This window comes from Falco biarmicus, chromosome 5 (assembly GCF_023638135.1).
Source record: "Falco biarmicus isolate bFalBia1 chromosome 5, bFalBia1.pri, whole genome shotgun sequence".
In the NCBI taxonomy this organism is placed as follows: domain Eukaryota; kingdom Metazoa; phylum Chordata; class Aves; order Falconiformes; family Falconidae; genus Falco; species Falco biarmicus.
In genome coordinates this window covers 56,221,416-56,341,339 of record NC_079292.1, presented here as the reverse complement: position 1 = coordinate 56,341,339, position 119,924 = coordinate 56,221,416, and the positions used below count along the sequence as shown (strand labels likewise).

Genomic DNA, 119,924 nt, shown 5'->3' with positions numbered 1-119,924 from the left:
TGTTACTCCTAAAAATGGGTTTACCAGCTCCTGGTTACTTTGACTTGGCTGCTGGTGAATTGCTTTTAGCCCTGGGCCTGCAGTATCATCCTGTGACTGTGTCTATACTGCTGTTTGTTTTTGGTTTTTTTTTTTTAATTCTAGCATCATAGATACAGTCACTAGTTATTACAGAAGCATAGAAGGCTGAGGTGGGCAGGTGCCTCTCAAGATCATCTAGTCCACCTGCCTGCTCAAAGCAGTTTGCGTGGGGCCCTGTCCAGATGAGTACCTCCAGGACAGAGGTGCCACAGCCGCTTTGTGTACCTCCCTCCTGCCAGGTATCTATACACATGGATAAGATCCCCTTGTCCAGGCTGCAACAGGCCCAGGTCTCACTTCTTCTCATATAGATGCTCCAGTTCCATCGTCATTTTTGTGACTCTTTGCTGGACTCTGTCTGGTATGTCTATGTCTTTCTTGTACTGGGGAGCCCAGACCTGAACACAGCATTCCAGATGTGTCTCACCAGTGCTGAGGGGAAGGACCGCCTTCCTCCACCTGCTGGCAATACTCTTCCTAATACATCTGAGGAGGCTGTTGGCTACCTTTGCCACAGGGGCACATTGTTGGCATACTGTTCAACTTGCCACCAGGAGCCCAGGCTCTGTTCTGCTAAGCTGCCTTCCAGCATGTCCTAGTGCGTGGGGTTGTTCCTCTCAGGTGCAAGACTTTACGTTTCCCTTTGTTGAATTTCACAAAGTTCCTGTCAGCCCATTCCTTTAGCCTGTTGAGGTCTGTCCAGATGGCCATACAACCCTTGGGTGTATCAGCCGCTCCTCTCAGGTTTGTACCATCTGTGAACTTCCTGAGGATGTACTCTGCCCCATCATTCAGGTCACTAACGGAGGTGATGTGAAACAGTATTGTCCCCAGTACCAGCTCCTGGAGTATGTCACTAGAGACTTGTCTCCACTGGACTTTGTGCCAGTGATCCCAACATTTCCATCCACTTTGCTCTCTGGTTACCTAGCCCAAACTTCCTCAACTTTGTGAGGAAGTTGTCAGAGAGTGTCAAAAGCCATAAGTAAATTCAAGAGAAACAACTTTCACTGTTCTGTCATTCACCAAGCCATTTGTCTTGTCACATGAGGCTGTTGGGTTGCTTAAGTGTGATTTCCCCTTCATAAATCTATGGTGACTACACCTTGCCCTTAGTGTGTTTGGAAATGGTTTCTAGGAAGATTTACTCTGTCACCTTCCCAAGGATTAATGTGAGAATGACTGGCCTGTAGTTCCTCGGGTTCTCCTCCTTTAAGACAGGAGTCTCATTCTTCCACTCCTCAGGAATTTCCCCCAGTCACTGTGATCTTTTAAAAGTAATAGAGTAGTCTTGCAACAACATCAGCCAGCTCCCTCAGCACTGGGTGTGCAACTGTCAAGTCCCATGGACCCTGACCATGTCTAGTTTGTTTAAGTGTTCTCTAACCTGATTCTGCTTCACTGAGAGTGTCTCCCTTGCTCCAGACATTCCCGCTGGCATCAGGGAGCTGGGGTTGCTGAAAGCGAAGAAATTAAGGGAAGCACCCAGATGTGGTGATTTCCCAGAAGAGTTACAAGAGCTGTCCCTAGGATGCTGTCCTCCCAGCACATCCTTGTTTTCATGCATACATGTGGGCTGGGCCCTCATCTGCCATGTATCAGCTTTTCTCCTGTCCGCATCACACTGCAACCCTTGCTTGCCAAGCTAGTCCATCACTTCCTCACTCAGTCGTCAGTTCTTCTGTCCCTCACCTGTTGTCCCTACTTTAAAGTTCTTCACCACAGGTTGGGCAGCTTTTATCCACTTAGCAAAGATGGTGTTTGTTCCCTTGGTCAGGTGGGTCCCATGTCATCATAGCAGTCCTTGATCCTTGAAGAGGGTCTCATGGTCATAAAAGCTGAATCCCTATTGACAACAACTGCACAACCAGTTGTTGACCTGCAGGCTGCATCCATTCCCCCTCGTACTCATATGAGTTCCCCATACTCATAGCTACTCATCTACAGCCAAGAAGTCATACTTGATACGCTCTGGGTCTCCCCTGGCAGCATCATCAATGCCCACATGGAAAAGCAGCAGCAGGGAGGTAATGGTGTGAGGGCTGGACAAGCCTTGGCAGCCTCTCCATAACATCCCAGATCCGAGAACCCAGCGAGCAGCACATCTCCTTAGGCAGGTTGGTAGAAGGTGGTCTCCAACCCCTGCAGCAGGGAGTCTCTCGCTACCAGCACCCACCAGTTCCCCGTGCTGCTGCTGCATGGCTCGGGCTCAGGCAGTTCAGATGTTTCACTGGACACAGCTCCCAGCCTCACATCTGCTGTGAGGGCACTGAACTGACTCTCTTGTCCTGTAAATGAGCAGGCAGAGCAGATGTCCTCCTGGTGCCACAAGTCACAAGCTTCCAGCCTTCATCATCATGAGTGTCGCCGATTTCCAACCCAATGGAGCACAGGCTCCACCTTCAGTACGGATGGGGGTTCGGGCCCTCAAAACTTTAGGGTCTCCAAGAAGATCCTGTTCTGCCACAGCCTCAGCCAAAGCAGAAAGCCTCAAACACTCCCTGCAGCACAAGACTCACAATGCCATACCCTCCCACAGGAGAGCTCAGCCTGGGTGGAGGCTCTGACATTAAAGGGAGAGCTGTTCCAGTGTCTGTGGGAGACCACGCCACTTGGCACATCACCATCATTCCTGAGCACAGGGACCCCGACCCCCTCTGCGCACCCCCACTTTGCAAACCCCTGTGTCTGTTAGCTGCTCTCTTGGGAGGTACATGAGCCGACAGTGACAGCCATTCCAGCTTCTGCTTCCTTTTCCAGTGCTGCTTCCAGTGTTTGATACACATTTAGTTCCTCTGCAAGAAGCTCCATCTCCTGTTTCCAAGAGGGTCTTTTTACAGACACCATGTCCTTGACTGTGCTGCTCCCAGCTCCAACCAAACTCAAGGACTCTGGCCCAGCCTCTCTGAAGAATCTTGGGGTAGGTCCTGTGTTGAAAAACAGCAGCAGTCAGAAGAATCTGCTCCTAATGACTGGTTCTGCTCAAGTGTGTGAAGAGGCCTCCTACCCTTAAAATGAGCTTTTCTTTGAAGAACAGCCATATGCTGCCCTGGCTGGGGAATGTTTGTTTTTACAAACCCTCTTAGCAGCTGTCTGGGTACAACACAACCCTTGGGTAACTGTCATTTTGCACAAGGAGCCATTTCCTCCCTTGGCTTGTCAAAACAGATCACGTGCTGTAGATGCCAGCCAGAGACAGAGCCTAGCCCAGCCCCTGAAAGTGTGAGAGCACAATGGGCTCCATCTGCAGCGGTTTCAGCAGCATCTGTGCCTGCATCGTGGTTGAAAAGCCACTCAGCTGCTCCGTCAGCCTTGCAGGCGTGTTGTATGCATTGGCACTTGCCTGCCTGCCTTCGATCTGGCACTTCCTTTAGAAAAATGGAGAGCTGATGATTTGCTTGAGTTGCCTTAGAACAGGAGCTTGGCTGTAACTCCCCAGCAGGGATCCTGCACATAGTGGGTGTTTGAAAGGGAAACCTGTTCTGTAACTGGTGCTGTGGGTGATGGGCAATCAGCCACAGCTCCTATCTACACTCCCTGTTGTAGGGAGTGTTGTGGATTTAGGGAAGGTGGAGGAATTGCTATTGGCACCATCTCTGAAGCCCTTCATAGCTCCTGGTGAGGTTGGCACGGCTCAGACTGTTGTTTTCCCCAGGTGTGCTGGGTGGTGGCAGGCTCTGGCATATCTTGGGAGCGCAGAGCGATGTGGGATGCAATCACAAGCTCTGTCAGTGGGTCCTTTGCTTCTCCCTGTTCACTGTGGGCGCCAGGGCAACAGCAGGAATTGGAAGGCAGTGATGGTGGTATCACAAGAAAAAAGCTCTTTGCCAACCCTGCTCCTCTGGCTGGAAGGGCATAGCTTCCGCTGCCCACAAAAGTGAGGAGTCCTTCACTTAGGTTTGTTTCCTTCTTCACTTTTGCTTTTTGTTGTCTTTGTTGCCCCACACCATTGCTGTAGCCTCTCTAAAGTGGGGAAAGAATGCAGGTACAGCTACATACCCTGTGGAGGAAGTCACAGCAGCCTGCAACCCTGGGGCTGATGAAGCAAGGGCTCAGAGGTAGGGGCATCCCTGGGCTGATACAGAATGGAGCTGCAAGGCAGGGCTTGGATGTTAAATTTTGGCTGGGAAATGACACTGGTAAGTCAGGGCCCAGCCCTCTGCACTACTGCCAGGGGTAGTGGGCACAGAGTCAACCTGTGGCCTGTACAGGCTGTGGGGCAGGAGTGGGGTCTGCAAACACAGCACTGGAAGCTAGGGCCCCATTTTCTGCTCGTAGCAATCCCAGCTCCCTAAGCTGAAGGTCCTTTCAGCTTTTCCTGTGCTTTCTTGAGATAGCAGCGAGAGCAACAGCAGTGGTCAGGGAATCCTGTGTTCTTCCTGTGCAAGTGTGTTCTGCTTTTCTGGCAGCAGGTCAGTAACTTCAAGTTTCTCTAAAGAAAACCCTTGGGGTAGGTATTTTAGTCCGCCTACTGTAACCCATGCTGTTTGTCTCCCAAGACTGTGGATCATGTGCTGTGTCTTACCTGAAAAGGTATTATAGGGGCTTGTGAGGGGGGTGTGGGGGAGGAAAAGGATGCCCGTCCCTACTCAACTCATGCAGCCTGCTTGTTTCACGGAGCAGCACATTTTCTTTTCTGTTGTAAGAAGATCTGAAAGGTTCTTCTGGGGGAAGGAGAGCTGACAACAGGTCATCACAGAGGCACTAGCTACCCACTGTGGCGCTAGATCAGTACTGTGCTGAAGTGAGGAATTTCATTTGCTTTGATCACAGCTGCAGTGGAGATTATATCTCTGTCCAGCCAAAGATCAGGACTTGCTTTTTAAGTTGGTATCCCAAACAGCTTCCAGTCTGTGGTCTACGCTGCGTCATGCAAACCCACAGGCAAGACAAGTCTCTGTCCTTGCTTAGTGTTGCCACTGAAACCTGCAGCACATGCTGCCCAGCCCAGGTTCTGCAACCTGCAAGACAAGATGAGCTAACTCACTTGTGCTCATCTAGAGTCACTAGGAGCAACCCTGCAGCTTCAACTCTCTGTACAAGGTGGAAGACCGTGATTAAAGCAGCAGACGAGACCGATATGAATGTCCTGCAGGATCATGCTCAGGCAGCAGGACTTCATCGCTGCCTTTCTGGCAGTGGTCTGCAGATGGTGACATTGGTGCAGAACAGGGGCCCCAAAGCTGCCAGCCCAGAGATGCCTCTTCTCAAAATGACTGGGGTGGTGAGGGTGGGATGGATGCTGGGTGGGGTGGGGAGGGGAAGTGAAGCTGAATATAAATGGCTCCCCAGTGATTCAGAGTGGGTACCTATGGCACGCTTGTTCTCTTGTGTCTGTTTTGAAGGGAAATTCAGGAATGTGGTCTCTACATCCACCCTGTGATGATCAGCTGTGCAATAAAACAAGTGCTTTGTTTTAAAGCCTTTAAAGATTCTTCCTTGGATCGTGCATTGCTCTGCCATGACAGAGGCTTCTAGGCTGCTCTCTGGTACTCGTGGTATTTGTCAGGCACCTATATAGCCTTACAGAGGTTTTTAATGTGTTAATGCTGGGGCATGGGTGGGTGGGGGTGCAAGAGAGTGAGACTAATGCATTTCCCCTCCCTGTTAAACTCAGCCATTTTCTGATTACAAAAGTTCATAGCTGTTCTGGGGCATTCCAAGGCAACAAATGGTATATTCTGGTATGCTAAAACTGTTTAATACACATATAGCTCATATGAAATATGGATCTGCTTCCCCTGTGGATGAGTGGTTCAATAGCTTTCTTTTGTTTGTAGAGTTCCTTCCTACCATCTCCTTTGACCTCTAGTACTGCTCACTGCAAATGAGTTGCTGTGTGACTGTGTGGTGTTACCTTTGCCTATGGTGTATTCTTAAATAGAAAATGGTTGTGTACTGGAAATGCAGACATGCATTGTCATGGCTGTCTGGAGATGAGCTGTGGGAGGGCTGACAGTTGGGTCGGAGGTTTTTGGGGTAAACCCTGCTGATATAAATGAAGGTGGTATTTGTCTCTGTTTGGAGTCTGCACAGATGTAGGGAGCAGAGAAGTTCTTCCAAACTTGTGAGTTACATAGCCCATGGTACAAATTAATGATTGGGAAAGCTGAAATGAGAAATCTGTTGAACAAAATCTTTTATAAAGAAATAATCAGGCCAATTCTGATGGCTGACCTCAAAGTTGGTAAGTAGCCTTCACTGAGGAACTGTCAGGTTGTGTGATGGGTAAATACAGGCACATAAAGGAGCAGGGGAAGCATGTGGGTCAGTATTGCATTGCCGTTCTGGTTCGTGGCTGTGATGGCTCTTGCTTCTCTGAAGTATTCATTCACCTTTTCCATTGTGAACTTAAGCTATCTTACTTGGACATCTTAACATTTTAATTCCTAGATGGGAATGATGAGCAACCCTAGCCCTTATGGCCAGCCATATAGTCAGAATACTGGGCAGCAGATTGGAGCCAGTGGACTTGGGCCTCAGATGCAAAATAAAGCTGGACTGCAGAATAGCTTACCACAGTTTCCAATGGACAAGAAGCCAGTTCCTGGGGCAGGAATGCCTAACATGGTAAGTGCAATGAAAGGTGTCTCCAGAAATGTTGTAGTAAACCAAAGTGTAACAATACGCTTTGGTGTTGCTATGTTTGTTTTTGCATTATTTTAGAAGCTTAAATCGGTTAGGGGTATGACATGCAACATGTCCTACCTCTTTTCCCCCTACATGCTTGCTTTTTTTCTTTTTTTTTTTGGGGGGGGGGGGGAACCAAATTAACGTTTCTGAATATAGCTTGTGTTTGTCCCTGCTTCAAATTCCACCCCACACCCCAGGAGGCCCAATCTCTTGATCTTAATAGCTCTACTGAAAACCTATTTCCAGGTAAATTCTGTACCTTTGAATTAAAAAGAGCTCAGTTCTGTGAGTTTTACTTGATTTCTTTAAGCTGAGCATGAACATTGGAAAACTAGCAAGTTGGAACTCTAGTTGGTTGTTATGAACCAATAAAGAGGCAGCCAAAACTTGCTGTTCAGAACCCTAGCTGTCAAGCTTGTATTCAGAACAGAGCATGTAACTCTTCTGTAGTTGAGCTGCTACCCAGCAGAACCTAGGAATAAAAAGTTGCTACTATCTCAGTTGTCGTTTAGAATGACAGGCTGCAAATAAGGAAGTTACAGTCATATTGGAACGTCTACAAACCCTGAGGAGACTGAGTAATTGGTGAAGTCTCCTTGTAAAATGGAAGGCTAGTGCTGGTATTGAAGAGCTACAGGAGAGCTGTGGTTTAGAAATGCAGGTAGCTGAGCCTGAAAAATCTGGAGCTGTCCAGAAACATCCTCTAAAATCCTCTGTGAAGAGTCTGTTAGAAACTGAAGGCTGTTGAACTGAAGTGATGCAAGCAACACAGAGTCTCTGAAGCCCCTCTTCTGTGCTGAGTAATCCTCAAATGTCACCTGGAAGAAATATGCAAAGGAGTCTGAAGAAGTAAACAGAAGTACAGGAGTAGTACTAGATGTTGACATCAGGACAATACGTGCTGTAGAACTGAAGTTGTGCTTCATCTCTAGGAGAGACTAGGAGATGCTTGCTTTGAATGCCTACATGCAAGTTTCCTGATGGAAAAAGGTTCCCAGAACTTCCCCTTTGTTCTGCTTTTGTAGGAGCAGTCAAGTTGGGGCACCTTATGATGAAATAGAGGGAAAACCATTCACTCTAAAAGGTGCTTACTTCCATTAATGTAACTTTTGAGGCTCCAGAATGAGGAGGAGATTTGAGGTCAAAGTGCTATTAATATTTTCTGGTTGGTCTAGCACCACAAATTAACTTGTAAGCCTGTGCAAAGTTCTGCTGGTCTTTGATAAGGCAAGAGCTAGGACCAGGAGAGTGATATGGGGAGGAAATTGTGGCTAGCAAGATAATTATTGCCAGTACGGTTACTAAGGGGTATGTTTAATGAGTCATCCAGAACTACAGATAGGTGGGCTGTTCCCTTAATCACAGAATGTAGTAGTTGTTTCTCTTCTTCGATTTTTGTTGTTGCTGTTCACTTGCTGAACGGATTATTCTCAAAAATAGATTTAATTCTGGGAATTTCCTTTCCACTTTCTCCAGGGCCAACAGCAGGCTCCCCAAGTTCAGCAAGCTGGGATGGGGCCAGCAGCTTCTCAAGGAATGGGGTCTGGAGCACCAACAGCGGATCCAGAAAAACGCAAACTCATTCAGCAGCAACTCGTTCTCCTCTTGCACGCTCATAAGTGTCAGCGGCGAGAACAGGCCAACGGGGAGGTGCGACAGTGCAACCTCCCTCATTGCCGAACCATGAAGAATGTCCTGAACCATATGACACATTGTCAGGCGGGCAAATCTTGCCAGGGTAAGTGGAGGAGTGGTTATATAGAGGTGGTCAACATTTGCAGGACGAGAACATCTCTTGGAAGGAGATGGAGAACTAGGGGATGGCTCAGGAAGTAGAATTTTTTTTAACCTATCTGTCTCCTTAAGAATGGAAATCATAAACAACCTCTGAGCCTTTAAAGTTTATGCGAGTTAGATGGGACAAGCTAGCACAAAGAGATGAGTGAGGATCTTTTGCTTAACTTCGTAACTCACTGTAAGGTCCTTTGGATGGTGCCTTCTGATAAGGGTAGACACAAAGCAGGAATCTGCAAGTAGGAGTCTACTTGTATCCCCTTAAATGGAAGACGCAAATCAATAGCTAGCCAGGGATTAAGCTACTACTGGCACGTTGAACTCTTAGTCTATCTTAGTATCTAAGGAAAATGTATGCTACGTTTCTGGTAGCCTGGGCTTGTCTGGATTGTGCCAATAAATTGTTGGCGTATCAGTTGCTTTGTATAGTCTGCTTGATGTGTATGGTGGTGTCCTTTGAGCCAGGGTGACGGAGGCTTGGGTGTATAACAGAGCATTCAAATAAGCTCTAGTTGAGCCAATAGTACTTAAAGGAGTCTAGCTATGTTTTCAGAGCTAGTTAGTGCTGAACTACTTCAAGTAATACTTCACTGACCTGTGTTGATATAGATGTGTGCCCAGAGAGAAACAGTTGTCCCCTGTCCAGTTTGTGTTGACCATGTGGAGATACTGGCAGTATTTTGTAAATTTTTTTCATTCTTCCTTTTCCAGTGGCACATTGCGCATCTTCCCGACAAATCATCTCGCACTGGAAGAATTGTACGAGACATGACTGTCCTGTATGTTTGCCTCTCAAAAATGCTGGGGACAAAAGAAATCAACAATGTAAGTCTACTGGGGAATTCTGTGTATTGGATAAACCATAAAATGCATGTTGGGAGTTAATTTTCTTGCACCCAGGTGACAGTGATGATCCTCTTGAACCTGGGAACATGTAACATGATTTTCCTCTTACTTTAGAGTCACGCAGTATTTTTCTGTCTCTGATAGCTAGTGTTTATGGAAGCTTTCGAGCTTTATTGGATTTTCCTAGCAGGAGAGCGTTAAGGGTGAACACATCCTAGCTCTCTCCAAATGGTAGGCTTCTCACTACTACCTCTTCCAGCAGGCCAGGTTCTGGAGGCAGATGTGCATACACACAGAGGGTTGTGTCACTTCACCCCTGATGATATTTGCTTCTGTCTTCACCCTTTTTTTGCATCAGATGTCTCTCTTCCCTTCTCTTTGTGTCCCTTTGGTCTTCCTGCCAAAAATCTGTGACAGGATTTTTATTATTGTGTTACCTGTATGGGGTTTTTTTTCTCCTTTCTTAATGTTATTTTGGGCTTTTCTCTAACTAATGTGAGCCATGGTGTTTCTTGTTAAAACCAAGAAGAAAAAAAGCATTACAGTGGCTGCTGAAGAGGTGTATGTACCCTTCTGTCTCTGGCCTCTGTGACATAGTGTGCCTCTGTTTTCAGTTTGAAGCAAGCAGATGTGTCCTAAATACTTGGAGTGGGATTTCCTCTCAGTAGCTCAAAGGGAAACAGCATGTTGTTGGAATAGCTGGTTGGGTTGAAACTTGTCTCCCTGTTTCACGACAAGTTTCCCAGGCGTGGCCTCTTCTCGGCACGCTCCTAGAAGGAGATGTTTTAGTTCCGAACAGCCAGTGCATTCTTTATGTTCTTTCCCTGTTTTCACCGACCTCTTTGGCTACGTCCTGCTGTCCTGATTAACTTGGCGTGTCTCTTCCAGCGCTGCTGGGCGGAGCTGCAGTAGGACTTGCAAATACTGGCTCTGTGGGTGTGGGGCAGCAGACAACGCCCAGCATAAACACTACCAGTCAGATAGACCCCAGCTCCATTGAGAGAGCCTACGCAGCCCTCGGACTGGCCTATCAAGGGAACCAGATGCAGACACAGCCCCAGGCGCAAGTGAAGAATCAGCAACAAGGACAGTCACCCCAGGGTCTGCGCCCTATGAATCCTATGAGTAAGTTTATCTGCTGGTGTTATGTGGGTAACTGGCTAGCTGAAAAAGGTCTCATAGACATAGTCCAGCTGGCTGGACAAAAATGCACATCGCTCTCAGTTTACCTGAAGTAAAGCAAAAATACACTGTCTTTGGCTGTTCTTGTTACACAATAACAGGAAGATTTCGGTGGGAAAAGAATGTTGCAGGTGGGAACAGATAACTACAGAAGAGAAACTAGGGGCGGGCTTGATATTTAGGCAACTAACCAATAATGAGCTTAACTTTTGTAATATGTATGAGCTAATTATAAAAAGGCATAAAAGGTGACTGTAAGGTTCAATAAACGAAGTCTGCTGATCACTCATATTGAGTGACTGCGTCTTCCCTCCGTCGCGACAGTGTTAAAATACAAACTACAAGAAACCTTCCTGTGCTATATCTAATGCAAATTTTCTTTACCTACTAGCTTAATACAGCCAGTTAACTTGAAAAAGGAATGGCTTTGCAGTATTTTAGACTTGAGATAGCAAGTTTCTCAGTGGAATGGGAACAGTAGAGGGCCAGATGCCTTCTCTTGGAAAAGTTCTCTGGGAAGAGTATTTTCTTTGGAAAAATGATACTTTATTTTTTTTGAGAACCAATTTTCCAAAGCATTTTATTTGATGTTCTTTTGTAGCTTTATAATTGTACTGTAGTGCAAGTTTCGGGCTTTTAAGGAGTTTTTAATTGGAAATGCATGCATGGGAATGCTTGTGCTCAAGTGTACTTCCTTGTCACTCAGACTACAGCATTTTACAGTTGTATCTCAGATATGTAATGTTGGTTTTTAAAAGGAAAAGTAGTAAATAACAGACTTTCTCTCAGATTCCTGTCATGTGGACTCACATAGATGTAAGTTGTCTGAGTGGCTTATTGGAAAATCACCAAAGACTACATAAGCATTTTAATTTGAAGTGCAGTTAATTCTAACCTATCGCTGGTGTCAAATGAGGCGACCTTTATAAGCATTAAATCTAATTATGATGGCTTGAGACTGTCACAGGAATTTTTCTCACCCCCAGCTCTTTGCTTGAGTTGCTTGTGGTTTTTTTAATGGAAAAGAGGAAAGATGAGCTGGTAGAGCTTTATCACAGGTTTGTATGGGATTGCAGTGATCCTGCCTATATGCCCTATGACAGGCTTCTGTATGGAATAAGTGCTGCACAGGGATTCTATGATGAAGGACCTGAGAGGCTGCAGAGGAAAGCAGCAGCTGGTTGCAGGCTGCAGCTTGATGCGCTGTTTCAGTGCCAAAGGAAATGCTACTACTCCCGAGTTACTCAGGAAAAGGCTGTTGGGTAGAGTAGACTTGTTAATGACATGATTGGTCCTCATAGGTTGCATGTGACTTGTATACTGCTAAAACTTTGCCTTCCAGTATGTACAACTTCTAAAAAAAAAAAAAAAATAGGGAGGGGAAGGGTCTTGAGAGCTGTCTTAAAACAATCAGGTTAAAATAATACAGTTTTCTACTGTGCATTAGAGTGTTTTACAGATAAGTTAATTTCTAGGAGCTCCAAAATGGTATAGTTAAGGCCTTGAAAGGTTGAAAGGAATGTCATCCTTTTTTCTGAAGCAAAATGCTTCTCTGTTTCTTTTGTTTGTATTTGTTTTTTAGTAGACACACTCTTTTTGGTCTCTGTGTGTTTTTATTGGGCACTCCTTGTAGTGCTGATAAGAAGATCCAGTGAGATGGGGTTGAAAAGCACTTGCGGGATGTAGAGCTGAAGCTTAATGTAGAAAAGCCAAGCATGGAGAGTGTAGACTTTTGACTATAGTTTCATTATTAGGAGCTGGTGGCTAAGAAGGGAATTGCAGCAGGTGAGATAGTTCTTATGGCGTGAGCATGGGAAGTGAAAGGAAAAGCATTACTAAAGCCATGTGCCACTTCCCACTGCAGTCAAGATTTTGGAGACTGGCCCTGTAACCAGAATGGCTGCCACTTGGAGCTGGAAGTGAAACTAGGCCTTTGGACTGCCAGGATTCTTATGAGCTTTTTGAAATGACAGAGTGTAGAAAACTAAAAAAGGAGGCTGTGGAGGAGCAGCAGGTGAATTTATGAAGCCTGGGGACCTGGAGCATTTGCTCCCCACCCCAGAGCATGGGCATGAGGACAGTCCTGGTAGACAAGCACAAAGAGCCAGCGTGCCAGTGCTCCTGAAGGAAGCTGTGGTGACAGAGCTGGTGCTGAAATACAAAAAGCTTCTCTAGATGTGTCGCAGCACTCTCCAAACTTACCAGCTGCAACAAGGTCTTTTACCATCTCATACCAGCATACTCTTCATGCCAGTCCCTCTGCTGCCTTCTCCTAGTCTCTTCTCACCCAGGACACGTGCTCTCTTCTCTCTCTTCTTCTTCTTCTTCTTCTCCTCCTCCTCTTCTTCTTCTTCCTCCTCTCTCTTCCTTGTCTGCTCTCTCCTCCTCGGCTGCCCAACCTCTTAACTTAACCAGCCATAGCTGCACCTTATCTATATCAGCCAACCCGCTGCCCCTGAAGCCAGCCCACAGTTGTATATTATCAATTCTGATTAACCTAGCTTCATTCCTCTACACTTCCCCCTTTTTTCTTTTTCTTTTTAACATTTCATACCTTATGTTTTTAACAATCACTGATGCACAACTTGGAGCTGAGTGCCTGTGTCCACCAGCTCCAAGAGAGCAGTCTGGCCTCTGTCCTGCAGGAATAATCTCTCCCATTGCATCCTGGATGCCTTCTGTGCTTTCACCTGACAGCAGCCTTTTTCAAATGTTTTTTCTAAAATTTTCATTTTGGATGGCATCAAAACAAGAGAGCAGGCCCACAGCAGCAGTAGGGAAGGAGATAGGAAAAGTGAAGTCTTAAGTTTTGGGTTTTGGTTTCTTGAGATTATCAGTGCTGTTATATCGCTAACAAAAGGAGCTGGCTTGACAAAGATACTATGATTAATAACAAATTTTTTATTATTAAAGAGAATATAAGTACTCCTTAATCAATTTGAATTTGATTCAAATTAAAATGAAATTGTTTAAGTACTATTATTTATTGAAAGGGTTTAGTTAGAACTGCAATGACAAACAGCCAGCCATGGGATGGGGTCTGTATTAAAGCCAGTTCTGTGTCAACACAAAGTCATTTTTCCTTAAGCTTTCAAGAAGCCTTGAGCCAGCCTGTCTGTGACCTAAGCAGGTCAGCAATAGGTCATAATGTGTTACATGAAAGATTATTGCAGTAGAAAGTTTTAATGAACCTTTAATTTTTTATCTGTGTCTTTTTCTGGAAACAGCCTTGTTGTCTTTCATGCAGCGAGGGAAAAACAGCCTTTATAATTTATTTCATTATCAACTACATTATGTAAACACTTTAAAAGCATTTTGCTGTTTTTAACAGTGCTGGAGGACTGTTTGGAAAACCTGAACCTGGAGGACCACGACACTATGGAAATTTGCTGATGAAGTTGCGTGCAGTAGGTTTTGCAAGGTCCCCACTGCTGTCCCTCTGTAATTAGGCTGTGACCGCAGTCTCTACCCTCAGCATTGGTCACACTGATAGTGACACTCCTTTGCATTCAGATTGACAGGCTGTACTCTCTTGTTAGAGCCTTTGGATTCTGGAGTCTAGAAAAGCAATCCATGTGTGTCTGTAACATGGATAAGCCTTTGGAATGAACCTTTTCTGTGCTGCTTTACTGTTGCCTGCAACTAAGGCTGTGCTGTGTGTGTGAGAGGAACTGTGTGTGTGCTTCACACGTTACTTGTTTAGCTACTCACTTACAAATTCTGTGCAGAGTAGGAATGTTCAGTGCGGGGGTGTGTGTGTGTCTTCTTTTTTCTTTTCACAATGTCAACACAATGAAGGTGATGACATAATAAAAAGGGTAGAATTAGATATACAACTAACTCCAAGGGACTTACCTTTTGAGTAAAGCAGAATCAATACAAGAGACATAGGGTGAGATGCTTCTTGTTTATTCTTGATAATGAGCTGGGTTGAGGGATGCTGCAGCCAGTTCCACAAAGACCACACTACTTTTCCACGGGGGAAAAAAAAGCCAAAAGGGAGAGAAGCACTTATACTATGAAGAAGCTATTCTATGTGTAAAAATTCAAAACCCAATTGCATAGCACAGTGAACAGTTCAAGGCCTCTTTTGCATTGCTAAATAAAATACCTATTTATGCATGAAATTGCTGAGACTGATCATTTGAGGACGTGGGGAGCAGCAGCATTAACTCGTGTGGGTTATTTACTGTGTGATTCTTGGACACGGCAACGCAGGGTGGGAACAGGCAAGTCCTCTGTCCTTTGCTTGGCTGACGGCACTTAACCAGCATCCACTGACAGTCCCCCGGCCTGGGTGACACGCTGGTTATGTCAGCGGTGTGGGACAAAGGCATTGCTGGTGTGATGGTGGGTACCTGCCATGCTAAAGACATTCCATCTACAACCAAATCCTTGCCTGCTTTCCAAGGGTTCTAGGAAGCTGTGTGCATTCTCGGTTGCATTTAAGATATTTAAGACTCTGGCTATGCATCTCCGTGGGACTTGTGTCGCTTCAGGGATGCCACAATCCCACCCACATGCCGATAGTTCTCAGGCATCCAACCCGGCTGCGGGGCTGGGGTTCGGGGCTTTGTTGGCTTTGGAGATTTTACAATTTGTTGTTTACATAAGCATCCAGGACTGAGAGAACGGCCGGGGCGCGCCCGCACTGACCGGCGCCGAGCCCGGGTAGCCGGGAGCGGAGCTCGGCCCCGGGCTGGAGCCGCCGCCAACGCCAATGGCGGCTCCGTGCCGCCACCGTGGCGGGTAAAGAACTACAGCTCCCGTGGTGCCCCGCGGGGAGCGCGGCGAGAACAAGCTCGTCGAGGATTGGCTCCCTTTTCCCGGCTCCCGCCAATCAGGTGCGTCGCTGAGGGGGGACGTGCCCCCCGCGCGTGAAGCGGGCTGGCGGCGTGCGGGCGGCCATGGAGCAGGAGCGCGGGGAGGTGAGGGTGAGCCGCGGCGGGGGCCGGGGCCGCAGGGTGCTGGGGAAAGCCTTGGGGCGCGGGCTGGGCCGCCCCGTGCCCTGAGGGAGGGCGCCAGGCCCGGGCTGTGTTAGCGAGTTAACGGCTGCGGTGTGGTACCGGGGTAACGGCTGCCCGCAGCCGGGAGGGGGCGAGGGAGGCCGGGCCGCTCCCTCCTGGCCGCCGTGTTGTAGTGCCCGCCGTGGCCGTTCGCCCCGCTGCCGGGGGCCGGCTGGTGCTCGAGGGCATGAGCGGGCTGGCCTGGGCGGGACGGGCCTCTGCGTCCCCTCGCCTCTCTAAGGAGACTCCGGGTGGTGCTGAACTTGCTTGTCAGCCCAGGGAACTTGTAACATGTCCGCCAGTTTATTCGCGTTCGGTGGAAGAGTAACGATCCAAAACATCACAGAATGCTCGGGGCTGGAAGGGATCTCTGGAGATCATCTAGTCCAACCCCCTGCTAAAGCAGGTTCATCTACAGCAGGTTGCACAGAATCATGTCCAGGCAGGTTTTGAATGTCTCCAGAGAAGGAGACTCCACAACCCCTCTGGGCAGCCTGTTCCAGTGCTCTGTCACCCTCAGAAGAAGTTTTTCCTCATATTCAGATGGAACTATTTGTGTTTCAGTTTGTGCCTGTTGCCCTTTGTTCTATTGCAGGGCATCACTGAAAAGAACCTGGCCCCGTCCTCTTGACAGTCACCATTAAGATATTTGTAGACAATGATAAGATCCCCTCTCAGTTTTCTCTTCTCCAGGCTAAGCAGGCCCAGCTCTCTCAGCCTTTCCTCATAAGGGAGATGCTCCAGTCCCCTCATCATCATCATAGCCCGCTGCTGGATCCTCTCCAGTAGTTCCCTGTCTCTCTTGAACTGGGGAGCCCCAAACTGGACAAGATACTCACTTCCTACGAGCTGAAGGAAGGTGCACCCCCAGATAGGGGTGAGAAAGACATGAATACGCTTTTTTTGAGGAGTTCAGGCCTTTCAGACATCAGGAATGCTGGCTGAGGATGTGGATCTGCAGCAGAGCAAATCTGTCTTCAGGGAACAACCTGGGTACCTTTGGTCTGTTTTGTGTGAAAGCCAGGGAGGATGTGGGGACAGAGCAGCAAATGAAGTCTGATCTTCCTCTTTGTTTCCCAGGAGCTAGGGATCAGAGGGAATTTGGCACTGGAAGGTGATGGACTTGCTGCTGATGTTTTGTTGTTGCCCACTGGGATGAACAACTGTATCCTGGTGTGGCTGTTCCAATCTGCCTTTCTGTTCCATCACTCTCTGTGCTGATGCTGACTTCTTGCTGCTCTTTCATGAGTTGCTAATGAAACTCCCCAGCTCCTTTTGCACTTATTTGGAGCCTGGTTCAAGATTCTTCTAGTTTGAGAAACAGCCGCTGGATTTCTTCAGTCGCTGCCTCTCTGCTCTCTTGCTGTAACAGCAAGTGTAAAGAGCTAGTGATGATGTTTAGTTGTGGAGACATCTGGCTGTAGGCAAAAACTCTTAACAAACGTTGTTCTGTCATCCTGCTGATGCAGCTTCTGAACTGAGGTCAGCTATGGACTATGCAGTTTCCAAAGAACACGAACTTTCTCCAGGGTCGAGTTTGTCCTGCTGACATCCAAGCTGTGCTGGTCTTGCGAGCTATGGTAGCTAGAGCGTGCAGCTTTGTGCTCTGCACTGGAAGCTTGTGGTGGCTTTAATCTTGATGGTGTCTACACTGCTGTGCAATTGTGTTGGGAGAGACGGTGCCAGGAAGGACACAGTCTTCCCTGTCAGGATGGCAATGTAGTTCCCTGCATTCTTTCCACATTCCTCAAATTCTTTGTAGCTACAGCTCTGTGGGTGTTTGTTTCCTCTTGGGAAGCAGAATGCAGCCTGTAAAGGAACCAGCTGCAGGAGTAATAGCTTCCCAGCTAGGGATTCAAACTCCTGCCTTTGGGGTTGTTTTGTGGACTCATTGCTTACCCTGAGGCCTCTCCTCAGCCCAAGAGGGCCCTCTCTAGCAACAAAAGCAGTTTTATTGTGAGGTGTGGTGTAAAATGTCTATTTTCAGTTGGTGTCTACCTTCTGCCACAAAACTCTGGAGCGGATGGAGGAGGAAGGTGATGACGATGAGGACGATGATGAATTGGACATCTTTGGGGGTTATGAGAGCTTCCAGGGCTACAACAGCAGCATGGGCAGTGACAGCAGCTCCTGTCTGGATGAATCTAGTGATGATGAGGCGGCAGACCGGGAAGCTGGAGAGCTTCCGACCTCTCCTGTGCACCAGCTGTCCACAAGCCGACTCACAGAGGACAGCGGCTCAGAGCCAGGTACTACACTGCCTGCCTGTTCTACCTAAAGCATGTGTGTGATGGGAAGAGCAGGGGCTGGGGAAGCTGAAGGGTGTATGACTGCACCTTGAGTATGCTTTGGGAGCAGCACTGGAGTGAGACTGCATTTTCTGGGCTACGTGGGGGAGCTGCTATATTTATGAGGATTACCTAGGCTCAGCTCTGTCCTCATAGTGCACTGACCCTGCCCTAAACTGCTCACTGTTTTGTGCCTTCCTCCTCTCAGCTGTGTGCGAGATGTGTGGGATTGTGGGCACCAGGGAGGCTTTCTTTTCCAAGACCAAACGTTTCTGCAGTGTCTCCTGCTCCAGAAGCTACTCGTCAAACTCCAAGAAGGCCAGCATCCTGGCCAGACTGCAGGTGAGTCAAAACTCTTCCTTCTTCCCTAGGGATGGAGCATGATGTGCTTGTACACAGGGGTGGGTGGTTGCTCTCTAGTTAAAGATCAGACTGCCATTACCAGTGGCTTCCTGCCTGAAGTCTCCAAAGAATGCATGACAGCCGAAAGGTGGTGCTTCCTAGAAGCTGAGGAAAGACACACTGATATTTTACCTGCTGTTTCTTCTTGTTCCTGTGAGTGTTAGTAAAAATTGTAGTGACCTGAAAATTGCCCCATGGAAGAGATGCATGGCCTGCTGGCCAGTTGCAGGGACTGGCTTCCTCTCCTGTGCCACTAATGGGCCTAATGTTCCTTCTTTGGTAGGGGAAGCCACCAACGAAGAAAGCTAAAGTTCTGCATAAGGCAGCCTGGTCAGCCAAGATCGGGGCCTTCCTCCATTCTCAAGGCACAGGGCAGCTGGCAGATGGGACACTGACAGGCCAGGATGGTGAGTGTAGGTGAGCTGTGAGCCGGTGCAGCTGCTGGAGCCACAGAAATGGAGACACCTGAAGAGCCGTTAAGCTCTACAGTCCTTCCTCCCCTCTGGTATACTGCCTTGTACTAAAATGATGTGTGTGGATTGGTCCAACAAAGGCTGGCAGGGCACAGGGCACATCTCTCTCCCTCTCACAGCCGGTGCTAATAGAGCCCTGGTGGGTTCCTGCCCATGCACTGTTGCAGCCTCATCCTCACTCCTCGTGCGGCTTGACCTGGAGCATATGCTCTGTAGCCACAGTCTCATGAGTTGCTGGCTTCTGCTGGCAAAGCTGACTTAAAGATGTTCTGCTACTCTCAGCCATTTGCTGCCTCACTGCCTGCGGGGATTTATATTTAACCCAAGTCACTCTGATCAACTTGAGTTGGTGCAGCTGAAGGAGCGGCAAGCTGCTGTGTTAGGGCAAAAGTGAGCCCCAGGGAATGGCAGCAGGGATTGAGCCCTGAGCAGGCTGCTGCTGGAGCAGAGCTGTAGCTTTGGATCAGGAGCAAATGTGGGATTAATATCTCAGTGCTTCACTCTGATTTTCCCAGCACCCTCTGGGGAAGCAAGTGCTGCTGTTATGACCCTGCAGTGTTGCTGCTGAGAGTCAAAGCTGCAAAGTGGTTTAGCACTGGCAGGATGCATTCTCCACTCTCCCTGGAGTGCTTGAGTCCTGTGCTGGATTGGACCCTTTTTCTTGCCCCTCCTGCCCCTCCTTTCTCAAGAGCAAGTGACAGTAAGGACTGATTAATAATATATTGTGCCTCTTGCGGGAGCTGGTCCCTGCGCGCTCATAGGATCTAGTTCCCCACCAGGGAAAATGTAGTGGAATGCCGAGTCCCTGTGTCCCAGAGCAGGCCACAATATGCTGCAAGCTGTAGTCCAGAGGTGAACAAGTGCTCTGTGCCTTTTCTATAATCTCACCTGATTTTCTGCTCTCCTGTCTGCTTATAGCACTCGTATTGGGCTTTGACTGGGGAAAGTACCTGCAGGAGCACGGCTTCAAGGCAGCACCTGTCAGCTGCTTCAAACACGTGAGTTGTTTCTTGCTGTGCCTGGCGGTGTGCACGGGGCATGTCATATGCATGGAGCTCCCCTGTGCTCCTGTGCTGAGTGGTGGGGAGAGGCCTGGGGAGCTGCTTATTGAGCCCCAGCTGATGCGAGGAAAGAAGCTGGGGCTTCTCACAGCTAAGAATGGGAGTCCCACAGAGGGACCAGGTGTTTTGGGGGAGGAAGCAGAGGGGGACTTGATAGAAGCACTGCTGGTGGTAGTGTCCCAGTACTGGCTGGGGACAGAATTATTTCTGACTGGGAGAGGTGAGGGTGGGGGAGGTAGCAGAAAGCTCCTGGTTGCCTTTGCAGTTCATGTGAGTGAGCACAGCCCAGGGTGAAATGCAGGGAGGAACTCTGCATATGTGGGCCCCTCCAGCATGTCTGGTTCCTGTCATACTGTTTTGCAGTCCTTACAGGCCAAGTAGCCAAGGCAGGTACAGAAAGAATGGCAGTTCTTAGGTATTATAGCAGCCCCAGCCTCTCTGTGTATTAAGACTCACTTGTTATGTTCCTTTTGAGTTGTGATCTGTGATAATACTAACAAAATTTCCTTTTTCTTGGGGATAGCTCAGGGAGACGTGGCAGTTTTGTTGATGGTTAGAGATTTTGATGTCACAGAGGAATGGCAGCAGCTACTTCAAGATAATAGGACACCTGGCAGTGAAGTAGTTAAGCATTGCTATGCAATGTTCTGCCTTTTGGGATCCTCTGTGAACTCCCCAGTGTTCCCTGATGTTTGGGACAGTTTGGCTGCATTTCAAGCTGTTGGCAGATATAGGAAGGCTAAGGCATGCAAGCCTGTGCCTAAGGTGGGAGTGTAGCTGCCTAAAACATGTCATTGAAAGCTAGAATGAGGGTCTAAGCCCTGCTCTGTCAACATCTCTCTCCCATCATTGCTGCCTCAATCGTTCAGGTGCCGCTCTTTGATCAGTGGGATGATGTGGTGAAAGGTATGAAAGTGGAAGTGCTGAACAGTGACGCCGTGCTCCCCAGCCGTGTGTACTGGATTGCATCTGTCATCCAGACTGTAGGTATGTCTCCCAATGCAATTTCTGGCAGCTGGGGATGGCTAACCTCTGAGGGAAGATTTAGAGAGCCGAGTGTAGCTGGTCAAGCAAAACATCAGCTCTGTGAAGCTCTGCAGCTGCTGAGAGATTTTGGAACAGGAAATGCCACGGTGTGGGGGTGGGAGGAAACCAGCATCTGGTTCCTCTTCTGGTTGCTGGGCTCTTTGTGAGGGTGGTTCTGCCTTGATTATGGCTGGAGAGGCTTTGATAACTTATGCAGAGCTCTGAAGGCCACACTGTAGGGACTAAGCCTGTGGTGCCCAACAGGGAGAGGAGCAATTCTTGGCCTCTAATGCCTTCCTGTGGTTGTCTGCTCTGTTCTGGCAGGGTACAGGGCCCTTCTACGATATGAGGGCTTTGAGAATGATGCTGGGCATGACTTCTGGTGCAATTTGGGCACAGTGGATATTCACCCTATTGGCTGGTGTGCCATCAACAGCAAAATCCTGGTACCACCACAAAGTAAGTGGGGTGAGAGGGGTCGGAACATGCATGGGCATGGGGGAGCCTTGGTTTATGCCTAGCACAGTGGGACAGGTGCTTCCACTGTATGTGGGACTGCAGCTCCATTTGTGCTCTGAGTTACAAGGAACAGTTAGCTCTTTGGGAAGCTGGGGACTGCTTGGCCTGCTCCCTCTGCATCTCACTGTGGTTGACCCTGGGCGTGCTGGATGCAGAGCTGGTGTCAGACCTATGGACAGAGGCTAATGCAGGTGGCTGTTCCTCCTGACGCACAGTGGCTAGGCTTAACCTTTGGGGGAACTTTCTGGTCCTACATCCTGGACAGTGTCTCTGTGGGACCCAGTGGCTCTGGTCCCTGCTCAGCTAGCGATTTGGAGAGGGATGCAGTTCAGCAGAATTCTGGCAAGCTGAGATTTGCTTGGTATGGCTCACATGTTTTTGCTCTAATACCGCTTCCACATCTAAATCGGTGGAGTTAGGTGTGTGCTTGGCCCGGTCCTTTCTATAACGGTGATCTCTTGCAGCCAGTTGTGGGTATAAGCTTGCAGCACTGAGCAGGTACGGGATCTGAACGTGAAGAAAGCCTTTTAATGCAATTCCTCAAAAAGGAAGAAAAGTGTAGTGTGGTGCTGTAATTCCTTCAGTCATAAAGATGTGCTTTTTCCCTGTGCATATGTAGCTATCCATGCCAAGTACACTGACTGGAGAAGTTATCTCATGAAAAAGCTGGTGGGAGCCAGGACCATCCCAGTGGATTTCCACATCAAGGTAAATGTGGGAGGCTGTCATTTTATGTGTGGAAACGAAGCCGAAGCCAAAAGATGTGTGCAACACATCTCTTCTGGTTCTGATCTGTGCAACTCCTATGTGCCTCCTTGAAACCTGGGCAAGGCAGGGGCAGTGACTGCTTCCTCGGGCTCCTAAGACACCTGTCATGATGTTGTGCTTAGTGGCACAGCCTCCATGCCCTGTCAGGACAACCATTTCTCCTTTGGGTCATAGATGGGCTTTAAAAGCTGTTGTCATGTAGTCTGCTGGAAAATGCTAGGGATGAGGTTTGCCTTTTTACTGAAGAGAGGCCAATGCAACTGCAGCCTGGCCTGGCCTTGCCGTTTCAGTGTCAGGGAATGGCTCCAAGAGTCAAAAACCTCTGCCTTCAGTGTCGGTAGTACAGCAGCCAGCAGGCAATGAAAGGGGTGCAGGCTCCCTTGAAGTGCATGGAGGCAGGTGTGCCGTGGCTCTAGCAGCTTTATAGCTCTTGTAGTCATTCTGTGTAGCCTGCACTGAGGTTAGACCTTGTCGGGGAGAAGAGGCTTTTTTGTGACTGGCAGCTTTGGAAACCACAGATAAGACAGACGGTCCCAGAGACAGCAGGCGGGAAGGCAGATGATGGGTTTTCATATGTGCAGGGTAACCGGTGACACTGAGCTGGAAACCTTGATGTAGTTGTTACGTTTCCCTTGTTGCTTCTTGGGAAGTTAGCAGGATGTTCATAGCTGCTTGGTCTGGAGTCACAGCTTGTAGCTGAGAGCTCACACCATGGAAGGACAGTGGTAGAGGGAGACAGATTTTGTCAGTACCTTTCTCCACTCCCACCCCATGAACAGGAGGTGGAAGGGGAATACCTTACCTTAAAATTTCTTCTGGATTCAGATGTAGCCTGGTTTGGGTGTCCCAGTCTGTTTTGAGCTGTGCCTCCTAGTTGCTGCACAGCATTCTGGGATCACAGTGCCAAAATATCGGGTGTTCTATAAACACCTTTGGGTGTTTGCAGATGAGTAGCGCTAGGCTGTATCAGCAAAGTGAAGGTCTCAAAAAAATCAGTTAGAAAGCAGCCAGTGATGCTTTTTCTGTGCCTGTGCCTTTGGGTCAGTCTGCAGAGTAGCTCTGCGATTGGAGATGCATGTGCTCAACCTCTGATCAGAGTGAAAAGGTGAAAATGATAAAGTCAACTGAAAATCCTGTTGCCCTTTGGAAAGCTACACTTCTAACTGCTTCCAGCCTTGAAACCCTTATGGTCTCTTTCAAGACTGAAAAAAGCACACAATTCCTCAGTCAGTTTGTGGTGAACAGAAGTGACACCTGTTTCTCACACTTGGAACATTCACACAAGATGCTGAGGCTGAGCACAGCTGCTGGCCCAGGGTGGGGGTAGCTGTTACAGGGCCATGGGACAGGGGAGGCTTAGGGTGCCTGTGCCCAAGTGTGCTGTCGTGTGTGGGTCTGGCAGCTCCCTGTCCCCCTGATGAACCCATTCCCATGCATCCCTTCCCAGAGGTGTCTCCCGGGTCAGCTTTGAGCAGTGCAGGATGTTGGCCAACGTGTCTGTGGGGAAAGCTGTTCTCTGAAGTGTTTGGAGAAGACAACAGATCTCACCTTCTCTGTTGGTTGTTGGCAGATGGCAGAGAGCATGAAGTACCCGTTCCGGCAGGGCATGCGGGTGGAGGTGGTGGATAAGAACCATGTGTCCCGGACACGCATGGCGGTGGTGGACACGGTGATTGGGGGCAGACTGAGACTCCTCTATGAGGATGGCGACAGTGATGATGACTTCTGGTGCCACATGTGGAGTCCCCTTATCCATCCTGTGGGCTGGTCACGGAGAGTGGGCCACAGCATGAAGAAAACAGGTAGGGATCAGGCCACCACAAGCATCTTCTGATTTGCTATGAACTGCCTGGACTCTACTGTTGACACCAGTCTTGACTTGCTGGGAGCCAGGCAGTTGTCTCAGGACCTGACAGATAAAGTCTGCATAGTTGTGTGTCTGCTGCTTTTCCCCCTCGATCTCACGCAGGGGCTAGGATCACACAAAGCCCAGCAATGCGCTGCTACAGGTCAGGGCAGTGGGACTGTAGGGTTTCTTACCTGAAGCAGGTAGTCTATCCCCCAGTGTGAGAATGCAGTTTGCAGCATCACAGATGTTTATAGTCTTCTTGAGGAAATTCATGCTGGTTTCTGTGAGACTGGATGCTGTCAGATTGTGTTTTCTGGACTATAGAGAGAGGAATTGTTGATCTGCTTAGGCTGGCATAAAAAACCAAGACTCGAGCCCTGCTGATCCTTTTGGTTGTGACTCCCTTGCTGCCTCTCCCTGGTGATTACAGCTGCAGGTAGAGGTGTTATCACTACTGCTCAGGAAGCTCAGCCATCTGCTTTTGAGCAAGCCCTGCCTCACAGCCCACGTTATGAGAAGATGTAGAGGGACTGACCTGTTCTTTTTGTTACTCTTCTCATGGTCTCTGATCTAGGTCTTTTATAGCAGCTGAGCTTTCACCGGGGAATTAATAACCAGTGTGTTTTCTTACTGCAGTTGCTGCGGCTTTCTTATCTCTCTTGTTTGCTCCATTCCTGACAGAGGAAAAACGCAGTGACATGGCAAATCATCCCACCTTCCGGAAGATTTACTGTGATGCTGTCCCCTATCTGTTTAAGAAGGTAGGACGAGTCTGTATTTCTGTGTTGGCCACAGCAAAGGAAGGACTGGTACCACTTCCTTCCTTGGGTATATACGCTGCTGTGTGGGTTGTTGAGGGTGGCACATTTGTCTCTTACAGCTATAGGGCAGTAAGGTGTTTGGGGTCTCTAGGCTGTGGTTGGGTAGGGGCAGGTCAAAATAGAAAGATGGAAGAACTAAAAGACATGACAAATTGAGGGACTCGACTGAGGGGCAAGCAATTGCATGGAGCTCTGAGTTGGAGAGGAAAGGCAATTGTATGGCTGAGACCAGTTCTGACAAGGAGCTGGATCATACTGGTAAGGACTGAGATGAGGAGTCTTGCTTTGCTGTGGAGCAACAGCTGAGTGCTAGGCCTGGCTCTGTTGACTGACCAGAGCCCAGGCAGGAGGTTGCTGACACAAACACAGATTGGTTTGGCTTCCTCTTTGTATTTCTTGTAACATTTCTTCTTTCCGCTCCCAACTTGGGTTGAGCTAAATAAAAATGCTCTAATCCTGTTTGCACTTGGTGCGTTTGCTGTCAGGATGGGACTGTCCCATACCTCTGACAGCACATGGTATATCAGAGTCTCCCTTAGGTACGAGCTGTCTATGCTGAAGGTGGGTGGTTTGAGGAAGGCATGAAACTGGAGGCCATTGACCCCCTGAATCTGGGCAACATTTGTGTGGCTACTGTTTGCAAGGTAAGTTCAGTGGGCCTAAGGGGGTCTTACTGTGCTTACCTGAGATAACCCAGCTTCTCCTCGGGCCTTTGGGAGTAAGACCAGGTAGGATTTTGCATGAGGGAGAGGAAAGGACTGTCAAGAGAGGTAGGAAGCTGGTGTGTGGAGGGAATTGGGGCATTACTTCAGAGGTCTGAGAAGCTGATGAGACCACCAGTTGTCTACATGTGCCTTTGTGGACAGCATGAAGATGAGCATGCTTGGTCTGCAAGCTAACTGTCCACTGTGTGTGACTGGCAGCCACCCTTCATTCACCCTTGGGCATGCAGTAGGGAAGATCTGTTCTGCAGTTCTTGGAGTGCGTAAAGAGAGGGCTCTGTAGTGCTGCCTTGAGGAGAGAAAGGAGAGGGGAATGGTTGTGTGTGACCTCTCTGTGGGGAATCATGGGCAGCATTCACTGATGTTGGAAACTGGAGATGGACATGTATCCTGCAGTCTCCTGATGAGGTGGTAGTGAGCTCTACTCCTGTGCTCGTGCTGGGAAGTAAATTGTTTGGCCAGGTTTCCTCAGTGGGGTGTGTTGCATGTCTTAAAGGATAGCAGGGACTTGGGCTTTTCCTGCTCCCTCAAGAAGCTGTTTACCCTTGTAGAACCCAGGCAGAGGACTTTGACACTTGGGGTTTGACAGAGGGGTGCTAGGAAAGCTCTTTGAGTCTGTAAAATGTTCCCTTCAGCCATTGCTTGGAAATGTGAAGAGGTTAGGGCAGACATGCCTATCACATTTGGTAGGCACCAAATACCAGTGAGCGACAGGATGGGACAAGTCATGTTGCTGTAGGACAGGGGTCCTCAAACTTTTTAACCAGGGGGCCTGCGCGCGGATGCAGTGGCAGGCAGTCATCTGCGGCTGCTCGGTTCCCCCACCAACCCCCGGCAGGGGAGGGGGCTGGGGGGGGCTGTAAATACAGGGGGCCGGATTGAGGACCCTGGGGGGCCGTATCCAGCCCACGGGCCGTAGTTTGAGGACCTCTGTTGTAGGAAGTGGCAAATCTGAAGGTGGTGCCCTTTCCTTCTGTCCAGTAACAAATTCATGACCTGGGTGGTGTAGAGGGTCTCCGGGCTGCCAATAAATTCTTTCTGAGGGAGAACAGAGCTCTGACCATTTATGGCTGAGTCCTTTTCACAAGGTTATTAGTGTTTGGCCCAGTCCTGCAGAAATTGCTGATTTGGGGATTAGCTTGTGTTGACTAACGTATCAGGAGAAACTACTGCCTGCCCTGGAACATATATATAACATTGCATTTTACTGTCTAGTGGCAATTGTGATTCATTGGGGGGGATCCTTTGCGTGGAGAGGCTTTAGAGCAAGCAAAGGTCTATGCTTATGCCCTTCACTCCCATCTCAGGTCCTCTTGGATGGGTATCTCATGATCAGCATTGATGGAGCCACATCTGCTGATGGCTCTGACTGGTTCTGCTATCATGCCTCCTCACACGCCATCTTCCCTGTCAACTTCTGCCAGAAGAACAGCATCGATCTGACCCCTCCAAAAGGTGAGATTTGGACTCTGCCCTGTGGTACAAACCTGCATGCAGAATCTGCTGGGTGGTGCTTTTCTGAGAGGAATCAAGTTTGGGATCTTATGGTTTGATTAATCCAATCTGGCTGCTTTTCAGGGAGATAGGGCTAGTTCAGGGAACCCATATACCAAGTCTTGGTACTTTGTGGAAGGAAGTAACCATCTCCAGAGAGTGTTAATGGTGGTTGGGTTGTTAGGTCTTGGTGGATCAGTGAGAGAGGTGTACAATCCTGAAGCTGAGCAGAATTGAAGGTATAAAGGACAAAGATGGTGGGAAAGGATAAGTAGAGCCATTGCTGCATGAATCAGTACTTAAGTGGCAGGAGTCACCTCTGTTTTTCTTGTATAAATGAATCTGAGACCAATATTTCTGCAAAATCCTGAGAGGTAGTCACCCTAGGAGTGTGTTTACTGCCTCATCTGGCTGATTTCCCTGCTCTGAATAGGTCTGCTCCGAATTTCTGTGTTGCAGCACTTTTGTGCAGCACTACTCTGTCTTCCTTTGATGTTCCTGTTAATGGGAGAAAGATTGGGCTTAGTGGTGTGTTTTGAATGTATTTCCTGCCTGCTGCTTCTCCTCACCTTTCTCGGTGGTCTGGGTTATGACTGAGGTGGATGTTCAGTTGCAGCTTGCCCTTTTCTGTATTTGCCCACTGGAGGGGAGTGCTGGGCTGCCATGGAATCTGCGCACTAGATTTATGTCCAAGATCAGGCTGTACTTGCTGGTTTATGAAACTGCTTTACAACCAGTTGCTATACCTCCTTCCTGCCTATTCTGCTTTTTCCCTGAGAGTACTGAGGGAGCTGGCAGAAGAGCTCACCAAGCCACTCCATCATTTATCGACAGTCCTGGCAAACTGGAGAGGTCTCAGAAGAGTAGAGGTTAGCCAGCGTGACGCCCATCTACAAGAAGGGCTGGAAGGAGGATCCAGGGAACTACAGGCCTGTCAGCCTTACCTCGGTGCCAGGGAAGGTTATGGAGCAGGTCATCTTGAGTGCCACCATGTGGCATGTACGGGACAACCAGGTGGTCAGGCCCAGCCAGCATGGGTTTATGAAGGACAGGGCCTTCTCGATGAACCTGATCGCAGTCTACAACAAGATGACCTACTAGTGGGTGAGGGAAGGACTGTGGATGTTGTCTTCTTGGACTGTAGTAAAGCCTTTGACACCATTTCTCACAGTTTTCTCCTGGAGAAACTGGCTGTTCATGGCTTGGATGGGTGTACTCTCTGCTGGGTTAAAAGCTGACTGAACAGCCGAGCCTAAAGAGTGGTAGCAAATGGAGTTATGTCCAGCTGGTGGCCAGTCACAAGTGGGATTCCCCAGAGCCCAATATTGGGGCCAACTCTGTTTAATATCTTTATTGATGATCTGGACAAGGGGATTGAGTGCACCCTCAGTAAGTCTGCACATGACACCAGGCTGCGGGGAGTGTTGATCTGCTTGAGGCAAGGAAGGCTCTGTGTAGGGATCTGGAGAGGCTGGACCGACGGGCCAAGGCCAGTTGTACAAGGTTCAACAAAGCGAAGTGCCGTGTCCTGCACTTCAGTTACAACAACCCCACACAGTGCTACAGGCTTAGGGAAGAGTAGGTGGAAAACTGCCTGGAGGAAAAGGACCTGGGGGTGTTGGTTGACAGCCAGTTAAACGTGAGGCAGCAGTGTGCCCAGGTGGCCAAGAAGACCAACAGCATCCTGGCTCGCATCCAAAGCGGTGTGGCCAGCAGGACAAGGGAAGTGATTGTCCCCCTGTACTCGGCACTGGTGAGGCCACACCTTGAATCCTGTGTTCAGTTTTGGGCCCCTCACTTCAAGACTGATATAGAGGTGCTGGAGTGTGTTTAGAGGATGGCAGCAAAGCTGGTGAAGGGTCCACAGAACAAGTCTTGCAAGTAGTGGCTGAGTGAACTGGGGTTTAGTCTGGAGGAGACTCAGGAGGGATCTTATTGCTCGCTACAGCTCCCTGAAAGGAAGTTGTAGGCAGGTGGGGGTAGGTCTCTTCTCCCATATAACAAGCGAGAGAACAAGAGCAAATGTCCTGAAGTTATGCCAGGGGAGGTTTAGATTTGATATTAGGAAAAACTTCTTCATGGAAAGGGTGGTCAAACATTGAAACAGGCTGCCTAGGGAGGTGGTGGAATCACCATCCCTGGAGGCATTTAAAAAATACATGGATGTGGTGCTCAGGGACATGATATAGTGGTGGACTTGGCAGTCCTGGGTTAACAGTTGGACTTGATGATCTCAAAGGTCTTTTCCAAACTGAATGAGTCTGTGATTTTATGATTCCCCCGGCTGGTCTGTGCAATGACTGTCTTTTTTTCCCCTCTTACCATTCCTTCCTGCTGCAGGGCAAGATGCAAAGACCTTCAACTGGGAGAGTTACCTGGAAAAGACTAAATCAAGACCTGTTCCTGCACGGCTCTTCAACACAGTGAGTGCTGCCAGGAGGGGATGTGTAGGGATGCTTGCAGGCAGCGAGGAGGAGCACAAGAGCTCTGTCTGTCACAGAAAGGTTGAGGTGGAAGGGACCTCTGGACATCATCTTGTCCAACACCCCTGCTCTAGCAGGGTCACCTGTAGCAGGTTGCCCAGGACCATGTGCAAACAGCTTTTGAATATCTCCATGGGTGGAGATGTACAACCTCCCTGGGCAGCCTGTGCCAGTGCTCAGTTGCCTTCACAGTAAAAAACAGTGGTTCCTGATGTTCAGGGGGAACCTCCTGTGTTTCAGTTTGTGCCCACTGCCTCTGGCCCTGTCACTGGCACCACTAAGAGGAGACTGGCTCCATCTTTGCACCCTCCCTTCAGGCATTTGTACGTATGAATAAGATCCCCCCTGAGCCTTCCCTTCTCCAGGCTGAACAGTCCCAGCTCTCTTAGCCTCTCCTCGTGTGAAAGATGCTCTAGTCCCCTCATCATCCTTGTGGCCCTTTGCTGGACTCTCTTTAATATGTACGTGTCTCTCTTGTACCGGGAAGCCCAGAAGTGGACACAGTGCTCCAAGTGTGGCCTCATCAGTGCTGAGTAGAGGGGAAGGATCACCTCCCTTGATCTGTTGGGAAGATTCCTCCTAACGCAGCCCAGGTTACCATAAGCCTTCTTTGTCCCACGGGTATATTGCTGGCTCATGTTCAACTTGGTGTCCACCAGGACCCCTAGGTCCTTTTCTGCCAAGCTGGTTTCCAGCCACTTGGCCCCCAGCATGTGCTGGTGGCTGGGCTTCCTTGCCAGGTGCAGGACTTTACATTTCCTTTTGTTGAACTTCATGAGGTTCCTATCAGACTATTTCTCCAGCTTCATAAGGTCCCTCTGGATGGAAGCACAACTGTCTAGTATATCAGTCTCCCAGTTTTGCATCACCAGCAAACTTGCTGAGTTTGACACAACACTGCCATGTCATCCAGATGATTAATGAAAATATTGAACACTGTCCCCTCATCCAGCCTACACTTCCGTCAGCTTCTCTGTGAGGATCTTATGGGAGACAGTGTCAAAACCCTTCCTGAAGTCAGGACAGACAACATCCAGTGTCTCTACTGGGCTGCTCTTTGCTGCCAGTCAGCGTTTCTAAGGAGAGCCCAATGCACAGGAGTATATACTTACCACATAAAGGCTGTGTTTGGCTGGTTGGATGAGCCAGTATCATGCCTTTGTGTAATGATATCTTGGTCCTTCTGAGTGTGACCTGTGATTCTTTAGTGTTCGCTGGAGCTGCAGACTCCTGGTGGGTTCTACATGGCTTATTGCCTGTGGACATGTGGCTGGCATGTGGGTGAAGGGGGTCTGTTTTGCATCAGCAAAACTGCTGCAGCACCTGGGGCCTGTGCTGGTCTTTCTGATTTCCCAGGGTTATTTCAGGTTAATGAGTTTGATCAGCTGTCCCTTAACTTCTGCCTGCTGCTCCTCCTAGGTCAGGAGCTTGTTTCTAAAAGCTGGGCTAAGATTCACTAAGGACACAGCTGGCCTTGGGTCTGTTCATGCGTGCCCCTTTCTGGTACGCAACTGTTTCGTCCTGTTGTGCGACTGGGTTTGTTCTCTCTCTGCTTGCTTTAAGCTGTAGGCGAGCCTGTTCTAGGGTGCTGGTGGCCAGATGTGTGTTTGGACTGAGTGCAATGGCCTTGGGTTTTCTTTTCTCATTTTTCTCTGCACCCAGGACTGCCCAAACCATGGCTTCAAGGCAGGCATGAAGGTGGAAGCAGTGGACCTGATGGAGCCCCGGCTCATCTGCGTGGCCACAGTGAAGCGTGTAGTCCACCGTCTCCTTAGCATTCATTTTGATGGCTGGGACAATGAGTATGACCAGTGGGTGGACTGCGAGTCTCCAGACATTTATCCTGTGGGGTGGTGCGAGCTGACAGGCTACCAGCTTCAACCACCTGTTGTTCCAGGTGAGTGAAGATTTTACTACGGTTTCTAATGCTAGAGGCAGAGGTTTCCTTCTTCCTGCTCTGTGAGTGGCTCCTCCTTTTTGGGGGCCTTGTAGGGAGAAGAAAATTGTCTCCTTGATTTGCACTGGCTACCGTAAGTCTTCCTCTGCTGCCACGCATTCTGGCAGCTGGCAGAGGGAGGAGTCTCTGGTGGGGAGAAGTCAGCCTGAGATTTGAGGTTGGCTCTGTTTTCCCTCTGTTCCCCCACCTGCACACCAACAGAGAATTGCTCCTGATGAAGTCGGGTAGAGTTCAGGTGGTCTGATCCCTGCACAGCTCCCTTTTACTTAGTGTACCTACAGCCTCAGCCAGGTAGCAGGGGGAGCTCGGCCCCTGCCCCCCTTTCTCATCAATTCTCTGACTCTGTCTGTAAAAGGTAAGAGCATCCCTTTCGAGAGTTTATTCCTTCCCTTGTCACAGGGAGGCCACTGCCTCACCTTTGCAGATATTTTCCTTCTTGTCCCAAGTAGGAATCTTGTTTCTTTACTGCCCCTGCCAAACCTCTTCTGGGCCTCTCTCCCCTGTGCTGCCCCAGCCTGCCGCCCTGGGCCCTCGCCTGGAAGCACAGACAGCAACTGGGCTAGAGCCTTGCTTTCCCCTCAGCTGGTTGTCTTGGGAAGAGGGCGTTGGCTCGGGGGGACGGGTGTATCTTGTTTCTCGGTTATGTCACTTCATCCCAGTTACCTACTGGTTATGGGACTTGGCTTTCGTTTCCCTCTCGTCTCCATGACAGAGCCCACAACTCCAGTGAAGGCCAAGGAGGTGCCCAAGAAGAAGAAGAAACCCTATGGAAAGAAGAGTGAGTGATGTTTGGTTAGTGCCCTCCCGCTCGCTCGCAGGCTGGGCCCAGTTAGAGGAACTCTGTCCATGTCCTGTCAGAGCAGGAGAGAGAGGCCTTGTCTTGCTGTGGATGCCCTCAATCAGCTGTGGGTTTGACAACACAGCTTCATCCTTCTTAACTGCCCTGTTGCCTAAAAGAGCAGAGAGCTGTGTGTGTGGGAAGGATCTGTTTTGCAGTCTGTTCTCTGTTGGCCGAGGTATAGATGGCGCTTGCTTCCAGGCGTGAGGTTGTGCTGCTTTCCCTACTGTGTCCATGGTCGGAGGGAGACTGTTTGCTGCAGCTGGAGGGTAGCTGGAGAGCAACCCTGCCTGCTTTGTGCTGAGGGAAAGAAGGCCTTAAGATGGCCAAAGAGGCCAGTAGCGGGGCTGGACTGTGTTATTGTTTCATCTTGTCATTGTTGTCGTCATTGTTGCAGTAGCTGTGGCAAGTCGTATGTAGACAGGCAAGAAATTCCTTCCTGGGGGGTGGAGAGGAAAGGACATCTAAAGAATATAAAGACGTTCAAGCTAAATGAAAACGTCAGCTGAAAATGAAAACGTTAATGCTGCAATGTGCATGCCTTGCAGCCAGCATGCCCATTGCCTAGGACTAGACCCAGACAGGTAAGCAAAGCTGACTCCAGACTGATTCCAACAGGACCTGCTCCCTGGAAGTTAAGCACACGCTGAAGTGCCTTGCCTTTAATGAAGGAGAACACGGAGGAGCATATTTTGAGATGACTGTAGAGTTTTTCTCCAGTAGGCCATTTCTGTCAAGTAACCAGTTGGCAGCTAATGACCATGTAGCTTGCTGGTCAGTTGTGCTGGTCCCTGGCCTGTGGTTTCTCAGTGGAGCAGGGTTGCTGATTTTCCAAGGGAAAAGAAACACACTTTTCCCCATGCTCTTTTATCTCTTCCATTAAGGAAAAAAGTTACCTGCCAAAACCCGCAACATCAAGCAGACTGTCAAGAAGCCTCCTGCCACAAAGACGAAACGAGAAGCAAAAGCTGCCAGCAAAGCTTTGCCAGAGCCAGCACCTGATGAGAGTAAGGAAGCTCCTCTACCCAGCAGCCACCTGCGACTCTCCCGTACGCCCTGCACGCCACCGGTCCTCCTGAGGCCTGTGCTGCCTCTTGGCTATTAAGTCACAGGTGCCCCCGGGCAGGGAAAGGCTGTACTGTGACAAATGGCCTTCCCTGCTCCTCCAGAGACGGACAGAGTGGAAAAAACCCTTTGCCTGCTTCCCCTGAGAAGGTTTGGCGGCACCAGTACTGGTGTCATATTTTGGCAGATACCTTGATACTGCTGATGCCTGCTGAGGGCCTGGCAGCCCTGCTGAGCAGTCTGGTTGTGTGAGGTCAGTTAAGGAGGAGAGGCCGAGTGGATATGTCAGAGGTGTGCCGTCACATCCCAGTCCCCATAAGGGCTGTCACAGCACATGAACACAGCGTGTTGTGGTGAGCATCAAGAGACGTGGTGACCAGAAGAGCATCTGGCAGTTGGGTCACCTTCCAACTCTGGTGGGTGTTGAGTAGGAGGGTGTGTAAGGTGCTTTGTGCACATGGGGATGGAGCCTCATGAAGGTCCCTGTTGCTCATATCAGTTTAATTTGCCGTGTGAACCCACACAGGTAGAGAATAGACCACACTAGCTTTTCCTCCCCTGGCCCTAGGAGAAGTTGTTCTTGGGAGCAGGCAGCTGCCAGAGTTCGGTCCCGTCCTGATTGCTGCACGGATAGATTTGTGCCAGCAAGACAGGTGTGCCTGTGGTAAAGGACCTGCAAGAAGTGGGCAGGAAACCTGGGGTATTTGAATACCTGCATGAGCAAAGCTGGTTCTGGGGGGCTGCAGGAAGAGCGAGGCAGCACAGGTTGATTTTACTTATTTTTTCCTCTCTCTCTTGCTAGTCATTGCTGTGCAGGTAAAAGAAGAGACGATCGACCCCTCAGTGGCAGAGTTTGGAGCCACAGAGCTTCCTGTTCCGGTCAGCAGCATAAAGCAGGAGGTCACAGACTGATCCCGAAGTATCCCCCAGCTGCCCACTGCAGCCTGCGCTTCACCTCGTGGCTCTTTGCAGAAGGTCCTGGCAAAGGGAAGCAGAAGAGTAGAAGAGCCTTCCCTTTTGAGGCTGACCACCCTGCAACATTGCATCTCTGCTTGCCTGGTGTGCAAGAAAATTTACCCTAGACTTGTAATTTGAAACCCTGGGAAACAGACTCCAGAAAGGCCGCAGGCGTGCTGAGGATCGTGACCAAGGTGGCTGCTGGGGTTGTGTGTCCTGGCTTTGAAGGCACCTTTCTGGGCAAGAGCTCCCAACAGGGAACGAGGCTGCCAAAGCACAGAGGGGCAGTTTGGGTTCATGGCTGTGGCTGGAGGCGGTGAGCTGCAGTCTGAGATGATGTGTGCAGGTCACATGTGTCAGGAAATCAGCTGCCCCCGTAGGACACAGGCTGTGCTCGCTGGTCTAGGCCCTGCAAGTCAGGACAGGAAGAGTGGAAAGAGGTGGAAAAAAAACCAAAAAGGGATGATGATGCCTCCTGAGAGAGCAAGAGACCTTTTTAAGTGTCATCGTTTCTTGCTTTTGAACCTAGAATTGCAGAGGCCATGGTGCACAGTTAGAATTTTTAATTTTTTAGCATTCCTACTGTAAATTTGATCTACAATCTGTACCCTAAAGCCCTGTGAATTAAACTTGAATTTGAGGAAGAGGCCAGAGGCTTGTGTATTGCTTTGCAGGTCACCAAAATACCAGGGTTAGCCAAGATGGGAGAAGAGGCCTTTAAGAAGTGGGTAGGTATAACTATGTTTTGGGGTGGTTTGGGTTTGGGGTTTATTTTTGACGCATGCAATAGGGTTTTTCTGTGCACTCGCCACTGTCTACTTGCCAGTTCTGCATAAGGGCTGAAGATCACAAGAGCACATTAGCTAACTTAAGGCAGGGGATGCCGTTTCTCATTTTAGAGAAAAACTCTAACATTCCTGTCTTTCCCCAGACTGGCTGTCAAACTTCGGGATAGAAATCAGAAAGGTCAGTATGACAACAGTGATGAAAAACACATTTTAAATCTCCTGTAGGAGGTTCCTGTGAACTTTCTGCGGGTGAGGAAGTGCCCTGCCTGGCAGTGCCACGGTGGGGCCCAGCCAGCCGTAGGGCAAGTGCCTTGTCAAACCCACAGGGAAATGTTGGCTGCCCAGGACACTGCCTTGGCCATGCTCCCCTCAAGCTTCACAGGGGAGAGCTCGTGGTGCCAAAATAGTTCCTGCTTTGCACAGTGGTTTAAGACAAAAAAAAAAAAACCTGCTGGCAAGCTGTCTGTCTAGGAAACACAGGGTAGAGACTCTGAGTAATTAACACAGTCTTCCTCTTTTTTTCCCGTCTAAAGGCAAACAGCCTTTAGCCAGAGAGGGAAGAAAGGACCATGGGGGAGCAATGAAACACAAGCGGAAAAAGTGTGGAGCGTCTGTGTCAAACTAGGCCCGAGAGCAGTGCCATCTCTGCCCGGCCCTAACTGCCCTCCTGGGAGGGCCCTGGGCTCCTTGGGAAGCTGCGATGGGGTGAGCGTGGTGGGGGTGGGGGGTGATTTTTATCGAAGGCGTGTAACAGCTTCCCTGCCCACCAGCCCGTGGCTGCTTGCCTGTCCTGGCAGCTCTGCCTCCCACCAGCTTGTCACAGATACCTTAATGTGGGAGGTTCTCAGTTTCGTGGCAAAGTCATCACATTTCTCTTTTTTTTTTTTTTTTTTTTTTTTCCCCCCTCTCTCTTGGACTGCTACCTTTTCCCAGCCTTGTCAAACGCTGGGGCTTGTAGGGCCACCTGTCTTTATGGGATGATAATTTCCAAATGCCTTTTTGCTGTAAAAAGCAGCACAAATGTTCCATGCCCTGCATGGTAGTTTAACGGCTAGAAGTGTTTATCTTTTAAATCCTTCTCAATTTCAACAAACTTCTGACTTTAAAATAGGGAATAGGGGAACAGGTTGAGCACACCGCTTATGATATGGGATCACTTAGGGGATCTGTGATCCCATTCCACCGATCGGACCACTGATCACATTTTGCAGGAAATTAGAAAGGTTTTGATCTGCTCATGTTTTAATTCTGAGGAGCTGCTAGGAATTCAGGCAGTGTTTTCACTGCTGCTCTAAGATTTGAGCCAGTGCATGATGTTGCACTGGTGCTGTTTGCAGTCCTGCTCAGGGTTCTTCAATGGTTTCTGAAGGTGTAAAAGCACAGCGCTCTTAAAAACAAAAACAAACGTGGATTCCAGCTTTTCCACATGGCTGGAAGGAGCCTTGGGAAGAAAAAGCAAGCATTTGGCTTTGTTGTTTGAGTCATCAAAGCATGCTGCAAACACTACGGAAGCTTTTTGCACCGGTTCTTTCCAGGGTAACATTCCTTTGTGTCCCGCAAAAACAAACCCTGCTTCTTTGGCAAATTGGCATTGCTTCGGTGGCACCAGGCTCTCTCCTTTGCACCTCATGCAATATCCACGTCGCTGTGGTGGGGACAAGTCTAGAAAAATTGCTCTCACCAGACTGCAGGTATGGCCCTGTTGTGTCCCACGTACATTTCCTAAGCTCTGCTCTTCCTGAAGCCTCTGGCTGGTGATTTTCCCGATCTCTTTTTCTTGCTGGGCTTGCTTGCAGCCTTGTCAGGACTGGCTCCCCCAGCCTTGCCTTGGCCCCAGCCAGGGCAGGTTTGGAAAGTGGTGGAAAACTTCACCTTCAGCCCCTGGGCTTCTGCAGGGGACCCACAGGTGGCCCCTACACGGAGGTTGAGTTTGTCGATCCACCTGGAAATGCGGCAGGAGATCAGGGAAAGGAACAGGACAGAACAAAGGGAGAAGTGAAACTCCATGTCTGTGGGTGGGCGTGAGTCACCTCAAAGCCAGGCCAGGTTGCTCAGGGTCTCACCTGGGTGACCCCTGAATATCTGCCCACCCCAGCTTGTGGCTGCTTTCCCTACGCCAGGAAAGCCCAGGCTACTTCCACCCCTGACACAGGAGCATGCTCCACCTCACCACCATGGGAGAAGACCTATAACGGCCAGCGTGCCTCGGGCTTGTGCCTCCGGTGTGGCAGGGTCCAGCTGTCCCCTGGCACTGTACCCCCACCTTGCAGCACTCACCTGCGCAGGGGAAGGAGCTGGCAGTCGCAGTGGAAAGGCACATTCCTCAAGTTGAGGATCTCCAGTCCCGTGAAGTTGCGCATGTCAGGGATGTTGCTCATTTTGTTGCTCTCCAGGTAGAGGCTTCTGATCTTGGGACCAAGGCCAGCAAAGGCACCGGGGGAAATCTGCAATGAAGGCAGAGTGAGTCGGGGTGGGGGTCCCGATGGGAGAAAATCTCTGTCCCTGCACTGCTAATCAGCCTGGGGGGCTGAGAGCCTGTCCTGAACCTGGCAACCCTGTGAAAGACCCGTTTTAAACGGCAGGGACTGTTAATTAACTTCGTTTCAGTCACATTCTGGGACTCGCTGGACCCCGTTTGATCTTCTTAGAAAGAAGGTGACCTGCAGAAGGCCTTGAGAGTGATCCCTGGACACTGTTAAGACACAGTCCTTACGAGAGCACTGCTAATACCACTTTCTTGAAAGGATGCAGATGCTCAGGGTAATATCAGTGGAAAGTCCTGCAGGACAGCCCATAATAATAAAAGGAGGAGAAATCTGGCCAAGGCTGGAGAAAGGAGGTGGTTTGGAGGACTGTCTGGACCCCACTGAAACTGGGCATCTTTAAGGACTGGAGGGAGTAAACCTGTCCCAGGGGAGCTGGGTGCAAAGTTGGAGGAAGGCAATGCTCCAGCCAAGCCTGAAGAAGCCTCTCATCCCAGCCAGGCTACGGAGTATCTCCTGAAGCCTCTGGAGTTTGGGGACATCTGCTTGGATGCCCCTATAGGGGCCACCAGCCCAAAATGGGACCTGTGGCTGTGCCCTGCAGTGCCTCTGCCCCTTGGAGATTCCCAACCACACGCACCTGCTCCAGGCCCATGTTGTCCAGGTAGAGATGCTGCAGGCTGGAGGCCACCGGCAGGAAGACGCCATCCCCCAGCTGCTTGATGGGGTTTTGGGACAGCTTCAGCTCGCTCAGGGTGGGCAAGCCCCGCAGGGCTGCTGTAGGCACCTCTACCAGGTGGTTTCCTTCCAGGTGCAGCTTCTCCAGCACCTTGGTGGGAGCCAGGGCAGCGGGGGCGATGTGTCTGATGGCGTTCCCAGCAAGGTAGAGCCAGCGCAGGCCCCCTGCCCCAGTCAGGTCACCCTCTGCCAGCTCCCCAATGGCATTGTGCTGCAGGTGGAGGGAGATGAGGTTGGGTAGGAGCTGGAAGGCGCCCGCGGGCAGGCTGGTGAAGGCATTGTGGTCCAGGTCAAGGTAGGCAAGTCGCGGGGCCCCCTCGAAGGCAGTGGCCACCAAGGTGGAGAGGCGGTTGTTGGCGAGGTAGAGGTAGACCAAGCTCTGCAGCCCCCGCAGTGCCCCAGGGCGCAGTGCCTCGATGCCACAGCTCTGCAGGTGGAGGGACACCAGCTCCTGCAGGCCAGGGAAGGCGCCCGGTGGCACCATCCCGAAGGCGTTTCGGCGCAGGTCGAGGAGGCGGGTGTCCCTGGGGAAGCCCCGGGGGATCTCCTGCAGGTCCCTGTTCTCACAGGACCCGTGATGGAACTCGGGGGAGCAGGTGCACCCCTGGGGGCACTGCCCGCTGCCGGCTGCCCTGGGCTGCCCCAGCGGCACGGCAGAGCTGGGGGGCGGCTGGGGGCGGCCGCATCTCATCTCGGGGGGCCTCAGGGAGTCGAGGGGCCGGCCGCGGAGCGCAGGGGGTGCGGCGCAGGCCCCCTCCGCCTGCACCCGTGACCTCGCCAGCCAGTCACGGAAGGGGCGCAGGAGGCAGGAACAGAGCAGGGGGTTCCCAGCCAGGCTGAGCCTCACCAGGCCCCCAGCCCCGGCCAGGGGTGGCAGCCCCTGCAGCTGGTTTTCACGGAGGTCCAGCGTGCGCAGCTGGGGGCTGCGGGCAAAGGCGTCAGGTGCCACGTCCTGGAGGGAGGCATGGTCCAGGAAGAGGTGCTGCAGGGAGGCCATGGCCAGGGCCTCCTCGGCCACATAGGTGATGGGATTGTGGCCCAGGTCCAGCCAGGTAGCCCCATCCAGCCTGGCCAGGGCCTCTCCAGGCAGTGCCTGCAGCTCATTGTGGTCCAGGCTCAGCCTGCGCAGGGCGGGCAGGGCCGCGAAGGCCTCGCTGCCCAGCACATGGAGGGTGTTGTGGGACAGCCGGAGCCATCTGAGGACCTGCAGACCCTGGAAGACCATGTCCGGGAGATAGACCAAGGCATTTGCCCTGAGGTCAAGGACGATGAGGGACCCTAGATGGCCAAAAGCACCTGGCTGGATCTCCTCGATGCGGTTCCCCTCCAGGATGAGCTGCTGGAGTGAGGACAGTCCATCCAGGGATTCCTGGTAGAGGACTGCTATGCTGTTGGAGGCCAGGTTCAGGTAGACCAGCCTCCCCAGCCCCCGGAAAGCTCCTTCCTCCAGCCTCTCCACCTTGCAACGCTGCAGATCCAAGTGTGTGAGGTACGGAGTGGCAAGGAAGGCTCCTGCTGGGATGACCATGAAACTGTTGCCTCGAAGGTTTAGTTTTTTGGTGAGCTGTCAGTCACACAAAACACCGAGTTACCCTAGGGTTGCCATCCCCGCCTCCTTCCCCTGTCCCCTGCCCGTCCCCTTGCCCACCTGTGGGATGGTGGTGGGGATGGTCGTCAGGCTCCCGTTGAGGCAGAGGACGTGGGCGTGGAGGTTGTCACAGACACAGGGTGCAGGGCAGCAGGCAGCAGCCATCCACTCCAGTGCCAGAGCTGCCAACAGCAGGAGGAGCCCCCAGGACAGCCTCATGGCAGAGGGCACCTGCGGCCAGGGAGAGAGAGCAATGAGTCCAGGAGAGGGGCCAGGCTCCCATGTGTCCCCTGGCAGCATCACCTACTGGCACGGGGTGCCGGGGGGCGATGCTGGAACCTAGCGGGGCAGTTCTCACCATCTCTTGCTCATTTAGAATTAAAAGTGAATATTACAGGTAGCAGGTGTCCACTTGGAAACAGCTTTTACCTGGGTTAACTAAACTCCCTGAGGGACATTTGGGAGCACCTACAAGGGGCTTGGCAGGAGCATGGGGTCATTCGTGGGGAACTGTGTTGGAGCAGACAGACACAGACACACATACCCCCACACCCCCCCTTTTCTTCTTTGTATACCACAAGCATAAAATCGTCGTGATCTGTACAAGATCTCAATATTCCTCCTACAATCGAGGCATGTTTTTTGTAAGGTGAGCAAGTATAGCCACCCAGGGGATGTAATCGTGCTGGCTTCCCGAGCTGCCACCTTTCATTCAATTGGAAATGTCCCATCTCCACCACCTCCTGCCTCCCATCCTGCACGCTCCTTACTTCCCCCTAACAAGCTATTCAAAGTAGTTTGTTTTTTTTTTTTTTTACTAGATCTCCACAGTTTAGCAGCAGGAAGGACAGGTTGATTTTGGCCAGGCAGGAGTGAGCCCCTGGGGCGGAGGTGCCAGAGAGGGGCCACGGCTGCGGCAAGCACAGAGGGGCTGGTGAGGCTGCAGACATGGCCGATACACCTCCCCGTAAGCTCTGGGGAGCAGCACCAGTGGGGGCTGCAAGGCTCAAACCCACAGAGCCACCACGGTGCCCATTCCCATGCCCACCATCGCTCATCACCACCCGGGGTCCCATGCCCCCAGTCTGCCCTCCTGCTGCCACTACGGCCAGCCCTGCCTCAGCCCCCACACGCACTGGGGTAACCCCTCACTCCTGCAAAGCCACCAGTGAGTGCCACCAACACAATGTCCCCAGCTCAGCCCCCACCCCACCCTGAGCCTGGGCACTGCCATGTGCTGGGCATCATCCCACCACCCCCTCCCACGCATCTGGGGGGTCACACACCTGTGGGCTGGGGTACCTGGACCTCAAGAAGCGGCAAAGAGAGAGAGGAAAGCGGCCCCCCCCCACCCTGTCCAGCGGCTGCCGAGCTCCTGCGCCGGTGTTTGCTCTCCTTGCAGAAGCAAGAGCTGAATGGGCCCCGTTGTGTTGCTTTCCCAGCAGCACAGAGCCAGAAACGCAGGAGGAGGAGAAGGGGCGGGGGGGGGAAGGAAGGGTAAGCCACCCCTGGAGAGAGGGCAGTGACCCAGACATCGCCTCCCCCTCGCCTTGCAGGGGGCTGGGAGCACCGGCACTGGAGAGCCAAAGCCTGGCGTGTCACAGCACCAGCCCGGCCAGAGCCCATGTGGGATTTGCACTCACCGTTTCCTGGGCTCCGTCTTTCCTTCCCTGGCTCTGTAAGTCACAGGAGCTATGGAGGCGCAGGGCAGAAAGGTGACATCCAGCCAAAATCACAACGGTGGCAGTAAGCCTGAGCAAAAGGGGCTGTGCCACCTTTACAGCTCGCCGTCCTTCTCATTTTGCTTCTCTGCTTGTTTTGAAGAGGCCAGGGGTAGCAGTGCCTGTATGAAACATTTGCTTGCAGAAGGACATGGAGGCCTTCATATTTGTTCCCAACAACAGTTTCCCTTTTTTGGCTCTGCATTTTGCTCTCCCAGGGAACAAGAGCAGATTTGCAGCGTAACAAAAACTTGGGAGATTTGATGTCTCTCACCCCTTCAAGCCCTTCTCCTATTCTGCAATCTCAACTGTCAGGAACATCCCATCCCATCCCAGTGCCACCTGTGGGCAATGGACATGCTGGCTGGGGTCTATGAGCCTCCCCGGCCACTGCCTTGGGCTCCTCTGTCCCTGCAGCCTCCCGGGTGCTCGTTGCTCCCGTGGCACAGGGTGACGGCCCCCCCGCACCCATGCAATCAGCAGCCCAGAGGCACCGGCTCCCACACTCGTCTCCCCTCTGCTGTGCGGGGAGCTGGGTCTAGAGAGGGTGAATCTGCCTCGGGCTGGCAGGGGTCACGCTGAGGAGCTCGCTGCCTGCACCGGAGCACCAGGACCTGTTTGCAGGGTCACGGCTGGCCTCGGGGAGGGCCAGGGCCAGGGCCAGGTGCCCGTTTCACGTTACAGCCACACTCTGGCCAGCGCTCATGCTCTGTCTGGTGGTCTGACCCTACCCCTGCTGCATGCCACCAGCGTGACCGGCCCTCGTGCCCCCAGAGCTACTCCCCGGCTGCCCAGCAGTGCTGCACCCACTGCCCCAGTGCCAGCCTGTGCTTACTGCGCACCGCTGTCCCCGTGCCACCACTAAGACGACCTTGCAGCACCGCGTGCTGGAGGCCTGCTTCCTCCCAGACCTGCTGGATATCGCTGCCCTCTGCCTAAGGGGCAGTGGGGTGGAGCAGCTCTGGCCAGGTGCTCGCAGGGGTCTAGAGAATGTTGACCACCTCTACCTGAGCTACAACCTCCTCTGCCCCACTGCTGGCCACTCCGCATCTCAGCAGCAACCCCACGCGCAGCTGACTGGAACCACCGCAGCCACCCCCACCCCAACTCTGGCCACTGTCCAGCCTGCTGGGCTCCCCCTGCCTGACACCCCCCCCCCCCAACATCCCCCCATCTTCCCCGGCCAGGAGCCCCCACCCCTGCCTGGCCAACCACATGGGCAGCAACACCTCCCTGCTGGTGGCCTGGGTGACTGTGGGGAGGGCAAGGTGCGGTACCTGCCCCTTCCCCAGCCTCCCCCCCGGCTCCGACAGCCTGTTCATTTGCCCAGCAATGACCTTGCCAGCTTTAGCTTCTACTGAGGCTGCAGGCAGGCAGCCAGTCTTCGCTCATTCTGATGCTGCATGGGACATGAAGGCAGCACACTGGAACTTACACTTGGTGGGGTTTAACCGACCTCTGCCAGGCCAGATACTTTAGCTTTCCATTAAAGAAAATGTTTTGTGTTTGCCTGCAAGGAGCCCCATCCCATTACTACCACTACAGGGTTTCACTGTTCACAGATGCACTCAGAACTGCTCCGTGCAGACAGAGCTCTGCACCACCACTGCCTTGTCAGACTGATGAAGCTCAAATTAAAATACTCCTGACAACAGCAGTGCTTTTGAGGTGGGACAGTTGCACAGGACAGCCTGAAGTAGCACTGGAGTGACCCCATGTTCCTCCAGGACGCTGCTAGGAAACAAACACTGTCTGGGAACAGCTTCTAATGGAAACCAGAGCTAGCAATCCCCACTTTTTTTCCCCCCCCCTCTAATCCTGAGGCATAAGCCAATTTTATGGGACTTCCAAGTCCATGTCCTACCTAGAGACAAATCTATCTTCCACCCTCACAATAACCCTTTTTCCTGTAGGCATCTAGTCTTAACACTGAATACCAGCAAATCCCATTTCTAAAGTTTTTGCTTTTGAAAAACTCAGGGACCAACATCTCACACTCATTCAGCTACTATGGCTTGGTTACTCAAAGCAGGCTCTCCCCACATCCTGGCCCACAGGCCTCTGTGCAAGCAGCAGCATCCCTCTGACCTTTGCAGGCTCCTTTGGACAGTCTCACACACTCAACACGCTTTATGGGACCCTTGGCTTGGTCTCTGCATCGCATTTTTCTCCATGACCCTCCTCCAGGGCAGAGGGACATGAAGAGCAACAACAGGCAAGGGAGCTTCAAGGAAAGCTACACTAGGTTCAAGGCTTACAGAAAACACAGATTCTTTTATGGCTGTTTTGTCCTCAAGCTCGTAGCAAAACTTAACGGATCGGCTTTTGCAACAGAGAGCTGAAGGAACATAACGGGACGAGGCAAAGGAGGCAGGGCTTTAATGAACAGACACTACTCTTATACAAAGACCAGCATGTCCCCTGTCAGAGTAGCAAGACACCACTTTCCTGACCCTGCCGGGTCACAGCTGCACAAAACTTCCCACAGCCACCCCAGTTTCACCAGTGGTTGCCTTGAACAGGACCACAACCTGGAGGAATTCAAGCAGAGAGCGTGTGCAAGTAGGTGTTGCACATACCATGCACTTTATTTCAATCCAGTACCGCAAGCAGGTCTTGTACATACCAAATACTTTTTTTTTTTTTTCCAATCCAGTGCCCCACGCCCCTTTTTCCCTCTGTGGTGCCTGCACACCCTGGGAGTTAACACCAGTTTTTCCTGCATTTTGGCCAAGCACGTGCACCCTGCCAGCTGTGGTCCACATTGCCTCACAGCAAAGGGACAGCAAACCCCATTTCCTTGGCTGCTTCCTGGTACTAGCCCTATTTATTCTGCATGTTGATGGTAAGGTCAGCTAAGTTAGGATAAAGAGTCTCCTGCAACTGAAAACAAAGAAAGGAACAACTCCTTGCTACCTAAAGAGATGTGTTGGTTTGCAAAGGCTTGAAAGAAGCGGCGGAACCAGCCTCTAAGCTTGTGTACTCAGGAGTGGTACAGGCAGGTACTGCAAGTACATAGGCACACAAACTATCCTCCATACAGAGATTTAGGGGCAGCTCCTGCTACTCCTTCAACACAAGAAAAAAGCACAGCCCTACCCAAGAAAAAACAGCACAGCCCTCATTTTTGAAGCTCTTACACATGCTCAGCTTTCAAACATGTGAACAGTGCACAGAGTCCCAGTGTTTTGTCAAAGGGAGGAGAAAGGGCACACATATTACATAGGCATTTCGTGAATTGTACTCATTTCCAAACCAAGCCTATTTAATTAGGAAGAGAAGGGAAAGGGACAAGAGAAGGGTAGGAAGAGGGAATAACACAGGCAATGGCAAAAAAATTTACAAGAAAAATATGCTTGCTCCCTTAAGCAATGGCCACCAGGGTCAGCCACACTACACAAATATTCCAAGCCACAGCAGCAAGGGAGTATATTAAAATACAGATCAGCCACACACTGCTTTTGACAAAAGGACTTGAAAGAAGAAACAAAGGGGAGCACACCTTGCCCCTCTGAGCCGGCAGCAGCAGAAGGGGGTCAAGCACTCCCCCGGCCTAGAGAAGCAGGGGCAGCAGCAACGTAGCCTTCCTCTTGCACGATGCTGAATGGTATCAGGCAGGAGTCAGTCCAATAAAACAAACAAACAAAACACACACACAACTGGGTTGATCCCGATGAGAGCACTTCTGGGCCCCGTGTTAGCCTTGGCACACCCTTGCCAATGCAACCAAAGTGGAGAAATCTTCAATTCATACAGAGCTCAGAGCAGCACTGACTTATTCTAGCATAAGCACTTGCCCTGCAGACCAGGGAGTCACTTCATGAGTAGAAAAAAAAAAACATTCAGCAGGATTTGTCCAAGTTTATGGAAGCAGAAGGAAGGACAGACCTCCTACAAAGGGGAGGGGAAAAAAAAAAAGAAAAAAAAGGAAGAAGGACAGCATGTCTGTATGGGCTCTGGGATCATCTCCCACCACGCAGTTCTGAGTTCTCTGCTGACAAGTCCTCTGAGGAGGGAAGGGCACAGCAGCACATCTCTTGTCTCTTACAGCTGGTGGAGAGTTTGTAAGAGCATGTGGCGAGCAAATGAACAGGAGTCAAGAGCACGGTTTGGTCTGTGAAAAAGACAAGAGAGATATTTAAATGCTACAAAGTAGTTGTTATTATAGTATTTTATTTGCTCATTCAAAGTTGGATATCTCAAACATACTGGGCTTATGCCCAAAAGCCTGCATTTTTTCCCCTTGTTTATCTGTTTTCAAACCATTCCCTCATTGCTGCGCTGATCTCTGCTTCCTATTTAGAGCTTGCTGTGGAAAACTCTCCTGTTGCTGAGTTAGAAAGACAACAACCAAGAATCAGAGCATTTATTTCCATAGGTACAAAAGTCAACAGTAGATCTTTCGATCTCTGCAGCCCCGTCTCATTTTGGGTAGAATGAAGTGGATGGGGGGGGTGAAAATTCCCATTCCTCCCTTCCAGCAAGGATTATTTTTAGTATAGCTCCACAGTTTAGGGCCACCAAAACACAGAAGACAAGTCAGCTCATACTCAAACCTTCTCACCAGGTCTCCTGCCATCTAGGACCCAATAATTAGTTCGGTCTCAGCGCTTTTTAAGTCTTTAAAAGAGGCACTATAACCCTCCTGCCCTCCCCACCATGGCCAAGAAACACCTGACTGGCTCTGCTGGGCCATCTTTCTGGGTGTCTTACGTATAGCCCACAGAACCTGCAGAGCACCATCTGAAAGGGCCTGGCCCAGAGACTGCAATAGCAAGGCCTACCTTACGTAGAATAACCTGCTCCTTGAAACTAGATGAAGGAAATAAAGTCACAGAAGAGTTAACACAGAGCTAAGTTTCCCTAACATTTCCATCACCTCCCAGTAACACATATTTCTGTTTCCATAGGCTAACTGTTCTCTAAGCATCACCACAACTAACCATCCGTATCCACCCATAAGGGAACTTCGTCCAATAATTTTAATCCAGTGCTCTCCACTGTTCTGAGAACAGAAATAATTAATTTTACCTCTTTCCCACCGCAGCACAGAAAAATAACCTTGATTATTAATAACAGTCAAGTCCACTCAATTTGTGAAAGTGTAAGCCGAAATAAAGACTGGAATATCCAGGTAGAAGCAAGAAGTTCGTTTCTAGATTTATAGCACATGGGCAATAGCTGCAGAGCTTGTTTGGTATAGGGCTCCCTGTCTGCTGCAGTTTAACAGAAACACATCCTGGAGAAGAGTTAACCCCTTTTATCCCCCCCAAGAGCCATTCAATGCCCCACACTGGACAGACAATTACAACTTGCAGTTTCTCTTCAAAGGCTGGGCGAGATATTTCAGTCACCATCCTTGGAAGACCCAGCCCTGTTTGCAGTGAGCAGGCTGATTCTGCCTAGGCAGCTCCCCGTTTTTGGAAGTCGAAAGGATGATGATGTTGATGACAGCCATGCTCCCTCAGCCTCCACTGCTAACACCACGCCTCCTCTAACACTAAGAGCCTCCTTTTACTTGCTGTGGAGTTGGAACTACCTGCTGCTCTGTGCTACAGACTGTTGAAAGAGGCCAGTGATATCATCCAATCCAACAGTAAAGAACAGTAAACAAAATCCCCAAAAACCCAACACTTAAAGGAAAAAAACCAAACACCACCAGCTCCAGCAAGTCACAAGCAGGCAGGCCTTCACATACTTCCAGTGTTTCCACCTAAAAAAACTACGGAAAAGCACGTGTGGATTCACAGCACCCTCTTGTGTCCAAAAAATAAAAAAGAGAAAATAAGGACCCACACCACCAGACTAAGATGGATGCTGCTTACAGTCTACCCACAATTTTATTTTTGAATGTGGAACGCTACCAATAACATCACAATTGTCACAAAAGAAAGGAGAATGACTATGCCAGAAGCCAGCCCCTTGCAACAAAAGGCAGTAGAGCTCTACCTAAACAGCTGCAAGAACTTTACAGCTCTAGAGGCCCAAACAGGCTAACTGCAATCCTAAAGGAGAAACCTAGAAAATATCACAAAAACTGCACACCAGTTTGCTGCAAATGAAGAACTCCTGGGTTTGACAGAGTAGAATTAGATTTGTTTCAGAAACAGAGCCCAAGTGAGCTCTGCAAATTACTAAGTTAACCAGTTAAAGGTTTGATTTAAGGTTAGAGTATGATTTTATTCTGACTGAATTCTACGGAAAGACAATGGGTGCAGGTTAATTGAGAAGTTGTTTTAACTGGACTTTGTGGTTCTTTAACTGTTATTTTCTCTCCAGGCAACTGTAAAGGATTTAATACTTGTTCTCCTTGCTCCCTTATGGAAAGCATTTTAATACATACATATATTTATAAAACATAAAAGTATATTGCTTGTACATAGTGTTGATTTCATTACGGTGCACAGAACTTGAGTTTCCCCATATCAAACCATGCAGAAGGGTTTCCAAATCAGAGGAAGCTTCAGCTCCAAGAATTTCACAGCACCAGGGACACTACAGGCTTGGCATTAGCACCCTTACATACCAAAGGCAGACAGTTCTGCCTTCTACTGTGAGATGCTCTTGGCTCTCACACAATTTTTCAGAACCTTTGAACAATCTCACACTTTCAGAAAGAGATTTCCCGCTCCTGTAGTGAAACGCTGGCTATAGATTCAATGGAGTTTTTATTAATTAAGATTAGATTTTTACTCTTGTCATATACAGCATTATGTACAGATGAAAGACATTCATTGGTATTTTTCAGACCTGGAGCCTGGGAGAGGCCTACATACACACAGAGAGAGGGACACAAGCATCTTTTGTGAGCAAGTTTGTCTAAAAGGACATGTCAAGTTGAGTTATGAGGCTACTCTAGGCACTGGAACCTGACATAAGCAATTAGAAGGGTCAAACGCACTGAACCAAAGTCCCCTTTTTCTGTGTTTCCAGCTCCAAGTGATTTAAATCCTCTGTTTGGAGGGCTGGGGCTGACAGATACTATGTGGTACTTGTTTAGATCATCAGGCACTAGTTAGGCCTGACCCAGCTTGAAGCAAGCCATCACTTTCTTCACCTTTATTCTAGGGCTGGTATTTAAGGCTGTACATATCTACTTAACCTGCAAGCAAGATCACAGGTACAGGCAGCAATGAAGGAAACGGCAGAAATGCAGTCATCTGTCTGGGCAACTTCACACTGCAAGCCCTGATACTTCTTCCTTAAGCATATGATGGAGTTGGAGGTATACTTGTGCAGTTGGTAAAGCATATAGTCATTGGCTTGTAAGTGCCTAATTCTTAGCCTGACCAAGCCAAAGACAGGAGAGCAGTCAAACTGTTCTACCAGAAGGGCCTCTGGGTTAACATTTACACATGTGTACTAAACAAGCTAGTGGATTTATTTTCTAAACCTGACATTAGCATGGCTGGTTGATGGAAACATATCACTGCTACACACCAGCTTTGACAGCTTCAGCCATACCAATGCCTGGAAAAATTCTCTTCCCTTATCCAAACTGGCCTGCTTCTAACCCCAGGAGAACCAAGAAAAGACTGACTACCAGTATCTGACTGCATCCGTATCACCTGTGTCTCATACTGACCACAAGTATTTGATGTCTCTACCTTTCAGCAGCAGGAGATCTTAAGCATCTGCATACTACCCATACCACAAAAATCAGGAAGGCTTAAGCCTCATTCTGGAACCTGTTAAAAAGCTGCTCTCACCCTATACGGCCACCAAGCTCCAAATGGATTTCAGACCTCTGCTGGTTTTGCCTCAGGTGACGGTTTTGGACTGTTTCTCCTCTTGACTGCAGAGTAGCATTTAATCCTTCCTCTCCTAAGGGAAGGTCTATTTGGTGTGCTTTTCCTGAGTCTCATCAATGCTGAAGTTCACACCGATTTAATCTAGTAGAGATACGGCTTCTACAGCTATCGCATTTACTACACTATGCTTTAATACATCAAAGAAACTAAAGCTAGTGGTGGCAAGGGTTAATTCTATACCTATACTAGAAGTAACAGAGGCAGGCAGTACAAGCAGCTTCTCCAATGCTTATGCTCTCAATTTAGTTCTCAGAAAAAAATAAAGCACTAACCTAGTTGCTGTTACAGTAGCAAGTTTCATTTGGAAACAAATTCAGTCTTTGTGTTTTGCAGCATTTTGGTCTGCTGGTGTTCCAGTGTTACAGAGCATGACAACTGAAGAGCTCTGCTGACCCTCATACTCAGAAGGATAATTTAGAGGGTACAGTTAGATCCAGCGTACTCAGAGTTCACTCAAGCAGTGGCTAGAAACCCAGCAGGTTTCCCTAAGCTCGGAGCACCTCTTCTGTGACTGGCATTAGCAGTCTCTGCTTCAGAGCCAGTCAGCTGCAATGCTGGCTTCCTTCTTTAGGATCAAGATATTTATTATTTTCTTTTACTCTAAACCTTGCATTCTGGAGTAAGCAAGATAGAAGTAGAGATCCATTAAACTGTTAATCCTTAATTTCAGAACAGGTAATTAGTGGGCTTTAACAGAACAGCTTGCATGTAGCTATTAACCCTCAAACAGTTTCACTAGCTCCCACAGAGAAGACTGCATGGCAAGTACAATACTCACTTTGTGACAAAAGCTGAGAGAACTGGGGCCAGGGATTTAGGGAAATAATCCTGCTGGACCATATGGTTCAAGGTCATAAGAATACCATAGAGGCTTGGGACAGCTTTGATCTTCTCTTCACTCTGAGAAAAAGGACAAGAATCTGAAGTCAGACACCAGGATCACTACTTTATCTAATCCACTGTATTTCAGAGGCAATGAATTCTGTTGAATGAAGTGCTCCCACACATTGTAGCAGAAAGCTGGTCACTAGATTAAGTACAACTGTTCCTCAAGACAGAATGTAGCCAATTCCATAGCCCCCCAGCACTAGCAACTGAAATAAAGCAGCATCAAGAACATTCTAGTATTTATCAACTGACAGCAGTAGTAACGGGGAAAGGAAAGCAATAAACTTAAGTGAAACAGCCAAATCTCAGACACCCCATGTCAAGAGTCATCTCCCAAGGAATTTCAGACTTCAAAAAATTCAGTTGCTTTATTTTTCTTGTATTATTCTGTAGCTCATTTTTATACCATCTCCAGTTTTTTGGCAGGCCTCATCCAGAACTTGATGCAGTATTCCTAGAACTGGTCTCACAATTACATGAAAGACAAAGCTAATAATCACCTCCCTGCTTATTACATGAGGCTTAAGTTATTCTTGTTCCTAACATGATGCTAACTTACATGTCCCAACTCTTAAATTATTTTTCATTTATTTCTCCACTGCCATTTCAACTAAAGCTCTTCATTCTATAGACAGGCTCTAAACCTGTGTTCCTAGGCATATGTTCTTGCAGTTCATTGTGCTAAGAATCTGTTGCTCATGTGCTTCCAGCTGTGTGGAACAGAGTGGAAGCTGCTCCCTCTCCACACATGCCTAATTCATCCACAGTCCTTTATACCACAGATGACAATCAGCTGGCTGATCCTCAAGGGCTTTACTATCAATGCCACCTCCTGGCCTGAAAGAACTCTCCCCAAGCACAAGTCTGTGCTTTGTGCCCCATGCATATTTGCTGTTTTCTGTACTGGTAAAGAGGTAGGTAGTAGTCCCCAAAACAAGTATTCTGCAAAACAAAAAGCCATCTCGGGTTCTGAGCAGTGGGAAGCTCAGCACTGGTCCAACCACCTTTCTCTGTGTTCATTGGACAAGTGATTTTTAGGAAATTAAGATGTAGCCAAGCATGTCAACATTGTCTGTACCCCAAGCTGGATATTATCAGAAGGAAATCCATAAACCTAATAAAGAGCAGGCTGCTATAACAGGTTATGGCTGTTCTGTGGTCTAGAATTGTCTTGGTCCAAGCTTCCATTCTCATCTTCTAGGTCTTGAGGCAGTGAGAGGCATTAACCGTTGTAGCACAAGTAGGCAAACGCACTTAAGCTTCTCCCCAGTCACTTCACCAAAAGTAAAGCTACAGGTACTCTAATGCAACACACAAGTTTCCTACTGACCCTCCATCTTTTCTTGGAAGTTTATTCCCTGTAACTACGTATTTAACACTAGCATTTGGCAAAGATACTCCAAAGCATGAAGTTGAATGCTACTGATCTAGCATAAATAGTTTGATATATATTTTTGAGCCATCATGTAAGATGCCCTAAAGGACCACATTAACTAACAATATTGTAGATTAGACTCCTGGACATGGCTTTTTTTTTTTAGACACCACAGTCCAGTAGCAGCACTATTTCCTTACCTGACCCTCCTTACCTTTAGGGGATGACCAAGAAAGCAGAACATATTAAGCAGAAGAGGTATAAAGAGCTGACACCTCCTTCATCCTAATGCAACCTTGCAATTTCCAATTTCTGCTGGACCTGCAGACTTCCATTGTCCCTGGGCATCAGGCATGCACAGGCACCCAGCTGCTTCCATGGCAACATAATTACCCAAAACCCAGTCAGTCTGGTCTTTGACAGCCTAAAGAGACCATAACTTAACTCTTTCCTGCTTCCCCACCTTAAGTAGTCCCATGTGTATCAAGAGACTTGTGATGAATGCATCTGAATTAAATGTGGCAGAAGTGAAGGCTTTTCTCATCAAGGCATCTAAAAGAAATAACAATGCATCATATTAAACAATACAAAAAGGGATGCTGTTACAGACTAAGATCAAGACTGACAATACAGGACCTCAATGAATATCAACCGTAAAAGGAGTTTTGGAAGGTAGTATCTGTTAAGATTCCAGTTGTCACTACAGGGACTAGGTATAACCTCTAAAACACTGAGACAGGTGAAACCCAGTCCTTAAGTACAAGGCCTAATCAAGGGAAAACCAGAAACAAAAACCCAACAAAACCCACAAAAAAGCCCCAAATTCCCACACTGCCAAGCTTCAGATCCTATTTGAGCTCAGTCCTATGCAGCACAATGCTCTACTCAATGCATTTGAACATGCATGCTATGTGCATACATGCTTATACATATATTAATATAATCAAATGAAGTAAAACAAGAGTTAGGGCCATAACATTTTAAAGGCCAGCAATTCACCTTCCATTTGAAACCTCAGAGAATAAGGACACCTTAAGAGCTTGTTCAGCTGTTTTTCTGGGCTCCCTCAAGACCAATGTTCTGCAATATTGCAAAATACAATGTTGCAAGCTATAGGCAAGCCAGTGCTTTAGCTTCTCATGTCTGTAAAGTAGGCAAGGCACCTGTTCTGACCTCTGACCATTCTGGTTTCTTAGAATGGGCAGAACCCACTAGAGCAGCTGTAGAACAGTGTCAGACATTAACCAGGATCTCACTGTCAGCTGACATTTACTTTTCTGGAAAGTAATTGCCAGGTTCTACCTTTCCCTCAGGAGCAGGAGTAGTAAAGAACAGCTACATTCATATACAAGCACACTTTGGACAACAGGAATATCCTGTGCTCATTTTTCACTGGAGACAACTCATAATGGGCATGAGCCAAGGCCAGTACTAGCTCAAAGAGATGCCAACTGACTATTTTTGGCTAACTGGACCCATAACCAACTGTACAGATCCATTACATTACTGATTTACAGATAACAGCTAACAGTTTCACCACATCTATGTATTCCAAACTAATAAATTCTGAGCTAGGGAAATGCATGTTTGTTTGCAGTAAATCACTAAGTGGTCTTAAAAATAATTGATCCAATTCTTTTGGACAATATTGTTAAGTAGCTCATGTATGGGAGAACTGTACCGCTGAGAGACTGAAAAAGTTGGAAGTCAGTGGTCAGATGCCTAGGATCATTCAGAAATTCCTGTTTCCAAGTGAGAACATGAAGGGATACTATTAGTCCACACAATAAATCAGACCTAATTGAATCAGTGCTCCACAATACACAGAGAGGAACAGTCCCTTGCCTGTACATTTTCTGTGCCATGCCCCATGTTGCAAATCTCTGCTTACTAAAGAAATTAAAGATGTTTCAGACTGGTATAAGAGGTCTCTCTTTACACTCTCTTAATACTACACTGGAGAGGCTACTTCCTGGAAAACACTTTCAATAAATAGCCTTGAAAAAGTAACTGACTTTGGAACACAGAACTACTGGCCATTGACAGCCTAGCACCAAGGAGATGCAGTAAGGGCAGCATAGATCCACTGAAGACAGCAACTACAACAAACACTCAGCATCAAGCTTCAGAAGCACGAGATATGCCGAGTTCAGAATGAATCTCTACTGTCACTCCACAGAACAGCATGGCCCAGCTTGGTACTTCATTTTCTGGGGGGAGGCAAACTGCTGGGAACAAAACAGTCCAATGGCCTGGCCCATTGGCCCAGGGGCCTTCCTTTGCACTGCAGTGGTGTCCTTGACACTGAAGCAAGTCACACCACTAAGTGAAGAAAGGCCCAGTCACCTGTTGTTTCATGCACTGCTGTTCTCACTGGGGCTTCATCCTTGAAGACTGATGATATCCTTAGGAGAGTTGAAACTACCTTTTCTACATCAGCTGTATCTGTCTGAAAAGAAAAAAAACAGGGACCATTCAGTTCACTGCTCACCAGCTACAGAAGATGGGTCTCTGCCATCCTTCAGATGAATGACATTAATTTTTCCTTGGCCATATCACAAGGTGTAAGCAATACTGAAATAAAGTTACTCTATGCAGAAGCTCTGGTGCCAGTACAAGGATGAATTGCATCATCTGCTTACATAAGGTTCCTCAGGATCACTGGGGAGATGATACAAATCTAAGTCTCAAGAGAGAAAGTTATCACCTCTGGGGATTAAATGATTCTGAAAGACAATCAAGCACAGAAGCTCACCTACCTGCTGAGCAATCATTACGGAACACTTTGGTCCTAGTCGCAGCAGCTTCTCTGGTGATGGGAAAGCAAGGAATGTGGCAATGTCCACAGGAGGAGATGGCACTGGAGTTGAATCCTAAAAGAGGCAGAAACCTTTTCAAGTTTGGTCTTGAAAGTAAATTGGTTCAGCAGCAAGGGTACATAGGACAGGTACATCAGGTCAGGATTTGTTCTGTTTGAAAACTATTTGAGGCTGGAATGAGCCCAGAGTTGGCACAGTCAGAACATGCTAGCACAACTGCATGGCATTGCACTTACAATGTTTCCACCACTTTTCTACACGTTTGTTACAACTGCTACAAAGCCTTTCCCTCCATGTACGTGTGCACATAAATATGTTTTACTGAAGTGTGCAAGTCATCTGTTTTCTTCCTGTGTTATCTCCCTGACTGTTTCTACAGTGCCAGCCCACAGGGAATGTGAATGCCTGCCAGCACTCCAAGTTCAGACTCACTTCAGATCTCACTTTTACTCTTTTTCAGCTGAGGAAGCTTACCTGTGAATCAATTATCTTCTTAGGAGTCAGTGACTCCTGTTCTCCCTGTCCTATCTCCTTTAGCTGTTCCTGTTCCTCCTCCTCCTCTTCCTCTTCCTCATCCTCCTCTTCATCCTCCTCCTCCTCTTCCCCTTCATCATCACTAAGGATTGATTAAAACATTACGTTAATTACACACCTGTAATTCCTGTACAATTGAACTCGAAACTTTTTTTGAGAAAAAGCAATCTCCCCTCAAGTATTACTGCAAGAAGTTAATCTCCATCTCTAACACAGGCTTCAGCCACCCAGCTGACAATGGCAAGCAAAGAGCAAGGAATGCAATAGATAACTAACACTAAGTCCATCAATGAAAAGACGACACAAGGCTTATCCTGCTTATGGAACCCTTCAACTGTGCTCCACACTGCACACTCAGACCAGTGTTCTGAGTGTTACAGTTCTTGTTTTAAGATGTAGGTGAATGAAAACATTGATGAGAATTGTCAGAAAATTCCCAATTTAAACTCTGGTATGCTGCTTACCTCAAAGATCCCAGCACAGCTGCCATATTGAAGCCTTCAAGGATCTCCTGGAGTTGCTCACATCCCTCTTCTCCCAAACAGTTACCTGGATTGACAGAAGAAAGGAAGCAGACTTAATAGATATACAGCAAAAGCCTCATGAACTTATGTACATTCTTGTTTATCTCTTATTTCTGAAATTGAAAAGTTGTCAGTCATTTCTACATAACACCTTAGAGGCAGCAATGCAGACTTCAGTCTTCAGTTATCAGAATCAAACAGTTGTTAAATAAATTTCAGCAGCATTGCACAATAGCTAAAACAAGCAAACCCCCTAATTTTCCAGTAAAGTTTTACTGAAAACAGCTATAGGTATTAGGCTAATCTTTGCACCTCAAGACATACTGAAACTGCTTAACTTTAACAATTAACTGAGTTCATGGCTTAAGAAAACTTCCAGGATCTAACTGCTTCCTGTCCCAAGGTCATCCAAGTTCAGCTCAGAGTACTTTTTTTTTTTAAATGCTGACAATTGCAAGACTAGAATATATGATACTGTCAACATTCTTCCTAGTGGTTTCTTGTTGGGATCAGACTAGACATACTTTAACAAATTTACATACCGTTGAGATCCAACTTCTCCAACTCTGCCTTATCTTCAATAACTTCAGCAACAGTCAGAGCAGCATCTCGTTTGATCTCACAGAAGGACAAATTTAGTTCCTAAGAAACAGAACATTTTTTTGCACAATTCCTATTAACATCTACCATCCCGATATGCTTAATGTGCTCACAAGTGTTCAGGGAAGACTCATCTGAAGACGCTCCTACCAAAAGTAGTATTTTTAATTGGAAATAATACCCGACACCTACTCCTACTTCATATACTTAACACAGGCATGTTGAAACATAGTGTTATTAAGAGCAGCCCTACTGAAGGTAGCCATTTTACTAAAATAGCTACAGAGACCACACCATTCTGACTGCTGCCCTAGAAGGTAGCAGACATTTCAGTCCTTAGTAATCATTTGACTGGAGACCTTCGCTTATTCAAGAGCATTCCAGAATTCACACACCAGTAAGTCTTATTGAAGAAAGGTAGTTACTATCCTAAATGGACTGTATACTTGCTTTTGAACACTTCAGTTGGAAGTTAAGGCCTTCAAAAAACAAACTACAAGTGATACTACTTCTGATAAACACAGCCAGCAGAGAAACAGTGTGGACAAACTAGTAAGAGTAAAGTTACTGAACAGCCAGACATCATACCCCACCATTCCACACTGCGCTCAATCAGTCCTTTCCTGATAAGAGATTTAATATTAACAGCAAAAGGGAAGCAGTCCTTGAACGGGATGAATCAGCTATGATTGCTTCATGCCACCTTCCCTTAGCCACTTCTGCTCTAGAAAAAAAGGATTTAACTTCTGGCTGTTCATCTCAATACCCCCATTAGAATCCTTACTTAAGTTTTCCTGGGAGATTCAGATAAGCTCCAGTAGTATCAGCAGAAGCCTGAGCAAGGGATCTCACACCCTAAAGTACCAGGTTCATATACATAAATAAGTATTAGCAAGCTGAATTTTTGTCTTTGACTGTAAACTTGAAAGATTAAGAATTATGTGTTCAGCATATGTCCCAGTGCAGTTGTGATCCATGGCAGGTGTTTCTAGAGATCCTAGCTTACTTATATTACTGGCTGGAATTAGGCCTGTCTAGAACATTGTCAAACGGAAGTCCTGTGCAAATGCTTGTGTGGGAGGCTATGGTATTGCCAAAACCCTAAAAATATCTGGACCTTTGATACGTGTCCTAAGAAAAAACATGAACTGTATGAACTCAGAAATGCTAGAGATTACAAGCTATTTAAGAGGAAAGTCTCTGTTCCCACTCATGACCCTCTAAGAAGTTCCAAAAGCAGATACTTCCATTGTCAGATTTCTTGATTAGCACTTGCTGAATTGAACCAACAACTTCAAAAAAACATCAAGCCGAGTCTAAACAGACCACTGGTACACTTCCATGTAGAACAGCCTTAGGTGTACATGGCAATGCCACTGATCTACAATACAGCTTACTGCTTTCGAGTTGTGAATCCCACTTTAAAATAATCAGAAGTAGTAGGAGAATGGACAGAAAAACATGAAATGGGAAACTAGGCATTTTCAAAACAGATTCAAAGCTGAACAGCAAGACAACAATACCTTTAATTTATGAAGCCCTTCTTTAATAGCATCAGCAATAGCAACAGCGCCCTTTGAACGCACCAGGCAGTCTCCAAAATTGATCACTTCAATCTGACGAAGTGCCTTCAGAGTCTGCAAGACAACACATATTTCAAAATACAGACATGCAAGTAAATGAATGTCCTATTACTCCTGAAAGGCCAGCTTTTCCACTGCAACATGGCATGTGGCTCCACCAACCCAGAGGCGCTAATGCCAGCTATATTTGAGAAGACTGGGAGGCAGAAGACAAACCCAAAGCAACAGCTTAGAACAACTCACCTCTGCCATGGCCATAGCTCCTTTCTCTGTGAAGGTGTTGTCATTCAAGTTTATAACCTTAAGCAGTGGGTTGATAGCAAAGGCCTGGGCCAGTGCCGTGATGCCAGGATGGTTAATTCCATTCTGTGGCATATGGACCTCTTCTAAGGTCCCAATGATCTGGGAAAGGATGTACATGAAAAAAAGCTCTTAGGAGACATACTTCAACACGGTATAGTGCTCCACTCTAGTATTTGCTTTATTTTCCCTTGAACTCAAGACTCCATTAGTTCTTCTACACAGAATTATTTACCAGCAATTATGTCACAAATCAAGCAAAATTGCAGGCTCATGGCAATCAGATCAACACAAACCCCTAAGTCACAAGTAGCACCCTCCCAGCATGCTTGCTCTAGATGCCTTAAAAAAAGAGCTCTTCACCTGGGGCTCAACACTGAAATAGACCAAGCAACATCAATGGATATGGCATTTTTTCTAATTAAGTTCTAGATTTTGCCCTGACTGCAGAAGCAAACCAGTAAGATTAGTATAAACACTGTTCATGGACTAAACAGTATGTCACAAAACACAGTAATGAATGCCATTTTAGTAGTGCCACTCAGTCTGAATTTCTCATGAGCCACTTTGTTATGCACCTTAAGTATTTAAGAATTCTTATTTTTGCCACGATCACCAATTGGTCAAAATCACATCCAGCAGCTCTACAAAAAAATAGCCTATAATCCGTAATATCATTGTTAATATACCTAACAATATGCATTATAATTCAGAAGTCACTTTTAGCTGCAATGGGGAAAGAAGAGGGAATTAGGTGGCACCAACCACAACGAATCCTCTTCTTCCATCAAAAGTGCAATTTGGTCAGTGACAGCTAGAGAAGGCTACATAGCATTTAAAGCCCTTACATGATGATCCTAGCAAAACCACTACATTTTTGCCAGATGATTGAATAACTAGGCAAAGTAGTCAAGAGGTCAGCTGGTACACCCAACCCAGTGCCAAATAAATTAGCAGCAGGAGGAGGAGGAATAGGATGACTATTAAGTTACTCAGGAGATCCTATTTCTCCCTCAAGCCACTACTTTACACAGCCACTAGTTATGTGTTTGGAAGCCTAGGTCACAGAAACATTCACTCATCAATTCTAATTGCACTTGAAGATTCCAGTTTCAGCAAACATCAAGACTTTAGTCAACCAAGAACCAGCCACTGCCTCCAAGCTGAGGCAAGCTCTGTGTGCATTACCTTTAACATTGGTACTTAACATACCTTGCTCCAGTTTGCTGTGAAGAAGCTCTGGTTTGGTACTTACCCCAAAGGCTTCAGCCAGCGCAGTAGCACCATCATTCTCCAGACGATTTCTGCCAGCTACAAATACTTTCAAAGCAAGAGGCTTGCCCTGGGCACTTGATTTCCTATGACACTCTTTCAGAGCAGCTGCCAATATCTAAAGATAAAACAAGCAATTTATACTGCCTCAGCAACTCATTCTGAAGGAATCCAAGTGTATTTTGTATATCCAACTCAAGAAATACTTCAGTGACAGTTGAAACATACCCACTTCTACAGTGGGATATACACTATCACTGACTACAATACTTGCACACTATGGTCTTAGGCAAGTGATAATTTTGCAACACTAGGACACACTGACTCCATTAAGAACATTTGATTCTTAAACAGGCAAACATGTAGGGCCTTAGTGATGATGACAGTCCCAGTTTTCTGCCTCATCCAACAGGCATCTCTTTAGTGGCAGGCTCGGTAATACTGTTCTCTCAAATGCAAGGCTACTAGCTCCCTTGACATGGAATCTAACTTTTAAAGATAGAACCCGTTTTCCTATGCTGGAAAAACAGATGAGCTTTTCATACTTCAGAAATTTACCCATGAAAACATGTGGAGGGAAAGGATCTCAAGACTGGAGAAAAGGAAGAACAGTCTCATTAAGCTGAAGGGAAATGCAAACTCCTTCAAGTGGGGAGGAATAACCTAGATCACTTGCAGCTGGTCAAGGGAAGTGATCCTTTTCCTACACTCAGCCCTGTGAAATGCACTCAAGTACTTGCATCCACTTCCAGGCTCCTACATAGACATGCAAAGGTGAATCTAAAGGGTTCCAAGGATGATTAAGGAATTGGAGAATTTTTCCACACTGGGTAAGTGCTGAAAGCTGGGATTATTAAGGCTGGAGAAGATAAGGTTCTGGGGGAGATCTTATTCATATGTAAGAAAAGCCAGAGTAACAGGATGAAGAAGGTGGTGACACACAAACCAGTGTGAAGAAAATTCCATTTGAACACAAAAAATTTTTACCATGAGGGTTGTTAAACACTGGGATTAGACTACCCAGAGAGCCTGTGAAGTCTCCATTCTCTGAGATATCCAAAACCTGACTAGACACAGCCCTAAGCAACCTTGTCTAGTTGCCTTGAGCAGGGGAGTTGAACTAGACAATCACCAAAGATCCCTTCCAACATCAACCATTCTGTGATTCTGCATAGGGCAGTCTGAAGCCAAGTCCTGGCTCTGACCTCATTCCCAAAAAGGAGACAGCCCTTACCTTGCCACCACCAATGCCCATGCCACAGTTATTGAGCTTGAGTTCCTGCAGGGTGTAGCACACAGGGCTCTTCAGCAGTGCCTCAAAGCCACGCACACCATCTGGCCCAAAGGCATTGTCACTCAGGTCCAGCTCCACCAGCTGGGCTCCAGCAGTGATGAGTGCATCCCCCAAAGAGATCTGCAAGGTAACAGATGGCAGTGGGTGGGAAGGAGGGAGTGGATTGACTTTTAGTGACAGTAACACTGCAGCAGCTAGGTATGACAGTGACGCTGCAAAAAATTTCCACTTTGAAGACATTTGGCAAAGCTGCATTGGGAAATAAAACTTCGCACAACTTCTCTAGCTTTAGCTGTAAATTAAGCTAAAGATAGCTATAAGGCAATTACCAAGAAGTTATCCCAGCCCTTTAGGTCAAATACACAATTTTCAAAATGAGTTTCCCCCTTTACCCTGCTAAAAAATAATTTTCATTCTATTGAGTTTATGCTCTTGCTTCACTGGACTCAAGTAGGCAGGGAGCTCTGTAATATGCTTGGAAGAGATGGCCATGTCCTTTTATTTAGAAAGCTTAGTTACCATTCTATCCAGTGACAGGCTTCTTCACTAGTTTGAACTTGCATTTGGCCTTTTATCAACTGTTCTCCATCTCATACAAATGGAGCAGAAAAGAATCACTCACCTGGGACATTTAGCATTAAGAGCATAGAGAAAGATCAGCTCTGTGCTAAAAAAACATCATACTCCCAGAAAAAGCATGAGAAGGTGAGAAAAGAAGTTATATTAGTCAGAAGTCTCAGATCTAGTTTTCACTTACCAAAGCAGGAGGTATCTCAGACCTTAGTCTCCCTGTGAACATGTCACTCCAATGACACCTCTAAGAAACACAGATAGAAACCATTAAAATATTTAGGACAACACAATTGTACAGAAGTTTACACATACAAGCTGCATTATATTACTGGGGACAGCTTAATACTGTCTGCCTTCCCTTGGGTTTGTCATTTGATTGTACTAAAGAGCTATGAGAACTAACATTACAATTACTTCACTTGCAAGGACATAAATCCACTGAAATGCACATTGTAAATAACACTATACAAGACTGCTTGCTTGTACTCAAGCTGAAATTATTTTCTGCTGAGAAAATCGCCACAGGAAAAATCAGCAGGAAACTGAAGGATACATTAGGAATGCAGATTTTAGTAAGGTATGGAGCTCAACAATCAGAACTGGCTGGAAAAGCCACCTTCGGGTGACTAACATGAATCATTATTTCATACTCTTCTCCTGCAATGGACAGTGCCTCTAGCAGCACAGCATCCTCCTAGCATTAGGCTAGAACAATAGTAGGGAAACAGCTTAGAAAAGCCTCCTGATGCATTTTCTCCATTATTTCTTCCCTATTCAGCCCTTCTCCAGAAGGAAGATCTCATCCAGCTTTCCATTAGAACTTATGTTTTGTTGCCACAGTTTGTTTACAGATGCTGCCTCTGCAGAGAGGCTCTTTGCACAGCTTCCCAGCTTTAAGACTAGAAGCCTTCTAAACGGGAAGAGTTACGAATGCAGAAAGTGTTCCCATTATCCCAAAGTCCCCAAGTTCTGCCATGTTTTCCTATGATTCTTCTTCCTACTGGAAGAACCACCAAGCAAGCTTTGAGGCTAACTCAAGGCAGGCTACTGCAGGAAGAGCATAGATAGGCCTTCAGTATTTCTACATTACTTCTTCCCCTTTACCATTTCCCACTCAAGGATCTCACCTTGAGCTCCGATTTCTTCTCCAAGGCTTTGGCAATGACCTTTGCTGCCTCCACACCCACTGTGTTGCCTTCCAGACGCAATGCTTCCAGGCCATCAAATTCCTCAATTTGCTTGATCACTTCTTCAGCTGCAAAAAGCATATAGTCTAGTGGCCTTTTAACTATCACCTCAGGTACCACAGTAACACCGATGCAGCAATACTTGCTCAAGCCTACCCTTAGCAAAACCAGATGATCATTATCTGAAAGAATCCTGGAACAGCAAAAGGAGCAGCAGAGCTAAAGTGTCAGGTCATTAGAGAGTGTTCTCTATTCCCCACCCTGCCTTTTCATAATTTGTTTCTGGTACTGTTGATAGCCATCCTCCTATTTGCAAGAGTAAGTTTCCTTACTTCCTAAGTAAGATTCCTCTGCCATTCAGCACACTGTTTAGGAGCTAGAGTGCATGTGTCTACAAAGATGCAAGGACTAAGCTTAAAGTTGATGAGAATTGATGCCACATCAACAGGAAGAAGTTCTCACTGGCTGACAGAAGTAGATGCCTATTTAGCAAGCATGTCAGGGTGGAACAATTTAACTCTACAGTAATCCTATGCAATACACAGGAGCAGGCTGCAGACTCTTGTATCAATGGGCACGTGTTATCATTCCCAAGCTCCAAAGACTTTCCCCACAGTTCAGTGGCTTTGCACTACTAAAACAGCATATAAAAAAACACCACCTTTGGAATCAATGAAAGAGGTACGCACTATAGCAAATAACCTCTTTGAAGAGCATGCTGTTTCTTGGTGTGGCAGAAATGTTGATCTAAGACTATAAACACATTCTCCAGGTATTTACTATACTAGCAGCCACTGCAAAGCTTTCTTACCTGTGAAACACATACCAGCAAGAGATATTCCAGAAAAAAAGTCTAACAAATTGATCATAATTTGGAAAGAAACTGGACTACTGCAGCAGACTAACATATCAGCCTGTTTGTTACTCTGTGCAGGTCTTCAAAGCATCTACTTGTTTGAGGAGCTGTTATCCAATTGCTTACTGTTTTTAAAAGAAGCACCAACTTCTAATGCACAGTGACTGTTAAAAGACTTTGTGTTCTCACCAAGAAAACAAGAACTACACATCAGGGAGCAAACCCCCAATACTGCCAACTGTAATACCACCACATCAAAGCAGGGCACAAGAAGGGAAGGCAACACTGCTATCAGAAGCGGCTGTAGCCAAACCCCCCTTGCATCGCAGCTAGTATTACGACAACTTGTCCATGCAGAATTAGCATCAGGTTTACTACAAGACTTCAGAATTTCAGGGAGACACTTCCCAAACACAAGGGTATTTTCTCTTACCATCTTCAGCTGTATTGAGTTTAAGGCTCTGGCCTTTGAAGCTCAACTGTCCACCACCCACTTGGGTTTTGGCAAGTGACTCTGCAAGCTTAGTGATGTCTTCTGATGCCATTTTTCTGCTTTTCCCAGTGCTAAGAGCTGCCAATTAAAAGAAATCATTAACATAAGAAAAGCAAACTACAATATATGATCTGTATGAATAATTATATTTATTTGAACACTGTGGGTTTTGTTCCCAAGATATCTAATTGAGTTTTCAGTGTCATTAGTGTTTTCCCCATAGCTCACTTATGACAGCTAGGCTAGATTAACATTCCAAAGCCAGCCAGTCATGTGGTGTTGATTCTTCCAAAACTGACAGAACTTGGGTTTCGATGGAGTTGTTACACTCCATAAATAACCAGTACCTAAAACTATGGATTAAGGCCACTTTAAGACATTACTCTTTGCACAACAATTTTACAACTCAAACATAACATTTCTGTCCCCAAACCCCATCCCTTAATTATACACGCTGCACATTTCCCCTGTTATCCAAAGCAAGCTAGAATGAAAACAGCTGTTTTTCCGTTTCAGTGATATCCCCAGCAGTGCCCTTGTCAGCACAGTTCTAGAAACACTGAGTTGCTGAAAACATCATCAGGTTTGTGGGTTCTCTTTCCTTTCCAATGTCCCACACAGATTCATCACACTCATTAAACGGGATGATCTTACACTGATGATTGATTAGCAAACATTTTGCCTTGAGGCACAAGTTTGAAGCTAGCCATGTCTAATAGCATCTGCATACCATTATTTAATGAACATCAATCACTGCATGAAGTAACTGGCCTCCATTCATTCAGCAGGATAAATGGAGCATGTTTCTTAACCCCTGCTGGCGTAAAAGACTACATACAACTAGCGTTTAGAAGCAACATACTTATAAAACAGACTTCAGGTGTCAGAAGGGATAAAGGTTCATTCCTACAAGAGCAAACCGATTCCCTTCCATTCTTTTCTGACTTAGAAGTGGCTCCATACACTTGCAACTCTGTGCTTAACAGCACTGGTTTTAAAATGCCCCATAAATGCAAGTTGGATGTACATACTTTCCTCCTGATACCTAGCTGTGAAGCCTTCAGCTTTCCCAGAGCACATCATCTCTTCAGTTTTCATTAACTTTAGTGTTACTTTTGGACACGGGGAAAAAACCCAAAAAGTCACCAAAGCTGATCAACATCACTTGTCTCGGATGACTCTCCTCTAACATAGATGCTGCCAGTAGAAAGACACCTGCATAACTTACTCCACTCCTACCAGGCATCTGTTCACCTAGTTCAATTATTAGTTTTGCTTTTAAACACCTTATCGCTCTACTGTTTAAAAAGTTAGTTCTATTTCACTATGGTGCTCTTCCATACTTTAGAGGCATACACACTCCCTTTGCATCTCTTTCCCTTAAATCCCCTTTTACTGTCTCTACCTTACACACAGGCTCTTCCTAATTTCAACACCAGGAATTCATCACCACAAACCGGAGCAGACTTTATTGCCAACATGTTAACCACACCCAGTTGTCAACCTACCAGACGTCTCTTCACTTCTAGTTCTTCCCCAGGGAAAGCTTTAAAAAAAAATTAAATTGAAAAGTGGGTACGTTTGGGAAATAAAACCAAGATCTGGAAACGCCTGAAGAGCGGTTTCCGCCTTACTTATGGACAGTACGAAGATGCAGGCTTCCTGACGGTCAAAAAAAGCTGGTTCAGCCGAACGTTTTAATTAGCCCCCGCAGCGGCTACCTGCCGCGCTGCCCTGAGGAGAGGCCTGCTCTGCCCTCCCGGCAGCGGAGGGCCCGGCCCCGGCAGCGCCGGGTGACAGCCCAAGGTTACCCCGCGGCCAGCCCGGCAGCGCGCCGCGCCGCCCGCGGAGCCGCCGCTGCCCCCCCGAGGAAGCCGCCGAGCGCCGGCCGCGCCGCCACCTGCGCCCCGCGGCGGCCCCCGCGCCCCCCCCGGCCCCCGCCGCCCCGCTCCCGCCCCCGCCGCGGGTAGCCCCCGCCGTGCCGCGTGGCGCCCGGCGCGCGGGGAGAGCGGCGACGCGGAGGGGGCTCCCGCGGCCGGGCACGCGCGACCTGCACCCGCGCGGGGGTACTCCCGCCTGCGCGTGGGAGGGCCGCGAGGGGTTCCCTCCCCGCCCCCCCGGCGCGAGGAGCCGGGGCGGCGGCAGGAGGGGGGGGGTGTGGGTGTGTTAGTCCGCTGGATCGCATCGCCTCACCTCACGCGCACCCCCCGCCCCCGGCCACCAACGGCGGCTGCCACCTCCCCGCCCCTCCCCTCACCTCCGCGCCCGCCGCTGGCTGCCGGGTGAGGCGATCGAGTGGCGCCCGCCACAGCCCTCACGCCGCCGCCGCCGCCGCCGCCGGGGACGATGGGTGAGAAGTGGGAGGGGGGGAGGCGGAGGATTTGAAAGCCGGCAGTTTTGCTTCCCCCTTCGCGATTGGATGCGCCGCGTGACGTTCCGGGGGTGCCCCCGCCCCGCCCCACGCCGGATGCCGTCGTGCCGCAGCCGGCCGGCCTCGCCGTGCGTGGGCGGGGCTACGGGGCCCGCGCGGCGCCGCCACCCGCGGGGCACGGCGGGACGTGCAGTCCTGGCGGGGAGTACCCGGCATGCCTGGCGCGGAGTGCATCCGTGAGGTGGCGGCCCCGGGCCTGGGCCGCGGCCTGCACGGGGTCCTCCGCCACCCGCGTCTGGTGGTGCGGGTGAGGCCGTGTGATGCCGGCCCGTGTCCCTGCCCACGGCCACCCCTGCACCTGCCGCTCCAGGGCGCGGGCTCCGAGGTGCGGCAGCTGTGCCATTGGTCTCAGAGGGCCGAGTGGGTCTGTGGTGTGCACCCCAGCCCCGTCACAACAGGCGCTCAAGGAAGATGTCGCCGGAGGAGCTCTGAATTGCTCTGCAGGCTGCCCGGATACCCACAGATGAGACATGAGTGCCGCCTTCTGTGAAGCCTTGTTTAGATAATGGCCCTGCAGATCTCATCTTCGTACTTGTATGTAATAGACAAACCTTTCTGCTAAGGAAAGCGGTTCATCCAGGAGTGCGCAGTCATCCCTACTCAAGGATGCAAAAGGCATCAGTTCGCTTGACAGCTTCGTGCATACATTGTGTGTGACATTTTCTTCTGGAGTATAGAAATAAAAGTACATCTGATGGGACAAGGTGAGCTGTGCATACACCTGCTTGTTACAGCAGTGTTTGCGCAGGTCCTCTTAACCCAATCTCTCCTCTCAGAGTGCCAACTTACAGCTACCATTTCCAGTGGCAGCTGCAGATACCTGGTGAGATCAGTACTGAGGTGGGTAATAGGCTGGATTTATTCTATTTGGTCCCAAAATATTGTAAAGGCATTTTTCATTCTCTCATAGTTCTCCAAACCGTGGTTTTGAGAAACGATTGCAAATGCTTATATGGACCCAGGAAGACTGTCACTAATTGGCAATGCTGGGTGACCTGGGAGACTCTGTTGAGGTTGAAGGGCATGGTAGACCTTCTTTTTTCTGGGGGAATACAAAAAGCAATTAAGTTTCTTTATGGAGCATGACAGCTGAAAGAATAAAAGCCATAAACTGGTACAGCAGCCAGATGGGAAAACTGAACAAAATTTAACCCATAAATAATAAGAGGAGTTTCTCTTGCAACTAAAAGAATATTACAAAGCTGAGGCACCAACTAGATTACGGTTGTATGTGAGAAGCATAAAGCTGTCAGAAAATGTAGAGCAGGTGAGGGAAATAAATTAGTGTGATCTTGAGAAGGAGCTTGAACTTGAAAAACATAAGCAAGGTACTTGGCACTCATTATTAGTTCCTCATGATCTTTAGCAATAAACAGGATCATATTAAATACCTCTGATTCCCTTCTCTGTTTTTCTCCCAAATATTGGCTAATTACCTGGGCCAGAAGAGTGAGAATAAAGTTAACTATGGATGCAGCTATATTGGAATTAGGGTGTACTGCGCCCTTGCAGAGTAGGTCCATAGATTCATTCTCCCTAGAATAGCTTTGCAAATCAAAGTAATTTTTACAACACTGTAACTAGTTCATAGCAGGGATTGGCAGCGGTTTGTCTCTGCTGACTGCCTGCACATGAAACCTTGACAACCATGCTTACAAATTGTGAAAAATCTTTGTGTTAACTGCTAAGGAAAGATGTTATTTCATGAGGAGTGGTACATGCTGGATCATGACCTTGCAGGACACCTCTCAGTCTTAGCAAAGAAAATTGGGTGGGAGGGAAGTGTAATGTGACATTTGATTGGGAAATGTAGTCTTGAAAATGAATGTTCTTGAATTAAAAAATAGTGCTCATTCCAGTATAACTCTTGATTGTGTGTAGATTCTGGTTTTGTTCCACTTTCTCCTCAGCTCCTCCTAGGCTGCTGCCTTCTCACCCAGCTATGATGTCTTGCCTTTCAGAGGTGCTTCAGGGTTGGAGGCATCCTGGGCCTCATTTGATGCTTAGTGGCTCTGTGAGGCTGCCCTCCCAGTGTGCCCTGGCATGTCTGGTCTCCTCATGTTTACTTTTCCCATGCAGGCCTGTTCCACCTGTCTTCTGCCCAAAGCCACCACCCCTCAACAGAGACTGTCATTTGATGTACATTTTGGCCAACAGCTTCTACAGCAGAGGCCCAGCTTGGTTACACTCTACTCATTGTCACAGTGACATTGCCTGAAAATAAGAGAGAACCAATCTGCTGAAGAGATAATAAAAATAAACATTGTCTTAGCCATTAATAACAGCAATCTTTGGATCATAATATCTAAAAAAAAGTTCCATGTGCTTAAATATTGTGAAGAGCGTAAGACAGTGTTCTCCAGTGTCATATGGTACATTTTACAATTCACAGCCTATATTTCATAAATTATCAGTTTATTGTGTTGACAGAGCTGCCAGAAGCCAATCCTACTCAATATAATAGAGTCTTTCCTTTTCTGATCAACATGTTTTAAATATTAAACAACTTCAGTACACTTCAGATGATCCCTTCTACCTGCCTCTGAATCTTGTCGGAGTTGCTTAGCTGCAAAGCAGAAAGTGACACTATTTTGGGTCACTGTAAATAGAGGAGCGAGACACTGAGGAATAAACATGTCACCGATTACACTGGAAAAGAGGTGATAATTTAACCCAGCGTCAGTCTGGAAATGATGGTCTGATGGCAGACAGAATCCTTTACGGAGAAAAAAACTATCCTACCAGGAAGGCCAGGCTGGGACCTGAGCATAAACCTCATTTCAGAGGATTATTTGAAGTTAATGGTCGTGCAGCTCGGCAGGGGTGGATGAACCCCCTGTCTGTGGTGATCTGTATATCTCTGTCCTCACAACCGTTTCCCATGATATAATAACGTGCTGGGGGGCCTCAGCTGACCGTCCGCAACTGTGTTCCTGGGGCTCTGCTGGTATGGGCTGCTCTGGAGATTCAGTTCACTTTCTAGAAATATTGAGGGATTTGGGACGGAAACAAGCCAAAAATCTAGTTCCAAGAAAGTGCCTAAACTCATATATGTGTACATAAATATGAAAATATATATGCATGTGCATACATATATCATAGTATAATAGTATATAACATAATAGATATATAATAGTATATAATATAATAATAATATGTTATATGTACACACACTGCATATTTCTTTCCACCCAAAGATTTATGTTTTCAGAAGATCTTATTTACAGGGAACCCCCTCAGCAGTGCGCAGTGGACTAGGTAAGGTCTGGCTGGAATAGATAATTGCTGTGCCATAAGCAATGGCTCTGGTCCCCTTCCAGCAAATGTATGCGGGCGGGCAAAAGGGTCACTGCTTCACGTATGTGATAATCCCATGGGGAGGGGGGGTCTTGTAGTTCAGTTCATTGCTGCGCTTCGCATGCATGTATCCACTCTGCAGAGGCAGCTTTGCTTTCTTTTGGGGTTTATTTTATGTATCAGCAAAGGCAACCAGGAAGAAGAAAAATCTTGCATTAAAATAAGAATGGAGTCTCAATTGCTTAAGCGCTTTCATTAATTTTTTTTTTTTTTTAAGCATAATTCACCTTAAAGAATCTCAAAACCAACCACAAGGGAAAGATTTGTGAATTTTTGTAATGGAAAGCGGTAGCCTCTAGGGCCCAGAGGATATGCAGGGAGGCATTTTCTCTTGCTGGTGCAGCTCAGAGCGAGCGAGCGAGACCTGGAAATGAAAGTAAAGAGATCAGGAGGCACATGGAGGGAGCTGCAGGGGCAGCCGATCCAGAAGCAGAATGCTGCCTTCTATAATTAAATAGCACTTACTATTATTATTACTTCTAGTAATAATACATTAATAATATCTCTAGTAATACAATACTATTTATCAAGGAAAGTTTATACATAGTGTGTGGGGAAACCCGAGGAGAGGTGAGTCCTTTATTATTATTTTGGGGGGATTATTTTTGTCTTAAACCGATTTCATGTGTGTGTGTGTGTGTGTGTAGAAAGGGGTGGACTCGAGAAACAAGAAAATGTGTATGTTGCCTTATTAGAAAGTAAAGGTTTCAGATAGTAACTGCATGGATGAAATGTTGTGTAATTGCAAATTTAAAAAAAAAAAAGTGGTGAAAAATAATATGGATGAGATTGTGAAGCTAACCCCTTCTTCCGCCGAAAATGTGGGGTTTGCAAAAAAATAATTGTCAGAGATCCTAATCCCACCCCCTGAAAAAAATGTGGTAGTAGTCTAAAAGTGAATAGCTACGGGAAAAGCCCCTGGGTTTATATGGAAAACTTAGTATTAATTGCATTTGTGCCAGTTTGTGGTTTGTAGGTTTGAGAGCTGTGTTCAGCTCTGTTATTTAGGCTGCAGTTTCCCCCTCTTGTTTGGTATAAACCCCATGAAGCAGCAGAGAAGCTCTCGTGAAATAGCTTTTCAGATGCATCTTCCGTAGGGGCTTGTAAAGTTTATCTAATAAGAAGGTTGTGGGATTTTTAAAATTTTTTTTCAAAATTTTTAATGCTTTAGACAGTTTCCGGGTGGCAGGGGAGGTTATCTTTTTTTTTTTTTTTTTTAATCTTAAAGCTGCCTCCTAGACTCCTGCAGATGTGTGATTTCTATTTCAGCGGATGGGGGGTGGGGAAGGAGGAAGAGTATGTTTTGGTTTGTTTTCCTTTTCCCGGGGAAGTCTGGATAAATCCTACCGCGAGAGACCCCCCCAGCAGGGCTGGGTTGGCGGGGATGCCGGGGTGCTGGCGCCCGGCTGCGCCTCGGGGGGTGCGGGAGGCGCCGCCGGCCCCTCTGCGTCCCGGCCGGCCGAGGTGGCGTTTATGTCCGCGGTGGCCGCTAGGCGAGGCCGGGGATCGGCGGCCTAGTGCGCGGGGTCGGCGGTGAGCGGGAGGCTGCCGCTCCACCCGCGTGGGTGCCAGCCCCGGGATTTCATTTTTAAAACGAGGCAGCGGAGGGCGAGCTCGGTGGGCATGAAACCGAGAGCAAGTGGCCGAGGGATGGGGAGCATCACTGTCGCGCCCGCACCTCGCTCCTTGGCCGCACCGCGGTGCTCCCCGGGCAGGGGCAGGGGTGGCAGTACACGGGGGTGTTATGCGTGGGGTGGCCTGCAATACATGAGGTGTTATGTGTGGGGCACAAGGCTGAGGAGAACAGAAAATGGGGTGATGAGGGCAGGAGTGGTCTCTTGAGGCTTTGGCCATCACCTCTGGCCCCCTCCCGGGGAAACTTATGGTCACTGTTTTTATTTTCAGCTGGGGGTGAGTGGGTTGTTGCCACCTTGCCCTGCATTCACAGGAGGTGTTGCTGAGTGAAGCTGGTGGTGCCCCGATGACAGCCGCCCCAAATGGTGTCGTGGGGCAGGAGTGAGACTAGTGGGGCGCTGGGGTGTGGGAGACCAGTCATGGAGGTGCCTTGGGGTGGCTGCTGTATGGAGGGACAGGGTTGTCAGAGCTGGTGGTGGGGACTCCTGATAGCTGTGGGCTGTGAGAAGCGTTCAGACCCGGGGAGGGGGGCATGGCAGAGAGCAGCCACGGGAGTGAGCGGGAACCCATGTTTGTAGTGAGCTGTGCAGCTTGTCCTGTGCTCGGTGTGAGCCTGGTTACCTGTCCTGCTGCACCACTGAGGTGGCCAAACTGCAGCCAGTGCAATGCTTCCGTGGTGCAGCCCCCCATGTGCTGCCCGGAGGAGGGTGCACATAGCCTGGGGCTGAGCTCCTATCTCAGCTCTGCAACCTGCCACTTGCATCTTGGCGCACTTATTTCTGGCTGAAACGTTATAGTCAAAGCCAGGAAGTCGGTCAAGTGTGAACTCATTGCCACCCCAGAAATACAGTATGAAAAACTTTGCCCAAATTCAGCTCTAGCAGGGTTGGGAATAACACCCAGGCCCTTGATAAGGTAAACTCAAGTATTTGCGTTTATCTTGTAGTGTCTTGTAGAGCGTATCTACCTAGTTTGTGGTTGAGTCACCCTGTTTACTGGCTCGTGCTTCCTTCTGAAGGCAAGAAAACCATTTTGCCTGTCTGCAGCATTTTATTTCTGTCTAGCAAACAGTTTGTAACTCATTGACAAACTACACGAATAAAGTCCTTTCTAGATTTTGAACCAGAGAGGATAAACATCTCCGGACTGAAAGGATAAGAGCTTTGAAGTGGGAATATAAATACTGTGGATTCGAATTCTGCTGGTGATTTGAGCAAACAAGTCTGGACAAACAGATTTGGTGGGGGGAAAAAAAAGGGACGCTTAGGCACACTGGTTCATAAAATGTTTTCCGCTGTGTTTCTAAAAATATTTAGAAGACCAAGAAAAAAAAAGCTAAACAGACTCTGAGCTTACAATTAATTATGCAGTAGCCATGGTGTGGTGTCAGCAGAACTGAGGTGTTGCACATATGGGTGGCTTGCCATGTGTTGGGTTTGCTGGCATGATGAGTGTGCAGCTTGGTCCAAGGGTCAAATGAGACTCAGTGAAGAGGCTGGAGTGATGAGGGGAGACAAAAGTGACTGAGTTTGCCAGGGAGGTGGCAGGGAAGGAGGTATGAAGAGCAGAAGGAGTCCTAATGATAGCCTCCAGCAGTGGTGTGGCAGGCAGGACAGGGGAGATGTTTGCCATGCATGGAGGAGGGTGCTGGTATGGAGTCAGATGCAGAGAGAAAGGTGCTCGTTCTCAGGATATGTGAAAGAAGTTCTTAGGGCAGTAGCATGCAGTGTGCGTTTTGAGGGTGGTGCCATGAGGAGATGAGTCTTATGTACAAAGTCATGACATAAGCCTGAAGGAGTGACAGAGCTTTAGCAGAGGAAGCTGGTCGCCCACTTGTAAGGAGAGAGGAGTATGGGGCAGTATCAGGGAGCAACAGTCTGGAGCAGAGGAGGTCAGGCCTGTGGGTTATGTCTAAAGAAGAGCATGGAGGGTCATGTGTTGGAGAATGTTCACTGTGGAAGGTGAGGGTAGGACTGCAGAGAGTAAACAGCGTGCAGGGCATGGCGTTTTTTTTTTATGAGGGTTTTGTAGCAAGAATCAAAACTGCTGCTGGGTATTGTGGGACTTGCAGAGATGCAGTAAGTTGGTCAGCCATCCACATAAAGCAAGAATGAAGATACACGTTGGATGCTGTGGCAGTGGTGGTGAGGAGAGAAAAAACAAGGGGAGATCGAGGATACAAGAAAGAGTTGGGTAACTCTAGGAAGCAGACGTTCTGGAGCCTTTCCCTGTAGTCTTTTGGCTCCACTCCAGCTTTTGGTCAGTAATGGATGAATGCCCTTCTCTGTGGGCAAGCAACAGTAACTAGTTCTCATTGTAACACACGCTCACATCCTGCTGTGTAGGATGTTGTAGCAGTGGGTTCAGGGTAGCTATGAGAACAGGTACTGATCTCCTCTTTGCTCCTTGCAGTAGCATTTCAAAAGCTGAGTTCAGAAGCAGAAGTTGAAGTAGGCTGTGCATATCAGAAACTTTTTGAGGTGATGATCTGTTTTGTGGATATACACAATTGTGAAGGTGTGCCACAACATTTTTGGAGTGCAGCCATTGCTTTGTAATGACCGGACAGTGTTAAACTGCTCTCCCCACAGTCACCAATAATCTCCCTTTCCATCAGATCCATGGGCTGCTGCTTCACTTTCCTGACTTCTGTTCTCTGTCATGGCTCATGTCAGAGAGCAGCAAGAGCCAGGTTGCTCCTCCAGAGAGGATAAGCTAGTAGCCAAAGGTGATGTCAGCCACCAGTAGTGCCCTCACTAACTAGGGTACAGTCCCACTGTATCTGAACAGCCCAGACAGAACAAGATGCTGATAGCAGGGATCCATCAGCAGTCTCAAAGAAGATGAGGTGGTGAATTGGGTCTAGGATCCACCCAGCACCCAGCAAGTCCAGCAGTAGGAGATGGTGCCAGAGACAGGATTGGAGACAAGCTACCAGCAGTGTAGGGCCAAGGTTTGTCCAGGAGATAGGACTGAGAACAGGTCCAGCTACAGTACAGCTCAGACGAGACAGTATGCCTAGACCCAAGCTGAATTGGAGCTCCTGGACCATGGGCAGAGGGTGCATGTGTGGAGGTCCGATGTGAAGCTGTTTGGGGCATTTCAGGCACTTGGGGACCAGAGAGCTAGAAACCCCTCCTTCCTCCCTGTGCTTTCCACTAGGACTCTTTGTGAGGGTCCACTTGACTCTTTTGCCCTCTGCCCCTTCATTTATCTCTTGTCATTTTCCGTGGTGGTTTTTCCCCCACCCTTGTCTCTTTTGGCCCTTGCACTTCTCCTACAGTGCCCTGGGGTTGCTCTGTCCTCTTTCATGGCTTTCATGCTGTCTAGATGGAAATGGTTCCTACTGCTGTTCTTCATCTTGTCCCTTTTCTCTTCTTTTGCCTTTGCAGAATTTCATACAAGGGAGACGTATCAAATTAATTGCCTCTGTCTCTTTTTCTACCCCTCAAGCCTGTCTGCCTGTAGCATTAGTAATCATATTAACCTCACTGTCTCCTTGTTAAAATTCCTTCTTTCTTCCCGATTGCTCATTATCCAGGCTATTTATAAATCATTCCAGGCCTTCTGTTGGTGTTGTACTGAAGTCTACCTGCATCACTTCTGTTAAAAGCCTTTGCAGAGATACTGATCATCACTCACCTTCTCTGTTGGCTTTCCCTTTCTTGCTGCACTGCCCATCCTGTTCCAAATGCAGCTGCTTGAGATCTTCTACCTGCTGCTCGGACTAGATTGCTCTCAGATTTAATGTGTGATGACTTACGATCTGTACAGTGTCACTCTCAAGCTCTTGCTTCCCTCTGCTACCACTTCTTTCTGGTCTTTCACTCCTGCCTTTCCCCTTCCCCCAACTCTCCTTCTTGGTAAAGGGCAGGTATCAATTCTTCTACATTTTGCATGGTGCAGAGCACAATCAATAAGGGCTTGCTGAATTGTCAGGATTGATTTTCACATACCTTAAAGGTCCCTTCACCCTATTTCAGACTGAATGTGATATAGATACTGTAGAACGATAATGATGGTCTTAATCTAAAAGGCAGCTGGGCAATAATGCTCTCCAAGCTGTTGTAGTGTAGAGAAATTACTTTTGTTTTTCTTGTGATCCCCAGGCTGGGAAGGTACAGAGTCTTCAGCTCCATCTCATCTCAGTGTTTCTGTGCTTGCTGCCTTTGTCCCCAAATGTCTTCAAATGCTGAGCATTGTTTGTAATCACAGCTGGTTGATAGCAAGGATGGGAAATTTGCTGTCACCAGCAACTCTTATTTTGCCACAAAGCATCATCCCTTCTCCCCTTTCTTATTCTTTTCTTGTATGGCAGACCTGTGTGCCTTGGGGAGAGGTCAGACAGGAGCCGTTCCAAGATTTGCTTCCAACTGCAGGGGATGAAGCTCATGTATTTTATGGTGTGATTCAAGTCCATTTTAGTTGAGAAAAGGGACGTTACTCCAAAATGGCTCTGTCATACTACTTATTTGTCTGTGCTTGCAGAGACCCATTCGGTCAAACCCAGACAAGTTATTGCACCCATTTGTGTCCCTGACTAAGTGGGCATAACTCTCTCTTGAGCCTTCCTCAGACACTGCCCATCCCAATTTAAAACAGCTGCAGGATGGGGCCCTGTTCCCTCTCCAAAGGAGCATTCACAAGTCTGTGCTGCTCTTGCCTACTGATTTTCGGCACAAAATTTCCCATTACATAGATTAATCTCTGTCCTTTTATGTGGACCATGACAAGCAATTCCATCTCCTTCCTTTGTGTCCCTCTTTGTGATATGCCTCCACACACCTTTTACAGATTACTTGTTTCATATGTCATGCAGTAAACCAGTTTAAATCTGGGCTAGATAAATGGTGGTTAAAATTGCTTATCATGGGAGGGTCCCAGCACAAATTCCTGAAATGACTGCCAGTGCAGAGGGAATGTTGATTATTACTTTTTTTCCCTTTCCTAGAAGGCAGTCATGACAACAGTTGGTTCTCATTGCTTTATTTACTGGCAGCCTAAGTAGAGAGCTCAAATTGAAGTCATTCCTCTTTGCCCATGTATCCTGGCATGTGAGAAAAAGCAGATACTTGGTAGTGAGCTGCTTGCTGTTCTGTATCTGCAGTGTGGATAAATCATGGGCTTTGGTGTTCGGGCATCTGGTCTGGAACATTTTGTTAGTAGTAAATTCAGGCACACACGAAATAGTGTGCTGCTTAGTTGTCAGCAAGACCTAAAATTACTCATTTTGTGTTGTTTCTTTTTCTTCTTCCTCTGCAGCAACTATAATGGAGAGACAGAAGAGAAAACAAGAAATAGAGAAAGGACTTCAGTTCATTCAGTAAGTGGACAACCTCATTGTTTCCTGTGGCTTTGGAGGCAGTTGGTTTTGTATTGAGGATGGCAGAAAGTGAGTTCCCCTGTTCCCGCTTTGGGTCTGCTGCATGGGAAAGAGATACTGGTCCTGAGGATTTTCACTATGATTCTTCAGGGTGCTTCTTGTCCTGCCAGCTCTCTAAACCCAGAATTCTATCATTTTAATTTCCTTGCATTTTGCTGTCCACTGCATTTCCAGGATGATCTTTACAGTCAGCATAATGCTAATAGTACTTGGACCTTTCACTTCATCTTCAGTGTGAAGATCTCAAAGTGCTCTCTCAACAGGGTTATCCCACCTTTCTTAGGAAGGAAGGTAGTGTTTCTGTTTTGTAGGTGGTGAAAGCAAGGTAAATGACTTGCCAGGTACCCCCATATGGTGCCTATAGGAGAAATAGATGACCTAGGCTCTTTTACAGTTGCCAGTCTAGTAGGTGCCTCAGGTCATTCTTTTGTGAATATCATTTGGCCTTTTAGGGCTTTAAGTGGTTGCTTTTGTAGTATTTGCAAGTCCAAGTACTTCCTTACAAAGTACTGTAGTAGTGTTTTTTCCTCCAATGTTTGAGTTAGTAAAGGCTTCAGACTTGGGTCCAGGTTCCGTGATGAGTAAGGAAGAGCAAGATTGTAATCAGATTGGTTTGGGGTTTTTTTAAAGGTCTGCTTTGAGTCCTGCAGTTATTGTGACTGAAAACTGTGCCTCTAAAATAGGAAAAAAAGCCAGATCTTCCATATTGCATATTTGTATCCTGTGGCATGGCAATGATATTTTCACCCCTCTCTGAGACTAAGTGGCACTGATAACCCAGTTTCAGAGAAACAGTTGTGAAGTTTATTTTGACAACATTTATAAAAATGCACCAGGTTCCTGGAAAGAAAATTATTTAGAAATATGGGGTGGTGTTCATGCATCTGGAGTGTATCTTGAACTCTGAATGTCATTTGTTGGCTTGTTTTGATGTGAAAGAGGTAGTCCAATTTTACAAGCAGCATGAATGTTTCTTACAAAGCCATGGCATTTCCTGTACTTAATTTTAAGTAGATGAGGATTAGATTAGATGAAATCTAAAAAAAATTTTTCTCTGACTAATAAGATCTTTATACAATGTTGTATTTCAAAGGTGAGGAGAGCTATGGAAGGTGCTAAGGATTTCTCTAAAGCCTATTGTTTTCTCCTTTAAGAGAAAAAATAAGTATATGTGGACCAAGCCTGGATGTCTTGGATGGTCTGATTTGAAGAACAGAACCTTCTGAGTCTCAGTGCTGTTGTGGGGTAGGTGTTATCCACACAAGCACTGCCGGTTTTGTGGCGCAGCCTGGCAGCCTTGGCCAAGACAGCTGGAGTAGAGTTAAATGGCCTCCCAAACCTACAATGTTTTCTCCCTTTCCTTTGTGATGTAGGCTTAAAGGCATGTGGCTGAGTTAACACAGAGCAAAGTGATCGAGCATTTATCACTGTATGTCTTTGGTCTCACAAAGGATTTGAGGAGGTCTTTGAGTGCCAGTCTGGTTCCTCTCATTAGAGCCAGATGCACTTAAATTAAGTTTGTATTCTCCATGTCAGCCTCTCATGGGATTTTCTCGAAGATTTTTTTTTTCAGATGGCTGTCTAAAGGCACTTTACAGAGGATTGTGTATGTGCAGAAAATAGCTGAGAATAAGATTCCTCTACTCTCAAATCCCTTTGGGACCTGACCATCTCTTGACACCACTGTGGCCACCACTGAATATAATGCTCCCTAATTGTGTTCTTTTTGCACCAGCTGCCTTTGAAGTGATAAAATGTTCAGTAACTTACTGAGATCATCAGCACAAGACCAGAAAGATGATTTCTTCTTCAGACAAAAGCCCTTGTTTGCATGGATGCCTCTTTCATAAGCATTTTCTCTTCTTTTTTTCAGGTCCACGTTACCCCTAAGACAAGAAGATTATGAGGTAATGAAAAATTTTTTTTCTGAAGTTGGGAACCCTCTGCTTAGCAAGATTTGTTCTGTTGCACAGCCATTAGTTTATATACCAAAAGTGGAGAGCGTGGAATGGTCTGTCACAACTTGTCTGTAACTTAAAAGTTTTAAGGTTCTGACAGTGAGAGTTTTCAGGGAAAGGAGAAGACACTTGAGTGTTCAAGAAGATTTGACTGGATTATTCTCCTCTATTAAAAGACTGATGTTTTACAGGAGTGTGGGGAGGCAGGAGACTCTTGGTGGGCAGGAAGTTTGCTAAAACATATGGAAAGGAATGGGAAATTGGGAAGCCTCTCCTGCCTCTGAATATCCACTTCAGTCTATTTGCTGTCTTCCTACTGTCCAGGCCTTTTTGCAGAAGCTGGTGAGAAACCTGTTTGCAGAGGGCAATGATTTGTTTCGAGAGAAGGATTTCAAGCTTTCGCTGGTACAGTATGTAGAAGGGCTGAATGTGGCAGATTACGCAGCCTCTGACGAGGTGACTATCCCAAAGGAGCTCCTGTGCAAGCTGCATGTCAACCGGGCTGCCTGCTACTTTGCCATGGTGAGTGCCTTCCCAAGTCATTCCCAGGGGCCGGGGAGGACAACATGGTTGCAGTGCCATGCAATTGGAAAAGATGTCAAGAGGGGTTTCGATTGGTTTTGTCTGCTCCCTGTTCCAACACTGGAGGAAATGACAGACAGAAAACTCTCATATCTCCCCACTATTGTGGTGTCTTGCAAGAGCAGAGGAAGGATGTGAAGGAGAAGTGGTCAGGCCTAAGGTGCTGACAGTAGAGTTCTGGTCCACGTCGGTGAGGAGTTAGTACAATCCAGTGCCTTCTGGCACGGAGTATGTCTCTGGAATACTGTTTGAGTATTGCTCTGGAGGCTCCTGCATCCTCAAGTGAGGCACTGGAAGACAGTGAGAAGGCTTTGGGTCTTGATGGAACTTTCAGCACACATATGGAAAAGGATTCTGAAATGCTCAGGCTCTAAAAGGCTGCATGCTTCCATTTTCCTAAGGTATATAACAGCTTTCTTTTATGGCACAACCCTAGAGCAGGTCCGTCTTGTTCGTAATGAGGCTGAGTACCATGAGGAAAAATTAGCAAGCAGTCACATAATCAAACACTGTCAAATGTAACATGCCCAAGGCAGAGGGGCAGACAAGATAAGGTCGCTCAAGCGGCCTTAATTCTGGCATTCACAGACTTTGGAGTGTTTTGAGTTTTCCAAGACTTAACAAAATGTTGTATTACTCTCAGTTTTGTGTGTTTGTATGCTGGTCTGTGTATGAAGTAATATATGTATTTCCAGCTGCCTCTTGTGTTCCTGTTTCCTGCTGGGAGATAAAACGTTTGCATTCACACAGAAGGAGGGGTTGGTCTGCTGTGCCTCAGCTGACTCGAGGTGGTCTCTTCCATGCAGGGATTGTATGAGAAAGCGCTGGAAGACAGCGAGAAGGCTTTAAGTCTTGACAAGGAGAATATCCGAGCACTCTTCCGGAAAGCCCGCTCCTTAAATGAACTTGGAAGACACAAAGAAGCATATGAGTGCAATAGCCGATGCTTGCTGTCCCTCCCACATGTAAGTTTTTGATCAGTTTAATCAACTCATCTTGATTTCTGTGGCTCACCACCTTCCTCCTCTGTAACATGCTTGGTATGAGGCCAGAGGATAGCAGAAGAGGAAGCTTGGCTGTTCCTGGGAACATGCTTATGCTCAGAAATTCTGTTCCTCTGACTTGAAGTTGTTTGACCTCCCATGTTTCTTCAGTCCAAGTCACCTTCTACAGATAGTGCCAGCCAGAGATACCGGTTAGTTACAGCAGGTTGGTGGCCTATTTGTGAAGAACAAAACGCTACCCTAACAAAATGTGAACTAAGGCCATGAGATTGTTTATTTAGCTGGGTTTATGTATTTCTAATGGGTGTTGCTACAAGCATAGGACAGTAGGACAAATGGTAACTGGAGCACTGGAAGGAAAATGTGTATACTTTCCCTGTTTTAGATTAAAATGTCTCACCTTTTATTTACTGATAGCTAAGACAAGCTGATAAAGCTTTTTATTTCTTGAGAGACATGCAAAGGTGTCCTTGACATCAAATGTCATAGTTACTTTTATGTTCACAGGTGTGTAAATTTTCACATTCAGAGGGGACTATCTGCATGTACTAGGCCTTAGATATTTCTTGACAATACTTTTGTTGAGTGTCCTTTTAGGCCAAATATTGAACAGGAAAACAGATTGTGATTAGATAGATTCTAGTGAGCACTGGTTGTCTTTGCTAAGTTTGATTCTGATCTGTTACAGTAATGCTATTAAAAGAAAAATGTGTCTACTTCAGCAGGATAAGTTAACTTTCCTTTATTATTAGTGCTACAGAAGCAATCTTAGAAAGGCTTGTTAGCAATTAGTTATTCCTTTCATATAGCTTGTAAAATGTAGTTTCTTTGACTTGGCAGAACAGGGTGACCAAAACATACTAAAGGTATCATGTTAGGGGAGTTTCAAAGGACTGGTTTTTAAACAAACCTTTTTATAAAAAAGCCCTATCTAATACATGTGTTCATGTAAAGCCCTATCTGGCTATATTTCACATTGCAATAGAACCACTTAATTGAATTTATTTTTTAACCAGATACTTATGTTTGCCTATCTCCCATTATTATCATTACAATTATTGTGGTCTACAAACACTTAAACTTCTCTGTAGCAGGAAAGTTCAGGCTTACAAACTCAATACTGAGTGATCTGCATTCCCTATTCTAAACAATTCAGTCTTGTAAATTAAATGCCCCATTGCCTTATTACGTGATTAACAGAAATCATAAGCCTTGTGTGCATTAAAGGCAAGTTATGCTATCCATCATCTCACTCTTGTTTCCATTACACCTCTGGAGCAGATAGGTACTTCCAGCTTACATTACTGTAACAGCTGAGAACTTCATTGTGGTCAAAGCAGGCCATGTATTAAAATTTCTGGTGTTAAAGGATATGACTCACTGTCTAGCAAAGTTAACTTGTTTCTGGGCGCAAATACTCAGTGCTGCTAGTTTGTAGAGGTTCCCAGCATCATGAAGTTGATACTCCTCTGTGGTATGCTTTTATTGTTATGGCATGGGGTTTTTTAGGGTGTGGAAGGAGAGCATATTGCATGCCCTTGTTGAGCATCCCCTCATTTGGGTGGGAGGTAGTAAGTGCGTGGGTGGCATTTAGCTGAGAGAAGGGAAACCTAAAGGAAGATCTTGAGGGTGGCAAAGAGCAGATAACCCCTCACTCCCAAACCTCAGGCCTGCTGACAAAAAGGACAGTAATTAACTATGTGTTGTTGGGAAGGGAAGTGGAGGCAGTCTAGAGAGAAATACATTCTTGATCTTGTCGAGGAATCTGAGAAGACATCTCAAGAGTTATGTTGGCATGTGGAGTTGGATAGTGTAAACCTGGTAGGTATGAGATCAATGAAAGAAATTACATCAGAGGTCTTTCTGGTGAGTTTTCCATTGAGAGCAAGAAAATGTCAGGCTTCAGAGGACACCTGGGAGAGTGTTTGGAAAGGCAGAACTAACAGAAGCAAGCAGAGCAACAAAGACATGATTGGTGTTAGAAAGATCTGAGAGGTGGAGGAAAGCGAGGAAGGAGCAGTGACCATGAGATTTGACCAAGAGGAGGTCTCTGGAGGGTGCAGGAACAGTTTCAGGAAAAGAAGGTATATCCTAAAGGTGTGTCAGATGGGGAGAGAAAAGGAAATGGACAAGACAGATTTTCTCTTCACTGAGTTCAGAGAAGATGGTGATAAGACCAATGTTGAGTATGTAGGGAGAAAGTACAGTCAAGAAGTGGCACTCTAAATCAAAGGGAAAAGTTACTGATGTTGTGGGCTGGAAGAACTAAAGGCTAGTGAGGGGCTGAAAATGAAAGGATGAAGCTACAGGGAGGAGGAGGTTGGAAAGACCAGCATGGCAAGTAGAGAGAAGGGAGCAGGCTTCAGGGTTGGAGATGAAGGAGGAGATGTTGGGACATTAAGGAGGGATATCACAATAAGTAAAGCAGATATTTTTTTTCTTCTTTGAAGAAACTGTTAAAGTACTCCAATACTTCTGCAAACAGGGAGAGAGAGGAAAGCAGATGGAAGGAGTTGCTGGTGATAAGTAAGTGAAGAAGCTTGTGGTAGGTTGTTAGTTCAAGCAGAACTGGAGAGGATGGAGCAGGGCTATGGAGTGTGGCCCAGAACTTTGTCTAAAGCCCACAGTGTTGTGTGAGTGGGCACGGGCAGTGAGTGGGAAGGATGGTAAATAGCATGCAGCAGGGAAAGCAGAAGGATCTGCTTCATCAGCCAGAGATGATGAAAATGGCTTGTGGCTCTTCAGTTGGAAACCAAGACTTGGTTTCAGCTTCAAAAACAAACAAACAAACAAGCAAAACAGGATAGTGAATACTCTACATATCAAAACTGGTTATTAACTCTGAGGCTGGCAGAGAGGGAAAGCATACAGACTCCTTCCCAGACGTGGGGACCTCATGGAAGCTGTATCAGCCCCCAGCAGCCAGCCTTGGCAGCCCCTCCAGCTATCTTGCCAGCAGGAAAGTGAGCCCTGCTTTCGGAGAGTGGGTGCTTTCTTGGAAGCAGACATTTGATTCTGATTTTCTGCAGCATCTAAAGAGCATAGGGGAAAGCACCTAGTGCAACCTCAGTATCTCAGCAGGGCTGAATGGCAAGAGCCCTCAGGTCTGCATGGACTCTTTCTCCTAGGGCTGCTCTGGCAATTGTCCACCTGCAGCTGTCTACAAGTGAGGCTTCTTGGCCCAGCCCAGTGTGGATAACTGCGTTCCTGTTTTATTTGATTGTATATGCCACAAAGGCAAAACTGAAAGTGTCCTGCCAATGGTTTTGTCCCTAGGATGAAAGCGTGACGCAACTGGGACAGGAGCTTGCCCAGAAGCTGGGACTGAGGGTTCGAAAAGCATACAAAAGACCTCAGGTATGACTTCTTTTTTCTTATAGGCTGTCCTTTGGCTCTTCCAGGTTTCCTTTTGCGAAAATGATAGGTGCTGCTCTTTAGTTACAGACACATGTACACTACCCTGCAATCTCTCTAGCAGGCTGCCGGCTACCCTCCTTGTCCTGACCCTTTGATTCACTTTGCCTTGATCCGTTTGTAACCCCATTGCTGCTCTGTGCCTACTGCCAGGGTGTTTCCTGAGTTCCCAGCTAAGCCAGGCAGAGCCAGGCCGGTGCTGCAGGAGAGGCCTCTGATGCACTGGGAGCCTGTGTTTTTTGGAGGAGGGGGACATGTGGCTTGATCCCAAAGGAGTTTTTGCATCACAATCCGTTCCCTGTTATGGAATGAGAAGGGTAGGAGCCTCTGCTGCATTGGAGGCATGGCTGGTGGTGTAGTGCGATGGGTCATGAAGGGTTCCTGCCCCATATCAAGGTGTACCTCATCTTTGTGGTGTGGGAAAGGGTTGCGTTTTGGCAGAACAACAGGTACACATCTGGTCAGATGCTAGGAAAGAAGGCAGCAAAAAGTGAGTTGTGGGTCCAGTTAATTAACACCAGTGGCTGGATCCGTAACTTGGCTCTACAGACAGTGCTGCCGTAGCTGAGGTACCGATGGTGTTTCAATGTATACCCTGGGACGGAGCTAGAGGGCGTTGGGCCACTGCTAGCACTCTGGGGTAGAGCCGCCTTGGTCATGTGAAATCCCAGGATGTGTTACCAGGAGCAGGGAACAGCAGCTACTAGGCGATGCTTAGGTTTGCATTTGCATCCTCGGCCCCGTGTGCAGCGGTGTGTTAAACAGCCGGCATGTTCCACCTCCAGAGAGGCACCCCTGCTGTATGCGGTGAAGTGATTGGTGGGCATCCAGTTTGCAGAGAGCTTTTGGGGTAAATTTGGCTGTAGCATCTTTTTTCTCTCCCTGACCGACCTCACATGTGATTCGCCTACCCCAAGTAAACCTTTGACATTGTAGCAACAATCAACACTCCCAACAGAATTATTTTATGTCAAAGAAAGGGAAGTTTTACACAGGAATGTTTTTTGTAGCCATGCCACCTTTTTGCTGCTGTCACGTTACTCAGCTGTGATGGGCTTACTCCACCTGTATGTTAGAAAAAATGAAAATTAAAAACTCAAAAATGTTTTTACTCTTTAAAATTTAGTGATTAGTATTTTGGTAACACCTTGCTATCTCTTGGTTGACTTCCAGCTTTCATTCCAGTGCTGTAATGCCTTCCCAAAGTAGTAATTTCTTAATGAAAAGACAAAACCTTCTGTTCCTGCAGGTTTTTTGCTTCCTGATTGTGTGCTGGGTATTGAGTGTTTTGCACTGAGGTGTCCAGAACAAATATATGGCCCTTTCAGTTTTCCAGAAACTGTACCCTTGTGTCACAGTGGTATGCCTTTCAGGGTGGCTTTTATTTACAGGCAGTGCCTGTATTGTAACCCAGCTTTACCTAGTTTATGAGCACTCATGGGCTGTCTGGGTTCTAAGACCTCTCTCTTCCTTGCAGCAGGAATTGGAAACATTCTCGCTACTCAGTAATGGCACATCAATCAATTCATCAAACCAGGTAGAGTTTGTATCCTGTGGTTGTTACTGTTCATGGATTGAGCTACTAAAAAGCTTCACAGTTTTATTTACATGCAGATTTATAACTGTCTTGTAGGATTTAAATGTATGCATTAGTGTTTTCTGCTTTTAAGGAATCTTACCAAGGAAATTCGTTTCTTTTGAAAATTTTTCTAGTGACAACATTTTTTATGTCAGTAATTAGATCACTGAAAATGGTTATTTTGTGAATATTTGCTTTCTCTCACATTTTAATTAAGCTTTAGTTTTCAAGTTTTTACATAGTTAGGGCAATGCAAAGTAAAAGTCAGAAAGTGCAACTGCTGAAGAAATACAAAATTAAATCAAGTGAAGTACTGAGCAAGGTACATACACAGTTTATGTATTCTTTGTATTGTCCTGTCACCTGGGAGATCCAGCTCGAACAAGGCACTATACAAATGCTAAGATAAAATATAAGAAATTGCTGATTTCCTTATTCCACCACTAGGCAAAAAAGACCCCAAACACTTGCTGTTTTTACAGGCTATTTGGTACTTCATGCTATTCCTTAAAGCAAACAAACTATAAAACTGTAAAAATTGTCATTTTGTACAAGATGGGATACTAAAGAATTAGTTTATCTCCCACTGTTCAGTGACTTGCCTTAGCATCTTTCTAGGAAAGCCAGTCAGCTTTCTTTAATAGTTGTACTTTTTCATTTGAAAATCTTGTCCTTTGCAAGAAATGAAAATAGTGCAAAAACTAGAAGTTGCAAAACCTATTGCAGTAGGTGCAGTATCTCAAGAGTAATGCTTTATTTGTGCCTTTTTAAGCTTGCACTGAAGACACATATACTTACCTCTGTTTATGTTTCTGTAAAACGTGGGCTCATTTTATTCCTTGCCTGGAGCTCCAAGTCAGCAGTTGTCTTGGCTGAAACCCTTTCCTGTTTCAAGGTTGCTGTAAAAGTTTGTGGTTGTTAGATTGCTAAATATGTGAACTAAGAAAGGAATGTTGTATAAGATCAGGCTAATTAGATCTCACACTGCATGGGGGTGACCAATTGATGTGTCCTGGGACTTGGGGCACAGTGTTCTCATACACACATGAAAAAACTTTTTCTATGTACAGAATTGCTCACATGGTTGGGTATTGTGCAGGACTGATGTTCCTTTGCAACAACAAGGTTTGTCCACTGCTGGAGATAAAAATGAATGGGGTCTTTGGATTAATGGCCTCTTAAAGTTCGTTGGGTTTACTGCTCTTGCACTGAAAGAGGCCGTGAAGGAAAACAAAGGGCCAGATATATTTCTGAGTATTAAAGAGTCTTATCTGTGAAGCGTGAATATATTTTTAAAGATGAATTTCTGGTGATACTTTTCTCTCCCCTTTTGTACACCCTCTTTGTAGACCACTTCCAATGGATTGGGTTCAATAGATGACATTGAAACAGGTAAAGACATCTCTGGTTTTTATGGCTTCGGTAAGGTATCTGACCAGGCTAACAGGCCTGAGAGGTTCATCACCTTCATGTCTCTTCTGTGCATTCCTGGCTTTGGTAACTAGGAGGAGGAAAAGGGTGGTGGGAAGCAGAAGTGTTTTTCCTGCAGAAGAGCTTTTTGTCCAGGCCTAGTGAGGGACAAGTCTGGGAATTAAAAGGGTCTGCTTTCTTCTTGAGCTTGGCAAAGCTTCTGAAACTGTGCTCCCAGCCAAAACAGTCCAGATAAAGTGAAGTTAAGATTGTAGGTGGCTGTGCTCTGAGCGTGTATGGTCCTCCAAGACGTTGAGGTGGAGGAAATGAAAACAAAGAGGGTTGGGCGGGATCCAGAGAGAGCTGTGTTCAGGATTAGGCACCCAGGAGGAGCAGAAGAACTACAGGGTTGCTTTTCTCATGCCAGGAAACAAGTGACCTTAACTCTGCCCCTGTAGAAAGGCTTGCTATGTGCTTTGCCCTTTGTTGTGTGTTGGAGCATTGAACTCATGCCTATGAGCACATCAGTCTTTGTTCCTTTGAAAGGTAGCTCTGTGTGTGAAGGTAAGTGTGAAGTCTTACTACTGCAAGTAACAGTTGCTCTTTTTATAGAAAGAAACTAATTTCATTATTAGGGTGCTTTGGAAAGCATGTTAGTTCTCTGTTGAATGTCGGTTCAGTAATTGACTGCTATGTGCCATCATGAGTCCCAGCTCTGTGAATTAAGGAAAGTTTTTTTCACATTATCTTGCCACTAAAATGAACTGAACTCCTACTGCAGAGTAAAGAGTGACGGCATCCAGTAAACTCTTTACCTAATCAGGATTTGATGTAAGAGCAGCATGCCATCTTTGCTGCAGTTCAGGAAGAAAGAACCTTTATCACTAGGAAATCTTTTCAAAAGCACTGAAATTACATATTATCCCTTTGCCCTGAGAGCGGTGTGCCACCAGGAGGGCTGTGGGTACTGGGTACCTTGAGAGTTTCATATTCAAAGCAAGCACCTTTTTTAGCAAGGTGTTTTGTTTTGTTGTTTCGGTTTGTTTTTAAGATGCAAACTCCTGAAGCTCTTTCCCTCATGCCTTGCTTGAAGTCGTCTGATTAACTCAGCCCTGCCCAGATCATGGCTCATATTTGGCTCAGTGTGGCCTTTGGCCAGCTAATGCACTAGGGAACCACTGCTCTTTTGGGAAGTGGAGCTAGAAACAGGGCTTTTAAAAGCACTGTACTTGCCAGTCTGGGACAGGCAGGTGTATGGCCAGAGAAGCTACCACGTGGGGGGCATGGTGTTAAGGGACTTGGTTCAGCGGAGCAGATGGACAAGACCTTCACTGAGCTTGTAGTAATAATACAGGGGTTTAGTGTCATGGCAGCGGGAGAAATCAGGAGGAGGCAGGTGTGTCTGTGATCTACTAGAAGGCTGGTTTATTTTTTTAAGATGGAGCAAACATTAGGTGAATGCAGGAGGTGCGTGAGCCTTCTGGATGAGAGTACCTGAGATGTGGGGGTGTGGCTGGCGAGTAGGGTCAGCAGATGGGGTGTCCTGAGGAAAGAAGGAATGGAAAAGGAGAGATAAGGGAAAAGATTGGTCAGAGGGGAAGGGGAGGAAGTGATTAAAGGAATGGCAGGGTTTAGGTGGACAGGGAGAGGGGAGAAGACATCTTCCCTCTGCCCCTTGCAAATCGAGGAACCTGTTGATCTCTGCTCTGCTTGCCCTTCACATGCACTGAGCTGTGGGGTGTCCCACATTGTTCTCTGCCTTTTGGTCATGCATTCAGCTTTTCAGGGGTTTAGGTCTCTCAGGGTACGGTATATGAGGGCCTCTTTCCTCTACTTCCCAATTTCAGTGGGAACTGGAGGACCTCATTCATTATTCAGAGAAGGTCTGAACTTCTGGATTCTTTGGGGCCCTGTCATTGTGAACCCTTTTGGTTCCCCTTGCACGTGTCCCTGTCCCTTCCAGCATGTCCTGAACTTCTTGTTGGCCCCTGGAGGGATCTTGACAGTACTCCAGATTTAAACATCTGAAAAATGGGAAGGCACAAGCCATCCCTTTGTACTCAGGGAAATCTGGCTGAGCTACCAGCAATGAGGCCATCACCGAGGGAAACTGGATGGCTGGCTCCCAAATGCAGCTGGGGGGGTCTGCGCCAAGGGCAGATGAGCTGAGAGAAGTCATTGCAAAGGGGGCATGGGGTTGGAGCCGAACCTGATCTGAGGGGCAGCTGCAAAACTAAGGACATTTACAGCCTTCCTTGAGGCGCTGCCTGTGGGGAATATGTCTGTCTGCAGCACTGAAAACCTGTGTTGGATTCCATAAGGTACAACATGCTTTCCTTCAATTGCTGCATGAGGTTGTGGAGAGGGACCTGTCTGTCCCTTGCCGCTTCCCCTTGCTTTCCCTGCTTTTTGTCACAGCTCAGCCTCCAGTGCCTTGCACAGTGACCTTGGCTGTGGTCCACCTGCGTGGACCACTTACAACAAATGCCAGAGGAAAGGTGGCAGGGAGTGGTGGTGTACACCTGGTGGGGTTAGAGATAAGGGGGCTAGCATGTGTGTGTGTGGTGTCTACTGCTGTTTTGTTCATGACTTGGGGGTTTGCAGGAACTGCTGATTTGCTGAGCTCTCTGAGAAGGGCAGCAGCACCGTCCTGGGTCAGTGAACATGCAGTGTAGAGGATAGCCACATCCAGTTAGAAAGGGATGGCTGAGTTCTTGTGGGGACTGGGTGAGCAGAGCTTTTCTAGACAGGATGCAGCATTTCTTGCTCAGAAGCTTGTCTAGTTTCTTTTCTGTTCTTATTAGTCTAATAAATGCTATTGTCTCCCCTTTCAAACTTTGCCTTGCTTATATCCTTAGACTGTCATAGCTACAGCGCAGCCGCTGCTATGTGGATGAAGAAGGTAGCATCTTTGTCTTATTTCTTTTCTTTTATTCCAGGACATCTGCACAGGGGCAGAATTAAGGTAGTTTGGGTGCTTTGTTTGAGAATTGCAAATGTAATGCTGCATTTTTCATATTTCTAACGTCTGAACATTTTTTTTTTTTAACCTTTAATTTTTTTGAAAATAAAATGCTCCTCTGTGAAGAATATGTGCTTGTAACCTTAACCTCACTTAACAGAGGTTTATATTGCATGATGGGAACATCTTACCATTTCAGTAATGTATTGGAGAGGCACAGAAGCCTTAGGGAAAATCACTGCCTCTCTCCTGCCCCAGCCGTGGCTCACACAAGTTCCCAAGGGGATGTTTGCTGCTGAGGTGTTGAGGGTGAGTGTGGGCAGCAACCTCCCACCTCTGGACATCAGGAAGCACTGAAGAGCAGGGAATTACTTGAGTAAAGACCGCTGAGTGAGTCTGATGGGGTTTTTGGGGACACATTGTTAGCACAATCTGGTCTGAGCACCCAATCTCTGACTCTCTTCCCAGCAGGACCTTGTGGGTTTTATCTTCTGCCATTTAAGATGCCTGAGCTTTTAGAGAGTGTATATGAGTAAGGAAACTTTTGGCTGGGATATTGAAGCTCCAAGGAGCAGAGAAGGCAGTGATCTCTGCCAAGTGCATTAGTAAGGAACATTAAAGAAAACACCAGGTGGTGGGTTGTAGAGAAATTGGATTATGTGCCCCTGGCCTTTAGTCCTGGCCACAGTGAATTCAGTAACTGCTCAGCCACAGGTTTTGTGTTGTTCCTGGTTACTGTACGTGCTTGCCAAACCCTGACAGTCAGTCTGGGCACTGGCCCTTAGAGTGTATTTCAGCTATTGGTGAACCGTTGGAGACTGGGAACAGAAATGAAAGGGCAAGAACTCTTCAGACCAGAATCCCTCCTCTTGGAAAACTGGCATACTTGTTTTTGTGATTTGATGGAGTTGTACAATATTGTTTTTACCAGGCTGTGCTCTGCTTGCCCCTGCAAGAGACTCTCCTTGGTGACTGGCTCTCTTTCTTCCTCATCACAGACTGCTCTATGGACCTGCAGTGCCTCCCAGCTCCTGTGGCCACCTCCATCCCTGTGAGCGAGGGGCTGGGCCCTTTGCCCTCTGACTCAGATGCAAAGGGCTTGCCTACCTCACTCCCTGCTGCCAGCTTGCTTCTGTCTCCAGACTGCGTGTCCTTGCCAGTGCCTGAGAGTGTGGAGGACTTCACAGATGGGGACATCATTGGGGAAGAACTGGACTCCCTCCTGGACTCGCTCGCTGAAGGGTCACCATACCCTCTAGTAAGAGTGGGTGCTGCATGGGTCCCCTGCTTCTTGTTCCAAATAGGTCGTTGGAGCGTGTGGATATGTGTGCTGCCTCTCTCCCTCTTTCTGTCATTCTTTCTTCCTAGCTCTTCCTCTGGCAAAACTCATTCCTTCCTTCTTTCCTTTATTTCTGCAACTGGCTTGTGAGTATCTTAGGAGCCCACCTCCAAGCCTGCTTTGCTCCTCAAAAGGTACCCAAGATAGCCTTCCCCTGCCATCATCTTCCCCTTGGCTTCTGGTGTCTATGGAGTTGAAGCAGGCCTGAAGGTAGAAATGAGTGTGCTGAAGCAGGAATGATGGGTATATTTTATACAGTGGGCATGCTCTAATCTCCTTGTATTATGTGCAGGCTGCATTCAGCCTAAGGTCTTTGAACAGGTCTGGGAGCTGCAGAGACAACCTGTATTCATACTTATGTTGGTTTTTAGTTGCCATTCTTGATGATACTATGTGAGCTAACTTGAGTCTGGAAGCTATATAATCATATTCATGCAGGATGCCTCTTGAGCCAAAAAGCTCTGATGAGAGGTGCCACAAGTAATGGTTGTTACCCTAACCTCGGTGCTGTGTGCACTCAGCTGCACCGCTTCTCAGCCTGAGCCGGTTTAAGTGCCCTGCGCAGGGCTGTGCCTTGCAGGCTGATGAGCTGGGGTAGTCTCCTCAGGGACCTTGGTCCAGACTGTGTGTGGTGTAGATAGACTGGAAGGTCTGTGGGAACTCTGCAGGTGGATGGAACTGCCAGGTACCCTTTTGCTTCAGATAATACAGCATGCACTTGAGTGGGAGTCTGTTGCTCTCTGTGTTCACTCATTCTCTGCTCCTCATTCCTAATGTGCTGTTTATCCTCTCCCTTCCCAATTCCCCAAAGTCTCTGGTCCAGGGCACTATTCCTACCAACCTGCCAACGGAGATGCCCCAGCTGATCCCTGTGTTTCCGGGGGGAACTCCGCTGCTGCCCCCAGTCGTGACAGCCAGCATCCCTGTCTCCACCCCCCTGCCACCTGCTTCTTTTGGCCTGGTGATGGATCCCACCAAGCAGCTCTCCTCCTCCTCTGTCCTGGATGCCTTCGAGGCCCCGCCAGGAGGAAGTGCCAGCTCCACCTTAGATTCACTGGATTCCCTGGATCTGCTCCCCTACACAGACTCACGGCTCGATACCCTGGACTCCTTTGGGACAAGCAGAGGGTCGCTGGATGCATTGGATTCCTTTGCTATTGGTAGGTGTGGGGCTGATGGGGTTTTGTGCTGCTTTAGCTGTGAACACATGCCATAATTATTTCCTTCAGTGCCAAGGACATCTGTCATATAGCTCTTGTCTGTCAGTGCTACAGAACAGGAGTATAAATGTAGGAGAGGGCAGGGAATTGTCTTGGACAGAGCAGCTGAATATGTCTACCTCGAGTAATGAGAAAGGCTGTAGGTGTGTGATCCCAGAAAATCAGTATGTGCATGGTGTGAAATCTCAAGAGGAGAGAAACACAAAGATGTGTAATGATGAGCAATGATATCTTAACCTGGCTTGGTGTCCAGGAGGCCTCCATTGGCACAGTTTGCTAGACCATAACATGATTCCTTTATCCTCCCCAATATCTCTATGGCACTTTGGGCCAAATGAGAAAAATCCTGGTAATCGTTTTAGGTAATATAGGACCTCGTTGCACTGGGCAGAATGGTAGAGGCCAAGGTAGGTCTGTCCCATCTCTGGATTCAGGGCAGTGAGTGTCCTGTTGCATGGGGCACTGCACTCTCATGTCACAAGGAGCAAAGCTGTGGAGGATGGTGGGCAAAGAGTAAGTCCCTCCTGTCCCAGGAGGGAAGGCAGGCTTCTTCTTGGCTAACTTGTCCCCAGTATTGCAGTATGTTGGCAGCAAAAATATTTTGAGAAGAGCAGAAATTGGCAGGTCAGCACTTCAGCACTCAGATTCACCTCAGCATTGGGCTACTTTGGAGTTGCCGCCTTGGAAATGCCAGAACTCAGTAGCACAGAGTAGGGTTTGGGCAACAAGAAGGCCTTTCCTGGAGTTTTTCCAAGACTTAGGCAGGTGGTTTAGGGAAAAAGTATTAAAATGTTATGAAATAAATAAAGCAAATGGATTTAGTAAGCATTTGTTTTTCTTTTTGTGAGCAGAACTGCTCTGAAAGTGAAATTATTGGTTTTGTTTTGTGGGGCTCTTTTCCCCTTCTTTTGCCCAGAAGAAACTAGCCCTCAGGAACTGCGACACCTACCTGGCAGCCAAAAACCATCCCCCGTGGTGAGTGAGACGCTCCCCCGTGCTGATGTCCCAAGGTGCTCTGGAGCCAAGGTAGTAGTGACTTGGGTGATATAGGTAATTTGGGCCCCTCTTAACCTGTCCCAGTGAGTTGCCTCCCACGTTGTGGCAAGGCAGGTAAAGATTTCCCCAGAGTCAATAGGAAGATATTTGTTCCATCTTCATTTTTATTTGCAGCTCTGCATATTGCTAAGGTAAACATGGCGTGTGACCTAGGTTGTAGGGTCAACAGGAGATCATGGAGGCCAGTGTCCCATTACATCTGGCAGCTGCATAACACTGAAGGGTGGGGCAGAGCAAACCGGCATTGTCCTCAGACTGCTGAGGTTCTTTGCTCCTCTCTGCCCCTGTCAGGAGGCTTTTCCAGATACACTGTTCTGCCACTCTCCCATGTCTCCAGTCCTGGAGAACAGGGGCAGGGTTATCTATGGTTAGCAAATTTGGAACAAGAATTATTCTTAAGTTCCTGCTATCTGCTAGCCCTGTTAACATCAATGTGAAGCAAACTCTCTGTCCTCAGATCTGCTCCCTAAAGACTCACTGATAAGCGTTTTGGTTTTTTCCCACGTTGGGATAGATAGACTTGATTTGAGAGTCTTCCAATGCAGAGTTGGTTGTGGTGAAAGAAATGGGAAGGAGTGAGGGGGGCATTTTGTTCTGTAGCTCGTGATAGAAAACTGAGGTCCCTCACCAAGGAAGAAAGAAGACTGTCTTTGAAATAAACATACCATACGGTTTCTTGGAAAAAATTGCATGCAGCTCTTTTGGAAATGTCATGTCAGATGTGAACATTTTGATGAGACAGAAAATGAGGAAGGTTTTTGAGAGACTGGAATGGGGCAGGGGGTTAGAGTGGTTTCTTACCCATGTGGTGGCAGAGCTGCAAAGAGGGGTATGTGTGCTTTTGCTCAGGTCAGTCTTGGTGGAGTGAGTCACCCAGCTGTGCCCAAGGTCACCGAGCACCTGCTGTCCCAGCCGGAACCAGTTATGCCCAACACAGCCCTGCTGGTGAAGAACCCCCTGGCATCTACTCATGTCTTCAAACAAGCCTGTCATGTCTGCTACCCCAAAACAGGTGATGCATTTGCTCTGCCACCCAGAGCACTGGCCCAGGCTAGGGTTTGCTTTTCCCTGGCTTGATGGGGTTATTCTCTCCTGCAGGGCCCAAAGCTGGCGATTACACCTATCGGGAGGGCTTGGAGCACAAGTGCAAGCGGGACATCCTGCTGGGCAGGCTGAAGAACTCAGAAGACAAGAGCTGGAAAAGGATCCGTCCTCGCCCAACGAAAACCAACTTTGTAGGATCCTATTACCTGTGCAAAGGTGATCTGGAGGGGATAGGGCTGTTGATGGTTGGGAAGGGTCTGTTCAGTTTGTGCCAGGGGAGTTTGGGAGGGGACTTCCAGTTGGTATTGCCTGCTGTCTTTTGGGTCTTCCTGTCCCATCAGTAGCCTATGGACTGGGAGGCTCAGTACAATGAAAGGCAATGAGCTCTCCTGTTGTGGAGAGCAGACCGCTTTTAAGTAGTGGACTAGAAGAACTGCAAAGGCATAGTGAGGTACCGCGCACAGCCAAGCGCTCAGAGCTGCCCTGTTGACATGGGCTTTGCTGAGAACGCTGCCTCCTGTACATGCGCGTGCGTGCATAAGTCCCACTCCACCCAAGCAGCTCCATGGCAGGGTTGTGGTTCTGCCTAGGGAAAAGCTCTCTCTGCCTGCCTCTCCAGCTCATCCCTCTAAAAGTGCAGGCAATGTGACCAGACTGGTCCCTGAGGCAACGTCATTACAAAGTACCTAATGAGGTGGGGAGATTGCAAGAGCCAAGATAACAGGGCTCCTTAGCGCTGGGCTGCTAGGAGAACTTAATCTGAATTGGCTGTAAAAGGGGTTGGTTAAATCATTGTCTGTCTCTGGCCAGGTGCTGAGATAAAGTAGACTCCATTTTGAGACAGTCTCCACAATAGGTTGCATTACTTTAGATTGTCACCATTTAGTAGTTTGCATAAACTTTTCTGAATGCCTTGGTATAGACAAACCTGGGGGGAGATGTCTTTTCTTTTTTTTAACTCTGTGTTTTCTTGCTTTCAGCTCCTTGTGAGGTGTGGGCAGTGGGAGGAGATGAGAGAGAGTTTAGATTCTGACTGGGCCGCCCTCCCTGTGTGGTGGTGTGTGCTGTTTGTTGCTTTGTAGATATGCTTAACAAGCAGGACTGTAAGTACGGGGATAACTGCACCTTCGCGTACCACCAGGAAGAGATCGACGTGTGGACGGAGGAGAGGAAGGGGACCCTCAATCGTGACCTCCTCTTTGACCCGCTAGGTGGGATCAAGCAGAGCAGCCTCACCATTGCCAAGCTCCTCAAGGAACATCAGGGCATCTTCACCTTCCTTTGTGAGGTACAGAGCTGGTGGGAGGGAGCAAGCACCCTTCATCATCTCCTCAGTATGTGTCTGGACCACTGACATGTTGATAGTTGCCATCATGGAAACATGGTAGGATGACTCACACAACTAGAGTGCTGCAATGGATGGCTATCAACTATTCAGGAAGGATAGGCAAGGAAGGAGAAGCAGTGGGGTAGCCCTCTATGTTAGGGAGTGTTTTGACTATCTAGACCTTGATGATGGTGATGATATGGTTGAGCGTTTATGGGTAAGAGTCAGCAGGAAGACCAAGAAAGTAGGTATCGTGGTGGGAGTCTGTTACAGACCACCCAACCAGGATGCAGAGCCAGACAAAATGTTCTATTAGCAGCTGGGATAAGTATCACAATTGCAAGCCCTTGTTCTCAGGGGGAACTTTAACTTACCAGGTGTCTGCTGGAAATACAGTGGAGAGGTAACAGTCTAGGAGGTTCCTGGAGTGTGTGGAAGATAACTGCCTGACACAGCTGGTGAGAGAGCCTGTTAGGGAAGGCGCCCCGCTGGACCTGTTGTTTGTGAACAGAGAAGGACTTGTGGGTGATGTGATGGCTGGAGGCCATCTTGGGCAGAGTGAGTTTTCAGTGCTTGGAGAAGTGTGGGTGGGGGTCAGCAGTACTGCTGCCTTAGAATTCCAGAGGGCAGACTCTGGCCCGTTTAAAAGCCTGATTGACAGAATCCCTTGGGAGGCAATCCTGAAGGGCAAAGGAGTCCAGGAAGGCTGGACGTTTTTCAGGAAGGAAATCTTAAAGGCGCAGGAGCAGGCCATCCCCATGTGCCAGAAGACAAGCTGGTGGGGAAGACCAGCCTGGCTGAACAGAGAGCTTCTGCTGGAACTCAGGAAAAAAAGGAGAGTTTATGACCATTGGAAGAAGGGGCAGGCAACTCAGGGGGGCTACAGAAGTGTTGCGAGGTTATGCAGGGAGAAAATCAGAAGGGCCAAAACCCAACTAGAACTTAATCTGGCTACTGCTGTAAAAGGCAATTAAAAATGTTTCTCTAAATGTTAGCAACAGAAGGAGGGCTAAGGAGAATCTCCAGCCTTTATTGGATGCAGGAGCAAACGGTGACAAAGGATGAGGAAAAAGCTGAGGTATGTAATGCCTTCTTTGCCTCAGTCTTCAATAGTAAGACCAGTTGTTCTCTGGGTACTCGGCCCTCTGAGCTGGAAGATGGATGGTGAGCAGAATGAAGCCCCCATAATCCAAGGGGAAATGGTCAGCAACCTGCTACACCACTTAGGCACACACAGGTCTATGGGGCTGGATGGGATCTCCCTGAGGGTACTGAGGGAGCTGGTGGAAGCGCTCACCAAGCCGCTTTCCATCATTTATCAGCAGTCCTGGCTAACCAGGGAGGTCCCAGTCGAATGGAAGTTAGCAAATGAGACTCCCATCTACATAAAGGGCTGGAAGGAGGATCCAGGGAACTACAGGCCTGTCAGCCTGGCCTCAGTGCCATGGAAAGTTATGGAGCAGGTCATCTTGAGTGCCACCACGCGGCATGTATGGGACAACCAGGCAACTGGGCCCAGCCAGCATGGGTTTATGAAAGACAGGTCCTGCCTGACTAGCATAATCTCCTTCTGTGACAAAGTGACCCACTTAGTGGGTGAGGGAAAGGCTGTGGATGTTGTCTGCGTAGGCCTTAGTAAAGCCTTTGACGCGGTTTCTCGCAGTATTCTCCTGGAGAAACTGGCTGGTCATGGCTTGGATGGGCCTGTGGTTTGCTGGGTAAAACACGGGCTGGACACCTGGGCATGAAGGGTGGAGGTGAATGGAGTTAAATGCAGTTGGCAGCCGGTCGCAAGTGGTGCTCCCCAGGGCTCAGAATCGGGGCAAGTTCTGTTTAATGTCTTTATCAATTATCTGGGTGAGGAGATCAAGTGCACCCTCAGTAAGTTTGCAGATGACACCAAGTTGGGGGTGAGGGTTGATCTGCTTGAGGCAAGGAAGGCTCTACAGAGGAATCCGAACAGGCTGAATCCATGGGCCAATTGTACAAGGTTCAACAGAGCCAAATGCTGGGTCCTGCACTTGGGTCACAACAACCCCACGCAGTGCTACAGGCTTGGGGAAGAGTGTTAGGAAAGGACCTGGGGGTGCTGGCTGACAGCTAGCCGAATGTGAGCTGGCATTGTGCCCCGGTGGCCAAGAAGGCCAGTAGCATCCTGGCTTGTATCCAAAGTAGTGTGGCCAGCAGGACAAGGGAAGTGATTGTCCCCCTGTACACTGGTGAGACCACACCTTGAATCCTGTGTTCAGTTTTGGGCCCCTCAATTCAAGAGGGACATATTGGTGCTGGAGCATGACCAGAGAAGGGCCACAAAGCTGGTGAAGTGTCTAGAGAACAAGCCTTGTGAGGAACAGCTGAGGGAACTGGGGTTGTTTAGACTGGAGAAAAGGAGGCTCAAGGGAGGCCTTATTGCTCTCTACAAGGTGTCAGTCTTTGCTCCCAGGTTACAAGTGGTAGGACAAGAGGAAATGGCCTGAAGTTGCACCAAGGGAGGTTTAGATTGGGTATTAGGAAAATTTTCTTCATTGAAAGGGTTGTCAGGCATTGGAACAGGCTGCCCAGGGAAGAGGTGGAGTCACCATCCCTGTAGGTATTTAGAAGATGTGTAGACGTGGTGCTTAGGGACATGGTTTGGTGGTGGACTTGGCAGTCCTGGGTTAACAGCTGGACTCGATGATCTTAAAGGTCTTTTCCAACCTAAACAATTCTATGATTCTGTATGTCCCAGCCAGTGCCCTGCTCCCAGAAGGGCAGTGAGCAGTGGATGCAACTGTGTAGGAGAAAGGAGAGGTAGTTTTCCTCCTTAGCCTTGCAGCTGAACCAGGTGTACACAGCCTCATGGGATCACCTGTCTCTTCCTCTGTCTTGACATGTTGCTTTGAATTGTAATTTAGCCCCAGCTACTTTAGAAATCAGAACCCCATAATGCAGTGAATTCCCACTTGATGTCTGTGCTGAGCCAGAGTTGGGGGTGAAGGATTGGCTCATATCATTTTAATGCTGTGCAGCAGAGTTCCCCGCACTGGCAGTACATGTAAAGAGACATGTTCTTTGCTGTGAACTGGCTGTTCTTTTATTTCTCCCCATCATTTCCCCCTTGTTCTTGCTCAGTTGACTAACTGGGAAAGAATATGTGGCTCTGACCAGTCTTTTTCCAACCACAATGGAAAATACTGTTGAGAATAAGCCAAAAAATGTTGTCCGGAAGCTTTTAAAAAAATGCACTTGCTTTATTTTAAAGCCCTACCGCAGAGTTTTCACCAGGCTTCTTCTAACTTTGAACATTAGAATAGGCTGGCTCTGGTTCTTCTTCTCATTCCAAGTGAAGTGGCTCTGGTTCACTGCTCTCTAAGATTTTCCCAGTATGCTAATTCTTCTCTTCTCAGATTTGCTTTGACAGCAAACCCCGGATTATCAGCAAAGGGACCAAGGACACACCATCTGTCTGCTCCAACCTTTCTGCCAAACACAGTTTCCATGACAACAAGTGAGTGAATTTTTTTTGTGCTAATGGGAGCAGTCTCTCATAAGTCCACCCAGTTTAACTCCAGGGCCCCGGTCTCTTTCTTTCTTCCCCATGGGTTCTAATCATAGGGCAGCTCAATGCATGACAAATAGTACTGTGTACTTCACCCTGCATGTTTGCTCCTGGGGCTGAGGGATTTCAGGCATCAGCAAAGCCCTTTGGAGTCAGCCTAATTTTTCCATTGACTTAATTTGCCTTTCAGTTTGGCCTTTACATAAAGGTCAAACCAAAGATTCTCTAGCTCAGGATCCTGCTTCTGACTGGCTGGTAATGAATGTTTGGGAAAACAAGTATAAGAAACATGTCAAGTACACAGTAATACAACCCCTTCTGGTTACTGGCAACCTGGGACTTAGGAACTTGCTGAGCCAGAGGAGCTGGTATCTTTGCTGCGTATTTTGAAATGTGTCTGATCTCTGAACTTAAGCAGAGCATCACCCATGGGCTGAGGAGATTGAAAATACCTACCTAGGGTTGATAGGGTGGGAGGGCAGGGGTCTGGTTTTCCCAGGGGGAGTCTGCCTCTCCCAGAGTTGATTTTCTGTGTCCTTTACCTGCCCAATCAAACGTCTGAAAGTCACATGTAAGGGGGAGGGGGTGAAGATTTGATCCTCTGGTGCTTCATATTTCTCTGGCCTGGCTGCAGGTGTCTGGTCCACATTGTACGTTCCACCTCCCTGAAATACTCCAAGATCCGCCAGTTCCAGGAGCACTTCCAGTTTGATGTGTGCCGACATGAGGTGCGTTATGGCTGCCTGCGTGAGGACAGCTGCCACTTTGCTCATAGTTTCATCGAGCTCAAGGTCTGGCTGCTGCAGCAATATTCAGGTGAGTGTGACTTGGTGCAGGACTTGTGATGTTTCACCAGTGTACCCAGGGCTAGTTGAGAGGGGAAGAGGGTGATCTGGCAGAACTGAGAAGTTGTCAGTCACTTGTGCATGTACTTAGTCTGACTCCTCAGGGACTCAGAAAAGAGGACCAAGGTGTTCTGTGAGATGACTTGTCCCTTGTCCCTTTAGATGTGCTATTGCAATTTGCAGACCAAGAAGCCTTTCCCTTGGGACCAGCTGCATAAGTTGAAATGAATATTAGGAAGGGCTGAACCCCCAGAGGTGTTCTGGTGTTTAAATCCTGTGCAACACCCTAAGTAGCAATTGGATGTCTGAGTGAGTGTCTGGTGCAGTAAGAATGGCAGCATGTGCAGGTGACAAAGCAGTTACATAAAGGAAGGCTGTGCATCTCCAGTTTCTCAAAACAAATTCACCAAAAATGGGAAATGGCAAGATACTTGGTGTCTCCCAAAAAGGCTTTTTTGACATGCCTCTGAAGAGGCTATTTGCAGAAATTAATATTCACATCACTCACGTAATGACACTGCCACATCTGGCACTTTCAGCCTCTCTCTCTCTCTCTCTCTGACATGTTGGAGGGTTTTTCTTGCTGTTCTCCTGTTAACTGAGTGGATGATGGTACACCCACAATGCTACCTACATCTTTTTTCACCACAGGTCTTGTTTAGTGCAGGATCTAGCCCAGTAATGGGAGTACTTTAGAGAAGAAACATGGATGATTATGGATGTTTCTCACCATTTTTTGATATAATTGGGGGCAACTTCTTTAATCTGTTGTTCAAGCTCTTGTCACTGTTGTTCAGTGCAGTCCTTGGCCTTGGCTTGGCTCATGAAAGACAGTGATGAACAAGTAGCACGCTGTGCCAACCATCTTCTGTTCTTCCCATTTGGCCTCACTTGTGGCTGCAGGAAATTAAAAATTTACACCACCAGAGATTCTAAGACAGCATGTTGCCTGTGAGCCATAGGCCATCATTGCTACCCTGCATGCTTGTGGTCTTGCCCATAGTACTCTGAGCACTCTAATATTCAAGCATCTTGCTCTTTTCCCCACCCCATGGTTGATTTATTTTTGTTGGTGATTTTTTTAGAAAAAGTTTCTTTGCTCCCTCCTTCCCTCTCTCTATTCCTCCCTTTTCAGCCTGTAGAAGACATCATTAGATTTTTGCTTCTTGCCTTCTTTACTTGAAGAAGTGATTTCCAGAGGGGAAGGTAGGGAGATGAAACAAGCCATTAGTTTAGCTGCAGAGGTGATCTTTAAGCCTGTGCTTATTCCCATCTTCTCCAACAATGGGAGAGCCATCACCTTTTTGGTTTTTTTCTGCAGGGCTGTATATATAAGCCTGCTTTCTGCATGAGTTTGCCTTCCTGGAGTGGTAGTTTATTACCTCTCTTAAGTGTAGCCCTCATTATGGAAACAGAGATGAAAGGTAGTCGTCTCCATTCTTTGGGAATGCTTTAGCTTTGGAGCAGAGAGTTTGATGTGGGCACCATTTGCTTGGCAAGAATAGGAAAGAGGCATCATTCCTAGCAGCTTGCATTTGAAACTGGTGGGCTGTTGCATTTCACAGCCATCTGAGCTTTTACAGAGCTTGTGGCTTTGTTCATGGGGATAAAGGATTGTATTAGTGGAGTAAAGGTTCCCAAGATCTGAAAATGTGGACAGGCAGGACTGTTTTCTTGTTCACTGTGCCTTTTCACAGACATATCTTGCTGCCTTCTTCCATCAGTGGAAATCACAGAGTCTTTGTCCTCACTAATGATGTTGCAAGAGGCCAAAATATTATAAGTGACCAGCACATGGGCCTTTTGGTTCACAGATCATCTCTTTGGGACAGATCATGCTTTGGAGAGCTGGTGTATTGGAAGACATCCTTTCATATTTGGGAGGTGTTTTTTTTTCACAACCACTATATTTCTACACCATATTGTTGAGTTAGTTCAGATTTCTGGGACTGGAAGTAGGCAGTCACTTGCAACAAATTTTGTTTGAAATTCAGTCTTTTGACAAGAGCTGTATATGTTTCTCCCATTGGACCTGTACCCTGAGGGTCACAGTGCAGAATGGAGAAGATGGGAGCTGCTTCAGCCCTTTCTTTGCCAGGTCCATTGCAGCATGTTAACTTTTTGCTGTGGCTTTCTCTAGCTTTATAGTTTTTTTGTCCTCAAAATACAGGTCAGTGCTGTGTCCAGTCCTAGAATACTTGGACACTGAAGAGGGAGTTGCAGTTTTTCTAACTCTCTTCTCTTGGCCAAAGCACGGTAGCTCAGTCCTGTCTCCTTTTGTTCCCAGGAATGACCCATGAAGATATCGTGCAGGAATCGAAGAAGTACTGGCAGCAGATGGAGGCACATGCCAGCAAACCAGCCAACAGCATGGTAAGTAAGGTGCATCTAGAGCTTGCAGCCCGATTTTGCTCCCAACTTTTCCAGCATTTTCTCTGTTTTCTTCCCACTGCTGTGCCTGACAGGTCTCATGCAGACCAGGCTGGCCACTGGGGAGGAGGACAGCTGAGAGCTTTCCTGGCTGCAGTGCTAGTGATGAACTTTGTGCCTTGTTTTGCAGCATTGTTACCTGCTCTGTTCAGTGGTGGGGTGAAGCCTCCAGAGCAGGGAGAGCAATGTCCAGAGAATGGTACTGCCTGCCACACCTTGCTAGTGAAATCGGAGACTTTGGGGACCATAGCCACACAGAATGGGGACCAAAGGTGTCCTGCTGCCCTTTAGTGGCCAAGGGACGATACGGCAGTTTGAAGGACTAAGAAATGACTCATGGCCCATAGGACTGCTCTAAACTCAGGAGCGCATGGAGCTTGCAACTCAGGTGCTCTTGAGGCTGGGCAGAGATCTTAGTGGAGCTTTGCCAGGAGGAGGCTGTGAGCTTTGCCTCTCTTTGTGCCACATGTCTCTCATTGTGAGAGAAGGTGCCTCTGGCTGCACCCTCTGAAACTGCTAAGACCTTTTTCTGGAGAGGTATGTCAGAAGCAAAGAGCGTCTTTTGGTCTGCTTTATTCCATCCTGTTGGCTACGAGTGGTGCTGCCTTATCCTTTTTTTAACCCCAAGAGGCTATTCTGTTCTGTAGGAGTGGAGCCCACACAGTGAGGACGATTCCCAGCCCAGCCTTGAGGTTGAACTAAAGCGGTTTTACCATTAGAACAGCGAGTATTTTGTTCTTTAATTACTTTCAGAAAATATGTCTGATGAGATGAGAAACTTCATGTCTCCTAGCAAGCTCTCAGATGTAGGAGCGATTCTCTCCCCTGCAAAATGGTGGGGAAATGGTTGTGAAACCCTTTTGTTCCCACATGACAGCTTTCTTTCCCCTTGTGGAGGCCTGAGCTCGCCACCCCTTGGCCTGTGCCTTACTGTCACAGATAGTTCACCTTTATCTGGAACCTCTCATCCAGGAGTGCCTCTGCAGAGAACAGCACTGGGTGCAGCCTGTGAACACCCTGCAGGGAGGTGTTTTATAGGAAAGGGATCTGAGTCACTCACATAGTGTGTAGCAGCTTTTTTTGGCTAGGTTATGGGCCAGCAGAAGTTTTCTGAAGGCTGTAGGGCACTGATGCTGGGGAAAAGCAGGTCTGGTGGGTATGGGTTAGTCCAACAGAAATGATACATGTGACTGCACTGGTGCTTGCAGTGGGTTCTGTATCCACCTATGTACTGGTTATGCTGCCTGAGATGCAGTCATCTTTGAGGAAATCGTCAGCAACATACCTGTGCAGCCTGTTCTGCTGTTGTGGTCTGAAATGGTTGGGGAAGAAGAATGGGAGGCCACAGTCCAGAGTAACCAAGGTCTCTAGGTCCCAAAGCTGCCTGACTTGCTTAAGGAATATGTTCTAGCATCTCGGGAAACTGAAAGGACAAATTTCAACAGCCTGTATTATAGAAGAAGTGAGCATGGGTGATCTGAATTGTCCCTGCAGACAGAGCTGGCTATGTTCTGTTGTTCTGTTTCTACCTGGTGTGGAGACAGAGGCAGCTGCCTGCATCTCCACAGTGGAGGAAACTAAGTGCCAAATCTGCAGCGGTTTGTGACAGTAGTTGGATTTATATCGGCAATCCCCGCTCCATGGATAGCAAAGTCTAGTGGCTGGTTCTGTCCTGCTTGCTGTGGATCTGCCTGCATTTTCCAGAAAGCTCTGTCTTGCCGTTCTTTGTGCATAATTTGGCGATAAAAAAAAGAGAGATGGACAGCTGTTTTCCTGTAAGCCTTGCAGCTTCAAATACACCTTTGTCTGGAGGTGCTGCTGTTGGAAGAACATGTTGCTCAGCAGGCATGGTCAGAGCATGTCCTCTGAAGCAAGTGGGATCCGGGTGCTGGGCATGAGTTTTGTTTCTGGCCATTGGGGCTTGCGGGGGCAGAGGATCAGGAAAAGAAATGCCAGCATCTGCTACATCAGCTGACAGGGGATGGGCAGAGAGCTACAGTTTCTGGCCACTGTGGGCAGTGTTGGGGCTGATGGCCAATGGCAAAGTCTGGTTATGCCCTACAAATGCCTGTCACAGAGCAGGACTGCACCCTTCACCCTTCCAGGGCATCATTTTGTGCGGAGGCAAAGCAGCAGCCTTGTTGGTACAGTCAGAAAGTGCCTACCAGTGGCATCATCAGTTGTCTGTAGGGATTGGCCGCCTGGCACTGGTACCATGCAGAGAGACAGTCAAGTCGGTCAGATGCGTGTGTTTGCAATAGCAAACCATGACTTTGGCGTGAGCCCGTACTGAGCCAGAGGGCTGTGCTCTGGGATGAGACACTGGCTTGCTGCTGAAGACCCCGGGGGCAGGACTAACATATCAGTTGAGAGATGTTTACTTTTGCCATTATTTTCTCCCATCCAAGCAGGCTAACGTGACTCAGTTTTCTCAGCGTCCTTCCAGCTTTCGAAGTTGGCTGCCTGGCAAAGACAACTTCCCAGGAGTGCTGTAAAAGCAGACCCCTCCTTTCCACCATCCCATGTGATCCACACTCACCCCAGCGCCCTCTGGTCACTGGAAGCAAAGTTGGTCCCAGGGATTTTGCTGCAGTTTTGTCACACAGTTAGCATCTGGGGCTTTCTAGCTGTGGAGAAGAGGCAGGCAGCATACAGGGACCCAGCAGCTGTGATGATGCAGGTCAGGAGACTCAGCAAGAAGCAGAAGATGTACTGCTTGCTAAATACCTGCCAGGTATCTCACACTTGGCCCCACAGATTTGGTCCCGTGGAGGCTGCTGTAGGAGTAGACCCAGTGGCTGCAGATTGAAGAGGCAGTCAGCAGGGAGGCTATTTTAGGTAGCTGGGTGTCCTCCCATTGCATCCCTAGGAACTGATGTGGTTTAGCCCTTGTTTTTTGTGGGTTTTGAGGACTATTCTGCTTTTACTCCACTAGGCAGCTGCAGAACCTCTATAAAACTGGCCTCAGAATTAACAATTTAAGCATGGAGAGAAAGGGAAAGTCTCTAATAAGGGGTACTTGCACAGCTGATTTGGTTAGGTGGCTGAGAAACCTGGGGTCCTCATATAGTCTCCTGAGGCACATGGCTTCTCCAGAGAGCATTTCAGTATCACTGAGAGGGGTTCCTGAAGTTGGGAGACATGAGTGGCCATACTGGGGCTGTTGCTTTCTGCAAAGCCTGAAGTGGAGAGCTGTTGTGCCAAAGACTGTTGTTTGTTTGGTTGCCATAGTGCGTAGCTAACACTATATTGCCTGGCTTCATAGCAAGGGGTGGTGCCACAGCCCGAGGCACTTTTGCCTGGCTTTGTCTACTAGAGCCTCATGTGATATAATTTCCACACTGTTGGTTATCAGCAGCCTGCCAGGTATGTGTCTTGCCTTTACAAATACAGCCATGTAGCAGCAACAGCAGCAGCTTTGATTTTTTGATTGGCTCGTAATTCCCTGGGAACATACATGCCCACTGGATTGACCAGCAGTTTTCATGACTGATGAGAAGTGCACAGGGCTTCTTTTGGTTAAGATTTTGTGGGGAAAGCAGCCCAGATCACCGGAATTACCTGAGAAACAAACATTTTCTTTATCTCTGATCTATTGTGCCTTCTGGAGCCACTCGGATTTTATTTTTGCTGCATCAGTAGATTTGAGCCAAGCTTCCTGGCTGTGCTGAGAGATCTGTCGCCTGGAGGATTATGTGGCAGATAGCGTGGGGCTGATAAAAGGCAATGTGCCAGCAATACCATTTTGTTACCCTAGACCTATAGGTTTGGTGGATCCGTGGTGAGCTGTAGCATAATTTCCTTTGGAGACCAAGTGGACATTAAAACTACTGTTCAAAGGCCACACGTGTGAAAGGGAGGCACCTTACTTCCTTCTGTGATATCCCAGGTCTCAACCCTGCTCATCCTGCAGCCGGCCACTTTGATGTGTTCTTGGTGGTCACCAGCACTGGCGAAAGCTGACAGATGAACAAGTCATGTGGCAGATGCCACCAGAAAGGCTGTCTTGCAGGCCAGTAGGCCAGAATTGCTGTTGCTTTTCAAGAGAGGTGATGGCTCTTTGGAAGGGTCCTTTTGCTGGGACATCCAGAGCAGTGATGGCCTCATAGTCAGCACAGGCAAAGGTCAGCTCTGAGGTCAGCTTTTCACAGTGATGGAGAACCTTTTGTGTCAGCTCTGCTTCTCCAAAGGAGTACGTCTGGAAGATGCAGAGTGGTAGTCCGTAGCTTACATGGCGTTTCCTGGGAGATGCTTTGATTCTGCACTGCCTGCGCTTGCTGCTTTCCCTTTGCCAAGGGATGCACATACGGTCCATGCTACTTCTAATCAATCGCTGTCAGACGCCTGCTCCTTGGCGACATGGTTTGCCTGTCTGCTCACTGTTAAATGCTCAGGGTTAGAAGTCAAGGCATGGCAGCTGGGATGGGCTGCTGATGTGGTTAGCAGTCAGAGAACTGTTTTACTGATACATGACCTTTGTGCTTCATGGCTGGCTCAGTGACCAGGGTGTTCTCTTGTACCCTCACATACTCCTGTGCCAAGGGCCACTGGTGTCCAGTCAGGTTTGCTTTTTGGTTTGGAAATGAACTGGAGACACCAGCCTCATGTCTTCCAATGGCGATATAGAATGCAAATGGCTTTCCAGAGATTTGCTCAGAAAACACAAGGCAGTGGTGATATGGAACTGGCTCTTTCTTCCCCTGCAACCCGTTAGTCATAATCCCAAGACAGCCTTCTCACAGGGACAGGTAGAAGGCCAACCAAGTGAGGTGACTGAAAGGATATGAAATGCATATATTGATGGTTGTACCTCTGTCCAGAGGTCATGATTAACTGCCCGTGAAACCTGGTGCAAAGGAACTGTGAGAGATGGAGACCTGCCCACTAATGGTTTGGAAGGCTATCAACAAGAGGACCCAGCTTTGACTTCATGGTGTCAAATGCTGAATGTGTCATGAGCCTCTTGGTCAAAGAGCAGGAGTGGTGGGTCCTGCGCTGCGGCACGGCCATGCTTCCTCCCAAAGGGGCTCTCTTGGCTGTCGGCTGAGCTCTCTCCACAGGTAGTGGGGGGGACGTGGATTGCCCTTCCTGCGTGGAAGTGGGGATTAAGTACTGGGGCAGGTCTCACAGAGCTTGTCTGCACAGGGAGATACGCTGCAGGGGTTTCACAGCCAGGCCTGGTCAGTGCTTGAAGCTGCTTGGCTAGCTGTGCTTTTGGCCAGATGTCAAAGCCCAGGAAATCATGCTGAAGCAAGTAGTGGTTTTGTTTCTGTGTGGTATCTCAACAGGCCACCACCTAACAGTGGTGGAGGAGAACTGGGCTGTCTCTGATTTAATCTGGCTTGTCGCTGGCAGTGGGCATACAGGGAGTCACCAGTGTCAGTCTCCGTGGCAGTTTGAGGGGTGTGATTTGGGGCTCTGCCTGAGGTTGTGGTTCTCTTCCCCAGGCTTCTCCCCGGGCTCCCACATCAAGCACCTTTGACCTCCAGATGAAGTTTGTATGTGGCCAGTGCTGGAGAAACGGGCAGCTGGTGGAGCCAGATAAAGACCTCAAGTACTGCAGTGCCAAAGCCCGCCACTGGTGAGCAATGCAACCTTCTCTTTCCCCCACCCCTCCTCAAGGGCAGGAATTTCTCCTCTTACCTTCTCCAGATTCTTTGGAAGAGGCTGTAAGGTCTCCTAACAGCCTTTCACCGCTTGATACCAGCATTGCAGATAGCTGTTTTCCAGTTTCCAGCTCTCTTTATGTTTGTATTTGCTACCAGCATTGTGCAGATGTTAGTCCTGGTGTGTGCTGTCCAACTCCCCCAGTTCACTTTTTTCATAATTGCTATAATTTCTTCATAGCAAGGCCACCAAGGTAGTTCTCGTCTGTACTTGTTTATATTCCTAGCTGTTTGCAGATCTCTGTCAGGTCACTATTAGCAATGATTCAAGGTATTCTGCTTCCCTTTAGTTTCCTTGGCTCTTTCATTGCTTTGGTTGCTCTTCTCTGATGCATGTCTTGTCTGTTTGCACCTCCTGGCTCCTTGGGGCCCATAAGGATGTTCAGTGTGATAAAACCATAGCGCAGTTTGGCTTGGAAATGACCTTTAAAAGTCATTTAGTCCAACACCCCCTGCAATGAGCAGGGACATCTTCAACCAGATCAGGTTGCTCAGAGCCCCAACCAACCAGACCTTGAATGTTTCCAGGGATGGGGCATCCACCACCTCTCTGGGTTGGTCCAGTGTTTCAACACCCTTATCATAAAAAAGTCTTCATTTTACCTAGTCTGAATAAAACCATTACCCCTGGTCCTATTGCTACAGGCCCCGCTGAACAGTTTGTCCCCATCTTTCTTATAAGCCCCCTAGAAGAGGAATATCAGCTGGGAAATTACATTGGGTCATGGAACCTGTGGCCTGTCTCACCCAGACAGCCTAGTGGGATAGGGTGGAAGGGTTTATAGGACTTCACTTCCCATGACACAAGCTGCAAAGGCACAGTCCAGCATCCTATTGCAAATGTAAGACCTTTGTTGAAAAAGAGCAGAAGCGGCAGTTGCTGGAGGAAGTGAGCAGGTGAGGATCACTTCCTGGAATGGGAAGAATAACATCTCCTTGTGCAGCTGCTAAATAGAGTTGGGGTTTTTGCCCAGGGTATCTCCTGGTGATTGCTTGCTGGAGCTGCAGGAGAACTAATACTTCCTGGCACCTGTTCATAAGGCAGTGCTTGTAATGCCTTGCATTTTTACTGCACCTTTCAAGCAGAAAATATTCCCAGATGTTTTTAGTGGATCTAATTGCACAATAATTGTCTGTGTCAAAGGATGTAATGCAGTTGTTTAGTAATCCCTGGTGATTCCGTGTGAGACTTGGGGGAGATTTTTATGGCTTTATGAGAAGAGATACCCCAGGAAATATGTGATAAGTACAGGGAGAAATCCTCCTAAAACACCCTTCTTGTGGCTTCTCTGTCACAGATGTGTGTGTCTGGGAGCAGCTGGATAGTGCAGAGACAAGCTGGACAGGGGGATCTGGTCACCCGTCAATATTTAAGGGTCTCTTAGGAAAACAAAACCTTGTTCTGCTCTTCTTTTTGTCTCTCTTGATTTATTCTCTCTTCTTCATTCAGTTGGACGAAGGAACGTCGCGTCCTGCTGGTGATGTCCAAAGCAAAGAAGAAGTGGGTGTCTGTCCGACCACTGCCTTCCATCCGCAACTTCCCCCAGCAATATGATGTAAGCCTCATGCCTGGCACAGCCAGGTGCCCCTTCCCATTCCCTCCTACCATGGTGCAGTGCTTTGAGGGCTGGTCCCGTGTAGAGCTGGCAGGGAGGCAGTCACGTGTTGTCTGAGGTGGGAGGCAAGGACAGACTGACAACAGCAAGATGTCAAACACATCCAGCAAAAGGGTGGAGCAGAAAAAGGAGCGGCACCTGTTTAAACCACGCTACGCACGTATGAGAGTTTCTGACGTTGCTGTTAATGCAGTCACCATCTCAAGAAGTGGCTGGCACAGGGTTTGGGAATAAGATTGAAGTTTCCCCTTAGGTCAGGGTTTCTCAATGTAGGTGAGAGGTGAGACGAAGTGCTTGGGAGAAGCCTATCCCTGCCTTTGCTGCGGCTGTGCTGCTGTAGATTGTGAAACTTGCTCACAATGTGTTTTGAAAGCAAAGCTAAGAACTCAGTTAAAAAGCCACATGCTGTGAGGAAAACTACAGATAGCCAGCCTCCGACCCCAGCCCCAAATGTGGTGATTGATAGTTTCTCTCTCCCTCTCCTTTTCTTTTTCCCTGAGGGGAGAAAGCTTCTCTCCTCCTTCCCTGTGGGATCTGCTGCCCGTTAGTTCGCAGGCAGGTGCAAGGCCACGCATGAGGCCTTGAGCACTCTCCAGTTGCAGGCCAGTTGCTAGAAGCTGGAGTGGGGGAGCAAGAGTTATTTACAGCTGCTGCAGTAGGAGATGAGGCCAGCAGCCGAGCTGCAGATCATGCAGCACAGCAGTTTGCCAAACAAGCGTGTGCGTTGCCTGAGCTCCCACCGAGCCCCAACCAGAGACAAACAGTGTTGTGTCTTCCCCCTAGAACCCATGGGCCAGCTCGTCTCCACACTGCTGTCCTCCTCTGGTGACTGGACTTGGGGAGAAGGGGTGATCAGTAAATACGATGCTTGGAAAGCTTCTTATTTTCTCTGGCAATGATGCTGTTGGTACCTGTGGGCTAAAAGTTGTGTGCGTGCTAAGTAGCCCTCAAGGCCACTCTTCACCCACTTGGAGGTGGCTGAAGAATGAGTCGTCTTTGAGGACCAGCAACTTGACCAGCTGGAGACACTGTTGGGTCGATCCAGGTTGCTCCCTGCTGTCTCGCCCAAGGCCAGCGCTAAGTGTACCCTCATCTGGTTGCCTGTGGAAATGGCAACAAGAGAGAGAGAGGCCAGGTGCTGAACTGAGCTGCCTGCATGTTTATAGGGAAAACTTGCCCTTTGTGTCATCAGGAGCTTGAGGAAAAGAAGCATGAGTTAATGACATACGAAGTGTCCTGTTTGTGACCTCTCCTGCATACAATTTAATGTCACAGCTGGTGTTTTGAACCCACTTTTCTCTCTAGCAAGGAATGTTTGTGCAGATGCTAAATTTTGCTCTCTGTCTTTTAACAGTTGTGTATCCATGCACAAAATGGACGGAAATGCCAGTATGTGGGCAACTGCTCCTTCGCCCACAGCCCTGAGGAAAGAGACATGTGGACCTTCATGAAGGAAAATAAAAGTGAGTGGGGGAAACGTGGGGCAGAGAATTTAGGGAGAGTGAAGGGGACATTTGGGCAGTGGATGTGCAGTGGATGCAGGGTCTGTTAAGGCAAACTGTGCAACAGAGACTGAGCTGGACAGAGCTCGTAGTACCATGAGTTTAGGTGGGATTAAGGGGCAGGTCTATCTACAGTAATTTAGAGCTGCTTTTTTCTTAAACGTGCATGTATATCTTGAGTCCCTTGCTCCAGGACTAGTGCTCGTTGGTCCCATGTCTTGCATTGCTCCATTGCTGCCCTCCCTTTCTGCAGCAATTTGAATCCACCCTGTGCTGTGCCTCCAGTTGCCTGTACTGTCCCAGGCCTGGCTCCTTATGGAGGTCTGCTGAAGCACCAGTCCTGATCTGTAGCTGCTCCTGTATCTTTCTTGTCTGTTTTGTATCTGCCTTGGCTTTTTTGCCCATTTCTGTTCATATCCCTTGCTCTCGGGCTGCAGCACTCCCGGCTCACAGCATTGTGCTCAAAGGGGTGGATTTGAGATCCTGAATGAGAACATTGTTGGGTGGTGCCTTTGTGGAGGAGCTTGTCTGGAATTAATTATGCAGGCTCCCGACTTACTTTTTTTGGGGGTAGCTGGGGTTTGCCCATGTCCTGGATGGCCAGCTCTCTGGCAACAGTCTTTGTTTATTCAGACCAACAGCAAGCTGGGAAAAAAGACTTTCTTTGCAAGGCCCAGTTGTCCAAGTGCTCTCCTGTCTCTGTTGGAGGATGCTGGAAAGCTTGAAGGGTTCCCGGCCTTCTCTGAGTTCGTTCAGTCTTTATGCTTGGATAGAAGGTCTTCCTCTCTGCTGGGCCAAATGCTGTTATTTGTTACAGTTCAAGTAACTTCATTGCTGAAGCCTTTAAAGCACATCAGACCAGTTTGGGTGTGTTTGCTCAAGCATGAAGGTGTATCCACAAACAGCAGCGTTGTTTCAGTTTGGGGGAATTTGCAATCATTATGCCCAATTGCCTTGAGTTCCTCAATTACCCATTTAGCGAGAAGTAAATCACTAATGCATCGCACTTACAGCATCGCATGGGTGTCTGCCGACATTTATGTGTCCATAGCCTCTCTGCGGAGCTGATTTTGGAAAGGCAGATATGCAATCAGAGCTTCCACCCAAAATTTCTTTTCCCATTAGTAGGTTTTAAACCAAGAGTGCGCCAAAACACATCGACTGCAGTCCTCTGGGCAGGTTTTGAACTTGGGGCAAGCTATGATTAGGTCTTCCCTCCCCAGTGCTTCCTGTGGCCAGCTTGCTTAAGGGCTCTCCTCCCTCTCAAGTGCTGAGGATGAAACTTAGGCTTAGAGGGAAGGGATGGATCTTAGCTCCCTGGCTGGAGTGAGATGTCTGCTGAGGTCAAGCAGGATCAGGCCTGATGGAGAATCACCTTCTGGGGTGAAGTACATGGAGATCTTGGGGCACTTTCCCGCCTTCCTGAATACTTTCTGTAGCTTCTGTCACGCCAGGTGGTGTGGTGTGAATTTGGCTCCTCTCACCTGAGTAAGTGACATTGGGCCACCCGAGCACAAGCCTTCAGTCTGGTGGCAGGTGCTGCTGCACAGGAGAGGGGAGGGAAGGGCTGTGCCAGTGCTCCTCTTTTCTCATAGTTTGTGCATGGTGCGGGAGGTTGACCGAGTGACTTCACGGGTCGCTTTTGTGCAGTACTAGATATGCAGCAGACCTATGACATGTGGCTAAAGAAACACAATCCTGGGAAGCCTGGAGAGGGGACACCACTCACCTCACGAGAAGGGGAGAAACAGATCCAGATGCCCACTGACTATGCTGACATCATGGTAAGCAGCTGATCTCTTGACCTTCATCCCTCCTCCTCGGTGCTGACAGTCTGCCCCTCTCCTGTGCTCCAGGTGTGAGCTAGCAGGGACTGCATTGCTTTTGTGGGAAAGAGCCTGTGCTAATGTAGCTTAAATGGATGGCTTGGAGCTGCACAGCAAGGGCAGCACAGTAAGCACAGATGAGGTGGGTTGAGATTGACCTGGGGTCAGCAAGGCTCTGCAATGGTTTTTCTGTTAATCTTCATGTCAGTAGGAGTCTACCTTAAGGTTCCCTTTTGCATGGGCTCAGCCTCTCCCCAGTGTTCCTGCCTGCTCCTGGGAAAGCTGGAGGAGCCATTGCTGGCCTGTTGGAAAAGAAGGAGAAACTTGGAGAAGAGCTGGGTCAGGAGCACAAAGGCCTGGGAAAACCAGAGATAGATGTGTCTCCTTAGCTGAGGGGTTGTGGCTGGTGTAAGGGCTTGTGGTGCTGAAGAGTCCTGCATTGCCTGTGCACCTGGGGCCTTGCAGTCAGACCCCACCTGGGCTGTCAGCAGAGCAGGGGGACCATGTCAGTGAACTGAGCTGCCCTGTTCTCTAAGCCTGTTTGAGCTGTAGGTAGACATCAACAGAACATCTCTGCTCCCCCTTAGTGGCAGCATGATGCCCTAAAAATGACATGGCAGGAAAGTGCAGGAAGTCATAGACTGAGTGAAGATTCCAGGATGCTCTGGAAGGAGAGGGGGAGAGGCAGTGCCAGCACGGGGAAGGCCGCCGGGTGTGACAACTCACTGACTGGCCCTTTGCCCTGTCTGCACTGGTCAGATGGGCTACCACTGCTGGCTCTGTGGGAAGAACAGCAACAGCAAGAAGCAGTGGCAGCAGCACATCCAGTCGGAGAAGCACAAGGAGAAGGTCTTCACCTCAGACAGTGACTCCAGCTGCTGGAGCTACCGCTTCCCCATGGGCGAATTCCGTCTCTGTGAAAGGTACCATTGTCACATCTCCCTCCTGTGCTGCTCTTGCAGGAGTGGGGCAACAGACGCAGGGCCTCCATCATCTCTCCTTTTCCTTCACTGCCTCCTCCTCCTCTCACAGAGTCCCCAGGGACTTTTGCTTGGAGGAAGAATGGGATGAGCTGACAGGTTTGGGTGACGGTGAGGCTGCTGTTGGATCCCAGAGGTGCTCAGCCACACTACTGAGTGGTAAAATATATTCCCGAGCATGTGTCTTTAGAAAAGGAGAGCAAGCTTCATGTCTGCACCTGTGCCCTCCATAGCCAGGATGCTCTCAGGCTGCTGAATAGTCTGCTTGGCCTGATGCTTGGGGGAATCCCAGGTGCTTTATTAAACGGTGTAAAAGGCTCTCACACTCTGAATCAGCACCTTGAGGTGTCTTCAGAAGGCTTGTGATGGTTAGAGAGAAGGCTTTGTTTCTTGTAGATGTTACCTGGATTTCCTTTCTTGTGTGGTGCTTTCTCCTCATCCAGCTGGTCTGCTTCCAGCTCACATTGTTTTGTTCTGTTGACTAAACCCCCTCGTAGACGTTGCTCTGTTCACTGCTCTGTTTCTATGCCCAGCCTCCATGTTGCCTTCCCTGGTTGCACATGGGTTTGTAGGAGAATCACTTTGCCCTTAGAAAGGAGAGTTTGCAGCATGTTTCGGTAGGCCCGGATTGAGTATCCCAGATGAGGAGCTCAAAACCCTGTCCTGGGGTGCCTCCCTGATTGTGCTGCTTGTGCTGGCAGGTTCCAGAAGAGCAAGACCTGCCCCGAAGGAGAGGAGTGTCGCTATGCCCATGGCCAGGATGAGCTGACAGAGTGGCTAGACCGGAGGGAGGTGCTGAAACAGAAACTGGCCAAGGCCCGCAAGGACATGCTGCTCTGCCCCAGGGATGACGACTTCGGGAAATACAACTTCCTATTGCGGGATGGCGTATAGTAAGGGTTGTGGGGGGAGCCTGTCGGCTGGAGAAACATGTGGCGGGTTTTCTGAGAGTGGCAGTAGCAGGGAGAGCGAGATCTGTGTCTCGCAAAGAGAACTTTTTCTTTTCTTTCGTTTTAAGATTATGAGACGATGATTTATTAGTGGTGAATGAAATCGTGAATTTGATTATCCTTGGCCAGCGAATGCCATGCTCACTGAGTTTGTGATCTGTTTTCTTTCTCTTCTTTTCTCCAAATTCTCCTTCCTCTCCCATCTTTTTGTTTTCACTGTCCTTCATTCAAAGGAATGAATCCAAGTCTGTACTGGGCTGTGAATCAGAGAATTTCTCCTCGTGTCATTCTTCTGCCCTTCAATTCAGAGTGTGGCTGCAGAGGTCCAGAGGACAAAGCTGAGAGGAAGGGCCAGACATCTGGTGAAAAGGTGACCATGAAGTTCATGTGCTCCTTTTCTCAGAGCTGTAGAGCAAGCCCCACTTGCGCTGCTGCAGCCAGCCTGCTCTCCTGGGAGTTCAGTACCGGAAGAATTAGGAATTGAGGTTCAAAGAAGGAAAACCACTAGATCTGGCTTAAAACATCTAGGCTTAAACTTCTGCTGTCTTTATTGCCCTGAGGCATCAACTGGCGCTGAGGAGGGTAACAGCCATGTGGTGTCGAGAGTGTAGCTAAAAGCAGCAAAGTAATAAAACTGCTTGCAGCAGCAGGAACTGGATTGTAGGTGACTTCAGACTGTTTCAGATGACTGCACCCAGAAAGCAAATGGTTAACTCCTCATTAGATGTCTTTCTCAGTGTGCAACATGTATTCCAGGTAGGTAGTTTTGGTTTGTTTTTGGCTGGTGTGGCTGGTGCAAGTGAGATTGAAGCCATCTCGAAGGTGTAGCGGAGACTGTGACACACCCTGTATCACTAGTTCACACAGCGATATCAGTCAGGAGGAAGGCTGTAATCAAAGGGAGCCCGTGTTTTTGTGTTGCCTTGTGTCTTGAAGAAAGGGAAGTAGGTAGTGGGGGTTCCCTCCTTGCTCTTTAAATTATGTGTGTTACTGGTTATTTAGAGCTGCCTTTTAGAGCATATGTAGAGCATGCAGTGCCAGAAGAACTGGATGGGGACCTATTTAAAAGGACACCATTGAGCAGCATGGATGATGTTTTGCTAATGGGAATCCAGCTGGATGGGCACTTACCAGCACTGGTGGTCCAGCCCCCTCCCCCTTGGAGCTGGGGCAGGGAGCTTGCAGACATGCAGTGGAGCCAGGATGTGACCCCGGGCAGGGACTGTGGCAGAGAGAGTGGCACAGCTGTGTGCCTGCTCCTGTCCTGCCTGATGTGCACCGTGATGGGGGAACCAGTGATGCTGAGCTCTGTGCCAGGACTTTTGGCTTTTATAGTGGCAGCGGTGGGAGGCAGTGCTGCTCTGTATGCCAGCCTTGTCCTTTCTGGCAGTCTCATCCTGTAAGCAGTAAACGTGTGTCCTGTCCTGAGCTTCCCTCTCCTCTCTTCTGCAGTCCAGCTGTGCTCTGCGGTTTTGCATGCATGGATGGCACCATCCACACAAACACAAATACATCTCTGTCACAGCCTTCCTAAGAGGATGTCTTTTTCATGCAGAGGCTCCCAAGACAGCAAGCTCTGAGCCCTTGGGGCTAGCAGTGCTGTATCCATGGTAAATACAATCTGGCTGTGAACTGCTCAGTGCTTTGGCATTGCTGGGTCCCCCTTTCCCCTCCCTGCTCCCATATCCTTGGGCTTCCCAGCTTCAAGAGAGACGGCATGTGGAAATACAGGGGATGCTATGGAGGCAGTTGGCACCTTTCTAAACCAGACTCCAGGCAGGTGCATCAGCTCCACTGAGGTAGTTAACGGCCCAGGAGCAGAGCACGCTGCATGCTGGTCTTGGGTCTTTCCAGAGATACTGTCTGCTCTAAGTAAGCTGAATGTGCCTCTGAGCTTAGAATTGTTTAGGTTGGAAAAGACCTTTAAGATCATTGAGTCCAACTGTTAACCCAGGACTGCCCAGTCCACCACTAAACCATGTCCCCAGGTGCCACATCTGCACTTCCAAATACCTCCAGGGATGGTGCCCACTTCCCTGGGCAGCTCAGCCACTTCCCTGCAGAGCTTGTTTCCTCTCCTTTAAGATGTAGGTGTTGGTCACTGGTTTGGTATGAGCTTCCTTTCCCAGCTATACAGCACCTTGAGATCTGCTCTGGAAGGGGCCAGGACCATAACACCTGATGATGCACAGATGGCTTGTTGGGAGAAGAGGGAAGTGGTTATTTCCATCTCTGCCCAAGGACAAGATGGGGGAGGATCCGTAGTGCTGCAGGGAAAGAGAATGACCAACACGGTATCAGCTACGGCAGTTTTTGAGTGGTCACGTGCTGTGTGTTCTCCTCTGCCCTTCGCTGTAGCTGTCTGGATCGTACCTTCTGGTGCTCCTTGTGCCCAAGTGGTCAACGGTATAAACAGAGAAAGACAGGGGAGGAGGCAGGCGTCAGCGTGTGGGTTATTTTGTTCTGCTCTTCTGGGGCAGAGACACCAAGGAAGCAAATCTGGATCGGGAACACTGGAATGTGTTTTTTATTTTTAAAACAAACCTGCATCTCTAGTGTGACTCTAGCGTTCGCTGCGCCGTGATTTCTCATATGATAACTTGTTTAGGTTACAGAGTGGGTCACTGCCCCCTCTCCCCATCTCTGCAGTGAGAGCCCAGCTGCTCAGCAGGGCTTTGGAGGTTCGGAGTTAGGGCCAAGGCGGGGAGAGGGCGAGTGTGCGTGAGGTGGGGGAGGCCCACGGTTACGGGGGTTGCGTTGAGTATCTCTTTTTGTTTTCCCTGATATGATAACCTGGTCTGTGGTGTTGCAGTACTTTGTCACCAGACTTGTTTTAGTGTGTATATATGTGACCCCTCCCGTGAAGCATATATACACAGGTATTAAATATATCACTTTATATAATATTATATGTGTGTGGTATCAAAGGAATCTTTTAAATGAGGGTAAAGGAAAAGGACTCGGGCCAGGAAACGCAGCATCTCCAGTTTAAATTTGAAGACATTTATTTGGCTTAGGGGAAGGGAAGTAACAAAGAGGGGAGAGGTTTATATACATAGGTATAAATTCTGAGATGGGACGGGTTTCCCTGTTCACATTTTTGAAACCCCCTAGGATGTCCTCACAACCCCATCTCAGTGAAAAAGTATTATACTACTAACTAGCAAGTAAAGTTTTTAATGATAAGGCTTTGCTTATATTATTTAAAGGGACATTGTGAAGGGCAGGAGGCTTCACACTTGACTTCCCAGGTTCGCTTGATTAAGCCAAGAGGGTTTTCTTCAGCACGTTATGGACTCTCAGCAGAACTGCTTGGCGCTTGTGGCTCTACAACAGACAAACCACAAGTTGTAGGGCTGCTTTAGTGGTGCGTTCACAAGGCCCTGTGATAACTCTCTTCTTTAGTCATGTGAGAAGAAGAGACTTTTGCAGTGCAGAACCAAATTCAAGGGTTATTAACAAAAGAAGTTATATTTTAATTTTTTAACATTAGAAGAAAATCTCGTATCTTGTAAATCTTGCAAAATAACCACAGACGCACACATCATGCAGAGCAGAGACTTGCTAAATGCTGAAGGACTCGGTGAAAATCTTTTCCCAAATGCTTTGGTAGGGGCATTCGGGATTTGGTAGGGATTTAAGTGACACCGGCATTGGAGTTAACCTGGCCTTCTACAGAGGGAAGTAAAAAAACCAAAAAATACCCTGCTTAGCTTGTATGAAACTGTATGTCAAAAATGGATGGGTCTTAGCAAGTGAAAGGAGAAGATAGCAAGGGGATGCTGCAGTTCTGAGCTGGGTAGTAATGATTTTGAGTCCTTTAATATGTCTTTGTATTAATATAATTTAAGAATACCACGCTTTACTATTAAAAAAGAACTTAGTATCTTTCATAAGGTCTAGTATCAGGATAATAATGTAGATGTTTTAACAACATTTTTTTTTGTTCTTAAATAAAAAAAACAACCAAACTTGCTTCTTTTAGCCTTTGTAATAGAAAATAAAAGTGTGCACTTTAAACCCTCTCCTTATCCAGTGTGTGTCTGCATTTTTCAAATAGCTTGCAAAGACTGTCTGTCTTGGGTTCAAGTTTCCCTGCTGTAAGGAGGGAAGCAAAGGGAGCGCTTCAAGCATTGGATCACTTCTACTTTCTCCCATCTTTGAATATAATCTACTGCTCTTCTTGCAGAGTGGAAAATTGCCTGTGTGTATATTAACAGATTCTGCAGTTCATCAGATCACAGTTCTTGTGAACTGTAGGTGTATTTAAGGCTGGGGCTGTTTTTTCCTTTCCCCCAAGCACCAAGAATCTACAAGTTCTGCATTAACACATAGTTTCAGGTGTTTGAGTAACTGGTGTTTTGAAACCTCCAGTAATCAGGTGTTGTAATCACCTTCTTCTAGAGGCTGCTCCGTTCAACTGGGTCAGCCAGTTCTTTTGCCTGCCAGCATGCACCCTGCCAGGGAAAATGCCCTTAGCCCTACCCACCAAGTCACATGCAGCTTGGGCCATGAGAAGCATCTGTGCAGATCCCCCTTGGAGATGGTGCTACGTGGTGAGGATTGCACCTGGGGGAAGAGGTCAATGTGAAAACATCTATTAATAAAGCTTTTCTTTATTAAAATCCATCACAATGCAGATCAATCAGGATTCTTGATGAAGCCAAAACTGGAGATGCAGCAAAGAGAAGGGAGTCCCATGGAGACACCCTGCTACTGCTGTATAAACTGGTAGAGTGACCGGAAGCTCATATCCAGCAAGACCTGAGGAGAGGGGATTTGCTGCGCATCTCCCTGATGTGCCTAGACACAAACACAAGGACTCATGTCCCTCTGGTCAAAGTAGGAGAGGCCTGAACACAAACTTGTGCACAGGGGATGAGGAGACCAGTGCGCTTCTAAGGTGCATCTATTGAGCATGTGCAACATGAGAGGTATTAGTTTTACACTCCAAAGGTTATTGAGGCCATGCTAGCAAGAGTGAGGGTAGCTTTTCCAGTACAATGGAGACCAAAACTGTCAAATTGTGAGGCAGACAAAGCATGAGGAGGAAGACAACAGTGTTTTCCTTGCAGGTTGGAGCCTGAGCTGTAAACCCCTCCACACTGGTGTTTCTTCATTGAAGAAAATAAAGTTGTATTTTGGAGAGGCAGGGAAAGAAGCGGTATTCAGAGCTCC

At 47.9% G+C, this 119,924-nt stretch overlaps 4 protein-coding genes across 18 annotated transcripts; 2 read left to right on the top strand and 2 right to left on the bottom strand.

Annotated features, from left to right (window-relative positions):
- The first annotated feature begins 6,469 nt into the window (after window positions 1-6,469).
- L3MBTL2 (L3MBTL histone methyl-lysine binding protein 2) lies at window positions 6,470-34,911 on the top strand. 4 transcript variants are annotated; one of them, XM_056340661.1, is made up of 20 exons: window positions 6,470-6,651; window positions 8,191-8,452; window positions 9,220-9,333; window positions 10,243-10,479; window positions 17,530-17,791; window positions 18,039-18,172; window positions 18,516-18,639; window positions 19,624-19,703; window positions 20,636-20,753; window positions 21,117-21,251; window positions 21,931-22,019; window positions 23,650-23,881; window positions 24,610-24,689; window positions 25,289-25,393; window positions 26,779-26,926; window positions 29,306-29,388; window positions 31,111-31,345; window positions 32,118-32,183; window positions 33,128-33,250; window positions 34,111-34,911. In XM_056340661.1, the coding sequence occupies exons 5-20, from the start codon at window positions 17,566-17,568 to the stop codon at window positions 34,218-34,220; spliced, it is 2,088 nt and encodes a 695-aa protein (XP_056196636.1). In that variant the 5' UTR covers window positions 6,470-6,651; window positions 8,191-8,452; window positions 9,220-9,333; window positions 10,243-10,479; window positions 17,530-17,565; the 3' UTR covers window positions 34,221-34,911. The 4 variants fall into 4 exon arrangements, with proteins under 4 accessions (XP_056196636.1, XP_056196635.1, XP_056196634.1 ...); XM_056340660.1 differs by lacking the exons at window positions 6,470-6,651; window positions 8,191-8,452; window positions 9,220-9,333; window positions 10,243-10,479 and adding an exon at window positions 15,380-15,464; XM_056340659.1 differs by lacking the exons at window positions 6,470-6,651; window positions 8,191-8,452; window positions 9,220-9,333; window positions 10,243-10,479 and adding an exon at window positions 15,400-15,470.
- A 1,376-nt stretch (window positions 34,912-36,287) lies between these two features.
- CHADL (chondroadherin like) lies at window positions 36,288-41,249 on the bottom strand. Its single transcript, XM_056340658.1, has 5 exons — window positions 41,149-41,249; window positions 39,923-40,093; window positions 38,177-39,838; window positions 37,331-37,497; window positions 36,288-36,995 (listed from the first exon to the last, which is right to left on the bottom strand). The coding sequence occupies exons 2-5, from the start codon at window positions 40,079-40,081 to the stop codon at window positions 36,776-36,778; spliced, it is 2,208 nt and encodes a 735-aa protein (XP_056196633.1). The 5' UTR covers window positions 40,082-40,093; window positions 41,149-41,249; the 3' UTR covers window positions 36,288-36,775.
- A 3,578-nt stretch (window positions 41,250-44,827) lies between these two features.
- On the bottom strand, window positions 44,828-66,099 carry RANGAP1 (Ran GTPase activating protein 1). Of its 2 annotated transcripts, XM_056340714.1 has the most exons (17): window positions 65,950-66,093; window positions 65,201-65,238; window positions 63,633-63,770; window positions 62,284-62,411; window positions 61,341-61,400; window positions 60,524-60,703; window positions 59,273-59,407; window positions 57,961-58,119; window positions 57,658-57,771; window positions 56,077-56,176; window positions 55,475-55,559; window positions 54,951-55,092; window positions 54,417-54,530; window positions 54,004-54,106; window positions 52,121-52,209; window positions 50,173-50,294; window positions 44,828-45,697 (listed from the first exon to the last, which is right to left on the bottom strand). In XM_056340714.1, the coding sequence occupies exons 3-17, from the start codon at window positions 63,742-63,744 to the stop codon at window positions 45,628-45,630; spliced, it is 1,713 nt and encodes a 570-aa protein (XP_056196689.1). In that variant the 5' UTR covers window positions 63,745-63,770; window positions 65,201-65,238; window positions 65,950-66,093; the 3' UTR covers window positions 44,828-45,627. The 2 variants fall into 2 exon arrangements, with proteins under 2 accessions (XP_056196689.1, XP_056196690.1); XM_056340715.1 differs by lacking the exon at window positions 65,201-65,238 and having other exon boundaries at window positions 65,950-66,099.
- A 185-nt stretch (window positions 66,100-66,284) lies between these two features.
- On the top strand, window positions 66,285-118,771 carry ZC3H7B (zinc finger CCCH-type containing 7B). Of its 11 annotated transcripts, none has more exons than XM_056339925.1 (23): window positions 66,285-66,963; window positions 76,378-76,438; window positions 78,372-78,405; window positions 78,781-78,978; window positions 79,845-80,003; window positions 83,319-83,399; window positions 84,934-84,993; window positions 86,385-86,427; window positions 90,406-90,671; window positions 91,558-91,906; window positions 92,883-92,995; window positions 93,872-94,034; window positions 94,121-94,282; window positions 95,149-95,354; window positions 98,780-98,880; window positions 99,566-99,747; window positions 102,064-102,149; window positions 107,654-107,787; window positions 109,323-109,428; window positions 110,843-110,951; window positions 112,641-112,774; window positions 113,576-113,739; window positions 114,498-118,771. In XM_056339925.1, exons 2-23 carry the CDS (start codon window positions 76,386-76,388, stop codon window positions 114,688-114,690), a joined length of 3,096 nt encoding a protein of 1,031 aa, XP_056195900.1. In that variant the 5' UTR covers window positions 66,285-66,963; window positions 76,378-76,385; the 3' UTR covers window positions 114,691-118,771. The 11 variants fall into 11 exon arrangements, with proteins under 11 accessions (XP_056195900.1, XP_056195910.1, XP_056195901.1 ...); XM_056339935.1 differs by lacking the exon at window positions 66,285-66,963 and adding an exon at window positions 69,531-70,050 and having other exon boundaries at window positions 84,937-84,993; window positions 92,886-92,995; XM_056339926.1 differs by lacking the exon at window positions 66,285-66,963 and adding an exon at window positions 69,531-70,050 and having other exon boundaries at window positions 84,937-84,993.
- The last annotated feature ends 1,153 nt before the right edge of the window (window positions 118,772-119,924 follow it).

What these genes read in the sequence shown, in the direction of transcription:
- L3MBTL2 (XM_056340659.1), top strand. Translation starts at nt 15,444, where the DNA reads ATGGAGCAGGAGCGCGGGGAGGTGAGG. An exon ending in GCATCCTGGCCAGACTGCAG is followed by an intron (nt 18,173 to 18,515) that starts GTGAGTCAAAAC and finishes CTTCTTTGGTAG; the next exon opens with GGGAAGCCACCAACGAAGAA. An exon ending in CTGCACGGCTCTTCAACACA is followed by an intron (nt 29,389 to 31,110) that starts GTGAGTGCTGCC and finishes CTCTGCACCCAG; the next exon opens with GACTGCCCAAACCATGGCTT.
- CHADL (XM_056340658.1), bottom strand. Translation starts at nt 40,081, where the DNA reads ATGAGGCTGTCCTGGGGGCTCCTCCTGCTGTTGGCAGCTCTGGCACTG. An exon ending in TCCCCACCACCATCCCACAG is followed by an intron (nt 39,839 to 39,922) that starts GTGGGCAAGGGG and finishes TGTGACTGACAG; the next exon opens with CTCACCAAAAAACTAAACCT. An exon ending in ACAACATGGGCCTGGAGCAG is followed by an intron (nt 37,498 to 38,176) that starts GTGCGTGTGGTT and finishes CCTTCATTGCAG; the next exon opens with ATTTCCCCCGGTGCCTTTGC.
- RANGAP1 (XM_056340715.1), bottom strand. Translation starts at nt 63,744, where the DNA reads ATGGCATCAGAAGACATCACTAAGCTTGCAGAGTCACTTGCCAAAACC. An exon ending in CTGAGATACCTCCTGCTTTG is followed by an intron (nt 60,704 to 61,340) that starts GTAAGTGAAAAC and finishes GTTACCTTGCAG; the next exon opens with ATCTCTTTGGGGGATGCACT. An exon ending in CCGTAATGATTGCTCAGCAG is followed by an intron (nt 54,107 to 54,416) that starts GTAGGTGAGCTT and finishes TTTTCTTTTCAG; the next exon opens with ACAGATACAGCTGATGTAGA.
- ZC3H7B (XM_056339925.1), top strand. Translation starts at nt 76,386, where the DNA reads ATGGAGAGACAGAAGAGAAAACAAGAAATAGAGAAAGGACTTCAGTTC. An exon ending in CTGCCTGCTACTTTGCCATG is followed by an intron (nt 78,979 to 79,844) that starts GTGAGTGCCTTC and finishes TCTTCCATGCAG; the next exon opens with GGATTGTATGAGAAAGCGCT. An exon ending in TCTTCACCTTCCTTTGTGAG is followed by an intron (nt 95,355 to 98,779) that starts GTACAGAGCTGG and finishes TTCTCTTCTCAG; the next exon opens with ATTTGCTTTGACAGCAAACC.